Source organism: Colius striatus, chromosome 1 (genome assembly GCF_028858725.1).
Source record: "Colius striatus isolate bColStr4 chromosome 1, bColStr4.1.hap1, whole genome shotgun sequence".
In the NCBI taxonomy this organism is placed as follows: Eukaryota; Metazoa; Chordata; class Aves; order Coliiformes; family Coliidae; genus Colius; species Colius striatus.
Window position 1 is genome coordinate 132,587,922 of NC_084759.1, and position 118,265 is coordinate 132,706,186.

Sequence of the window (118,265 nt, forward strand, 5' to 3'; positions counted from 1 at the left end):
GTATTCTTGGCCACAGATTCCTCTTAAGAAATCTGAGATTGTAATTTGCTGCTGCTGCTTCTGTAGATCTTATTTGGTTTGGTCTTTCCATTTATCCTGAAGGAAGATTCTGAATAAATTACTTCGATCCTCCACTTCTTCAGTGACTGAACTGAATCATTTACAGATGTCTGAATTCTAGTCACAGGAAGACAACATTTATGTAGTTTCCCCCTCTATTTAGAAAGAGTTCTTCTTCAGACTAATAGCTCATCTTTTACCAAACCTCCTAATAAAACCTTCTGAGTGGCGATACTATTGTACCCAATCTGCACTCCATATTGTATCTAGAACTGGGTGCCCTTAAGGTACGTCGTAAGCTAAAAAATTCTTACTTTGGACATATCAGTTGATGACAATGACACCTTGACATCATTGACATCTTGTGGCACAGACAAGGTTGAGGTCCTCATCTATGTGACGGAAACTGTCCACCTAAAGCCTAACGATGGGAGAAACTAGAGAGCTGTGACACAGAAACTCTTTCACAAATGATTAGAGAGGAGTAGTGTACCCAGAGAAGGGCTTGGAGGAAGAAAAATGAGGAGATTTGGAGGAATTGAAAAATGAAGACAGCCACAAGGAGCTTATGATGGAGTGGTAAAGTACGAGACATTTTCTGTTGAGTTTTTTGCATTTAGTGAACAGGTACAGCAGACAGACACACACAGTGGCTACAGTTTCACAGTCTGCAGTGACCTGATTTGACTTTTGTCCTGACTAGCTCACACTGGTGGAAGGACACAGAAATCAACATCCATAACAATCTGAGCAAACACCTACCACAGGAATCATAACACTGAGCTGCTGTTTCTTCAGCTGGGATGTTAGACATAGTGCCAGTTACAGTGTTTGAAGAGAGTAGTATATTAATCATGAAAATGGGCTTCTCAAAGCAGATTTTGATTCCTACACACAGTTTACACGACAATGATGTACCTGCAGACCACAAAACAGCAGAGGAGGTGGTAGGAGAGGAGCAGTCATTCTTATATCCTGAAAGCACTGTTCAGTAGGGTGTCAGGCTTGCCCAGGGATGGCCCAAGTGAAACCACTCTTACTCTTCTGAGTAGTGCAAGAGTATTTGTGCTAAGAGGTAGCCATGACAGACACTTGGCTCCATGTAACCCCAGAAAGATGCAAAAGATATTTGGAAGATGTAGAAGCATATAAATGTTGATTTGGAAGGGATCTGTGGAGGATATAATCTGAAACTTGTTCTAAGCAGATTCACCCATTAGAAATCTGCAACTCAGAGCAGGATACAGTTGCAAAGGAAGAATCCCTGATGTCTTTCCAGGATCTCCATACTGGCCTGAGGGATGTAAGCTCTGTAAGATGAGGTATGACTGTGGGCAGTACATCAAGATGCATGACTAAGGCAACAGAAGACATCCAGATCTGCAGACAGACCCAACCGTTAGGTCTGCACTGCAGTTACTGCTGTAGTTTCAACAAATTTACTAAGTGTTAGTTCTCCTTGCAGCCAAAAGGATCATACATAGGTCCTTCATTGCACTGTAAAAAGCAGTACTCCAGGAGGTTCCCTAAGGAAAGACTCGAGAGGTGGGAGAGAAAGAAATGTAGGACATTTTCCATGAAAAGTGTAAAAACATAACATAAGATTTCAAAACCAACTTGCTCTTTTTCTTTTTATCTTTCACTAACTTTCACATACTTTTAAAACAGAACTGTAAAGTGATTTATATATCAGGTAATTCCACTGAGATAAGATCCCAGGATCTAAAGGTCAGCAAAGACTTACTGACTTAACTTGCTTGCTGCATCCAGGACAATAGCATCCCACTTGTCCCTGACCAACAAAAGCACAATGCTAGGGACTACATATGTTGAACTTTCAGCCACATTATGTGAAGCAATACTTTATGCAGGGATTGCTTTTCTCTGAGTCACAAATTAACATATGCATATGCACACATACCTAAAGACAAGGAGCCTACTCATCAATCTGTTACTCCCAGCACAGATATTTCTTGGCAATATGTATTCTGCAAGTTTGGACGTGCAGTAGGATTCCTGTACTCCAATATGAGCTGGGTTATTTCAGTTGTCTTTCCTTTAGTCAAACATAGTACCATTCATTACAAATCTTGCCATCTCTGTGAGTGAAGGGACTGTGAGGATGTAAAATTGGACACTGACCTTGTCTTTGGACAGTCCTTGTGAACCAATTTCTGCTCAGGTACCTTCATGGCGAAGAGCCAAAGGCTTTGGTATTCCATGAAGAGCAAGCTGTTACTTCATAGATAATAGAAGCTTTTTCTCTAGAGAAGCTACTGATGGTTCCCCAGTCCTCTGGAACTCCAAATCACATTGCAGTTAAGCCAGCCTAACAGGTAGGTGTTGTTGAACAACATAGTCTTGGTCCTGCTCATCTTTTTCTGCCTTTGCTTCTAACCACGCTCTCCTGGCCCTTAGAGTGGAGCTCAGCTTGACCCCACAGAGAGCAAGTGAGAGACTCAACTCAAAACTGACAAGATTTAGGAGAAGTATGTTTCTTCCTTCTATCTGCTTGAATAGGTTTACCACAGGGTTAGAGAACCAGTAGGAAGTAGGCAGAAAAAAATGCACTGTCCATTTCAGCAAGACACGAACACAGCGCAGCTACATCAGAGAGTTGTGCTGCAAATCTTGTGAGCTTTAGCAGAAAGTTGAGCAGGCAATGCATCACTTTCCAACCTTGCTTACCTTCTTATAGTGCAGCCCTGCCTCTGTGGGTGCTCAGTGCCTCTTGCTTAGGATCACACCTATGGTCTCCAGTTTGGCTTCTTACAACAAGACTTGGGTCTTTCCCTCTCTCCAACCTAGTCTCCAGCAGCAAGATAAGTCTTCCTTTCCAATGACATAATTTGTCTGCTTGTGTTTATGGACTTAAAGACAATGTCTTTAACAAAGCTAGAGAGCCCCGCTCTCTGACTGCTCACTTTAACTCCTGTATGGTATGTGACAGCCTTGATTCCCAAATACTAGGTGCTGTCTAGAAAGAGAAACAGTCTGAACTGTGGCACTTCTAGTCTTATGAAAGCTGCTCCTTTTCTTTCTCTTGGAAATCCATTTCCATTTCCTTACATGTCCTACAAAGTTCCAGTTGTGTGCCATTTGAGCTGTACTCTGAAGACACAAAGCCTATAAAAATAACCCAGTCTACCAAACAACTAAACATCTCTGCCTACATTGTCCTAGTATCTCCTGGGTCTCAAACTTCAGTCATTTTCACAGTCTTCTCTGTGAAGATGGTTTCACACACTGCAGTGAAAGAATAGGTCTGGGCACATTCTAGCTGCCTCTGCTTGGTCATGCATCGATAGATGTAAACAACTTCAAATCCTTCTGCCCAAATCTGGGTGGGGAAGACATGAAGAAAAAGAAATTTGGAGGTTTAACTGGCCTATTTAGAAATGCACATAGTCTTCTTCACCATCAGCTACTGTTGACACTTGCAGTAAATCACTCACAGACTCTGGTCTTCTGTCCAGAAAGACAGGGAACTTAATACATAATTCATATCACAGACAAACACCTTTACCATTGTATAGCTAGCCCAGCGGAGACACAAGCACATGTAACAAATCCCAGATGTTTCTTCCTAGGTGCTTTTTCATGTACATTTGGAGGAGGCCTGAGACAGGAAAAGAGTTTCTGCAGATCAATTAGCAGCAGGGTGTTCAGACTGAGAGCAAGCAAAATAAAAAGCAGACTTCAGCAACATCAGGAACTAGGAAACCTTGAGAAGCAGTCAATCTAAACAGTCAAGGAACTTGTCATAGGACCCTAAGACCCTTTCTGAATTTAGACCCTGGCTGATAAGAGCTAAATGCATTAAGACCCGCCTTACTGATCTGGAGAACCTGACCCCAAGCTCTGATATCTCTCTCAGCTTTCTAAATGCATCACCTACCATTTGAAAGCATCAGGCAAGCAGTAGATTTTCATATAGCAGCACTATGCATACAAGCAAGCCTGAAGGTGCATTTAGATGCACAACCCAACATTTATGAGCACGTATCATGCCATCAATATTTTGGCTTTCATCTCTCCCAGTGCTACTCAAAACCTGGAGGTCCTGACCCAAGCACTTCTATTCCCATCAGAGCACACGCCTGAGCATAATGCTTGATCCAAAAAGTCACACTGAAAGCAATGTTTTTGTGATTGCATGGGACTTACGGGTGACTTCTGCTACAGATGGACATGTATTGAGGAATTAGCTATGATTCTGAAGGTGTTAAGGTGTCAAGTTGCTTTTTAGTGACCTCAGACTCCCCTTTGCTCTCCTATCCCTCTCAACAGAAAGGATTGTGTGAGCTTTGAGAGGGGTCAGTCAGGCTAGTTCAATCCACCTTCTTCAGCTGTGTACACTCAGCCTCTGTTAAACAAAAGCCTTTGTTTAATGCCATTCCAGTGAATGGCCAACTACAAGCCTGGTCAGATGGAAACTGATATGAAATGCAGATTCTTTCAAAAGCACAGCATTTAAATTTAGCTACAAATTTCTGAAATGCTAGGCTAACAGGGAGTGCCTGGGACAATGTCTGCATTTCATAGCCTTCTTTAACCTCCGTAACTCTTTTACCTCCAGCACAACTAGTGGCATAGTTTTTTTTCTCAAAAAGCTTGCACCATGTGAAGTTGCTAATGCAGGAACTCGTGAGTTTGCTTAACCTCAATGCAAGTCAAATAAGTTGAACTATGCCTCACACCCTCACTGCACTGAGATTTTAAATTTATTTGTTTTCCCAAGTTAAAAGTAGAGCTTTGTGACTGTTTGACCTTGGTTCACTGTAACATATCTATATATATTTCTCTAACTCATGCAGTAAATTTGAGAAATTTAGCCACTTCCATGTTATGCTGTTTTATTCTTCCCCTCACATGTCACTACCTAAGAAATTTTACTTAAAATTGGTATATGAGCTCCATCTTGGTTTTTAAATTATACAAAAAATTAAAAGTAGTGCAGCACACTATATCAGAAACCTATCATATGCAGTAACAAGCAGTTACTCAGCTATACATTACAATTTCTTTCCTTACATATACCTTTTCTTCACTCTGCTGAGCCCCTCAACCCTTTACATTGGTTTGCCAAAGGAAATTTCCTTCCTGTGGAAAGAACTGATGAAAATATTAATTGAAATGGTGAAGAACAGACAAAAGATGCAGAGCAGGTACAGAAGAAATCTCTAGAAAACCCACATGAGGCTGAGAGATGAATTTGGAAACGTGGGAAAATTTTCATTCTTGATGTTCCAGACAAGTCAGTAGAAACCATGTTAATGTCATTCTTTTACACAAGCAGAAAATGCAACTTTTGGGTCCTATCTCAGCCAGTCAATAAAAAGGCTCATTTCCATGTTCTTTGTAGACTGTGTCCTGCAATGATGCCAGTTTTCTACCTAAACTACTTGGAAGGTGCAGTTTTCCTCACCACTCTTTGAGACTGCAATAAATACAAGAAAACCTGAGCCAAAAAAATTTCTTATTAAAATTCAAGAAGAAAAGAGATATCTGATAGGTACTCTAGATACTGAGTTATAAGGACCATATGAATCAATCAGACAACATGTTAAGAGTCATCTCCCATCTTCAAAAATGCCAAATATTTTCCAGTTAAGTGCCAAATGCAATATGTTTATGCTCAGTTCTTTAGTTTGAACACAGATACTAATAACCTGTGTATGTATATTTTCCTATAAAAACAAGTCCTTGATATGGTCTGTCTGTTTAAAAGCCTAAATGATAGCCTGATCCTTTTAGCAGCAATATCTGGTTGCCAGATAAAACTTCAAGAAATGCCTCCAAATTGGTGACCATCAGCATGGAACCTTCAGCAACCCGTGAAAGCTCTTGATCGGTGACAGAAGCTCTGCTGAACTCAAGACCGATAGATTTGCGCTGCTCAATAACCTGCCTCAGAGCAAACATATGCAGCATTACTTGCTCTGTTTTACTCTTCTTGATTTCTGCAACTTGTATCCAAAAATTCAGTTGCATTTTTTCTTTTCTTTTACTTTTATTGCTCAATGTACTCATCTATCATGACTTTTTTCATTGTTGTATCACAATTTATTTTTTTTATTCCTGTTGAGGGTAGATTTGTTTGAATGTGAATGCTTGGAAAAGATTAAGAGACTTAGCATTGTTCAAGTTACAGTCCTACTGTTTTTACCTCAAACAAACTGTTGTGACACAGACTAGCACGATCTGAGACGTGATTGTGTAAACAATGGGGATAGTGAAACCATACACGCCCTTAGCTTCCACAGTTATGTAGCTCAGGAAGACTAGGTGAAACTTAGGAAGAAGACATAGAGCATTGAAGCGAAATAAAATTATCTAGAGTAGTTTCTTGCTTGTTTCTTGGATGTACATGACTCTTACGCTTATCAGAAGAGGATAGCCTCTACATATGGTGATGGAATTAATTGCCAAAGGTATCCACAAAAATGTCAACTTTTTCTGTCATTTCAGTTGGTCACTCTGTCTGGTGTTAATGTGCATTTCTGAAAAGATACTGCATGATTTGCAGTCTTTCTTGGACACAAATTATGACCAGGAGGTTTGCCAGATAACTCTTTACAAAATAATTCCAAACTTCTTCTGGTGTGATGCAGTTACCTGGACTTTTTCTGTCTCTTCCAGGAATATAGACCCCACCAGTGTCAGCGGAGGGCTCACAAAATAGCTTAAAGAACTATAAACCTGTTGGTATATACTACAAGAAAAAGGAATGAATGAAAGACAGAGAAAAGGGGATCCAGAAGAACTAAATAAAACAGCAAAGTGTTTTGTTAAGGCTCAGGTCTAGCATGCTGGAGGCTGTGAAAGCCTGCATGAGGGATCCTACAGTGCCTAGCTGCTCTTGCATTTTACTTTTGTCAGATAAAGCAAGAAGATTCACCATGATTTTACTTTTTAAATCTTTACTGTATCTTTAACGAAGTAACCTTAGGGCAATCTGAACTCAGAGTAGTTCCTGGGGTACAGCCACCAATGCAGCCAAAGTGCAAATTACACAGACTCTGATTATACAGCACAGCTCCAAGGAGCTGCTTCTCATGGTCTTCGGTGTCACTGTGCCTGGATCCTAGGTTTTGACAAGATTTGGAGTCTGCTGAATCCCTAAGCAGAACTGATAGGACCAATGACTCAGTAAACATGTAATTTTATTCCCAGCTGAGATGCATTCTGTCTTAAAAAACTCAGACATGGATGTGACACTCCAGCCACTCCTTCATCTCCACCCAGTGCTCTGCAGAAGACAGTTTTTCCTATCACTGGTCGTTTCTGAGGCAGTGGTCTTAAAAAACACCTCATTCTTTAAAGGGAGAACTACCCAACAAGGACTTCATCTGACCCTCTGTTCATCTGAGGTCAGCTTTGCCCTGAGTAGACTCAGAAACTTCAGCTATTTAGAAAGGTAACAGAAGATAATAAAGAATGACAGCTCTTCATCAAGAACACATCCTCCAGCTTGTTCTGTACAGTGCTCAGTAGTTCAATATACAGCTGCAGAATATATTATCACCGGAGACAAAGCAAAAATAGCCTTTATGTGTGGGAAATGAATCCAAAAAGCTTTTCAGGCATAAGGTCAGGGATCGAAGGCACAAACAGTATCACGCTGGGGGGCATCCTTAAAGCAGCACAATTAATATAGCGGGTAACACAAGAGTATTGTTGTGCTGCCAAGTAGATAACAATAACAGATAATGGGAGAGAAAGCTGCAGGCTCTGAACAGCATTTGCATGCATCCCACAACTTGTCTGGAACAAGTTCAATTTCTGGTATGTCACAGTGGAGAGAAAAAGCCTTTGCAACAACAACAAAAAAAAAGGACTTAGAAGCTAGATGTTGGTCAATGGAAAAAAGCTCAAAGTGATGTCCTCATTTAGTGTTATCAACCAGGTACTGTTTTTCACATTTAAGCCCTAGCAATATCATACCTACACAGAAAAGAAACTTGAAAGAAATGAAAAGCAATAGTGCCTGCTCTTAAAGATGTAATTCTCATTTCATAGGTTCATCTTTTATGGACTCTTGGTTCTGAAAACCTTAAAATGACTATGCCAATGTCCATGTTTCCCTTTTCAGAGCAGATAGAACAGTCATACAGCATTTCCTCCAAAAATATGCCTGAGAAACTTCATTTCACCCTTGCCCATACCAAAAAGCCACATTCATATAAGGAGTTAAGACATTACTCCTCCACAGTTCTCCTCTCATAGACAGACCAACCTGCTGTTCAGAGAGATTATTCAGATCTGTTATGTAGACTGTGGTCACAGCCTCACAAAAGGACTTAATGGGTACAATTATGTTAGTAAGGCCCTTGTAGGGTTTTCATTCTGATGGCTGAGGTCTCAAAGGGAAGCAAAACTCCTGGATGACCCCCCTCAAATCATCCTAGAGAAGCAAGGCAATCAGTCAGGGAAGATTACTCCACTGTAAACTAGTGGAGTGAAGGAGAGGAAAATAAGAGAGCCTGGAAAACTTACAAATCTTTTGTTACAATGTATTTGTGAGACATTTCTGCAAAAAGAAATTATAAAGCAGGTTTTCATAAAGCAGAGAAAAGCCATTACAATGAAAGCCTCAGATAGCTACTGCTTTCTAAATGTGACTGGTAAAAGTTGTCACTCAAACTTAAATATTTCTACGTATAGAGTGTAGAAGTTACAACTCAGAGAAGAGTGTTGTGTACAGATGTGAAAGAGAAACAAAGGGTTAGGATTTTCATCAGAGACTGAAAGGTCAGAGAATTGGTTTGGTGGTTTTCAGCATGCTACAGATGTCTGTTTTAGTCTCAGGTACCTTTCTGGTGATCAGGAGAGTAAATACATGGCAACATCATGTGCAGCTTGTGCCACCTTTTGGTAGATAAGATGATTTCGCAGTACCAGCCACGAGCTGATCACTAGCATGATAGATTTAGGTAATGATCATGCAGTCAGCCTCACTGTCCAGTCCAGAGGATAAAGCTTAATTAGCTATATTCTTTGAAGTGTATGTCAAATGTTTCTCTTGTGATACCTCTTGCTAAGCATTTTCTTTTCCCTCTCCAATGAAAACTTGGTTTATATTTGCAAGTATGACTAATTGAATTACTAAATACTAGAGATTTTTTGTGGGACTTATTCAGATATTAGTGACTTCTTTACATTTGAACCCAACCCTCTCTGCTATCTATCAAGATCACAAAGAAAGGAGTAGTCCTGTCCATATGAGGACAGTAAAACTGCAAAGCACTCCCAGAAGAACTGCAGACTAACTTCATACCCTACCTGTACCATTGCACTTACACTTTAGCCCAAGCTCTGCCAGGTAAATTGTGTATAACTAGGAAAGATAATTTCATTAGTAAACCAGTATTCACTCCCAGGCTTGTGCAGGTGCAGTGACAGTAGTCAGATTCCAGCTTCACTCACCTTTGACTGGCACATGTGCCACCAGAACTGCACAGTAAAGACAGCCTCAATACTTTAGCTCACATAGAGCTATTGTTGCTCAGATCTCAGCTGCTTCAAGTAGGATAAAGAGCCCATTTTTTGAAATAGATTTTGTATTACTCATTGACATGCATGTGGGTCACTGGCATAACAGAAAACTTGCAACTGGCTGACTTTCACATACCACTTTTATACCACTGCCTCTCCAGCAGTGAAAACACCATAGACCACTGAAATAAATTGCAGCTCCTCTCCCTTTTTTGTTGAAAGAAATTCCATCACTCATCAAAATCCTTGCAAACTGTGACTATTTCCCTAGGGATATGCTCACTTTCTTTAATGAGTTCACCATCATTTTAGTTTGCAGAGCTGCTAGAGAGCTTTGCCAGAGCCCAAATGTTTTTGAACAATGAAAGAAACCTTGCAGACTTGACTGGAGACCTTATTGACCAAGCAGAACTTTACCTGGAGTTACCATGTTTCAGCATTGTTCCCTAACCACCTGGGCCAAACCAAGCATTTCGACCTCTACTATGCCTATACAAATCCTTACAGTCCTATCTGCTTAAAAAAAGTTCTGTAGGAAGCAGTGCTTCAGTGCTTTTTAATTAATTTTTGTAGCTGTAATGACCAAGCTTCTTTGTGTTGATCCTCATTTGAATGCAGCAATTAATCCATTTACAAGAAAGGTATCAGAGTCTACATCACAAACAGACAGGTCTTGCAGACACAACCAAGTTGGCTTCAGACTGCCAGCTGGGGTGCTGCTAGGAAGGCAATCATGGAACTCCTCAAATGGGTTTTGCCAGAGGTCTTGCACTACCTACCGCAGTGCCCAGCTAGCTAGTCCAAAGTTGCTCTGTTAGGCTGGGCAAACTCTTACAATATTACCACTCTCCTCTCCTTCACTTTATATGAATAACTTTATAACAATAAAATCAAACAGGTGGTTGCTTTGGAAGACAAATGCCATAACCACAAATTTCTCCCCCCCTCTTCTGTTTCTCCAACTTTTTTGGCTAAGCATAACATCCTATGGTATGGGATATCCCTTTGGTCAATTCGAGTCACCTATCTCAGCTATGTTTTCTCCCAGTTTCTTGCCCACCTCCAGCCTACTCAGTTTTTTGGGAGCAGAAAGAATTGACAGTATGCAAGAACTGTTCAGCAACCGATGAAATACTGGTAAGTTATGAACATTAGTCCAATCAAAATGCAAAGCACAGCACCATAGTGGCTACTGTGAAGAAAACTGACTTAATAACTTAATCCCAGACAGATCCAGAACTATTACAGATGGAAAACAAATAAGTACAGATAACAAACAACTGCCTTCCATCTTGGCCTTTCTTGTGGAGAGAAGCACACTGAGTGTTTTCTCTTGGGAGCACAAGAGAACAAAGGAAGGAGGCAATCCTTCTTTATCCTAAAATAACATCTTTGGATGAAAGCAGACCTTTTTCTCCCTAAAAAACTCAATTAGTTTCCACACAGATGTAAAACCTAGACACCTGGGGCATTAAAAAATTTACATGGAGCCATCTTGTGGCTACTTTCAAGCTGGAATGAAACAAATTTCAACAACACTGTGAAGTGCTCGATGGCTAAGCAAAAAGTAATTAAGAATTTTTAGATCTCTTTCTGTTTCTGGCTTCTCTATTATTCCGTTTGTTCAATATTCAAAATATTTATGAGACAAGGTAAAAGAGAGGCTGATTTTTTTTTTTTTAATTTTTTTACCAGACTCAAGTATCAAAGTGTAGAAACAGAATACTTCACCCAGACTGTGAATCTGGATGGTAAATTCCAACAATGACACTGAAAACTTTCAATTTTTAATGTGATTCAACAGGCATATCCTAGTTTAGGTAATTTTTACTTTTCTGTGCTATTCCAAGCCTCTGTGTAAAAAGCAAAACTCACCTTGGAAGCAAGACCACTAGAGACATCTTACACAGATATTCAGAGAACTGCAGTGAAGCATTACAGTCCAGAGACAGTGGGTTGGTTTAGGTTGCAGTAGGGTTAGGGGAGGTTCTTGCAAACAGTAGGACAGACTGGGATCTCCACCCCTTGCTGAAATTATAAAGGCACTTATACCTAGGGAAGGAGACAAGGAGGAGTTGACGGAATGACTCCTTTCCTGTGGAGCACTGAGTGACGAATGCTTCCTCAGTTAACCTAGTAGGCAATCAACTGTTTCTTGGGAAGAGAGCTTATCTCTCTTTCTTCTGTCTCCCCATGAGAAAAATGTGGATGAAGTTTCTTTTTGCTCTTCTTCTTCTGCATGTAACAGCTGCAAAGGAACCTGAGCTGTAAGAACTACCACCTTATTACTAATAGTACTCTTGATAAAGCTTTAAAGACAATGCTATTAGCTCCAATAATTTCACTTTAAATATTAAATACATGACACAGTTTTTACATCTGGAGTGCTAAGTTAAACTGGAATGTGGGCAGCAAATGAAGGATTCTCATTTAATATAAAGCAGACTTTCTGCCTATTGCAGAACTTCCATAGAAGCTGACATCTGTGTTCAGAAAACACAATGGCAGTAGTAATAGGAGTGTGCTTTGCTAAAAATAGGTGGGTCGAGGACTCCGATAAAGGATAAAAGGGAAGAGCTCGAGGCACTGGCAGAACTGTGGGGGGAACCCAAGACTAGGCTTGTTGGGAGCCGTAGAGCAGGAGTGAAGGGTACTGGTGGCATTCTATTGGTGGGTACTGAATAATAACAATGCTTTGTATTTGTTTTCATGCTATTGAAGCTGTTTCTCCTTTCCCTGTGATGTGATCACTTTGATGTTTGAATCTCACAGGCAATATGTCCTGATGGTGCCTGCTGTCCTCCAAACTGAGTCTCCAAGTCGAGTTTGCCTGCAGCTCCTTAACCTCAATGAGACAATATCTGTAAGAGTCATCCTAGAATACGGTGCTGTTAACACCACTATTTTTGAGCAAACCATGACAACAAGCAATGGTCTACAGTGCTTCAACTTCATGGTAAATTCATTTTTATTTATGTCCCAATGGAAAAGAAACGTAAAGAGGGACAAGAAAATTAGGGCATAGAGCACAAGAGAGAAACAAGCAACAGGACAAATAAGACTTGTTGAAGGAAAAAAGAAGCAGAGGAAAGACATATAGTAACGAAGAAGGAGACAATTTTAACGGACCTAAGAAATAAGAAAGATGCAAGAAGGGTGATGGAAGCTGATGAAAGTGGTGGAAGTGAGATGGGTGTTTTCTAGTAGGAGCTCAGGCCACAGGTATAGCTGTTTAACATGTTCTGGAGCAATTTTCTTCAAGACTAGTAATCTCCCTTTGTTTTTCTGTTTCCTCACAGATTCCTCCTGTCAATTCTGCCCTATTGGCTTTCATTTCCTTCTCTGCCAAGGGCATCACTAGTCAGCCTAGAAGAGCGGCGGTTGGTGATGATTTGGAACAGAGAGAGTATTGTCTTCGTACAGACAGACAAACCCATCTACAAACCAGGACAAAGTGGTGAATATCTGTGTAGTTTACAACACATCCCTTAGGAAAGCAATTTCTTCACATAGATTTTCTCTGCTGAGTGCTTTTCAGACTGAGCTACAGTCTAGGCTGTTTCTTCCATGTTTCTGTTAAAAACGTGATAAGTATTTGCTATGGAGCTCAGAGTCAACTTCAAAAGAGCAGGAGATTGTCATCCTAAGAATCTGTATTTAATTTGTTCCTTCCTCCCAGATGACAGAAGAGGTGTGCTTTTACTACTCTTGTTTCATTACTGAAGATATATCACAATAATGGAAAGACATAGTTAGATCACTGCATAAGTGCCTGGCATAAACCAATGCTGGTCAACATCAAAGTCTAAAGACAAAAAGTAAAATCCAGTATTTTAAAACCAACTACAAGTTTTTAAAGAACAAATCATGCTACTTACCTTCTGGGTTCTGCTGGTTTTTTACTATTTTCACATTGATGTTTTTTCTATACTCACGCTATTCTCTTATCCATACTTCACATCTGGCCATCAAATAGAACTCTGTATGTAAAGAACCATTTATCTAGATCTGTTCCTTAATTCACTTCTTGACTTTAAAGCTTTTAGAACACAGGTAGAATACTGTAGGAAACACTGTGAGAATACTTCTTTCTAGAGGCCAGCAATACAGCCATTAGACTTGACCAGCTATACTTTAATTAGAGATGAATTCTGTCTAACAGACACACAGCATAAGGAAAGCTTACCAATCAGAATTTGGTGGCACCAAGGTGTTCAGCAAACATGACTTAATTATTTGTTAAATGGCTTGGTGTTGAGGTGAAATAAGTAGTATGCTAAATTAAATGATTAAAAGGTAATGCTCTGTAAGGACATTTTTTACATATGCTGTTATGTTTTTACTTGTGCAATTCATAGTCCTCCTTTCAGTTTTTCCTCTTAGAAGACGAAAAAAAAAAATTACAATGTGAGGAAAAAATGAACTAAGAGGAATTGCACTGCATTAGGAAAAACTGTCACTTCATCTAGTTCCAGTAGTATTTGGAACTTTCATATGTTCAAGGAAATCAACCCTGCTTTAGAGATGGGGAGATGAAGAGAAATAAATTTGCCTACATACAGACTGCCACTGAAAGGGTTATGGCTGTCACTTGAGATTGCCTGACCTTCACGGTAGTTCTTATTCATTAGGTCACTCCCTTTCTCTGAGATTAAGCAAACTTTCAAGAAAAAGTATGAGAATTCTATGCTGAGGAAAACTCTTTCATCTGTGTAGGATTCGTTCACCTTCAGATGCATTTTGTTATCTGCATCCCATGCAAATGGAACTGTTTCAAGGTCCAGTAAACTGGAAGAACTAATAAATGCAAAACATTGTGCTCAGTGAAATAAACTACAGTTACTGCTAACACTCTGTTCTTTTTCTTTCCAGTGATGTTTCATGTTGTTACCCTGGATTTCAATTTTAAACCTGTTCAAGAAACGGTGAGTGAACAGTAATATTCACGTGTATTTAAAATTCTTGGGAGATAACTTCTTCTAAAATGTTGAATAAACAGTTGCTGTAGTTAAAATGAGATATTGCACATGTCAAATGCCAAAGAATTAATATGATTTTCTAAGCATATCCTATGATATACCATTATGTTAGAGCCTTAGGGAAAAGTACAAGTGTGTAGTAGGTTGGATTCCTGATATAACACCTCCTGTTATTGCTGGGGACGAGATTCAAAAAAAACTCCACTTTGCTGCTGCAGACATTATTTTAGCTTGGACCAGAAAGCCTACAGTTCAATCTCCTGCTATTACTGTTCAGCAATTGCTGCTTGCAAAAATTGGTAAGTCTTTGCTCATTTTAGAAATCGGAAAATTAAAAGGAAAGTCTTTACTAGCCTCCTCTTACATCGTGAGAAGACAGCACAGTGCTAGGAAAAGAGTTGGTGCTAATAAGTAGAGTGAGGATATTCCAAATCAGAGTTTACATGCACCTCTGTTACTCTACTTACTCAGCTACTCTGAGATTGCACTAAATCTAGGATGATCAGAAACTAGCTCAGCATTCTAACTTCATCTTTTCCCTTCATTTAATCTTCTTACTGAAGCAAAACTGCTATTAAATTGATTAAAATAAGAGATCAGGATCTGTGATTACTGGTATTATGTTGATTATTGGTTATTTCTCACAGTCCCAAAGAAATAAATCGTGTTTATTCAGCCACCTAATCTCTCTCTAACTTTGTTTTTTCCTCTTTCAGTACCCCTTAATTGCAATTCAGGTAAGAATTGTTTCTCTTTGTATTCTATTATATATCTAAAAATATAATGTAGGGCTCATGTGCTTACATCAGTTTGTATGTCAAATCTTGCTCTTGAATACACTGGCAGAAATTAACAGATACTTCATAAAACCCAAAGATGCTGTTTGAGCCTTATTAAAATCAGAAGCATACCTATAATCACTTTATCAGTCAACTTCAATTAGTTGTCATTAAGAACTGGAGAGGAAAAAAAAAAAGAACAGCAAAAAGCTAAAGAAGTGAAATTAATCATTTTGCACAGATTCCGTCAGGAAAATAATCTGCGTAGTAAATCAACATTAATTGCAAAAATTTTTTGGCCAAAGCCCTCCAAGGTATCTAGACATCACAGGATTCACTTCACAAGTCCTGACTTCTCTTCAAAGTTTTGTAGAAATACTTTAGTGAGCCTTTGAAAGTTAGGCCCCTTCTTGACCATTTTGGCACCATAGTTCTGATATCTCATTCCATATGTGATTAACACTGATGATACATCCCATTTTCTCTTTTATCTCAGGAGGGTCTGTAAGTTTAGAGTGTGCCAGTGTTGATTTTGTTCTTTTCATTCTTTGTCTTAGTGTTGCCAAAATTTGATGTCACAGTCACTGCACCAGAAAGCCTTACAATCCTGGATTCAGAGTTCACAGTGAAAATCTGTGGAGTGTAAGTACCAGGCACAGAGCAGTTAGGAAATACACTGAAGAGCAAGAACTTTCCAAGGAGTGGGGAAAGAGATAGGACTTAGAGAAGAACCAGACTAAACCGGGGCTCAAAGAGGTTGATCAGGGTTGACTCAGCGGTTGGAGCTTCATTTACCTGTGTACTCATTTTGTTGTATTTGTTCTCTTCCATCTGGTGTTCTGTAGGTTGAATAAATGTTTAAGAAGCTCCCTGCTAAAGTAGGATGTGTCCACTCTCAATAATCCACTTCAGAGGGAGACATTCATACAGCAGAACACCATTAACTTCTAGCAAAGGTCTTAAAGTTCCATCTGTCTTTAACTCCCGCTTCAGAAGAACTTTGCTCACTGTAACACCAAGTAATTTAGAATCCTGGGTTGCAATCCTGATCACCTTGCAGATATTTGCAGAATTTTGCTTTGGTATCAGCGAGTCTAGAACTCCAGTCTAAGCTGAAAAGTTGAGACAACAGGCATAATTTGGTCAGCAGCCATGTCTGCCCATACTGCTCACAGAGGTATTTGGTTTCATGTTTAAGGTGTGGCTTTGGCTCATGGGTTTAGGGATGAAATAGAATTCCTTAATATTTCGATTCCTGAGTTGTAACAGCAGGAGAATATCATGGTTTAAGCCCAGCCAGCAACAAAACACCACACAGATGCTTGCTCACTCCCATGGTGACACGGGGAATTAAAAAGCAACAAAGGGCCTCATGGATTGAGACAAGGACTGGGAGGGCTCAGTCATCAATTTTAGTCCTGGACAAAAAAGACTATACTACTGTGTTTGGGAAGAAAAGAAAGCCAATTTAATTCACCACTAACAAAAAATGAACTAAATAGAAAACAAAACAGAGCAGGATGATGAGAAAAAGTACAAATGGCTCTTCAAGATCACCTTTCCCCACCCCTCCCTTCTTCCCAGGCTCTCTGCTCCTCACATGTCATCTCCTCTCCTTCTCAGTGGCACAGGGTGCAGGGAATGGGGGTTGTGGTCAGTTTATCACATAAGGTCTCTGCCGCTCCTTCCTCCTCAGGGGTAGGAACTGATCATGTTCTCATCCTGCTCCAGCATAGAGCCTCTCCCACAAATGAACCTCTGAGTCATGCACCTTTCCCAGGGGCTGCAGTTCTTCACAACCTGGGACACTGTCCCAGAGTGAGTCTCCTCTGCAGCAGCACAACTCCAGGCACATTCTGCTCCAGTGCCACTTCCCCACAGTCACAGCCCCTCTGGGCACAGTCCTCCCCTTTTCCATGGGGTCTTTACAGAGCTGCTGGCAGACCTCAGCTCCACTGTCAACCTCCATGGGCTGCAGGGGCACAACTGCTGTCTTCCCATAGGATGCAGGGGAGTCTGCTCCAGAACACCTCCTCCTCTCTTCCCTCAATGGTCTTGGGGGTTGATGGTCCTTTCTCCCTCATCCAGCTCCTTCCACCTTCTCCTTCCACTGGAGATTTCCCTTCCCGAATAGTGATGTCAGAGGCATTAGATTGGCCCAGGCAGGCTGGAGGTGGGTCCAACTCCAGGGGAAGGTTTTGAGTAACTTCTTACAGGGGCCACAAGTGCAGCATCTCCCCTGTTACCAGTAACAGCTCCACACAAACCCATCACAGAGAGTTAGGAAAAAGACTAAGAAACTATTCCATTCTCTGGGTCCCCAGCTTGATGCTCAGCCTGGATCTACTCCTGCATATGTTACCTTGAGTCAATTTTTCAAGCATCAACTCATGGACCTATTTCCTCTTCTCCTAGGTACACCTATGGCCAGCCTGTTGAAGGGAAAGCTCAACTCAGTGTGTGCAGAGATCCTGATTCATATGGGAGGTGCAAGAAAAACCCAGTTTGTCAATCATTTACCAAAGTTGTATGATACATAACTATTAGTCCTCTGTGTTCTTGTCTTCTTTCCTGTCTTCTTAGTTACGTCCTTTTTCTCATCATGCTTTTCTTTCTGTTGTTTATGCTTCACTTCACTCTATTCATCTATTTACTTAGATCACTCTAAGAATTCAGGACATCTCATTTCTCTCTTGGTTTCCTACAGTCCTAATGGGGACTAACATGTTCCTTCTTTGCCATCCACCTGAAAAGTGGGAAACTATCTACAATGAAAAGTGTAGGTAGTGATATCTCCTTCAGTCCTGTATAAAACATGTAAAAAGCAGTGGGAAAAGACCCAGTAAATAAGGATCCCATGTATTGCCAGCATCCTTTGAAAGCTGTGATCCTTAGTAACAGGATTTTTTTTTCTCTTTCCAGCTGGACATAGAGGGCTGCCTGTCTCAAGTTTTCAGCTCTAACATCTTTGAGCTAAATTGCACTGGTTACATGAGGAATCTTGATGTGAAAGCCATTGTCACAGAGAAAGGAACAGGTAAACCCTTCTAGACAGTCAGAAACAGCAACAGTGGTGAGCTCAAAAAGGAGAGTAGGAGATGTTCAGCCTCTGCCTATTGAGTACAAGCCTGTCTTCCTGAAGTAGATCTATTTTTATAACCATCTTTATATGACCATCTTCAGGCAAACTCTAACTCTGATGAAGCTACATGCAAGTAGCTTCAAGCTAATATATCTTCTCTTGACTTTGGGCATGTCTTAAAGGCCTGCAACTTACAGTTACTCGGTCTATTTCCATAACTTGGGTGATGAGCAGTATACAGTTTGAGAATGTGGATCGCCACTACAAAAGAGGAATTCCTTACTTTGGACAGGTAAACAAGGGTATAGACTGCTTGTATTGAAGATGACTGACAAGCAATGAAATGACAACAGTGATGGGAACATTTAGGGGATTGTTTTGGGTAAGGAGTGTTCTCCCCAAGCTTCTTTCTTTATATACAGTGTTATGTTTGTAATTCTGAATACAGAAGAGTCTTAATTTATTCTGAGTTTCATTCTCTCAGAAATATTTTGAATCAAAATAATCCATTAACTGTATTTTTTCTAGCTTGCATTTTAAGCTTGATATAAATCACTGCCTCTTCCTTCTGAACTGACCATCATATTCCAGCTGGAGATGAATAGACATAGTAAGGGATGAGGAAAGACTTTAAGAAAGAAATCAAGGAAGTAACAGTTTCTGACTCAAAAAGGTTTCTTCATCATTCCATGTTTCATGACAAATCCCATATTTCTCTGTCAATGGTTTAAAGGGTAGGGATAAATCTCTCTCCCTCCTTCAGTTCATCTTTTTACAATGAGGAAAGGATAAGGGGACATCTTACCAGCAGCATTGAAAAGAGAGAAAAGATTGTCTTTCAGGGTTTTTTTCTCCCTCTGGAAGATACGTAACTTTCTCACTTGATCCCCACTCCTACTCCATTCTTCAGATTGCTGTGCACCTTTCCATCGTTTACTGAAGGATGGGGGTCAGCAGGTTCCCTGGGATGATGTGCCTGAAACATATACATTCTCATACACATTAGCAGCTAAACACATGGTAGGAAGCTGGGATGTCACACCTCAGAGACAAAACTGCTGCTGGTGCTTCAGCTTCTTTGCAGTTTAAAAAAAACCCAAAACAACAACCCTTAAGGGTCATATCAGCAGAATTAAATATTTTGAAACCATTGATACTCATACTTTCTCAAAATTCAGTGGATCCCAGTCCCTGTCCTCACATCACATGCCATTCACAATCCCTCTCTGAACTATGAAACACCTGTTGCTGGCCTTACATTATATGCTTTCACTTTTGTTTCATTCAGTCCCACTTAAATCAATATCCACGTGAATACTTTTAATTCTCTATTATTACTTTTGTTTCAGAGGTCAGTCATCTCCATGCTGTTTCTGGATAGTGAAGACAGTCAGTCTCTTAAGTTTGTATATTACTTCAGCCATCTTTTTCTGAACAGAAAACCTCAAAATGAATGGTTAGTTACAGCAACCTAGGATTTACCCAATAGTGTCCGTAATTTTTTTGTTTCTTTAATACATAATGTTTATGTTCAATACATAAACAAAAGAGACAGTGGGGACAGAATCATAAAAGTTTTCAAAAGGCCTTAGACATTGAAAGTATCAACAGCATACTCTCAAGACTCAAAGCAAAAAATGGAGGAAAAGAAGTATACCTTTAAAGTGGAAATGTGTAGTCAACAGGGACTGATGAGGAATGAGATGAGATATAAGAAGTTCTTGCACCACAAAAAGCAAAAGCACTTTATCAATGATGTAGCAGATGCTGATGAAGCTTCAGCTCCAGACCTCATGAGACAGCTGTCAGAAGGCAAAAAGGGACATTTCAGTTCTCAAGTATTGATTTGAAGGGGGGAGAAATAAGAATTCTGCTGTGGGCAGAGCAGATGAGTTTAAAACTTTAGTATCTACATATAGAAAGATAACACAGTGGATATGCCTTGCATTTTGTTCTACAGATGAAGCTGCTGGACAATGACTACTCTCCTATTTCCAACGAGGTTATTCAGCTATTCATCAATAACAAGAACACAACTTCACCGCTGATGAGAACGGTGTTGCAAAGTTTAGCATTGACATGTCCAAAATGTTTGATCCTGAGATCAGTCTGAAAGTGAGTATAAAACAAGGCTGAATAGAGACAGAGATGTCTTCTCCCAAACTGAACCCAAAAAAGATTATATGAGGTTTAAATTCTGTCTTCTCTGGCTTATTTGAAGTTCCAGAGCTCTCCAAAATTATTACAAAAGAAGCAAGGAAAATACCTGAGTTGTTGCAACGCAATGGCATGCTGAAAAGCTATAAGACCATTGTGCTGCTTACTAATCATTCTGATGTCAGGATATGATCATGATTTACCTAGTGACATGTCTTTGTTTAACTTTTCTTCTCCACTCCCTCTCCTAATTAGGCAACTTATAAAACCAATGAGGAGTGCTACTCTGAAAGCTGGATAGAGCCTTCCTACCCTGAGGCATTTCTATCCATCCAGAGCTTCTACTCTTGGACTGACAGTTTTGTGAGGATTGAGCCTTTGTGGAAAGATTTGAGCTGTGGGCAGAAGAGGATGATCACTGTGAACTATGTCTTGGACACGGAAGGATACAAGAGCATTAACATCATGAACTTCTACTATGTGGTGAGTCTGGGGTTGTTGCATGGTAAGGTCCTGACTAGGCAGCTGTCAGTCAATCCACTGCAGTTACTGTATCGAGTGCTCTTCCAGCTTTTGGACTATCAGCCACCACCCAACTATAGTCAACAACACAAGGACAGAAATAACACTGAGGACATTTGGTGAAACTGCCCACACAAGAAAAATTACACTAATTTCTGGCCATGTTGCTCTATTTTGTAGGAAAGAACCACCTTCATAATGTTTCAGGCCAGGGTTCTTGTCCTTTCTCTCCAACAAACTCCTTATGGTATTCTCCGTCTCTCCCTTCCTTTTTCTTCTGCTTCCAGACCAGTAACAAGGACTCCAGTAGGAGCAGCAGCAGTGGCAGCTCTAAGCATGCCCTAAGGCTGATGTTCAAGCTTTTGAAGCCATCTCAGTTTACATGTCCTGTCAATGTACGTTGAACTTGACTGCTGCTTTCTCCCTCCAGCCTCTATAAACCCACAAATGCATTGCTCTTCTCTGCACAGGGCATGGCAAGAGGCAAGATTATCCTTACAGGGGAAACTGAAGTTAACATCCAAGCTGGTAAGTCAAATGGATAATCTATGTTTCCACATTAAAAAAAAAAAAAAAAAAAAAAAAGATAAATGGTTGACCTGGGGATCAAGACAAGACTTCTTGGGTGTATACAGCATCCACTAGGAGAGCTGTTATCTCTCTTCATCCACACAGGTGTGCACGATACTAGCATTATCACTAAGATCACTATAAACTCAGATTTAGTCCAGCAGCTAGTTTATTGGCTATGAGTCAAGAAGTAGTGTCTTACAAAGACTTTCCTAAAGGATAATGTAGAGAATGTAGAGTGCCAGGTTTAGGGGGCTATCTGAACCTGGCCACAAGTTTAAACCCACAGTAAATCTGAGATCAGCTAGATCTAAACCCAGGCAGATCACCTCCTGGCAAATCCAGGATTTTTCAGTTCTCTTCTAAATAGAGATTACTCCATTGATTGGTACAGCTATATACTGTCTGAGGATGGCTACTACTACAGCAGATCTTTGCACTTCTCTCCTCATTGATCTCTTTCTTTCTTTCAACAGACAAAAATGGCACTTTCACCATCCCACTTGTGGTCAATGAGAAAATGGCTCCAGTCCTTCGTTTGCTGGTCTATACCTTACACCCTGCCAAGGAGCTAGTGGCAGACAGTATCCGATTTCCAGTTGAGAAGTGTTTCAAAAACAAGGTGAGAGGCACCAAGATACAATGATTCTTACCTGCTGTCAGATAAATACAAATTCTTTGCGTACACATTCACAGCAGATTTCCAATTTTATTTCCTGTTTACATACACTTCTCAACATTACTCTCTTCTCTTTCTTTTCTTTGCCCTTGCATCTTTCCTCTACCACCACCTCCTGGCCTTGTCATGAAAAGGTAAATCTTTTAACATTAAACATTACTTTTCAGGAAACTCACACTACTCCCTGATTTAATTCAGACTGTCCTCCTATTTAATTTAGACTGTCTGTTCTTTACCATAAACAAATGCACTTTAGCCTTACCTCACTTTGCTACCTAGTCTAATTTTTTACAGTTTTTGTTGGAAAAGGCAATTTGGTTTTACTTGAAATAAATGCATATAGAAAAGAAAGCAAAAATAGCAACCTGGGGTTCAAGTTTTCCTTACGTGTTTTTCCACTGGTATGTTTTAATTTGTCATTTTGCAATCAGATTTCACCATTAAGATTCTTCCAATCTTCAGTTTCTAAAAGCTAAAAATTACGAAACAGAAGAAGATAAAACTAGTGAGATTAAATAAATGTTGCCAGTAAATCCTTCCTATTTTTTTATCTCTTATCTAATGCAAATGTGAAATAGATTTTGCTTTGAATAGATTATAAAGAGAATCTGTTTTAAGTATTTGCTAAGATGGGCTATAGACACTGTAAATGCATGATCTGCTTACTGTAGATGTTTGTTACCTGTGGTCTGTGTCATAATAAAATTTGATTTGATAATAGCAGCAATAGAATCACACTTTATTTTAAATTACTTGAGGAAGGCTTCATTTAAGCTATCACAGGAGTCTGGCTGTGCTTACAGCCTAAATCCCCATTACAATGTATGCCTCAACAGAGGCAGTGGAGATCAGACACCACTTTCCAGGCAGACTGCCTGGGCTTTAACAGATGAGCCTTCTACTATTCTTCTTGCTCTGTATTCACAGACACATCCAGAGCAGCCTCAAGCAGAAGAGATTAGTCATACTAATACCTGTTTAACAAATTACAGGTCCAGCTGCAATTCTCTAAGAAGCAGATGCACTCAGCTTCCAATGTCAGTTTAGTCATTGAAGCTGCTGCCAACTACTTTTGTGCTGTGAAGGCAGTGGATCAGAGCGTGCTGCTCCTGAAGTCTGAGGTGGAGCTGTCTGCGGAAAAGGTACACTGCCCAAACAATCCCACTGTCTCCTTCCACTGCTTCCTTCATGTCCCTTACAAGGTCTCTCCACTTGTTCGATGCTCTTAGACTTCTACTACTTTTTACATATGCTGGTCATAAACCACCCATAATAAGCCATACACAACTTTTGTTGCTTGGCAGTTGGAGGTCCTATTTCATGTAGGATTTGATTTAACCTGTGACTGGTCTTTGATAGTATGACCTCCTAGTGTATCAGATACTACTCTCAGTTTTGTGTCATCAACAAACTTCCCAAGGGTACACGCTGCCCTATCATCCAGATCATTATTGATGATGTTGAACAGGACTGGACTCAGTACTGGCCCATGGGTGTCACTGTGTTGATGCATGTAATCACAGGGGTTTTTTTCCATTTACAAAGGTTTTGTGTTTTCTTCACCCTCACAGATATACAGCCTGCATTCCCTGCAAGACTTTCAAGGCTACATATTCAATAAGCTCAATCTAGAAGATGACCTCCAAGAACTCTGTGTCTCCTCTGGCAACATCTTTCACAAAAGCTTGTATTACACACCTGTAATGTCTGGATTAGGCCCAGATGTGTATCAGTTACTCAGGGTAAATGTCCAGTACATTACTTAAAACTCTTAAAGTGAGCTTCCACTTATGTAGCTTTAGATATTTCTGCAAATGACACTGTTAGTAAAAATCTTCCTCATGGACATCGATTCCTAAGAAACTCTGGTGCCTACCGTGATTTTCCAGCATGCATAAAGCTCCCATAAGTGTCTGCATAGATATGTCCAGGCATCTCTGTAGTTGAAAGGCAGTACTGGAAAACAGGGAAGAATGGAATAAACCTCAGTATGACTATGGCTAACACCAAAACATGTCTTTTACAGGATATGGGCATGAAATTTTTTACCAACTCAAAGGTTCAGCAACCAGTGGTGTGTATGAGTGAGACTGTAAGACCTGTACCATATCCCTTGAATGCAGGATTCATTCAACGTACCCAATCTGGTAATGTAGAGGACAGGAAAGAGATTTCAATTTTCTCCTTAAATGAAGTGGTATTCATGTGGCATGGTCAGTACTAATGAATTACATTGGTATTGATATTAAATATTGATCTGACACAGAATGAGATGCCTTTGGTTAATGGCCAATGTCCAAAAACAGCTTTCAGGTCTATGCTTCTGAGTCATGTCCAGTTTCATACTGGGAAGCATTCGCAATCGGTAGAGTCACACAAAACTAACACTATTGACATTGATTCCCTTCTGATCAGGGTTTGTGTAACAGTGTTGACAGCAAACAGATTTAACACCCAAGTGACCTGAGTTCTAACCCTGAGCCTCATGCTGGAGACCAAAGCACTTCAAGTAAAGATTTCTTTCTCTGTGGTATCAGGTTATACCTGACTCAGAAGTACATTAGTGTCATTAATTAATATTTGTGTGGCATTACCAATAATGTCAGTTAGAAAGAAGTGAGTAAACACTAATCATCCTTCATACTGGCCTATAAATATTAAAACCTGTCTTTTCTGAGAGTCTTCATTATATGAACCAAGTTTGACTAAATTTCTTTTATCTCTTTGCTAGAGAAGAACAGGGGAGGAGCTTCGTTGTTGAGACTATTCAGCAATTCTTCCCTGAAACTTGGATTTGGGATATAGTCCTAATCAAATGAGGACTGCTTTTTCCCTCTCTTTGCCTGCTTTTGAGTGTTACTAAATATCTCTCCTGATGTCCTTCAAGGTGTCAATTACAGAATCACAGAATCACAGGATCTTAAGGGCTGGAAGGGGCCTCCAAAGATCATCTAGTCCAATCCCCCTGCCAGACCAGGGCCACCTAGAGTAGGTCACATAGGAACTCATCCAGGTGGGTTATGAATGTTTCCAGAGAAGACTCAACAACCCACCTGGGCAGCCTGTTCCAGTACCCCATCACCTTCGCAGTGAAGAATTTTTTGTTTAATGTTTCTTTAGAATCTCTTAGGTTCTAGTTTGTACCTGCTGCACCTTGTCCTATCATTGGACTTTCATCGAGAACATTCTGACACCTACCTTTTACATATTTGCAAAAATTAATGAGGTCACCCCTCAGTCTCCTCCAAGCTGAAGAGCCCAGTTCCCTCAGCCTTCATCACAAGGGAGATCTTTGTGGCCCTGCCACTTCTTCTTATCTTTTGGACTAGAAAACCTAGCCTTTTAAATCATCACTCGACCACCTGCCCTCCTCTTTTCCATGATAAGATTACTCTGTCCACAAAGACATCTATTCTCACAATGTGTTTACTATGAGTCATATTAATGTCCCAAGAAGAGTGACATCTCTATTTAAAATCTGGGTCTACAAAACAACAATTATGCATTTTCTTTACAAACCTCAGGGAAAATGATGGGTGTAAGAACTTTCATTTGGCCTTTTCTCAGAAGATTTGGGTGATTAGTTCAGGGGGGATTTGGATGTGGGATTTCTGCAGACAGATCAGGGTAGTGTAAAACCTGTTGCCTTTATTGAGAAGAAAGGTGTGTGAAACTTACCCTTTCTAAAATTGTCCTTTATCCATTCCCATCAGCTCTACTGGAAAAGCCAGCATCTCATATACTGTCCCTGACACCATCAATGAATGGAAGGCCAGTGCCTTCTGTGTGGAAGAGTTGGCTGGATTCGATATATCTGTGCCTGCCACCCTGACATCCTTTCAGACTTTCTTTGTGGATTTGACTTTGCCATATTCTATCATCCAGGGAGAAGATTTCCTGCTTAGAGCCAATGTCTTTAACTACCTTGACCACTGCATTAAGGTGTGTAGTCCTGGCCATATTCTTAGACCTTATCCCATCTCCAAAGATGCAGCTGCAGCAAAATGATTGGTGTAGCTGACTGGATATGCTCCTGTTCTTGTTTGACGTGCTACTCATTATATCTTGACTGGATTTGTTATCCTAAGCCACTACGAAGCAGAGAGAGATCTGTTTGAAGCATGGATAGGATGGGTGTATAAGGCAACTACCTTGAGATCCACAGAGGATGGGCACAAGTGCTTTGCAGGGTATCATTCACCATCCACAGTCATGCAAGCCATTGATGGTTTTAGTGAGATCTTTTCTTTATGTGAAAGTGTGAAAAAGTGAAGGGTTTGTGCTTCCCAAACAGAAGAAAGTGAGAAGAGCAAGAAGGGAAGAGCAGACAACTCCTTTTTCACTGGGGTGAAACTTCCCAAAAATACCAAAACAGGGAACATAGAATTTCAGCACCTGCCCTACACAGTATCTGTCCAGCTAGAGGCTCTATTGCTCCCAGACACTGGGGAACTGTACTCTCAATACACAGTACTTTGCAGGCAAAATGACTCCAGATCACAGGTGCATTGCATCTCTGTATAGAGGGAGATTACATACAATTTGAAGGATATCTGAAGAAAGAAAACCAGGAATCTTATGTTTGGCTTCTTGTTTCTTATGCTTCACCTAGGAATCATGGAAGAGGCAGACGTAAAGTCTCCTGTTTGATTAGAGTGATGAGTATCAGGTCTCCAGTCTCACAAGGAGATCAATTCTGAAGGAGGAAAAATCAAGACACAATTTAGGAATCTTTTTTTTTTTTTTCCAAGCTCTGTTAATGGTTTGATCTAAAAAAATAAACATCCTAGTAACAAAGATCTCCACTACTGAGGCTTTCCTTTCTTAACTCTATTTTCCAGTGGCTTCCTTTGCAAATTACAAGCCATTAGCATCAGGTCAGTTGAATGTAGTTCAATGTCCTGATCTGTGCATAGGATACATGACATCTCAGTGGAGAACATCTGACTGTTAAAGGCACATCCAATGGATGATTCCTCTAACACCTTCATCTCAAGCATTAAATCTGCGTCTACACTGTAACACTGAACATAAACAGATACTACACCACTCCCCACCAACACTAAAGCACTATTTGCCTATGGTACAAATATTCATCCCAGCATGTTCCTATTTCTTTTCCCGGATTAATCTTTTGCTGTCAGATTCCCTTGATTACCAGACTAAATTGATCTCTCCAGAGGATGACTCATGTGTATGTGCCAAGCAAAGAAAGACCTATGTATGGGATATTTTCCCCAAAGAAGCTGGTGCCTTTGAATCCACCTGAGTTTCTGTCCTGAGACTGATACTAATCAATTCATACCTCACCTGAAAAATCTAATCCTCTTCCAACCTGGAGATCTTGTCTATCACTTGTCTTTCCAGTTGTTTAGGATAAAGAGCTCTCCCAGAACTACAATGAGTTTATCCTTCCCATTACTATCTGCAGATATTCATTATCAGATGAAATTTCTGACTTTAGCCATCATGCTTTATGATAGAGGGCCATTTTTTCCCCCTTTTTCTGCTACTATTTAAGGTAATGTAGTATTCAGCATTACTACAGAGATCAAGAATGATGAAGCTTGTGGAGACAAAGCCCCTAGAAACATGAATATTGACTACAGGGACACCCAGATCAGAACACTGTTGGTTGAGGTACTGCTGATAGCTCTTAGTGTTTGCCCTATACTCCCTTCCATGAGGGAAGAAGTACCAAAAGCAAGTAAAAGTTTTTCAGATTCCCTGGAGAACTCCTGGTTTCATTTGGCTGGGACATCAAGTATGAACCTGTAAACTGTTGCTTCAATGCATCTGTCTTATGACACAGGAGGATGGAGTGGGGGTAGGGGGGAAGTGGCTCTTCTGTCACTCTATTTCTTCTGCATGCTTTGTTCTCATCCACTGTGTGCGTCTCTTCTTACCATTGCCATGCAGCTTGAAGGCATCAGAAGAGAAAAGACCCAAAACTCCCTAATTTGTACAAAAGGTAAGGATTTTAAATACTGTTGTCCCGAGAGGAACTGAAAGGAAGGGTGGAGTTTGCACTCTTTTCTGCAGTGCTCATTGATGCTGACCTGTCCATGTGGCAGCTACTGTGAACGTTACAGTTCCATTCCCAGCTACAAAATGTGGTGCATATTACTTAGGCAATGTCTGTGGTACAGCCAACAGTTCTCAGACACTAAAGAGAGGCTATGAAAAGGAGACAAGTTTTTTATGCAAAATCTGTTCTGTGTTTCATGCACTGGTGTTGACTACTCGCCTCCGTTGCAAGGATAATTGAATCTTGCAGCTTTCCACTTGTAGTAGAAATGGAAGAGGGACTGTAACATTCCCACCTGCACCATCTTGGTGCTGGCAGCAAACAGGTTACAAGGTTTCCTGGAAGCTCTGCCTAAAAGAGTCATAAAAGCATCCCTGACCTTCACCAACCAGCTCTCCTCACTGTCTCACTGACAAAATCCCCAGGATTCACAGACACTACAGCCTGTGAGCTCTAGCCTTACCCTGTTCAGCTGATTTCTGTTGGGCAATGACAGTCTGTTGGGCACTATTTTGTCTGGTTTTTATAATTTTGTTTTTTCTGTGCTCTCTTTTCTCTTGATGTACTTGGTGACAACTCTGAGATTCTGTCTATTGCTGTCCTCTTGTGTACAATTTTGCACTCTGCAATTTCTATCAGGAGCATTGCACTGCTATAAACAATGTTCCTACGCAAATGACTTCAATACTCTTGATATTTTTCTCCACAGATTATGTGGTTATTCAAGATGTTCTAGACCTACCTACAAATGTGGTGGAAGGATCAACTAGAGCTTCCTTTTCTGTTGTTGGTAAATATATAATCAAGAAAACATAAAAAGAAAGAAAATGTAAAAATATTAAATGAAAGCTTTATTGGGATTCAAAACATCAGTTTCCACTCCTTGTGTGGGAAGGCTTTGAGCAACAAGATTGATTCTCATCTTGCCCAGCAAGGTTCTTTGCAGCATCAGAGAAATGAAGTTCAAATATTGGCTACATTATTCTTCTCTGTTTCAATTAATTGCATTTGCATGTTTTGCTCTGAAGTAGCACAATTCTAAATGATGACCTCAGCCAGGCTAATGCCAGGACAGCTCTTTTCAACTCGCCCACCAGCAAATCAGAGATGCTAATGGAATATTTTTAGTGCTTTGCTGAAAAAAGATCTGGACTTGGTTACATGACTCACTAGTCATAAAACCTTTGCTTCATAATGTTGGTGATTTCAGCCATTCCAGAAATCCCTTGCTGGGTCTGTACTATTTTTGCTATAAAGTAATGATTTAGAGGTACTTTATGATAGATCTGCATAACCAACAACTCTTTTCAGCATTAGTTATTAATTCTGCAATTTCTGGGCTGTTCTCCTTCCCTCCTTCGGAAACAGAAGTTTCCTGGAAGTTCTCTTCATTTCTACTAAAAAGTATCAACCTGAAGTAGCACTAAAATAGGTAGTGTTTCGAGTGTGGGCAATTTAGACTAAGGAGAGGCAAGAAAGGGATTTCTCTGTTGACTGCAAAGCAGAACAGAGCAAATCACTCAGCACTGAGAGCTTCATGCCTTTTGGAAAGATTTGCAACCACAGCTAGGCTTTCAACGACTTTGCCTACAGAATGGAAATAATTGTTTACTTCAGTGACCATAAGTTGTGATTATTCCCCCTGGCATCTCCTCTTCCCCGGGTGACATCATGGGCACTGCCATGCAGAATGTGCACCAGCTCCTCCAGATGCTATTTGGCTGTGGGGAGCAGAACATGGTCCTATTTACACCCAACATCTATGTTCTGTACTACCTGAACATTACAGGGCAGCTGAGTGAGGAGGTCAAATCCAAGGCCATCGGATACTTAGTGAGCGGTGAGAGCTTTGTTTTTCCCTTATAATGTATGCTGAAATTCCCATTGAGGCCCAGTGACTAGAAGTTGCAGCATGGCCATAGCAGTACGGCACTGCTGCAGTGACTCAAAGATCTACCCTGATCAAGAGGTGTTATCTTTATCTTCTTTCTTCCCTTAACCTATTTTGCTAAGACACGGCTGTCATGTTTCCTTTGAGGTTCCATCTTTCAGTCCCTTTACACCCAGGCACAGCATGTATTCTAATCCTGTTAGCTTACTTGGAGCACAGAGCTGATACAGCTCTGCCTATTCTGTCACTCTGATTCTGCAGGACAAGATATTCCACGCTTCTATTTAAGCTTCCTCATGGCTCCCCTGCTATTTAGTAGATTTACATAGCCTTTCCACTCTTTCCCACTGTAGTTTCAGAGAAATCTGATAGCAAAAAATAACAGCATTTAATTTTTAAATTAGGTAACACTTCCTTTCCATGTTTTTTTGCAGGCTATCAGAAGCAGCTGTCATACAAATGTCCCGATGGGTCCTACAGCATCTTTGGCATCATAGATAAAGAAGGGAACACCTGGTGAGTAACTGGGAGCAGAAATGGCTCAGAGATGAACTTCTGTTGAATTCACAAGATGCAGGTAACAGGCATCTTTACTAGCTAAATCAGACATACAGGGGATGGCTCTCCACCCCCTGACATGTGAGGTGTGCAGAGAGAAGATGATTCCTAAAGACCCAGCTGGCTTTTCTATTTGTGCTCCTACTGCTTCCCTTGAAACCCAATGCACTGCAGTGCTCTGTAGCCAGGATCACCGCCAACGTGTGTTGGACACCCTTCTCGTGTCCCATCTAGCTACTATTGCTATAACTATCCTCTCTCGGAGCAGCACAAAAAGAGAAAGGATGCCACCAGCATATTGGCTGTAACTCTTGATGCTTAGGCATAGCATGAACGGGAAGCTGACTTTTTCTGTTCCTACTTCCAATGTGTAACTCACGGCTTCATCTTTCTCTTGCAGGCTCACTGCCTTTGTGTATAAATCATTTGCACAAGCTAGTCATTTCATCTATATTGATGACTACGTCCAGGCTCAAACCCTGATGTGGCTGGCAAGCAAACAGAAGCCAGATGGCTGTTTCCGAAACGTTGGGACACTATTCAACAATGCCTTGAAGGTTGTAGATAATTACTTCTTGGTCAAATTGACACTCTTTTTATTAAGAACATGCTCTCCCATTAACTTCAAAAAGTATACTTTACTCCAAGTGCTTATCCTCTGCAAAAGGCCAGCTCTCCATACCTTATGATGACTACTTTCATCTCAGTCAGATTGCCCACTTTTACAACTCTCACTTGAGATAGGAATATAGGACTGTAAGCTTGACAGAGTGATTTTTTGGGAGGTGATAGCAAAGGGCTTCTCTTGATTTAAGAGCTATTTAAAAGCTATGTATATGCTTTCCTTCCTTTTGGACTACCTCCAGAACTGGCTACACTCTCACAGCTGGAATATTCTCACTTCTCACTCATGACATTCACTGATTATTCCTCTCTCTGTGTACTTCTCAGGGAGGAGTAGATGATGAGCTGTCACTTTCTGCCTACATCACCATTGCAATGCTAGAAGCTGGGCACTCCACATGGGTAAGGGGACCCTCAGCTGCAGATATTCAGCTGGAATTCTTCCACAGTTGCTGACTTGGCTCTGGTGTCTACTACAAACTGTCTAGGTAGTAGAGAGCTTCCAGAGCTTTGTTTCTGCATTGGTTGTTGTGATACACCTCTTAAACCACTAGTGTTTAAGCAGACTTCAAACTGGAAACAGTTTGACTTGGTATAAACCTAGCACAATTCCACAGAATTGAATTAAAATTACATCAGTCACTGATGATGGAAGGTACTAGGTTAGATTTGTTCAAGACAACAGAATCTTGACTATAAAAGTGCAGACTGAATTAGTATAATGAAGATAAACAGAAGGAATTAGCTGTAAAATAAACAGAACAGTCTTGTACTTGGTTTAACTGATGTTTCCTCTGAAATTCCTCCTTAAAGCATTCTGTATCCCCTCTCCCGAAGTCACCATACAAGCTGAAGTCCTATTCTCATTGCTGTGATGGGGACATGATGAAGAAGAGGTTTAAAGAAAATAAATGTTTTGTCAGGTGAATACTACTTTCCTGAACTCGCATGGTTTTTGTTTGTTTGTTTTTAAGTACCCTGTAGTTCGAAATGCCTTTTTTTGTCTGGAGTTTGCTTATGAGAAGAGTATCAGTGATGTTTACACTCAAGCACTCATGGCCTATGCTTTCTGCTTAGCTGGTAAGGTGGAAAAATGTGAATCATTCCTCAGAGAGTTACAGAAATTGGCAAAGGAAGATGGTGAGTTTTATCCATTTGGAAAATTTGGTAAGCAGGAAGAGGGAACAGATCTTACTGTTGGTACCTGGTCCAACTTTGACAATATTGAGAGTATCACCACATGAACCAGCCTCCACAAATAATCTATGGAGTTACTTTACAGCACATCTCTTGCTCTGTGGAGAGTACTTGTGAGGAAGAGACCTGTTCTATGTCTGTCTCTGCCTCTGCCTCTGTGGCATAAAAATAGTTTATGTATGGAGTGACTCTGCATCATGCTTTTTAGAGCAGAGGGTAAAGAAAGGGGCAGGTTTCAGTCTAGGCCTGGTAAGTGCTTGGTTTTACATCCTGGATCTTCCCCTGCAAGGCCCTCCAGTCCACCAGACTAGCCCAAGTTTACCCAAAAGAGATGACAAGCCTACATCATGATACCCTGTCCCAGACACCAGCATCAAGCCTCCCTCTGTTCCTGCATCTGCTGTTATCCCTCACTTCATGATGCTTGGAGTTATGGTGGATTCCGAAAACATAAAAACTTTGGACTACAGCATGCCAGAGTCAGTGGATGGGTGGGAAGAGCATGATCCAGGCACTACTGGAGCTCTGGTAGAGGGGAGAAAGGGACAGAGATGCATGGCTGGAGACAAGGGAGCAAAGCACATCAGGAGAGCTCAGGAAAGAAAAAGAGATACGGCTCCTCCTAGGAGAAACAACCATGCCAGCAGCCCTTGCCCAGCCCTGCCAGGCTCCTGTGGCCATAGCCAAGGAAACTGGGGCTGTGTGGGGCTGTGTGGGACTGGTACATATTTTTAAATGATCCATTTCACCAGGCAGTTTGCTGAAGTTGTGCGGGGGCTTGCATCTTTCTCAATGCAAGTTAATCATGACAACACAGACTATCCCTCTTCCCAAATATTTTTAATATATTTTTTACAAAAGATACTAAGTAATTTGAATCAGTGGGATTTATGCTTCTGAGTTACTCAGCCCTAACTCTTCAACAAACCAGATGTTTGGCTCATCATGGACAGCAGGGTACCCAAGTACTCACAGGATCAGTCAGCCATGTGTGAGTTTGAGGATACGCAGGATCCTGATGTTATAAAAGCCATTTCATTAAGTTTCACAGATAAGAAATTTGTGTGGCATGAAATTGCTTTGGGCACATTGCAGATTTCCATGCTAAGTAACAAAATTAAAACTTCACAGACAGTGGGAAGGAAATTAAAAAGGCCATGAATTTTACTTTCCTGACACACCCTGAAATCAATTTACATGAACATTAAACTGCACTAAAACAACATAAATAATAGTTACAGCAACAAAGTTGAAAATGAGAGCAGGCTGAGTGGATGTGGATACAGTATGTGCATCTTTAGGGGATTTGAGGCCAATTAAGCCAAGGCTTCAGCATCCTACGTGGAACTCAAAAATTTCCCTCAGGTCTGGCCAAATGTTATTTTGTTCAGCCAAACCTCATTTTATGGGAAGAAACAAAGTCTTGAGACAAAAAAAAAAAAAGCTGCATTTTTATCATTCTTTTAGATTCTTCTCTTCCTCTTAAGGCCAAACCTGAACTATTAAAACATCAAGAGCATATTTTGCACTGCAGACAACTCGTTTATATGCTGAAAATATAATGTTTACTACCTAATTTTATCTCATGACTCAAACAGCCAATTGTTTGTTGCAGTGAGATCTAATAAACATCCCATGCTCATACTTTTCCTTCAGATTTTGACATATAGATCATGTTTTCCCTGGCTCTCACTCCCACAAGCAACAGCAATATTCCTCAAAACACATTCCAACCATTCACACATTTCTGGAACCTGGATGTCTTCTTTTAGGCATATATTTTGTATCTCACACCTGAAGTTGAAGCAAGTATATTAATTCTTGACTAAGCAAGACAAATACACCCATTAGATAATGTAATTTCTTCCTCTGTATGTATGATAATCATGAAGCATCATATCATTCAAACCCAGAGACTCAGGAAGTATTCTAGGTCTCAAAGGTCAGCCCTACTTTAATTTTGCCAAGATGTACAGGCTTGTTTCCCCAAGTGTAAGAAAATCAGGTTCGCTGGCCCAGAGCTACTATACTGCTGCCACCTCCATGGCACAGACGCTAGTTTACTGTCCTCAGCACTGCACATCTCATTCTAAAAAAGCTACCAGAGAATAGAGAGAGGTAAGAGCATCCACCAAAACTGTTGTGCAGGTCCTGGGACAGAGTCAGCACTATTATAAACAATGGAAAAATCAGAACTTCACTATGGCTGTCTCTCACTGCCCTCATGCCTACTCTGCAGTTTTTGGATCAATTATGGGTTTGTGCATTGCTCTGTTAGAAGTACATTAATAGCTATTCTGAAGTGTAGGTGCTTATGAATAAGAGAGATAAAGAATATAACCACATGAGAACATCCTCAACTAAAATGCTCTTTCAAACTTAGTTCCTTTTGTGTTAAGTGCCTCCTTTGTAGAGTTTATTTGTGCCATGAAAATTGCTTTGCCGCTCATGTGGAGTTCACATTGAATGATCTACGAAAGTCTGATGTCATGGCCTAGTTAAGAAGGTGACTTAAAATGACCACACTTTCTGGAAACTGAACATAAGGTTTTTTGCTGTAGATAGTGAGTCTCATCAACAACGTGGGCAGCAGGATGCAAAATCTAGGGAAATAGATGTCCCCAGAAAGATGAGCTCCAGTGTAGTAGCATTCTCTTGCTTTGTCTTCTCAATTGCTTACCCAATGCTCCCATTAGGCAAAGTACTTCTTGGTCCAGGGAATTTGGTTGTTCTGTCTTTTTGGCTCAAATCCTCTGTGATCTCTCCAGTGTCATAGGTAACAGTGCCAAGCTGTTACTGACTGCAGCAGTATGACTTATTTTCCAGGTCTTGGTTACCTACTTGTTCATTGAATTTGTTGTTCAGGTTTTCTCCTCACCACCCTCCCTCTGTCAAATAGGAAGTATGAGTGCAGACCAACCAATTTACTAATCCAAGAAGAACAGAAATGTGTCAGAGGAAATGTGTTGAAATGCTCTGAGGAAACAACTCAGTCTTGCTCTCTAACCATTTCTTTATTGATTTTATTTGTCACCTACCTGGTGGACAATTAGGGTAGTAGAGCCCTTTCTCCATTTGAATGACCCCCAACATCTGATTCATCAGACAGATGACATAAAAGTATAGGGATTCCTCTGGCACCGCTGGCTGTGAAATGCATATTGTCAGCGAAGGGCTCCTGAGGAACATCACTCATGTACATTTTATTCTTTTATCCAGAGTAACAATCAAAAGCTTTCCACATATTTTCAAAAGGAGAAGCAACTTTATGACAGTTAGTCCTGTAGCTCAAGAGCAAGAAAAAGCTTTTTGATGATCGATCTCTTAAAGGGTCACCTTTTGAGGGTCAAGAAAATACTGAAAGCAAGACATTACATGTGTCAGCAATATATTCAATATAGAACCTTCAAGGAAAGCCTCCTTCAAGGAAAATTCTCATTCTTCCCCTTTCTGATTCTCTTGCAAACTCAGCACACTAACCTCCTGAGGACTTTTGATCCTGCCTGGAGTTCTCCTCTCCTCCTTTCTGCCACACCATTGCTCCTGCTGAGCAAACCAGGACCTTCCTTCCTTAAGAACGTGACTTTTGAGGGGTTCCTGGACTGCATGTTGTAACACTGTGTACATAATCTGGCAGCTGGGAGATTTAAAAAAACGTTATAGGAGGGTGAAGGGAGGGTAAATATGAACAAGGCAGGCAGAGGTAGAGGGAATAAAAATTGCCATACTGCATATTGACAGGGCTCTGCATGCGTACCACTGAAGTGCTAACCTCGCACATTTTTTCTGACTCCCACTCTTTGGCTCAGTACCCACAGGGAGGTGAAGGCTAGGTTATTACTGGAGGCAATTGCATAACCATGCCACATGTTTTCTACTTCACTTTACTGGAAGTGACTAGCTCTGGGCCCCAGTGGTTCCCCTTGCTGCCTCTCCTGTTGAAGCAAGGTATATCCACACTTAGTGATGCAAGGTCTATACCATGGTAAAGCTCATCTGGAAAGTCCTATGAACTGAATGTGGGATACACAGATGAGTCTCCTTTCAGCCTTTGTACACCCAGGTGAGGCCCTGTGCTGTACCAGTCCAACCACCTGTGTCCCGTGCAGAGCATGCCAAAATAGAGAGGAAGTGCAGTAGTGTAATGTGTGTGGCTAGGGCAGCCCCTATAGCTGGACATCATGTTCAAAAGGGTCCTGACAAATGGCATGTTGTCCAGATGTGTTATAACATATCCCTTTCCCTTACTTGAAAGGCCAAACATGACCAGCTCTGCCCTAACAAGGTGCAATAGAATATAGCAGAGGTGCAGTGGAAAGGGTTAAACATTACAATATCGCTTTTCCTTGCCTCTTGTTTCATCAGGTGTCCTGGTTTGAGCCAGGTTAGAGTTAATTCCGGTGACGAACCAGGAAAGGGCACAGCCTGAACAGCTGACCCAGGCTGGCCAGCAGGTATTCGATACCATCCTAACCGTCATGCCGAGGGTACAGGTGGGGGCTGGCCGGAATAAGCTCTTCCCCGGAATAAGCTCTTCCGGGGGTGCGGGCTCTCGGTCGCCGGTCTGGAGCGGTCGCTCATGTCGGGTCCCGGGTGGTGAGCAACTGTATCACTAACCAGTTTTCTTTGTAATATCCCCTTGTCTTTGTTATAGTTGTTACTCTTCAATTTTCCCCAGTAAACTGTTCTTATTTCAACTTACGCGGGCTCTTTGCCTTTTTTTTTTTCTCCCTCTCCGATCCCTCCGCATTCCGTCGGGAGGGGGAGGGGGAGGAGTCCCGGTTTTCTTCCCCTTTGCTCCGGCTGGGCAAAACCACGACATCAAGTCTTCTTGTCTTGCTTTTCTGTGGTATCAAATAATAAAGGCAAGCACATATCATCTGAAATCCAGCTTCTCTCTGTAGTGGGGAAAGACCTGCACCTTGACCACCACGTGACATCTGGCTTAGCTGTGGCACAGAGAGAGGCCTGGACTTGCTCACTGTTACCCAGCAAGTCAGTAACTAGACTAGGTATAAAGCCCTTCCCTTCTGCTTCAGCTCTGCTTAGGCTTTGGGCCTATGGCTCCCCAGATGCAAAGAGGGCTCCTCTCCCATGGCTGGAGGAGCGAGCTCCCTTGGACAGCCACTGCAGTGAGCTGGGATGAGCATGGCATGGCCCACCTGCTAGGTGATATTGGCATAGCACTCTGCTACTACCTTCTAGCAAAGCCACTCAGAGAGAGGAAGTGATTTGGAGGTTCACTTTTCTATAGCTAAATGGACAACAAATCCAAATGGGAAAAGTCTTTGAACTGCCTACACCATATGTCATAGCTTAGACCCAGCCAGGCACATGGACCACACAGCACCAGAGAAAAGGTACCAAGGGTCTCATGGAAATCCTCAAGGACAGGAAGGGCTCACTCACCACTTACCAATCCAGGCAAAGCCAAGATTAAGTCACCACCAACCAAAAGCAGAACAAACGAAAACAAAATAGTCTGGGGTGATGTATAATCATCGCTTTAAGGTTACCTTCCTCCACTCCTCCCCTCTTCCCAGACTCACACACACAACCCCAACATCTCCACCTCCCCCCTCAGCAGCACAGGGAATGAGGGATGCAGTCAGTCCCTCAGCAATGGCTTCTGCCACTTCTCCCACAGAATCACATAATCTTAAGGGTTGGAAGGTACCTCCAAAGATCATCTAGTCTAATCCCCCTGCCAGAGCAAGACCACCTAGAGTAGGTCACACAGGAACTCATCCAGATAGATTTTTAATGTCTCCAGAGAAGGAGACTCAGCAACCCATCTGGGCAGCCTGTTCCAGTGCTCCATCACCCTCACAGTGAAGAAATTCTTCCTTGTATTTCTTTGGAACCTCTTGTGTTCCAGTTTATACCCATTGCCCCTTGACCTATCATTGGCCATCATTGAGAACAGCCTGGTTCCATCCTCCTGACACTCACCCTTTACACATTTGTAAACATTAATGAAGTCACCCCTCAGTCTCCTCTAAGCTAAAGAGCCCCAGCTCCCTCAGCCTTTCATCCTAAGGGAGATGCTCCACTCCATCATCTTGGTGGCCCTGTGCTGAACTCTCTCCAGAAGCAATCTGTCCTTGAACTGAGGGGCTCAGAAGTGGACACAATATTCCAGATGTGATTTCATGAGGGCAGAGTAGAGGGAGAGGAGAACCTCTCTCGACCTGCTAACCACAGCCCTTTTAATACACCCCAGGATACCATTGGCCTTCTTGGCCACAAGGGCACATTGCTGGTTCGTAGTCATCCTGCTGTCCACCAAGACCCCCAGATCCCTTTCCTGTACAGTGCTCTCTATGAGTTCTATCTCCAGCCTCTACTGGTACATGTGGTTATTTTTTCTCAGATGCAAGACTCTACACTTGCCTTTGTTGAATTTCATTAGATTTTTCCCCATCCACCCCTCGCACTCTCCCCACTCCAGCATGGGGTCCCTCCCATGGGATATAGCCCTTAGCAAGCCTCTCAGCTATGGAACTGTCCCAAGGCTGCAGCTCTTCACTGGCTCCTCCCATGTGGGTCTCACACACCAACTGCTCCACGGCTGCCTCCCCAAACACACACTAAGCCCATCCACTGTGCAGCCCTCCCAGAGCTGCAGGCAGATTGCAGTCCTGCAGTCATGCTCTTGCTTATGGGCTTGTGCCACGAAGCTTAAATTGTCTGTGGGGATGGCTGCCCCATGGCACCTCTGGGCAGCTGTTCTGTTGTTGCATCATCCTCAAGGGAAGTATTTTTTTTCTTGTCTACTCAGCATTTTTGTGTGCTTTGGCCCATTGCCTCTGCATCTGGCACTGTGCACCTCTGAGAAGAGTCTGGTTCCAACTTCATTCCACCTGCCTTGAACATCAACCTCAGACCTTCAGGAGAGAGGGAACCCAGGCAATAACATCACAACTAAAGCTAAACACAAAGTCTATACACATTTTGTATGCCTTTTGATATGATGAAGTTTCATCTGAAATGAGGAGTCATATGACTCAAAGAGAGTAAATTGTCCCAAGTGTTGTTTTCATGCTTTGGCTTTTTTTTTCCCCTTCATGGCAATAGTCTGAGTAACACAAGTGTATAAACAAAATCAGCTTTTAATTCTTTGCCAGATCAGGTATTATCTTCATTTTAATTTGTTTTATATATATATATATATATATATATATATATATAAAAAATATAGAATAAATATATAAATAATAACAAATACAATTTGTTTTATATATATATATATAAAAAATGTGAACATGAAAACAGCTAATTTCTTTTTTATACATCTTTAAATTATTAGATATTATTCACTAGTTACCTTGAATGGATTTAATAGCAAGATTTCAACAACTGATCCTCCTCTGTGTACACTGTGCACTCTTAAGTATCAGACAGACACATCACAGATTTTTCATGCCAGAGGGTTAGCAGCCTTGGTTGCAGCCTTTTTTGTGATAGTATAGGTTTCTGTTAAGGCATGACAAAGTTTATACATAGAGGTGGTATTTGATGTAATAGAGCTAGAAAAGATGAATAAATCCTTCTTTATATAAGGCTTATCCCACAAATGGGCAAGCCTTACATCACACAAGATAGTCATATGTCTATTTAGAAAGCTTCTATTTTGTTTGCTTTTTAATCTACAAAGTGCATTAAGATGAGAATAATTCATTGATACCTTTACCATGCCTGAATTACTCAGTTGTTCATATGACTACACAGAAATATGAGCTCTATTTGGCAGCTCAGCTGTCCATGCCTGGGAGAGGCAGGTAATCTGCCACCAGACCCTTCTCTCAGGTTAAGAAATTCAAACAGGCCACTAAAGTGGATAATTCTTATTTGCTCTGATATTTCCAGTTTAATTTGAGGTTTAGCTGATTAAGCCTTATTATGGTGTTTCATTTCACTGCTTTCCTATCTTCCTTTATCTGCACGTTGCAGCTTGTATAATGTACATATTGTCTGAAGTTTTAAGACCTTCTCTTCCCTATGGACTGTGAACTATTTTCTTTTGTACCAAATAATAAACCCTTTTTTAATCTCTCCGGGTATTGCTGTTACTCCTATTAATTTACACAAGTCCTTTTTACTGTAATTACTTTTTATCATCTGAAGAAAATTCCTTCGGCTTTCCTTGCTTCAGATACATAGGTTTGGAAATCTCATAGCATTGTTTGGATTCCCTTTAAAATAAAAACACTGAATTATTTTTTCTTTTCCTCCTGACAGATTTTTTGTTAGCCATTAACTGAATAGCTAACATGATTTTGTTAACCAAAGCTGTTAATATATGTCTCAGGTTTTACAGTCACTGTTTTCTCACCCATCCCCATGCAAAGCTTGACGTAGGTACTAGAAGAGAGAATTCTTTTACTAGAGCTGACAGATTCCACCAGCAGTTCTTATGTTAAAGCGAATTACCACCTTAAGCATGATTTCAGTGTTGCCAAGAACTGTTTCCTCCAGTTTTTTGTTTTAACACGTGTCTCTTCTTGAAATCCAAAAGCTGAAGTTCAGTTTGTTACTTTGCTTTGGCTTTGAGTGCTGAGCATTATGCTACAGTACTTGAGGAGGCAGAACAGGAACACAGTGAAGAAGCAGGTGTCTTTCTTGGGATTACTTACTTTTGGCAACAGTGGTTCCAAAATTGCTTGAGATTGTTGGAGCAGACAAAGATTCCTGCACATAATAATGTTGTGGTAGTACTAAAGGTTTTTTTCACCCACTCAACAGGCACCTTTTCTTCCTCAATTGCAGAGACAAGTGAGTCACTCTGTTACTGGACAATTGGTAGTTATCTACATATCTGGACAACAAAATCTGAAGAGGAAAATATACCAGGACTGGGTTAAGCTGATTAAAAACTGCACAGCTCAATAATTTATTTTCATGGTTAAAAGTTTCCTGTAGTGGTCATAAACTTGGAGATGTAAGACACTTCACATTTTCCTGTCATCTTTGTTAGGAAATGCAGTGAACCCCTTGTGACTTATAGGGAACTTTGCAGAACAAGGTACCTAAGGAAATATTGTGGAGAACAAAATGTTCCAGAAAATTTTAAAAATATAGTCATACTGATACATTCAGGCAATGTACAAGTGCTCTCATGGCATCCATTTCTTACTGACCTGATGTCTTGCTCCATCTCAATACAATAATACCTGGAAAATAAATCCAATGTTTCAGCACATGTAATTTACCAGTATATCACTGTAACCTCACTGAGAATTATCTAGAAATAAACTAATTTTCAAAAATATTCTTTGAAACAAAATAACATTTTAGAATAATGTTTTAGTCTTAATTTAACATTGGAAATAAATAAGTTTCAAAACCTTCTATGGAACACCTACATGATGGAACACCTTTAAAAATGAGAGTAAACATATGTAATCATTCATTTTCATGCAGGATTAATCATAGAATCATAGAATGGTAGGAGTTGGAAGGGACCTTTAGAGATCATCTAGTCCAAACCTCCTTCAGAAACAGGACCACCTAGATCAGGTCACACAGGAACATGTCCAGGAGGGTTTTGAAGACCTCCAGAGAAGACTCCACACCCTCCCTGGGTAGCCTGTGTCAGTGCTCTGTCATCCTCACATTAAAATAGTTTTTCCTTGTGTTTAAATGGAACTTTTTGTGTTTCAGTTTCATTCCATTACCCCTTGTCCTGTCACTAGATACAATAGGAAAAAGGGATGTCCTAACCTCCTGACATCCACCATTTATATATAAATATTAATGAGGTCCCTCCTCAGTGTCCTCATCTCCAGACTAAACAGCCCCAGTTCCTGCAGCCTTTCCTCATAAGGAAGATGTTCCAATCTCCTGATCACCTTGGTGGCCTTGTGCTGGACTCTATCCAGAAGTTCCCTGTCCCTCTTGAGCTGGGGAGCCCAGAATTGGACACAGGACTCCAGACGAGGTCTCACCAGGGCAGAATAGAGGGGGAGGAGAACCTCCCTCCACCTGCTGGCCACACTCTTCTTGATGTATCCGACAATGTCATTGGTTTTCTTGGTAATGAGGGCACATTGTTGGCTCATGGTTAGTTTATTATCAATCATGACTCCCAGGTTTCTCTCTGTGGAGCTGCTCACCAGCAGGTCAATCGCCAGCCTGTACTGGTGCATGGGGTTGTTCCTTCCCAGATGCAGGACTCTGCACTTGTCCTTCTTGAACCTCATGAGGTTCCTCTCTGCCCAACTCTCAAGCCAGTCGAGATCCTTCTGAATGGTAGTACGGCTTTCTGGGGAATCAGACAGCCCTCCCAGTTTGGTATCATCAGCATACTTGCAGAAGGTATACTATGTCCCTTCATTCAAGTTGTTGATTAACCAAAATTAATTGCTATCATTTAGAACTGAAATCCACTCTGCTTGGAGGGTTATAAGAAGTTTAGGCTTTTGGGCTATATCAACAAGTTAGTTTGATGTGGACTAATTTCATTTCTTTGTGAACACCTGTTAGGTACAATGATTCCCTTACATTTTTCATGAGCTTAACATGGGGATTAGTCACTGAAGTTACTAGGTACGTACAGGTTGTCTCTTCATCTGCTAGCTGCACAGTGACCTCTGACATGAAGTATGAAATATTATCGTAAGAGGCAACGTCTTTCCTATGGTCAATATCGTGACTTCCAGTGCACTAAAGTCAACATTATATATGGCAAAGATGTTGCATACCTTCTTCAGCAGTGATACCTTTTATTAGACCAGCTAGTGTTGCTGGAAGAAGTAGCCAGTCTTTCAGACACAATCTCTCCTTCAGGTCTGAAAAAGCACCTAAAAGCTTTGAAGCTACATATGAGTTCAGGTCACTTGTTCAGAGATTTGTGAGAGAGGAACCAGTGATTAGGGAAAGTAAGGAGATGATAGTTAATAAACTCTCCATGAATTGCCGGTCTTGATGGCCCTGTAGATCTATGAATTTTAGTTTTACATGCTCATCCTTAAAGCTTATTTTGAATGTGTCCATTTGGATTTCTTTTTGGTTTCAGTTTACATCAGTCTGAATGACAACAAGCAACTTGGGATGACTCATGTTTTCCAGTAAATGTCTGGGACACTATTGCTTTGAAAACTGCTATTTTGCCTGAGTTATTTATTGGGGAAGTAGAAGACAGGAGTGAGAGGAGAGACAATAGAGGGCATTCCTGGAGAAAGATTTGTATGGTTTCTATTACTTGGTAGTTATACAACCACTTTTTTACCAGTATTTCCATTACTAGTTGATAATGTCCTAAATATTTGGGTTTGTGTAAATATGTGTTCATTCCTTCAGCACATGATGTGTATATAACACTTGCCCCCAGCAGACACTGGCTGCCTCCCAACTGTTTTCCTAATTTTTGTGGTTTATAAAAGGTGTTAAAATTTATTCCACAAGAAGCTGTGCCTGATTTTTTTAACACTATTTTTATACTTCCTTTCATCCCCGGACATTTCTCCTGGTCCTATGCATTGCTTTTTCCTGTCGTTTTCTGGCTACTATGTCAGAGTCAAGACACACTGTAGCGTTCAGTCTTACATTTACTCTTTTACAAAGCTTAATTAATCTTCAGGCAAAGAGCAAATAGGGCTGCCTGTGCCATTGTGATCTCATAAGCTTTCACAGAACAGAGAACCTCTACCATTAATGTGGCTTCACACAGACATTCAAGGTATTTTATGCTGAAACATTTTCTCTGCTGGATTCTTTGTACACAACAGAGATATTCACAGGAGTCATGAATCTCTATGAAGAGTGTTACGAGTCCTTTCTCTGCACAGACATTGGAGGGCATGCTGACAGTCCTACAGTGGCAGTTTTGCAGTTTTCCATTGACTGGTGTAACACCCCACCTAATTAGGCTTCTCACGGAGTGCTCGTAGGTTCAACAACCTGCTGGAGTTTAGCAAACTTTTTTTCCCAGTAGATTCAACTTCTGGACAAGCTTTTACAACCAGAGGTTTGTAGAAGACTGAGTCAAGTGAGCAGCACTATTTCTGCGTGACTTTTGTTACAAATATGACGCACAGCACCACAGATCTGAATCTGGCAAAGAAGGAGGAACCTCCTGGAACAGCTGCGCTCCAGGCGACACTGAATGACAGAAGATAATCACTGTCATGGGGAGCAAAGAATGTTTCCCAATAGCATTGGGTAATATTTATGTATATGTACAGTGGAAACAGAACTTGTTTCCATATCTAGACCAATACCCCACCTCATCTTGGGTTATATTCCTGAATGATTAATAGCCTAATCCATAGCAGTTCTGTTAGCAACTGTGTCAGCAAACTACTACTGTATTCTGTAAACATATTGTGGGCAAGACTTCTGTCTGTGGGTTTCCTTTCTTTCTTAAAATGCCTATAAATCTGTTGTGATTGGATGCTGCCCATAGGGAATATTACTCTGTGTTGAGCATAGTTCATTTCCCCACTGCTGTGGATTTCTGATGAATTAAAGAATGCAGAATATGAATAATTCAAAGATTTCTGATATAAGCACTACCCAATAAATACCCTTCCCCCACTCAGAAAGTCTCTGGCCAAATGCTGTCCCTCTGTTCCAGCTCCTCCTTACTGCCTCTCCCTGTTTCCGGATGAGTCCTGGCCCCCAGCCCTTATCTCCTCCAGCCCCTGGGCTGTTTACACAGAGCAGTTATAAAGAGGCTAACCCAGCAGAGAGTGGAGGGGAATTACAAGGTGCAGAAGAAAAAGAGCAGTGGACCAGGCTGGATATCTGCTTGACTCACCACGACCTGCACCATGGGGAAGGACAGGCTGCCCAGCAAACCAAACATCTTCCTCCTCCTCCTCTTCATCCTTCCTGGAAACACCTCTTCCACCACAAAACCGTAAGCTACACATGCAGAGGGGGAAGGGAGGTTTTAGTGCTTCTTTTCTCCTTCCATTTCTTCCTGTCTCTCAAAGAGCTGTAGCAATTCCTTCCACTCCAACCCTTCATCCCACTACTAGCCAAGCCCCGAGTTTCCTGCACATCTCTGCCAGTGCTTCCCACTCCCACCCTGCAATCCCTTGGTTTGCCAGCCCTGCCCCTGCCCCCCAACTCCCTCTGCTATGGCAGTGCCCACATTCCTCCCCTGCATCTGCCTCCTAGTCCAGCCATGGATCCTTAAAACATCTTTGTCTAAGTATATTCCCACCTAGAAACCTTCACATACTTGGGGTTTTGTGGACATGATGCCAGAATACATGTACTTGCCTTTCCTGTTCCAATCCCTGGTCTCTTGTTGCTTTCAATCCATTTTTCTCTCCTTTCTCTTGTTTCTTTCAAGCCACTTTGTTTCCCTTGGCAGCGTCAAATGTACTTGTTCCCAAAGGGGATCTGTGACCTAGATTCTCTTCCTTGGGCAGAGAGCCTCGCGTTTGCACCCTCCCCTGAGGCATCCACCATGGGGCTTTACAGACAAGCAGCATGGCTGGAGCACCCACTCTGCTGAGGGCTGTGAGGAGAGGGGCAGCCCAGGATGGCATGGGCTGGCTGGAGCCTGGTATGCCCACCTAAGCCTTGCCTACCAGAGAGGGTTGTTCCTGAGCCTTGAGTCTGGATAGGAGCAGCTTCCCTCTTTGGCCCCTGGCTGAGTCACATCCTGTTGCCTCTTGCCATGCAGACAGAAGCACATTTCTCACCAATGTAGGGCTGGTAATGCTCACCTCATGCACACAAGCATTACAGCAGTGCTAGCAGCTGTGGCAGAAGAGGCAGCAGTAGTGTTTGGTCAGAGATGAAGTAGTGACCAGCTCAGGCTGAAGAATCTTTGACTCACACTGTTTCTCCTTCCTCTGCCCTGTTTGGATGCTTCTGGGGCAGATCAGGCAGCCAAGTCTGTTTTGGAGTCAGGCAGAGCTCTCTGATGTCCCTACAGCAAATGGATGTAATTAAGTAACCTTAATTTGTCCCTGCCCATGGTCAGGGGAAAAAGGAATGATTCCATAGTGCTCAGACCTCTCCTTCTTGCTCTTTGTCCCTGATCTGAGCATCATTTTAGGAAAGGAGAAGAAGGAAGGACCGAGAAAGATGGAGGAGAGAGAGTTTTAGTTGGGGCACACAGAACAAAGATAGGAGCCCAGTAGGGAGGCAGTGAAGCCCAAGCAGTAAAATGCTAGGTAGTATAAGGATTTGGTTTTAAGTGATGCTGGGTAAAACAGAAGAGAAGCTGCCCTTCAAATGAAGATAAAATTAACTTTCCAGTCAAGACTTGCTCTGTGGAAGTAGGGAGATAGGCTCTTTGAGCAGTAGCAGCAGTTCTAGATGTGGCCAACTGCACAGGACACAATTAAATTCAGACTATATATCAGACAAAACTTAGCAAGTTAGTGCAGCATGTGAACAAGTGACTCATTGAGATGGTGGAAACTGCATCTATGGAGTCTTTTGCAACAGTCCTATTCCAGGAGAGAAGTTTGTCTTGAGACATCCAAAGGTCCCTTGCAACCAAAAATGTAATGATTCTGTAAGATGCTGAAAGTAAGATTTTCTTGCTCTGGGTGTGTACTGTAAGGATCCAACAGGTGGTATTGTTCTCCTACTCTGGTATGTGGCTGTGCATGCAGGCTGTTTTACAATCCAGTGTACATGCTTGGGAATACACTGAAATGTATTAGAAAGGTTACGGTGGCACTTGGATTGGCAGGTGTGCATTTGGACTGATAGAGCTGATGAAACTCATTGCCATCTTTGGTTGGATGTTTGTTCTAGGAAGTAGCTGAGAGTCATAGAGAGACATTAGTCCATCTTAACCTACCCTTTTACCTCCTCTGTATAGACAAACTCATCATCTTTGCTTCAGCCACTTTCTCTAGGGTCTCCTATCCTTCCTTTTTGATGCCTGCTTCTGACAGAGTCACTCAGTTGTCAGAACAGTTTGTTGCATGCAGGGAGACAGTTCAGATACTTCTTGTCCTGGAATGTCTATACATGGGCTTTGTGACCCAGGTTACTTAAAGCTCTCATAGTATTTTAATTCATATCACCAACACATCCCAGAGCAGCTAAAGAGAGGTCTATAAACACTGCATTTCTTATCCTTTTTTCAAAAGCAGGGAAACTAGTGTAGGGGAAAGTTCTGTGCTTTGGCCAAAATTTAGCAGAACAGTGGACAGGAAGAGGAATGAGGCCAAATTCCCGACAAACTAGGTCATGCTGTCCCTTTGGTAGACTGGATGTTACAGTCGGATTGCCAGTGCCATTGACAGGGTAAATGAGATTAGTGAAAGCAGGCATGGGGTGAAGCTGTGGTGAGGAGGCTGTGAAGGAAGGAGAGCACTGGAGAAAGCTGATAGTCACAAGCTGCAAGTCACTCCCTGAGTGACTGGAGTTCCCTCCTTTTCCTGCTTCTGTAGCAGCACAGACTGACCAGAGTTGCCATCTGGCTTCTCAGGATGTTTTATCCCTTTGCCTGGTGGTGAGGGAAATGGAGGTATTGCTTGGGTCCGTTGCCTCGACAATAGCTTTAGGACTTCACAAAATCTCAGAGGCCAGGCTTTGGATGGGACCAACTATCTCTTTCCCCAGGGCTGACACTGTCTGGGATGGAGCACCTTAGTCTTCCCTAGTGGAAGGCTCATAGAAGAGTGGTATGAGCAGTCCTGGCCACAGGTTTTGTTCCATGATTAATAAACCCTGCCAACTGGAATCTCCTGCTGATGCATCTGGATAGCTTGAATGTGCACAGGGAAAAAGGAATATCGATCCCATAAAGGTGGTCCAATGTAAAACCAGAAGACTACATTGGCTCTGTATTCTGTCTGCATTGGTAGTCAGATGGTGAAAGACAGAGCAGAAGAGTAAGGCAAGTACTATGGAAATGAGTTTTCCATCTGCTGTAGCCTTTTGGACCTTCTATCAAAGTCTTATAGTAGAGGGGATTATACCTATGCTACTATTTTTTCTAGCCATTTCTGAGCAATGAATTTACCCAGAACATCTTTAATAATCTTCATCTCAGGAGTAGCTGATCTTCTTGCCCTTATGATTCCCTTCTGAACACTTCCTTATAGTCCATCACTTATCAGAGTTCTCCAAGAATGATTCACGATGCTTATGTCTGACTGGTAATAGCCCATTTAGTGATACAGCATATACGTGGCAATATATATACTGTCAGTCTCTTTTTGTTTTTTCCTCTACTGACTTTAAGAACAGTTCATTTGCCATTTTTGCTACACAATCTCACCATATGACAAAAGTTTTCCACAAATACATAAGTCAGTTTTAGGTATTTCTTACTCTGGACAATTTCCAGAAAATTGTACTTCCTGGATCATTTAGAAGTGTACTGAACAAAAGGGGTCCAAACACAGATTCCAGAGATTTTCACTGGTTCCTACCAATTAATATCTAACCAATTAATCCAGATCACAATTAATAGTTTTGTGTATTAGTAAAAAATTAGTAAAACGGTCCTTGTTATTGTACAGCGGCTTAGTTTAATGGTCTTTTGTGAAGGGCCTTTTTCAAAAGCTCTTTGAAGATGCAAGTACACTTGCACTTGTGTTGCAATAAAACACAACTCTCTGAAATCCTTTGTGTACCCATCTTAACAAGGACCAAAACTGCAAGCACTCACATTTTGCTCAGCATGAGAAGGATTTGGAAACCTGGATAGGCAAAGACAGGAGCAGTCAAACAAATGGGTGCATTTTTCAACTTTAAAACTGCTGAATTTTCAACTATTTTAGCTAATGTCTTTGAGTCTCAATAAGAGATTGTGGGATATAGAAAAATCAATTAACAACATGGAACCCTTCACACTATCCTTCCTGCAGTGAAGATGAACAAATAATCTTTTGTATAGGATTCTGTATTAGTATAGACATTGTTCCTTCCACTTTACAAATGTTCCCATTCTTAGGCTAATGAGTTAGACAGTTTGCTATGTGTAAACCCAAAATAAAATCAGTGCTCCTGTGTTTATGCCCTGCAATTCACAGAGATTAATGGATTAGGCAAGCTGATTTGTTAATTTCCTTTCACTTAATATGATCTCCTTAAAACTGTTTCACATTTCTGATTCTTCTGACTCTTGCTTCCTCATCTTCCTAGGCAGTATATGGTGCTACTGCCCTTTCTGATACACACTGGTTCTACTGAGAAGGTCTGTGTTCAGCTGACCCACCTGAACGAGTCTGTGACGCTGAGTGCCATACTCGAGTATCAAGGGGAAAACAGGAGCTTGATTGATGACGTGGTGTCAGAGAAGGATCTGTTCACCTGCATTCCTTTCTCTGTGAGTATCTCATCCTTGTGCGATGGTCCCTTGTGTTTACTGATATGACATAGTAGATCTAAACTGTCCAGAAGTTAGAAATAAGACACATTGCAATCAGAGACTGCAAAGCTAAATCAAACTAAAAATGGATTTGTTGTGGAAAATTGACTGTGATAGCCTTATGAGGAATAATTTTCCACTGTTATGAAATTCTGTGTCCCACATGATATTTCCATCCATGCAGAGCTTAGAGAACTCTTTTGGGATTTGTCATCCTAAAACTTTGACAGAATATACCCCTTATTTGTTTGGTCTGTGTAAGCATCAGAGGAAAAATAGCAAAATGGAATGAGAACTGTAGAAGCTGGGGCATAGTTTAACATCAGTGAGATCTGTGAGGTCATTTGTCTTCTTCTGGAGCTTATTCATGATTGTTTCCTGCAGAATGGTGGATGTTGAGTAATGTAAACAACTAGTTCCACCTTCTAAATAATGTATCTAGGTTGATTTCCATTTTGCTAAATCATAAGATAAAGCAAGACGAGATTTAGTATTTCTCTAAGGAAAATGTATATATGAAGGAAGGGAAAATGCTTCCAATATTAGAAAGAGAGGAAAAAGAAGCTTGAAAAAATTCAAGGAAATGAAGAAGATCAATCATTGCAACAATTCCTGAAAAAAAGTATCTTGGAACAGAAGAGAAAAGCTCTCCAAGTTCATGTCAGAAAATAATTTTTTTTTCTCTTGCTTCCAGCATTCAGTCTTCAGTGTCTTTAGGGAACTTTTGAACCTAGGGAACTTTCTCCTCCAAAGGCTTTCTGCAATAGGGTGACTTGGTAAAGCAGCTATCCTCTTTATTTTCCTTAGCTTCCAAAATCCAATAGCACATCAGTGGCATTTCTCACAGTGACAGTGAAGGGAGCAACGGTGGAGTTTAGAAGCCGCAAATCAGTGCTAGTCAAGAATTCTGAGAGTTTGGTCTTCATCCAGACAGACAAACCCATCTACAAGCCTGGACAGACAGGTATGGGGAATTGGGTTGGTGTTGACTCTGAGAGTGGAAATCTTACGGGCTTCATTCCCCAGAGACTTCATCCTTTTATTAAAATTTTCATGGGGGGAGTTTAAGCACTCAGTAAATCTTATTTCTGTTAGCTGAAATCTAGGGCGTTTGGTACCTTCATCAGTGTTATTCTCTATCCTTCAGGCACAGCATCTCAGCCAGATATAAGCATGGGCTCAGATTCATTCTACTCAACTAAAGGCATGAATCTGGGATGACTTCAAAGCATAGCCTCCCTTGGCTGCATCTGAATCAGCAAAGCAGGACAGGCATTCTCAAGGGACGATTCCGTTCAGCTGATTATCCTTCTAAATTTAACTACCTCTCACCATCTGCAAGAAAGAGTCTGAAGTAATTGCTTCCACAATTTAGAGATCTCAGTTCAGAGCCTGTTGATCAGTAGAATGGGTCTGAGTTATAAATTACTGAAACATTGACATCTCCTGGTAATGGCTACAAATTTAATGGTGGAATTTCCTTCTTTTCCATTACACCCTTTAGTTCTGTTTCGGATCGTCTCTCTGGACAAAGATTTCTACCCGCTGAATGAGAAGGTACACCCATAATTCCTTGTTGTTAACTAGGAGGCTTATTTCACAATTAACATCACTCTTGTCATCATCCAGCACTGCTAAAGACAGCCTTTAAAGTATATGATCTTTTCTTACTCACACCATCTTTGACATATGCCATATTCTGTCCTGGGACACACTCCACCTGTCTCTATTGACTGAGAAACATGTCTCCTTTTTCAAAAGGATATATGTGTTTAAAATCAGATTTACAAAGAAATGTATGTGGTTAAGCATGTAGGCACAGATCTCATTACTGAAATAACAGGTGGGACAAGCTTCTGAGTTGGACAAGTGACAGATGTGCAGTTGGTTCTGTCAGTGGCTGCAGCCACATGCTTTGAGGCAGAGAAAGCAGCATGGCAAGGACTTGTTTTAAGGAACTGATCAGGCATGTAATACCATCTTTTAGTTTATTTGGCAGTCAGTTCCTCATGCAAATAAATTGTTTGAGAACTCATATTTCATCACATTTTCATACTGTGTTAAGGCAAAAAGTTGGGGCTCTAAAATATTACAGAAGATATTCCCATTAAGCATCAAGAATTAATGAAATAGAAAGTATAGAAAAGGAAGAATCCAAAGGACTTCTTAGAAGGTTGTTCTTCTGCCCTTCAGTCCAAAACTGGAAATTACTTCCATCCATATGTGACTATTGATTCTAACGCTGATTTTCCTTTGCTCTTTCCCCACAGTTTCCATTTGCCTATGTCCAGGTGAGTGGATAACTATACGTCAATTATTTCAACAGAATGTGCAAGCACAGAGGTAGTAGTCTCCAGCAGTGGTGTTTTCAGACTGACAGAAAAAATCATGCATGTATGACTTTTTTCCTTTGTGTAAAGGAAGGCTGGCCATCAAAATAAGTTCTGATGACAGTTCTTTGATTGAGGAATGTACTGTAGGACAAAACATACAGTTCCCTAGAAGTCATATCAGAATGACTTACTCCTCTTCCCAAGAAGAAATAAGAATTTCTGTCTGCCCAATGTAGTTGAAACCCCAGAACTGTGTCCAGCAAACTAGCAAAACTAACAAAACAAAGTTATGTAAGTAGATGTCCTCTGTGTTTCCAAAAGTCCTTTTTGTCTGTTTTTTGAATTTTTAACAGAAACATCCTACCTGTTAACTTTCAACTGTCACTGAAGTTCAGCTGTTCAATTCAAGTACTAACTTTTTCAGCTGAGAAACCAGAATTTACAATTATTATCTAGGACATCTTCTAGTGGAAAACTGATGGGAAGGACACAGCAATGGACCCTGAAGCCACAATATCTGTACAAATAGTGATGAAATTAGTGGGCACAAATGTTGGTTTTATGATTATGAGTCCTATGTAGTCAGTCCTGTCATTGGTCCTTTCTGCTTGGAGTTGCTGTCTCCATAGAGCTGGAGGTGTTGTCAAAACAAGGAAGGAAGAAGGTGGTCAAGAAACTGGCTGTACTCCTCTTTTCTACCCTCATGTCAGAGTACTGTCACTCTCTCCCACTCAGCAAACTTCCAGAACAGAGCTGCAGAGCTGGTGTGCCACTGACGATCTGTGAATATTTAGAGAAAGGAGTAAGAGTGGGTGGTATGGGATAGCAGGTGGAGGAGAGCGTCTCAGAGCTACCTTCTTCTGACGCTGTCCCATTGGTTTGTAGAACAGCTTCCTTCCCTTTCAACAAAATGATACTTGACTAAGTACAGAAATTTCGTGACAGGAGCAAGAAGACACAAATCCTACCCACTGCTTCCAGAAATCACATATGCTTTTGCTTAACTAGCTGAATAATTTCATAAGCTTTTTTGTTTGTGTCAATAGCATGAAAGGCTTCCATTCTAAATGACTAAGAAGGCCATCCTGCTCCAGTCTATGAGACATGATGTTTGTCCATGTTGTTTAAGTCAGCTCATGTTAGCCTTTTCCTCCATCCCCACCTTCCTCAATGTTCCTTCTCAGTCCAGCACTGCCCTTTGTTTGGTCCTCACAGATATCTGTGGTGCAGTCTTGTACATCGGAAAACTCATCTTGCAGCAAATTCACCATTTTTCTCTAGGATATTTTTTCAGCAAGATCGGATCTGCCAGTGCAGTTTACTACATGCCTGCACAAAATCTAGAGTGGCTCAAAAGAAGGGGTGGCAGGAGTGAAGGAAGGTAACAGTTTAAAGTCAGCAGTGCTAAGGAAATAAATGCTCACTTGTCCACACCCAAACAAACTGACTTTGAGGCCTTCCATATAAATTCATCACAGAAAGGCTACAACTTTACAAGCCCAGCTGTAAATATTTTCTTGAACTCCTCTTCCAAGGAAGCCTGGTGGTGTCCCTCACAAAAAGTGGTGAGCATTTCAGCAAGGCTTAAATGTGACAGTGAAGAGGATTTTGTCAAAGCCGTTGGATGCATTTTATTGACTGTGCCTTCTCCCTGGGGTGTTTCCTGGGAAGAAAGCCCACTCTTCCGCCTCCCTGAGCAGTGACCTCCAACTGGACTCATTTACATCCCCTTTTCCCTAAGCCCTGAGATAAAATCTCAGTGAAGAAAATGCACACAGTCACATACCTTGAGTCACATACGTATCTAGAGTAAATAGGCTTTTGGTGACAGCCAAGCTGTAGCGCAGTCAGAAGATGAAAGATTGTAAACATTAACCATCCTGCTGAGGAGCCTGGAAAGGGTGCATCAAACTACACAGCACGACTGTGCTTGTTCAGTGACTTCTACAAGAAATTTGGGATTGAGCTGATGAATTTGGTGCACAGCTATTGACAGTTCATAATGAAAAATACTCAGCTGTAGTAGCAATGAGGTTTCAGCTCCAGCATTTGGAACAGGGAGAGACAAGAAGAGAGAGCTCTCACTGGATGCACATATGTGGGACATACTTTCTTCTGTTTCTGTTGCCACTGCCCCACCTCACCACAAGCTTTGGATCAGGTGTCTCATTTCTCAACAGATTGTGTGCTGGTACTCAGTCTCTACTCAAAGCATGGAAAAAATCTTCTAGCAGGCTGTATAGCAGGTGAAGGAGACTGAAACTTCCCTTCTTTCTCCCTGTGCTCCACTTACTCCTACTGTTCATCTGTTTGTCTTGTTACTTTGCCAGTTTCTTTCATAGCTTCCTGATTTGTAAGTATGCAAATAGAGCTGAGAGGGACCTCCAGGACCCCCCTCTTGAATACTAGTTATGCAGAATTGACAGGTAAATTCTCACAGATTATCAAGTAATTGCAGCTAGACATTTCCCAGATGGGATGTAAACACACTGGGCACTCCACTGTTCTGTCACTGGGAGCCTCCTGTACTGTTTTGAAACCTTGAATATCCTCAATTGCAGGATCCCCAGAGGAACCGTGTGTACCAGTGGCAAGGAGTGGAACTAGAGACTGGCCTTACGCAGCTCTCCTTTCCCCTCACCGCGGATCCCATGCAAGGCTCCTACAAAATAGTTGTGCAGAAGAGCTTCTCATCCCATGTGGAGCACTCCTTCAGTGTGGAGGAATATGGTAAGGAAAGGAGGTATGGGCTGCAAGTGGGACTGCTGGAAATGCCTTTTACTGTGACGTCTCAAACTGGGATTTCCTGGGAATGCATGGAGAAGGGAGAAACCGAATACCTAGGCAATGGAGTTCAGAAGGGCTGACCTAGAAGATGCTGAGTATCAGAGGTGGTTGCTCACTTTACAGTATCTCTGGAATCTGTCTGAAATTGTGTTTGCTCATAGTGCTCTTGGGACTACAGGGTCTGACAGGCTTCCTGTGCATGGCTTGTGGCACCAATTGCAGCTGACTTTGGTTCAGTGGCTTTTCTGTCCTGCAGCTTGTTGCAAGTAGCACTACATATGGAGTAAGAGATTACTATTTTGGTGACCTTCTGTTCCCTCTCTTGTCATCTGCATTAGTTCAGTTTCTCCACTTGTAATATCCTTTCTTTTTCCTCCTCCTTGTTTTTGAAAAAGCTTACAAAGCACGTTTAGTGGAAAACTTCAGTTTGATGAATCCTCCATGAATGTTACAATCTGATAGTAGAAACTGAACAAGGAGAAATGTGCTGCCCCAGGGAGCATTCTAACCCTCATTTCTGCAATAAAACTTCTCAGGTGTTTGTAGACATGTACAGTGACTAGGCTGTGTGTGTTTGAGGAGGCTGCTTGGCCTGTGCTCTGCACTCCCAGGGTCTCCCCAGCTGTACATGGAGCTCAAATGACCCAGCGCATTGATCGGAACCTGCTGTTTATGGAATTCTCATGGTGCAAACCAAAGAAGATTGTCACTGAAGTCCATGGGAGCTGGCTTATTTGGCTCAGTCAGGCACGACTGGTATGAACATAGTGAATAATTTGGACACAAACCAGGTTCTAGGCTTTGGCCTGCCATGGTGACAGATGGGATGTGCCGCCTCCTACTAAGATCATTCCGAATACTCCCAAAATCCAAGGTGCATGTTCCTCTATTAGCCTTATGCTAAACTCATTTTTCTTTTATTTGTTGTTTAGTCTTACTCCCATGAATCTTCCCTGTTGCTGATTCTCTTACAGTGTTTTGAGGAAATGTGCCCTGCGGTTGAAACATTGAGCTTTGCCACCCTTCCTAGAGGCAAACTTATGTTTAAACTGTATAATCCAGGGTTGCTTTCCATTTCCTGGGTCTGGGTGTGCACCTCCCCTGCTTGTATTTCCTTGCGCTATGAAAAAACCTCAGGTATTATCACTTGGAAGCAGGCCTTTAAATGCTTCAGTTCCAGGCCAAGCTTCAGTAGTTAGAGGCTTAGGGTTGCAGGATGCAATGTGGGAAGAGGGATGTAACTTAATACTCAGGAGCAAAATATGCCTTTTACTTACCATCCTTCATATTGGTCTTTTTTGCTGCCTTATCCACTTGAAAGTATAGACCTGAGAGTCTGTGGCTAGATTAAGTAGAGCTGTCTGGACATGCAGGATAGTTTAATGTGCTACAAATTAGTGAGCCTAACAGCAACTTGGGATCTCCAAACAGTAAGAAATAGCCAAAAGAATCAACAAATCAAGACATTTTTTTGTGCTAAATTAACAAGGAGGTGAATGGGCTGCTCCAAGTCAATGCAAATTATGCATTGTGAACCACAGAACACTGCACACAGAACTGGTATGTCCTTCTGAATGGGCATATTTAAGGTTATCTTCACAGCTATCTAATGCCAATAGGATTGCACAAGCATGTGCTGCAAACGAGGGAAGAGTTACAGTCCTCCTTAGTTCTCTCGAAACCCAAACAGTGATGAAGGTGAGAAAACCTAGAGAAGGGGTAGCAGAGCTGTACCAAAAACCACAGAGACATGATGATTCATCTTAAAATAATCCTGGCTCTATATTTGGGTTGCTGTATAGTACATATCTCCCCTTCACTCTTCTCACATCAGACTTTTTCTCTCCCATCTAGTGCTGCCGAAGTATGAGGTCCTGGTGAAGCTGCCCAAGATGATCACTATTAAGGACAAGGAGCTTCCAGTGTCCGTCTGTGGTCTGTGAGTCACAGAGCTGGAGTAAATCTCTCTCACTTATCCTTTCTGCTGAAGACCAAAAAAGAAGAGCTAGGGAAGGCATTTAATACTTTTCCCAGACACCTGGGACAGGCTTGTTCCTCTCTACCAACCCTGAGCCTGTTACCTGGCCTGAACAAAGTAAAACATCTTTTCTATGTGCCTTAAAAGACAATGCCAAATCGGCCTGCAGCTCTCCGAGTTTAATGCACATTTTCTTTTTCTGCGTTTAGATTTCTTCAGTTAGAGCTTTTTTGACAATTCTGAACAGATGTTGCAAACCCATTGTTCTCATTTTTAACTCACAAATTGCTCATCCTGAGCCCCTGGATGCTTTCCTACTTCTTCACTGATACAAGGATACTCCTGGCTGAGACAGTATTCTACAGGCAATCTTTTTCTGCATTCCTGTGGAGACTTCCCACCTAGAACAGTCTAATGCGATAAAAAAAATCTCATGATGGAAATGTAATCACTAGAATTATTAAAATACTAGATTAATCAGTCTTTAAGTAGAAGTATTAGGAAGTGGTCTTTCAGGAGATGTGTCTGAGCATGCCTCTGTGGTATATCTCATCATCTAATATAGCATTTAATGCTTTTTTTTCACTACAGGTACACCTATGGGAAACCTGTTCCTGGTTTGGTGAATGTCCAAGTGTGCCGGAAATTTTCCCATTCTGCTTCCAATTGTTATGGAAAAGAAGCAGAAGCTGTGTGTGAAGAATTCACTAGACAGGTGAGTCTCAAGATTAAAATGTACAGGTCTTTCTTATCGGCAGTGGGCAGTGTCTAAGGGAGGCCAGATCTGTGGCTGCTGGGAGAGAATAGGACATCAAAGAGCACTCTGTCCAGGTAAAACGAGATGTTCTCAGAGAAAGGCATTCTTAAGAGGTGAGTCATAAAACTGGAAGCGGAGCAGATGAAAAAAACCCCACAGCTGAGATCTTGACCTGAGATCTTGAAACTGGTGACAAATCTCCATTTAACAGTTGTGAGCCCCTGATGTTGATCCTCAGACTGAGGAAAGAATCTGTGAAATAAATTTGTAACTGTGGGAGGGATGGGCAGAAAGCAAGGAGCAAAGAAGATAAGGGAAAAGGCAGCGGTGGTATTGTATATTGCTCAAAAACAGAGGAAAAGACAAAGGCAAGAGGGAAAAGAGTGAAGACAATAGAAGGAACGGGAAGAAATATGGAACTAAGGTAGGAGGGGGTTAACAAGGAAACCAGTGCATGCCTTAGAGAACTGAATGTCAAATACCTCACAGAACACAGAAAATGTTTGGATGAAAGACTAGGAAACAGGCTATAAACAAGCTCTGGTCTTGGAGACAACCCTAGAACATAAGACTGGGATTTCATTAACAGAATTTAAGCATGTTGGGCTTGACATATCTATTCTTATCCCACAAGGAGTGAAATTTCTTCACCAAATTCCAATTTTATCTCCAATCCCCTGCTTAGGCAGATGCTCGCGGGTGTGTTTCTGGTGTAGTAAAGACCAAGATATTTCAGCTCCAGCGCAGGGGATATGAGATGAGCATTGAGGTACAAGGCAAGATCACAGAAGATGGCACAGGTATGTATCATGCAGATGGCAAAGTGATGGCAGGTTGTAACAGGAGAGCCTGGCAAAGATGAGGAAGGGGGAGTAACATGTCTAGAAATGCTGCTATTCATTAATAATCTCTCTTTACTGTGCTCTCTCTCAGGAATAGAGATGACTGGAACAGGTTCCTGTGGAATCACACCGATCATGAGCAAAATCAGCTTTGACCTGCTGGACTCTCAATACAGACCAGGGATCCCACTCTTTGGAAGGGTAGGGAACTTCTGAGACCCGGGATAGTTAATGGTATAGTAAACTCACAAGTGCGTAATCCTGTCAGATAGAATAGCAGTGTGTGCAGGTGAAATGGTACACCTTCCTCTGCCTTTGCACAAGCAGATGAGTTACTGATAGTTGGGGCACTCTAACAGACACATGGCCCTGAACCTTCTATTAGTCAGTCCAGTACAAAATAGAAGACCTGCTATTCTGACACATGAGAATAACTATCAGGGAGCAGCAAACATAGTGTTATCCAGGTGCAAGGGCTGACCAGGTCGGCATAGTGACCTCATCAACAAGGACACAGTCCCACAGTACCTCAACCAGACTGAGCAGAGCAGGGGTGGTGACAGTAACAAGTTCCATCAACAGTTAAATGGCCACTAGACAATGTGATGTGAAGAGTCAGGCTTGAGCTCAACCAAGGAAGTCCAGTTAACCAGATGAGAACATCAGGAGAAAGAGCAGGGTGTAGGTCTACTTCCAATGTAACTTTAATCAAGGACTGGGGCAAAGCACGAGCCTGAACTTAGAATTCCTGAACCAAGAGGCAGATAATACATGGTAGAGGCCCCAAATGAGGAACTCATGCCTGACAGATAATTTTCTTGAGCCAATCAGATTGTTTTGATGAGAATTTTTTATTGCTGCCTCACACAACTTAGGACTCACCTCACACATTTCTACATTTCATGTCATCTGTTGGTCTCCATAAAGAAACATCCTGCCTGGCAAGGAGGAAAAGAGGGACTTGGAAATTGTTTTCTTTTTCTAGTTTAAAACCCAAGTTCATTTTTGCTTTGTTAGGTGAAACTGGTAGATGGCACTGATGCTCCAATTGCCAATGAAACCATCATGATTTCTGTGGATGGAGACAGATACAAAGGGAATTATACTACAGATGAGCAGGGACAATCCTGGTTTTCCATAGACACTACAACCTTCACACAAGCCTCCCTGGAAATTCAAGTGAGTGTCAGAGACAGGGCAGAGCTGGGGAAATATCTCTCTGTGAGTTATCAGTCTTTCTACCGTCTGGAAGATACAGCAAGTTTCTTGGCAGATCACCTCTCTTCTCTGTGTCTCCTGCTCTAAGAATAGAATGTACCCACAGTTTTTCTGTGGACTTTCATGTGACTTGTTACCTGGTTTTGGTCACCTATGAACTTTTTATTCTTCTTTATCAGGCTGATCATAAACCTGAACTGAACTGTTATGACAGTGACTGGATTACACCTTTATACGAACATGCCCTGCGTAGAATAAGTCGGTTTTACTCCCCTAGTAAGAGCTTCCTCAAAATTGAGCCAAAGCCTGAGACACTGAGTTGTGGCTCCCCTACAGAGATCCAAGTGCACTATATCTTCACACCAGAGGCCATAGGAGAGAAGAAGAAAATGGTCATTTACTATTTGGTGAGAATTATTTGTGGTTGATTTGATCTATATCCACAGAGAGAACTGGGGCACATATAGCTGTGTTTCAAGATGAGCAACTACAACACTGATGTATGGGCAGTCCTTAACCAGTAATGAGAGAGAGTTTGAAATTGAAAATGTGGCCTATGGCAGTGGGATTTAAACACTAGTGGTTCTCATGTTGTCTTCTGAGTGCAGACATGGGTATACTTTGCAGGTTTTATCAAGAACAGAGAAGAGACCAAATTTTGATGGAGAGGGCATTTTCCTGGGCACAGTCATCCAAGACTCTTAATTTCATAATAATCCATTCCTAGTTTACCTTATTCCAAACTTTGGTTCATATATGGTCACAGCTCAGAAACCAGCACCCTACAAGAAGGTGAAAGCTGTGTCCTACTCAGATTTGTCCTTTGGTAGATATCTGCTGCCTAACTTCAGGTACCTTATTTGCAGCCTGTGCTCTCTCTTCCAACTCTGTGTGAGTTATGAACCTAATCCTGATTAAATTTTTCTCCAGATTATTTCACAATGCAACTGAGAGTGGAATAAAGAGAATTTTTGATTGTTCCAAACTGTTATAAATTTGCATATGATCCCCAAACATATGTGTACTCAGAAGCAAAATGCATTTGAATCTGACCTATATAAGCAATATATACAAAAAAAGAAAGCCATATCAAAACCAAAAACATTTGTCCTTCTAGGAGTGAATATTTCTGTCTCCAAAGACCCAGTAATTTCCAGCTTTTCATTTGACTATTGTCTTCTTAGTTTTAGTCACCATTTGCAATGCTGTTCATACTCATATTCAACAGTTAACCCAGTGAATGTTAATTCTCCTTCCCTTCAATTCTGGTAGCAACAATTACAGGAAGATTTCTCTGTCACACAGGTGATGGCCAAGGGAGGCATTGTATTAGCGGACACACATGACCTGACTGTGAATCCTGGAGAAGGTGAGCAGAACTCTGCAATTTTAGCATCTCTAATGATAATCTGTGGCTAGGGGGGACATAGAGAAATGCATTTTCAAAATTAAATCTTTTTAAATGAAAAAGCTTGGGTTAGTTTTGTTTTCTCTGAGTCCTATCAGATACTAATTTTGATGACAGAATTTTAGAAAACTCAATGAAAAATATACATAATGTTTGGGTCATTTTTTTCCTTGAAACCACCACTTGCTCCTGACAGCTCTACCCTATTCAGGTTGTAGAAGATTGCCAGTGTTGTGAGACTCACATGTATAGTGAGCAGGGAGAAAAGCATGTCTTTTTTTCTTTCTCTGTCTCATTTTCTGTCATTGGTATTGTTTTTCCCTTATAAGCACCCAAACCCACACATACCCAAATCCTAACCAGTAAGTCTAATTTTATTTGTATAAATGTCCAAGGGTTACATATTTCAGTAACTGAGATTGGCTGTGCACATTAGTTAGTGGTGTGCAGTGTTAGGTTTGTGGTTGAACTCGATGATCTTAAAGGTCTTTTCCAGACAATGATTCCATGTAAAGTTTTTTGACAATGAAACCAGGGAAAGGCTTTGGAAGTTTATGAGGAGTTGCACTTCAGTGGGTTTAAACAGTATATGGGAGTAAAATATCTTGGATGCTGCATGTTCATAGAAGGTTCTACATCCTCACTAGTCGCAGTGACTAAGTTAACACCCTGGCTCATATCAAGAGGTGTTCTATCAGCTTGTCCAGATTATACAATGAAGGTCAGACTCAGATGGAGAAAGCCTTTCAACACAGAAGGACATTTTCCACCGTTGTTGGAGTTAAAGTCTGATGCTTCAGCTAAATGCTTCCTTAGCAATAACTTCACAAAAGTTATTTCACCCACTCTGCATCCTTGATTGCCACTACCTGTAGCAACAGTCCCTTATTTCTACAGTTTTTCCCTCATCCATTTTTTGTAGACTGCAGAAATCTTGGAGTTTAGTGAAAAAAGGGGTTGGGAACATCAAGAAATTACGCCAGATGTTAACTGGAGACAATGTAAAAGGCACGTTGAGGCCCACCAAGCTCATTTTGTTTCACTATTACATGATTAGTCTTTGAATGCAGGCGTGTTCAGCAACATTAATTTCAGTCATGTATTGGTATTCCTGTCCCTGCTAGCTAAAAATGTTCATCATGAGAAAATTTGACTTTGTATCTGAGAAAGGCAAATATATATACTGGAACTTCTGTATGTTGCTTGGCCTTTTTTTCTCTCTGTTAGCTTATGGGACATTTCAGTTGACCTTGCCTGTGGAGGCATCAATTGCTCCCCTGGCACGGATGCTTGTGTATACCACTTCACCCAGTGGGGAAGTCATCGCCAGTTCAGCAGACTTCCAGGTTGAAAATTGCCTCCCCAATAAAGTGAGTATAAGTCAGTGTTTATGCAACCTATGTTTGATTATGGCCAGTTATGACTTTTGGAACAGAGACAGAATTCCCAGTGGGTTCGTGAAATGGCCTGACCAGATGTTAACTGACGTTTAGTGACTGGAACTACAGAATAAGTTACAAAGCCGTAACTATAAAAAGTGGAGCAAGACAGAATAAGAAAGAGAAACACTTAGTAATTGCATTAGTCAAAGTTGAATATATATTACACAGAGTCACAGAATGGTAAGAATTGGAAGTGATCTCTAAAGATGTTAGATGCTTCAGTATAAGAGCATGTAACATGGAAAAGTGGCTTCTTTAATTTTCTTTTGGGATTGCAGGTCAGATTGACTTTTGCACCCAAGGAAAATCTTCCTGCCTCCAACACACGCCTACAACTCCATACCTCACCAAGGTCCCTGTGTGCCCTCCGTGCTGTGGACAAGAGTGTTCTCCTTATGAAGCCTGAAGAAGAGCTCTCTCCCAGTTCTGTAAGCTTTGTCTATTTCTGGTAATGACCAAGTAAGTACAAGAGTAAACCAAGTACTTATTAACATCACTATGGACATGAGGCCATGTATTTTTATAGCTGCATGCACTACATTTGTTTTTCAGAAGCTGGCTTTTATCAGTGAACTGTTAGGTAGTGTCTGTGTCCCTGTAAGTGCTGACTTGATGCATTTTTCCCTGGTTATTTACATTTCCCCAGGTGTATGATCTTCTCCCATTGAAGGAAATCCGGGGTTATAGCTTCAAGGACTACTACCTGGAAGAAGATAACGTAAACCCTTGTGTGTCACTTGACAACATGTTATTAAATGGATTTGTCTACATACCTATTTCTCCCGACGGTGAAGGTGATGCCTATGATATTCTCAAAGTAAGCACCAGCCTTTCACTTTAATTTGTTGTTTTTCTTTGGAGTTTAGTCTCTTCACTTGTCCTGAAGGGATTTTTAATTTGCTATAAACTTGCTAACTTTTGTACACAAGACTATAACCAGACCCAGGCTCTGCATCTGTGTAGCCCATCATTGGTATACAAGTGCTTCTCTGGACCATTAAAACTCTGAGAGGTGTCCTCATTGCTAGTAGAGATACCTGCAAACGGACCTTAGTAGGAAATGATCCTGAGAAGTGACCTCTGGTTCCAATAATGCTAGAAACTCTTCCACAGTCATACATGCTTGCTGTCTGGTGTAGATAGGTCTTTAATAAAGTGCCAGTTACTTCAATAACTCACAAGCCCACCTATACACATCTAAAGAGTCCAACATAGGAATTTTTGGGTACCCTCAATCCAGTGCTTTTCACATATGTCCTTTTCACCCAGGCAGATATCCCCCAGATAGATCTGTGGCCTTAGTTTTCCATCTGATAATGTCAAGATTTAGCCTTAGGATGAGTGTAACATGATAAAACTTCAATATCTGGGTTAAACCAGTCTGTGGCATTTGTATACAAACCATTATTTTTCTGATTGATACCAGATTTAAGTATATCTATTCTTGACATACTAAAAATAGTCCATTTTCAAAAGTGTGTTTATATATTTTTTATTCTTCTTTCTTTTTGTTTACTAGGAATTGGGCTTAAAAGTCTTTACTAGCAGCAAGATCCACAAGCCTGAAATCTGCCAGCATTACTCAGGACACATGATGGAAAGGAGTTACAGTGGTTCTAGTACCTGTTTCATTTTAACTCCTACACGACTACCTAAAATTTATCAGTCTGCTTCTTTCTTTCTTTCCCTTTACTTCCTGGAATATTAATTACACCAGGCAGATGAAATTCTGTTCATATATACTGACCTAATTCAGAATCACTCCCTTCTGGACTCAGTTCTGAAATATGAAACTGATCCATCTCTGCCTGATTATCCCCAATGAGACAGATGTTTCTGGCTAAAAATGTGTGCTCAGTGACTGCCATGCCAGCCCCTACTGCAGGGATTCTGTATGCACTAAAAAAGTCTACTAGCAAAAAGTAATATACTTTTTTTTACTATCAAATCTTAGTCCAGCTATGGAAGTGTAAAAAAAGAAGATTCTACTTTTAGGTAGTCATATTCTAGCAGTAACTAGATGAACAGTTAGGGTAAAAAGTTGTCAAGACAAAAGAGAAAATGGTACGATTCTGTGGGTAGATATTTCAGTAACGCACACCGAGGTTTTTTTTTCTGTTTCCCACTCTCATGACTATAAGAGGCTGGATCACTTATTTGCAGCTTCAGTAGTTGCGAAGATAGAATAATATTCAATTTTTTCTTTTTTTTTCTGAATAGTTCTGAGATTGGAAAGACCGTTGTAAAACATTCTCACCAAATCACATCCAGTCATTGACTTTGCTGGTGTGGTATCCCAGTACCTGTTAAAAATTATAGCTTTTTGTCTGGTGGTAGCTTCTAGCCTTCTATTCATAGCAGATCAGATCCTTGTCTTTAGAGCACGGCCTCAGACATTAGGCTACTTTGAAAAAATGTAAAGTCTTCTAAGGCTGATGGAAAGACTTTCATAAGAAACTACGCATCACCATGAGAAGGCATCTCCTTGTTCTGGAACTGTTTATTTGCTAATAGCCAAAGATGTAAAGGCCTATATTCATCACGAAAGAATTTTAGGTGCAGGAGAGGAGGGCTAAGTGTGGTCTCTGTTTCTAGTCATACGTAAACACAATTAATTCTTCAACCAAGTTTCATAAACTCTGTGCAACTGTAATATCTGCTGGCAGTAAGTTCCTCATTTGCTTCTGCATTGCAGTAGAAATGTACCCTCAGTAACACCATCATACATGGCTCTTTTGGCACTGTTGGGTTTGATGACAGTGGGAAAAGAATGCTCAACTCCACCTAATATCTGTAAGAAGAGCAGTACCATTAGGAAAAAAATTAAATATTTAAGATGACAACAGAGAAATACATTTGTTTCCAGTGGCCTAGGTTTCAAAGCTGATCTTTCAATTCTAACATTTTAGCTAAGAGAAATCAGTGCCTGGAAGGAAGGTATCCTCCTGATTCTGAATTGAGATTGATGCATCTTTTCTTTCCTTGAACAAATTTGCTAGTCAGTGCATTGAATCTGCTTGAAGATTTTGACTATGAACTATCGGAACATATGGTTGCTGGCAATCATGTGGAGACTGTCCGGAAGTATTTCCCTGACACGTGGATCTGGGACATAGTTTCAGTGAAGTAAGTGTTTATGTGCACAAAAAGTGTGGTCACTGGGACAAAACCTAAGAAGATATTGAAGCCTCAATGGAAGTATCTGTGCTTCTAGTAGACAGAGGGATTTTTCAAGGTTAGTAAGCATGGGGATGCTTTGGAAGGACATGGAAAAGTCAGTGCCTGTATCCCAACTAGTCAGGAGTTTGCTGTCAGCAGGTGTTGTTCAGTAAGTTGAGAAAAACATCAGTGATCACCAGAATATAATTCAAATCTTGTTCTTTGTTCCTTTAACAGCGCTGAGGGAAATGCTGATCTCGATGTTACCATCCCTGACACCATCACTGAGTGGAAAGCCAATGCATTCTGCACTTCAGCAGACATGGGCTTTGGCCTGTCCCCAACAGTTTCCCTCAGAGCCTTCCAGCCCTTCTTTGTAGAGCTCACTATGCCTTACTCTGTGGTGCGTGGCGAGTCCTTCACACTGAAAGCCACCGTTTTTAACTACCTGACTGCCTGCATCAGGGTAAGAGACATTCAGAACTTTTCTCAATCTGACAGTTTAGGAAGGGCTACAGTGTGTCTCTTGTAACATGGCTTCCCAAGCCAAGTGACTGATCTCTGGCTCTACATGTATCCATATATAGGAATCCTTAGCATATTTAATGAAAAGGGGAACACCTTCTTCTGACAAAGATTTGGAAACTGTGTTTGATTTGGAACCTAAAGCTCTGCTACTGAGGCCCCTGGCCTTGTCATCATAGATTTATGTCATTGGCCTATAGAAACCTGGATTACCCACAGACTGCAGTGTCTTTGCATACCCTTTTGGAACTTCAGGTTCAACAGGGTGCATACCTGTGTACAGCCTGCAGTCTGATCCCATTTAAACATCTCACAAGGTATCATGCCAGATTTGCTGAAATATGTGGATTTGCCGCTATTTATTGCATCTACCCCTAAGACACTGAGCAGAACTATGTAGCTTCACTGTTCTTATCAGCATTCTTTCACAAACAAAAAAGATAAGTGATAATTTAGGAGGCAATTTGAGCAAAATTTTAGTCATCTTTGCTCTGTTTTTTATAAACATGGATTTTTATTCTAAAAGGGATGAGGCTGAAACAAGGAGGGGTGCTGATCCAACAATTCCGGGGCACTCTATTCCCATTTTTCCTGATTTGTTTGCTATTTCCAGGTTCCTTATTTCACTCTCTTTCATTCCCTTACTTGCTTTCCCATTGTTAGTGTTTTACCTCTTTACCTAACTATTTGGAAGAGTGGAGGAGCTTTAGCTCATGGCTAAGTTTGTAGTTATTGCTTTGCCTTTCTGGCCCATTAATTTTTCCAGAATAGATTTCCTTTCCAAATCAATATATTGCTCTCTACACTTACCTCCTCAATATCTTACACATCTCAGTCTTTTCCCACTTTTTCACCCAATTCTTACTCTACATTATCCATAATAAAGTTCTCAGTCTCACAGTATGACCAACTCCACTACTCATTTCCACATACTGCGCTGATTCCGGTAACCCCACCTTCTCAGCAACCCCAGCCTTCATGACACCTCCCTGTACAACCGGCAGGTCAGTGTGTCTCTGACTGGATCTACTCATTTCCTGGCTACACCAACAGAGAAGCAGGAAGAATCCTACTGCATCTGCACGAATGAAAGGAAAACTGTGGCTTGGGCAGTGACACCAAAATCTCTAGGTAAGAAGCCAGATGACAAGAAAATACTGAGATCAGATATCTGTGGATGACAACAGATCTCTGGTGTAAGGAAATAGGTGACTATGCCAGAAGTGAGAAGTCCAATCCTGATATAGAGACACTATGCTGGGGTGCATTTTCCAGGTCTTGAACAAACTATTAAAGTGATGTGGGCCATTGTTTTCTTAACATCTGAAATCACAAATCCCCTTAATTCATGGAAAGCACTTAGACATTGCTGCTGTCAAGCAGAGAAAGCTAGCTTAATGTGGCTGGGTCTGAAGTATTTTAATCAGCACTTGCTTTCTCTGAAGCCTCCCAGAACAAGACTGATTTACAAAACCTGCTCCTCCAATATGCTTCTTCCTGATGGACTGACATCTGCTCAGGTGGCCGTCGCAAAAGAGATGACCTGGAAGGCTGCAGCTGGATAAACACTTTCTTGAGTTTAGTTCTCCTCTGGGAAAAGCTTCTTTGTGCCCAGCACAAACACAAACACACTTTTCCTTCATTCTGCCTGTCAGGGCTGTCTGACCCCTGTTTCCTCCAGGGCCGGTAGAGTTTTCGGTGACCACCGAGGCCCTGCAGAACCGGCAGACCTGTGGGAACACCGTCGTGGAGACTCCTGAGAAAGGGAGGAAGGACACGGTCATCAGACAGCTGCTGGTGGAGGTATGTGGGCTGCTGAGTTTGGTGGCACAGAGAATAAGAATTTCATGCTCCACAGCAACATTTGCTGTATGATAAAGATTTTCTGTTTTAGCTATGATAGCTGCAATAACGGCTTGTGTGACTTCTTATTCTACATGCTTTTATAAAAGAAGCATTGATAAATCTCACACAGACCAGTAGAGCCCATAATTCATCATGTTGCCACCTCAATAAAAGCAGGGTATTACATTACGTAGTGGGACAGAAATAATAAGGTACACAATAATGACACATTTGTCCCAGACACATCATCTGCAAGATAAATGAGATTTCCTTGGTTTCACCTCTAATAAATCACAGGGATAGTTTGTAAATGGAAGACTTGTGAGAAACCTTATGGGTCTCCTTCTGTTCGTGGCCAGTACTCTGGAATATGGAACAGTCACAACAGTCTACAGATATTTCCAAACAAACCTACTATCGTTATTTGAAATTGGGTTGATTAGACTTTTGAGAATGTCCAAAATAGTATGAACTAATTTTTATTTTTGCATTTTTTGTACATCTTCTTCCTTAAGCAGTGTTTTGCAATGATAAAACCATAGCTTTTCCCATGATAAATAGCCAGACATAATATTAATCTACAGTAAAAATCTCCCTATAATATAACAGCTAACAAAGAGTACTAGCTTGTATGGCAAGATCTATTCAGTATCACATGTCATAATACTGTCAATCCTATGCATAACAGGAAGGAATAATATTTAACAAAATTAGGTCGGGAGTAATATATAATATTGCAGCTCCTCCTTACATTGCAGACATTCCAATTTTCAGTAAAGCAGAGCTAGGATTCATGTAATATATATCTTTATAAAATGTTTTGCTAACTTGAATGTAATGACGGAACAACAATCCTGTCTGTTAGGTTACTTTCCTCACCCTCACCCCTTATTTACAAATAAATTTGAACACAGTGCTTTTTGTGTGTCAGGAGGTGAACTAACTTTTCAACATTTCAGGGAAACTTTCTTATTTGATATATGCCTTCAGGAAAAAGAGTGTTTACTTTGTTCTTTAGAGATCTGAAAGATCAGAACTGTAAACCCTTTTATTCCAGATGGTAAGGAAGTGAAAATAACTGAATGAGCATTAAAATTACTTTTGTCAGACTGTCTGAGAGATTACTGGTCTTATCCTGTTACTGTAATGTAATTAATGTAATTAATCTACAGCAAGCCCTGACTGGATGGAATTAGAGATTAGCCTCCAAGGCGGAACAATTAATTATCTGGGCTGGATGCAGCATAACTTGCTTGGCATGGAGCTGCTTTGTCCCAAACACACGGATGTCTATATACTCTGCGGCAGGCAGCGTGTCCCAGAGAGGGACTGTGACAGAGCCCCTTGGGAAGGGCTTTCTGAGAGCTGGTTGGGAAGCAGGATGTTTTTTCACTGGGGAATTTCTCATTTGGAAAGGAAAAATCTTTCAAATATTTACAGTTTGTACATTTTCGTTTCCTGTTGAAATGTTCAAAGTCAAAGGAAACAATGAATTCCTCATTTAGTTGCATTTCAGAATGACATACTGAAACAAACAAGAAGCTGCCTTTTCAAACAGAAGCATTTAATTTTGTCATAGTTTATCCCAAAAGCCTTTTCTTCTTTTTTTCCCTACTCTTTTAATCTTTCTGTGTCCTTTCATACTGAGGAATGAGAGACAACATCTTTTAGCTGCATGAGAAATGAGGGTGAATAACGTTTGCACGCTGGAAAAAAAAATACAGCTGGCGAAAGTTGGGAACCAGTAATGAAGCAATGGGAACCCTTCCGTTTAGACGTTATAAAAAACTGATGTGGAGATGTCACTGAAATAAACTGTGACAAAATACGTTTTATACTAAATATCTGGTACCTGAGTTTTATGTGGAATGTTTTCAACCAGCTCAACAGAAAGCAGGGCTTCTTTCCTGACTTCAAAAATTAGTCCAGAATCTTTTGAAACAGAAGGATACAAACACCGGTTGGTTGTGGCATTGATTTAAATTCTGGGTGTTGTGTCACTTGCGGGTGTATTGGAGTGCTGTGGTGGCCACTTGTCAAAGTTCTTCTATATGTGTCATATCGATGGCACTCAGCCATCATTCCAGTCTGAAGAGTTCTGCTATGCTGGGCCATGGTGAGTAGCACCTTGGAAGACAGCGCCCTGTGGCTTTATCAGCACTATCATCTTGCATGTTATCTTGTATCATAACCTGTGAAGCCGCAGGGTCTCTCAGTGATAAGAAAGAACACGTATTACATTTCATGCTTGTAATTAGCCAGTATGTTATAGCCATCAGTTATACTCAGTTTAGCACATCGAAGACAAAACTTTGTAAGCAATTTCTAAAGACTTTTCAGGAGAGTTCGCAAGTATTTGATTTTCTAAGAGTCCCTTTTAGTTTCCCTCTTGATATGTCTTCCTTTGTTGTTGTTTCTCATTTTTTTGCTTTTTTACTTCCCTTTTCCCCCAAGTCAGAAGGAACTGAGGTGGAAACTACCTACAACTCTGTGCTCTGTGCATCTGGTAAGAGCCTTTTGTTTTATAAGACTTTCTTTGATAAGGCAGAAACTAAAGACAAAGGCAGAAGACAAGGTTTGTGAAGGCTCTGCTCTGAGAATAAAGGCGTGGGGATGGGATAAAATCAAAGAAACTAGATGTCCATTTGGTAGCGAAACTAATTCTTCCTAAATTACAGAGGCAGAAGCATGTGTCTCAGAAACTGAGGCTGACTAGTTCCCTATATATAGAGAGTATCTGGGATTTAATAGGCTTATCTCTAACGTCTTTCATTCAATGGGTATAAAATCATAAACTGGACTCTGCAGTAAGCCAGGTCTGCCCACCAAAGCAGAAGAAGCCAAAAAAAACAGGTTAGGAAGTGTATTTATCAGTCAAGGTCAGCTGATAGTGCCATGTAGAAACCTGTGACAGTCTGTGTGTGAGGCTATTACAGGATCAACACAAAATTTGCAGGGTAGGAAGTTTCCACAATGAAATCACAGAAGAATGAAATTGTTGAAAGCAGGAAATGCCTGTGCACGGGATGATATCTTACCCATGCATGTAGATATCTAGAACTGTAACCAAATTGATCTGGTTTTTATCCCAGAAAAGGTAATATCAGAGCCAGTCTCCCTGGTTCTCCCAGAGACTGTGGTGGACGGCTCAACCAGAGCATATTTTTCTGTACTTGGTAAGTGAAGCATTATTAAAGTGTCACATGCTATTTTGAAACACTGCCAATTTTCTTCAGGCTGTGCTCAGTCTACTGGCAAGCCCTGAACTGTGTTAATTTACGCTGGAAATTATCCCATTCCCCAGGTGACATTATGGGCACTGCCATGCAGAACCTGCACCAGCTCCTCCAGATGCCATTCGGCTGTGGGGAGCAGAACATGGTCCTGTTTGCACCCAACATCTACATCCTGGACTACCTGAACAAGACAGGGCAGCTGAGTGAGGAAGTCAAATCCAAGGCCATTGGATACTTAGTGAGCGGTGAGCTGGGACACTGCTTTTGCTTCCCCTGGCAACTGGATAAGGTTACTAATTGCCACTGGCATGTATGATCTGGAGGAGGCTGTCCTGATATGTTCTCTGGAAGGGAACATGATCCTGTGGTAGGTCACGTGTACATAATACATTACTTGGATGCATTCCTGTGTGACCTGATCGAGGTGAACCTGTTTTAGCAGGAGGGCTGGACTAGATGATCTTTAGAGGTCCTTTCCAACCCCTACCATTCTGTGATTCTGTGATCTATGAGAGAGAAACTTGGACTCAGCTGTTGGTGTAGGGTAAGAGAGAACAGTACCCAAACAGGAACACAGGAAATGTCCAGGACTGGCAATAACTCAAGAGTTCTCTCCACAAGAAAAGGGATACATGAAATACAGAAATCAGACTGTAACCATTCACCATGGCAGCTGCTTATGGTGTGTGTCAGACTCTCCTTAGGATTAAGATTTAGAAAGCATCACTGGCTTTTTACATGGACAGGAGTTTAATACAGTATCTAGGGCATGTTGGCAGATAGAATACTGGTACATATGGGTAAGATGGGTGTGTGCTGACTAACAAGGCAGTTTACTTAGTACTTTTGCAGAAAAAAAAATGCACTTCATGTAGATCACCTTTGTATTCAGTTCTCCTCTGGGAACCATCTTCCAATTTCTCTCAAGTCTGGGTTACTTTTACCTCTTTTACCATCAAGTCTGGGGCAGAGAGCAGCAATGCCCACATACCACCAGTTTCCAGCTGGTTTAGGAGAGAGAAAGGCATAAGGATGGAGATGCTTGGAGCTGTGGGTTTGTCTGAACTTTCACTGTGACACTTTGGCATAGCTCACACTTATGCCATTAGCAGGGGGATGCCGTACCCTGTCTGCTACTTTTCCTTTGCATGGCTCCTTGTAAAGTACTGTGCCAAATGAATTATTCTTACACTCTCCATTTCAGGGTATCAAAGGCAATTGAAGTACAAACACTGGGATGGTTCTTACAGCACCTTTGAGCCTCATTATGGGCAAGTTGGGAATACTTGGTAAGAATTCAGTAACACTGGTTTGTTTGGGGTTTTCTTTCTGCTTTCCATGCCCTCTCTTTCCTCAGCATTATCTTGTGTTTAGTCATTGTGGAGATTGCAATTATGGTCATGACATCACATGATAATCGTGTGATATAATGGAGCAGGGAAGGATGCTAAGTGAGATGACTTTTCAGTTTGCAGTATTGTACTGATAGCTACTTATCTATCCTGGCACCCTTTTTCAGTGCAAGTGAGGGTGATCTGCAGGATGACTCAGCTAGAATCCTCAGACTGCCATTGCCCACCTACCTGCAGCCCTCAGGGCTATGAGTGGTAGGCTCCATTTAGCATTGGTACCCCTCTCACCAATTCACTAAGCTAGCCCAGTTTCTAACCAGACCTCCTGTAGCGTCTTCTTCTTTCCTTCAGAACAGTGATGTCCACACATGCTCTATGACTTTTGATGTATACAGGGCCTTCTCAGAACATCTCAGTTCCCTCTGTCATTTTCAGGCTCACAGCCTTTGTCCTCAAGTCCTTTGCCCAGGCCCAGCCTCACATTTTCATAGATGAGAAGCACATACAGGATGCTTTGGTCTGGCTCACTCAAAAGCAGAAGGAAAATGGCTGCTTCCGCAGTTCTGGTACACTCCTGAACAACGCTATGAAGGTAACGTGTCTTCTTGGTTGGCTGCACATTGGCTTTGTCAGACTGGAACTCATCCCTAAGTTTCTCTGTGACCAACAGAGCTATTTCAGCACTTTGGGGTGGGGGACAAGGAGGGAATTATGTATGAGAGTTATCACAGAGCAGGAAGAAGCCAACAGTATCTTCTGAAGGAGTTACCATGAGAAAGAAGCTAGGAAGAATTTGTCCCTGCAGTATATAGATATACAACACAGGGAGAAATTGGTGGTGCTGTGTGGGATCAGTATCTCCTGTTGTGTTTCCCTACAGGGTGGAGTGAATGACGAGGTTTCACTGACAGCCTACATCACTATCGCACTGTTGGAGATTCCTCTGCCTGTAACTGTACGTGACTGTACCCCAAACCAAGCCACAGATGACACTAACCCATCCTACTAGTGCCCCCCTAGATTATCCAGTCCTTTTATCTTTTGAAAGAAGAAATAATATCTGAGTAATCCTTCCATTCCAGCCTAGGCTCTAATAATACTTTTCTTCCATTTTCTTCCCCTGTCCGTTCCTATCTCCCATATACACATTTCAGTTAATCTTTTTCTCAGCTCTTTTGTGAAGAATCATGGATTAACAGTGAGATAAATAATATTTAAATCTCTGAAATGAATCAAATAGGTTTTCTACATCCTCTAAAATCTCTTTTTATTTGTTGGAATAGTACATTTCTGTTGAACCATTTGTACGGGCCTATTGTGTTGACAAAACACAGGTCTGTAAACAAAGATGTCACACTCAGGGATTTGTTCTCATTTTCACTGCCTCTTTCAGATTATTTTATGGGAAATCCCCATCCTTAATGCTTGAGGAATAAGGGATACCTATAAGTAATGAAGTATACCAATAGCAAATTCCCTATAGTCCATGAAAAGCCTGAGGCGTATTTAAAAGTGATATGGATTTGGTCATTCTCATCCTGGAGTCTGTGACCCCCTCACTGTGAGACAAGTCAGTGGTGCAGGTAAAGTTAAGGTGTGAATTGTAGCAGAAGGACTGCTGAGCCAGGATAGTTGCCAGGCTGCTGTAATCTCTCTGCTCCAAATGTAGCCAGGGCTATTTTGTATTGGATTTTTTTTTCCTGTATAATCAGAACCAGCAGAAGGATTTTTTTTTTTGTCAGTAGTGTGACATGGATGACATTAACTTCTCCAGAAGACTATTCTTTCTTTGGTATGTGTGATGTTTAGAAGGCAAGTCCTCAAGCAGGACTGTATTGGATAGCAAGGGCATTTTTCCTCTCCCTGCCTGAGCCTAGAAGTGTCATTGAATGTGAAGAGCTTTGCCAGAACCTGACTGGGACGTGGGTGCATTTCAAGTTAAGCTTCTCAATCTCCTGAGCATAGCACAGCCCTATTGGCAGGAATACAGAGTATTTCTTTAAGTAAAATAAGCCATATTAGACCCCTCATAAAAAAAGTTATTATGTCCTGAGCATCTACCGCCACATCTTGTCATTAGACAGAACACTTGCCTTACAAACAGTAGCAAGCATAGGAAACCTTACGTCAGGCATAGACCCAGCCAGTTTTGGTTTTATTCTTTATTTTCTCAAAAGTAGCTGAAGGGCTTCTCCAAAAGAGATCACAAAAGACGTCACCTTAAAGTACAAAGACATTGAAAAAGAAATCTTTTCTTTCTAGACTATTGATTAAGCTGTAAGCGTGCTGTTAGGCATGCACCCCTGCAGTGTTATTGCTTCAGTTTTATAGTGGTTCTTCCATGACAAATGAAGAAGTCATGTGTCTTGATGAAAGGTCGTGGGGTCACAGTGTCTGTTACTGAACACTGTGTAAAGTAGCTACATTTTGCTATGCTGTAGTGACAGTACTCTTAAACCATAGTTGAGATTATAGCTTCAAAAAGACATGTATTATTGACATTAACATGTCACACAAAATATTCCAGAAAAGAGAAAAAAAACCCCCTTCTTGTGCCAATACAGACTTTATCTCTAAACAAGATGCAGTAAAGTGAATTTTATTCTGAAGACCCTGGAAACTGAGATCTAAACAATGACAAGGAAAGGATAAAGCAGAGAGTGAAAGCACACAATAGCCTCAGGGCAATAGCTAGAGCAAGAAAACAAGTCTCCAGAAGGTCTACAGAAAGAATATATATCAGAGAAGTCTTCTTGCCCTGAGAAAAAATCAGGCCAGTAATTCTTAAGGCATAAGGTTTGGAGCCCTACATCATAGTTTTTAAATCAAAATAAGAAAAAAACATTACAAAAAGATATGTTAAAGAAAAGCAGATACAAGATAAGAAATAGTCTGTGGGGATAGAGCTCCAGGAGACACTGGACACGGACAGGAAGCTATACATCATGGTGCAGGTACGCTCTTTGTCAGACAACAGAGTGGGGATGTCAAGGGTCCATAGGTACTGTCTGATTCCTATTGTTCTAAGACGGGCCTCCTTGTCAACTATGGCTGCACCACCTTAGTCTCTCTCTGCTCCCCAGCATTCTGTTGTGCGTAACGCTCTGTTCTGCCTGGAGACGGCCGCGGGTAAGACAGACAACCATGTGTACACCAAGGCACTGCTGGCATATGCCTTTGCCCTGGCACAGAAGGAAGAGAAGCGGAAGGCATTGCTTGACTCACTTGAAAAGGAAGCTGTGAAAAAGGGTGAGTGCTCCGGGTGGGACTTCTCCTTCTCACAACCCACAGCCCTTGCATCCTCTCTTCAGGTGCTGACAGAGAAAACCAACATCTGGGTCATTTCAGAGGCCACAGCATGAGCTCTGAGCCTTCCGGGAAATCACATAATGACTTGGAAGCCTCTGGTGAGGTCGGGCTGGGCAGTGAGTTTGACCAAACACTGGGCAGCAGGTGTGAGAGCAGTATTCGCAACACCTTTGGCCTTCTCCGCCTGCAGCTGACTCTCAAGCCCTGGCCACATTCTTTGGGCTTGTCACTGTCCACTGCCAGCATCTCTACTCAACAAGGGAAGGAGTGCCAGCCTGGTGCTCAGAGCCGTAAATGTCTGTGTGAGTCTGGGGTCTAGGACGGAGCAGCATCTGAGTCTGAGGACTGAGCCTTAGCAGCCTCAGGATGGTTGTGAACCTGCAGCAAGCACGAACCTAACCCTCCTCACTTCATTCCGCATGACACATGGAGGCTCTGCGCTCCCAACTGGGCTGGCAGCAGGTCAAGACCCCCCTGCTAATAATTGCTTGTTGCTTTGTCTCCACACTCCCTGCCCCCTGCGAAGATGGGACTGTTCACTGGCAGCGGCCAGGGAAAGAGCCGGAGGTGGATCTGCCATACTACCACTACCGTGCTCCCTCTGCTGAAGTGGAGATGACAGCCTACGTGCTCCTCGCTCACCTCACCACGCAACCAGCCCCTTCCCAGAAGGAGCTGTCCTTTGCATCTCTGATCGCAAGGTGGATCATCAGTCAGCAGAACCCGAACGGAGGCTTCTCCTCCACCCAGGTGAGCTGCTTCCCTCCTGGGAGCTCACACAGAGGTGTGTGAGGATGGGAAGTGTCCAGGGGGGAGCACAGTCAGGTCAGCCAGGGCCGGTACTGTCCCCCTGCGTTGTAGCCCCGCAGTATTCCCCACAGCCTACACGTTCCCAAGAGGCTGGGGGCTGCCTTAGAGGGAGCTCAGGGCACCCGCAACTGCTGCACAGAGGACCCACCTGAAAACATGCACAAGCTGCTCTTTCCCTCTGTCCTCTGTACTTGAAGCTCCAGAAAGCAACAAAGGCAGGGGAGGGTGCCCGCTGACAGCAAAGGGCAGGCTGCGGGAGGACAGGCTGTGGCAAGGCTCACCGCATCCCTGGGTGCATCTCCTTCAGGACACAGTGGTGGCTCTGCAAGCCCTGTCCCTGTACGGAGCCGCCACCTACGCCAAGAGCGGAGCAGCTTCCCAAGTGACACTGCGATCGGGAGGAGACTTCCAGCAAGACTTCCAGGTGGATCCCAGCAACCGGCTGCTGCTCCAGCGCGTGGCCCTGCCCCGGGTGCCAGGGGAGTACAGCACGGAGGTGTCTGGTGAAGGATGCGTCTACCTGCAGGTGAGGGTGATGAAGGGAGCCCCTTGCCAGGGAGAGAGCCAAAGGGACAGGAGAGAGGGGAGGAGGCTGCAGGAGAGGGAAGAGGAGAGAAGGTATGAGGAGGAGAAAGTGTTGCAGAGAAGGATCTGCAGTGTGGAGGAGCTGTGAAATGGGAGCAGTGTGGAAGCTGGATGGGGAGAGGATGTTCTCTCACGTGGTGAGCATGTATCTGCACATGCTCACAGGGAACTGCTGGCTCTCTCCTAGACAAGCCTGAGGTACAACGTGCAGCCCACACAGGAGGACGCGCCCTTCCTGCTTCATGTGTACACAATTCCAGAGACATGTGAGGACTCCAAGGCTCACAAGGTCTTTGACGTAGGCATAAATGTCAGGTGAGTCTGCGTTTGGGTCTGAGCCTCCCACAGAGAAGCTGTGGGAGCTGGAGGTCTGCTGAGCTACTCTGGGAGCCCTGGAGCAGCAGTGCCTCCCCGGGAAGGTGGGCAGGGAGCATCTGGGCTGGGAGGAGAGGCTGTGGAGGGAAGGATACGTCCTGCTGTGGTGGAGCTATGGACAGCCCCATGCTGGGCTAGCAAGAGGCTGCATGGATGCCTAGAAGACCTGGGCCTAGCTGGGGAAGAAGGTGCTGAACTGTCAGGACATGCCTAGGGTGCCAAGTGTTAGAGAAAAGGTGGCAGTGGCCCCAGCTTTGACTGGACATGTGCTGAATCTTTGTTGCTTGGTTCCTTAGTTACACTGGGGAGCGCAACAGCTCCAACATGGTGATTGTTGATGTGAAGATGCTGTCAGGATTCATCCCTGTAAAGTCCTCCGTGAGGAAGGTAAGATCCTGTTTGTAAAACAAGCAACATCCAGCTTCTTATTTTTAAGACAACTTCCAAGTGCACTTAGCAAACCAGAGGGCTTCAGGATCTGAATCACCTTGATTTTGCTGTTGTCATCTGCACATTTACTTTGTGCTGTATTTTCCTGCCTGGCTGAAGACCAGCACAAGAGGAGACAGTGTGATGAATCTAGCAAAAACAGATTAAGTATTTTTTCTTTTGGACTGGTGATGGGCACCTTTATTATCACTGTGTCCCAATATCTCCCATTGACATCTCCCATTGGCATAGCTCTCTTAATGTTTCTCTTTTCCCTCCACTAATCTGTCAACACCTTGTAGCATTGTTACTTGCTCTTGAGTCACTGTTAGAGATGCTGAGTATGATCTGGTAAATAAAGGTAGTGATATGATATTGCAGAACTAGCAAGCCAGAAGGAATGTATTTTCATCATTCCATGCTGATGAAGGGAAGACCTGGGGACCATGATACAATGATGCACACCAAAGAGGCAGTTCTGTGCTGTTGAATTAGTTCCCCAAGTACCCCAGATTTCAATACACTGCATTAGGCTGTACAAAGGGCACAGGAAGACTATCCTCAGTGCAGTAACATCTTGGTCTTCTTTCTTCAGTTGGAAAGTCACGCTGTTATTGAGCGCACAGAGTTGAGCACCAACCATGTCCTAGTCTATCTGGAAAGGGTGAGTATTTCTCTGCGCCAAGGATGGGTCAGAAAGACAGGCATTGGGACATTTGGCCACATAGAGCAAAAGATCTGGGACTCAAAACTACTTCAGCTCTGACTGAAATAGAACTACATCTCATACTGACTTTTGCTGACTTTTCAGACTCAGTGGTGCTTTCCTCCCAGCCTTCATCAGGCTTTCCCTCGACCCCTTGCACAGTTTGAGCCCTGACCTCCCCAGCTGCCAGAACACCTATCCCACAGCATGGGGACTGACCAGCAGGTTTCCCTTGTCCCTTGCCAGCCCCACAGCCCCCACAGCCCCAGGGCCTGGCACAGGCACAGGGAGGGTGCGGGAGCCCAGAGTCCCTGCAGGGCACAGGGGAGCCCCTGAGCCTCCACCACTTCCCTTCACCAGCTGAGCAGCGAGACCCTCAGCTTCTCCTTCTCGGTGGAGCGGGACGTCCCCGTGCAGGGACTGAAGCCAGCCCAGGTGAAGGTCTATGACTACTACGAGACAGGTGAGTGCAGACAATGGGCAAGAAGGCAGTGGGACATGTGGGGGGTACAGGAACTGCTGCCTGCTTGGCCCTTGGGCACATGGGGAGGGGAGACGCTCATGAGGCTGCTGTGAGGGACAGCTCTGTCCTGCGGCTGCTGCCCCAGACAGGGCCGGGGCTGTGCTCCCTCTCTCCCTCCCTCCTTCCTCTGGGGGAAACTGGCACGGGCAGCAGCCTGCTGTGGGGCCTGGCAGAAGCCTCTCTCTGCCCCCTATCCTGCTGCCAAGAGTGCTGAGGGGCTCTGACAGCCCATGCTCTCCCTTCTCTTCTGTTTTCCAGACGAGTTTGCCACTCAGGAGTACAGCGCTCCCTGCACCACAGGTAGGGGGATCGAGTTCCCTTCCATTCTTTGCACTTCTCTACATCTTCTTCACTGAAATTTTTGGTCTCCCAGCCAGCGCTTGCCTCTAGGATGAGCTTTATGATGAGGCCTTTTTGCCTAAATAAAATTTTCCAGCAACTAACTGAAATTAGAGCCCCATTGTCTAGCCTGTGCAACCCTATCTGCCCTCTTGTCTGAAAATATTTGTTGCCTGATTACAAATTATTTTTCTTATTGTGAAAGATGCAGCCTAGAGATGACTCTCTTGGGATGGCAGGGGTAGAGGGTAGTTAGTTGAACTTTGAGTTCAGGTTTCTTATGGCATCCTTGTTGTCTCAGATTTGAGATGTTCTCTGGTCCTTCTCAAGACCTCTAGCTAGTGTAGCTGTGTGATCACACTGAGGGAACCTGGTGCTCTCAAACCACTCATCCCCAATAGTGCTCTGTCTGGAACAACAGAGCAAACCAAGACCATCAAAAGATAAGCTGTAAAGCAGAATGGTCTGGCCTACCCTGAATCCCCTTCCCAAAGCATGCAGATCTTTTCACTAAAGCTGTAATCTGGCGCTGCTCTTAGCCCCTTTTTTCTTACTCTGAGTGTAAATCCGTTCCTGCAGAAGAGAATTCCTTTCATCCCTTGCTATTGAAGAGGTAAGTGTTGGCTCTTAGAGGACTATGGGCTTGTCTCTCTTGCATGGTGACAGAAAACTGCCCTGGTCATAGACCACCACCTATAGACACAGCCAGATCGCTTGTCTGGGGGAGGAGATCGTAGTTTTCCAATGTGCCACCTTTGCCTGCTTAGCAACTCTGCTTGGCAAAGAGTATAGTGGTGCTAGCACATCACAGCATGCCTTTCAGGAAAGTCATTCTCCTTGGATCTGAAAAGATGGCAAGTTTGCCTTTGGTAACTACTAACTGGAGCCATAGCTGCTTCCTATCCTACTGCCCAAGCAGGAGAGGGATATCTCAGGAGGCAGATATTTCTTGTGACCTTTGGCAGCCAGCCCTCAGTCTTATTTTGGAGACATAGACAATAGGACAAAGAAGCTATGATCTTTGGGGTTTCTCTGGCGTGCAAGGCCACATGTATTTGGCTTAGGAGCACGGGTAATGTAGGAGCTTCCATGAAAGGCCCTGTCCAGGGATATTTCTTCTGTCCTATATGGAGTCTTCCAATATGAAGACTGGTGGGTCTGACTTTCCATCAGTTGCCTAGTTTCAAGTATTTGCTATATGGCAGTTTCTGGAAAGCACCGAGATTCTGGGAAGTGGTTTTTCACAGGGCCCTATTGTGGCATCCAAAAGCAAAGAAAAAGTGTTTTGGACTTTGGGCAAAGAAAAAACTTTTGTCTCTTGCAGGTGATAAATGATTAAATTTGTCTCCTTTTGTGTTCTCACCTGGTGTCTTGGGAGAAGAGCCCGAACTCCCATGCTTTTGCACCATGCTGCTTGCTAACCTGGGCTGTGTCTGTAGGTACAACTTTGTTCTGATGATTCCAGGACTATAGCCTCTCTTTATGGAAAAAAAGTGCATGAGTCCTAAGGTAGACACAGAGTGAACAGTGAAGCATTTCCAAAAGGTATAATTGGTGTGGTTATCCAGTCTGAGGCTATTGAGAAAGTTACTATTCCCCATGTCCCTTAAAAGGCAGAGATCTTATCTTCTTTGGGAAGGGTGATGGGAAGTTGTTAGTTAAAGATCCATCCACTGGTCTCAGTGTCGAAAGATGGTCTGCACTACCTAAAAGGCAGGTCTCAGTTACAAAGCAAAAAGCTTCCTTCCCTGCCCTGGTTAGCAGTAGATTCTTTCCACTCTGTAGAGAAATAAATACACTTAAGAGCATGTCCCATTGCTCCAGCGAACATCCCTGCTGCCAGTTTGCACTGTGCTCCTGTGTTCATCCCAGTTATGATAAAGCCCATTCTGGTTATTTCTCCCAGTGAGTGAGAAAGTCTCATCTCTCTTTCAGCTTCACATAGCCTTGAAGGTGACGTGAGTGTGCAGTGCTATGGATGATCCTCAGCCCTGGTCAAATAGCAACTCACTCTCCTGTACTGAGCTTTATACATGACCTGGCTTCTCAAAACCACATCTTGATTACCCTGTCTCTTGGCCTGAGAGAGGGAGCTGGTATATCTCTCTCTAATCTCTATACCCTCCATCTTCTTCCACCCTTGCAGAAGGAGTAGACCAAGGCAATGTCTGAAGAATACTCCCAGCTGCTAGAACTTGCCTGCCTCACTACCGCCACCACCACGTATGGAGTGACAGATGAATAGTGCCCACAAGGAACGGGGAATGAACTTTACAAAAAAATGAACTCTACTCACCAGTGATTTTGGAACAGTTTATTCTCACTTCTGTTTTTTCCTCCTCAGCCTCCAGACACAGCTTGTGTCCCCCTGGCTTCCTAGGTTGAAGAGCATCCATCCCATCCAGATATGCCTGTATGCAGGGCAATAAGGCTGACAAAGGAAAAAAGAGAGATTGAATTATTTCAGTTGGCATCAGCCTTTCTAACGTAGCCCTCTCAGTGTTACGTATTCTTAATTTGTTATCTGAGATCTTATCTAATCAACAGAGAGGATGGGTACTTCTGGAAAACAATTTCTCTGCCCTGGCTTAGAAACCATAACCTTGATTGAACTGATCTCTGTAGGTGCCAGTCCATGTCTCCCACCACCGGGCAACTTGGACAATCAGCTAATGCTATGCAAAATTCAACCTTTGTGAAGTACCCCATAGACACCCTTTCCAGAACTGTGTCTTGTTTGTAGAAGAATGGGAGGAGATATGGAGACTGCTCTCTTGTAAGAGAGCGTGCACAGTAGGCAGGTGGGATGTGTGCATGCATTATGTCTTCAGCTGATAACTTACAATGGCCTGTTCTCCAGCTGAAGCCTGGGCCTTTTTGTGGAAACTCCTATATCTTGCTTGCTACTTCTGGGAGATTCACAAGGAGATCCTAATGGCATTTGCCAGTACCTAAGTCTAGCCACCTTAGTCATTTTTAAATGGCACATTTATTTAAATCATAGACTTGCTGTGGTGAAACTGTCTGTAGTCCTCTTAGATATCTCCATTAATGCTTCCCTTTTCTTAGTTTTATCCCATTAATTTCTGGGTTTAACCTTTGAGTGGCAGAAATATCTTACCTGATTGTTTATTCTCATGGAATGCTTATTGTTAGGTATCATGGCTTATGGTGTATTCAAGGTATGCACAGCTAGCTGTCCCATTCAATTTTTTTTAGTGTGCCTATAAAAACAATGTTATTGGGAACGAATAAAGCTCTTCATCTATTTTGCTAGATATTAATATTATGTCAATTTGTCTCCTGTTTGGTGGTTACTCATTCCAGATGTTTTTGACACTGCACATTCCAGGAAGTCTGTGGAATGAGCTGGCTTCAGTGAAAGCTGAGCAAAACTTCTAATCAAGCATGAATACTAATGGGATTTTGGTTTGGTTAACAAATAGTAAAACCATCTACCTTCTTATCATGAAGCAATTACTCTTTCTGAGTTCTCAAAGCAGCATAGTTTTTGGTTAATGAATTAAACTGGTTTGATTTCAAGCCATTGTGATTTGCGTTTTGAAACACACCCCACGTGCTCCATGTGGACAGAAAGTCAGTGTTCAGACATTTCTGTACTTCCTTAAGGTAGCCTTCATAATATCATACATGATATGCCATAGAGGATCAGCAGGTATTATAGAATCACAGAATCATTAGGTTGGATCATCAAGTTCAGCCACTGAAATGTGACCTCATTGGTTCATAGCCTGGTCAAGCAGAGAGATGTTAAAATGCATTACAGATAAGGGCTAGCTGTGGAGCTCAAAATGACAAACTATGTGTCTGCCCAGGGGAAACAGTAAAGGGGTGTCCAAGTTAAAACCAGGCAGCAGCAAAATGTGAATTCTTTCCATGGCAGAAAGTCATCATCCATATTTTGGGAGTAGAAAATAGTCCAGTGATTTTAAAGATTTTTGAAATAAATTATCGAGGGGATCACTGTTTCACTTGAGGCAGAAAAGATCCAACACCACAACCATGTATCACCAGAAAGTAAATAAGAATACAGAGCTGTTGCCATCCATCTACTAACTGCTGTAAAAAAGAGTCTGTATTTGCAAACCCGTGCCTTTATGTGCAAGTTTGCAGACCTGGCACTTTTCATCCTGCTTGCCCCTAACAGTCTCAGCTGGGATGTGTATCTCTGGTATAGTCAGTCTCTCATGACTCCACAGCAGGGAACACAGGTATCAAAGGTGCTAGATCACACTGTTTACCTCATACAGTGAAGAACTGAAACACTCATGTGAACAAGAACAATTCAAAGAGCTTCAGCATCACTGAAACAAGTTCTTTGCGGCATCAATGACTTACAGTTTTGACTGCCTGGGGCTGTGCACATGAAAGAAGCAGTATAAAGGTGTCTTTGCCTACAGGTGTCTTTGCCTAAGCATATGTTGACAAGGTCAAAAGCACCTCTGCATACAGAAACATGTGAATAAAATCCACTGGGTGCCTTATGACTTAGTGAACAAAGGTGACTGCCTTGGTTTCCTTGGGAGACATCTAGACTACAGAGAACATGATCATTTGGAAAACTGTCATGCAAAAAAAATTAATTCAAACTACCAGATAGGAATCCAAAGCTTCCCCTCTGAATTCCGCTGAAGCACTGTAATCCTAGTTGTGACGGAGAAAAAAAGGTTTTACAATTATGCAAAAAAACCCAAAAGAGATCTACAGACCTCCACTGAGTGGAAGAGGATAAAGTTCTTCAGAAAAACAAGTTTTGATTGAAATTCTGACTAATGACACCCTTAAGTTCACAGCCCTTCTCTGATTTCATTTCAACTCCTTAGAAAAATGGAGACGGTGGCTTAACTGTTAGAATGGGAAAATCCATGGATTTTCCCTGCATTTCTACTGGCGTGCTGTGAAAGATCAGATTGGTGATGTTCACATTGTCCTTCCACTTCATGGCAGTGATATCACAGTGGGATCAAAGGCAGTATGTGAGCAGAGGTTCACGTCCAAGGATCATCTTGCAGAAAATAACCTTCTTTCTAGGCCAGGAGCCAAGTTTGCAGTGCATAATGAATCAGGTAGCATTTTCTCTCCTCCTGGAAAACTGGCAAGTATGGACATGAATCTCCCCACTGTCAGAAACTGTATGCATTCTGGTATTCCAGAACCTGACAAACACCACCTTGCCATGGATGGGTCAGAACTTATATCTCAGGCCATGACAGCCTGAGCTATGGAAGGGAGGAGAGACAAGACACAGTAACAAAAAAAATAAGGCCAGAGTCATCTGATGGGAATCAAGAATTAATTTATTTACAGTGTTACTTCCATCTAGTGTTGAGGTGTCTTTCTTTAACATTTCAATAGCACCCCTCAATCAGAAGGTCTTCTAGGGGCAGAGACATATAAAATGATCCAGCAAGGCTCAGACGTGTTCTTCAGGCATTTCCCTGTTCAGCCCTAGCTGGAGGTGGGAGAAGGACAGAGTGAGTTAAGTATCCTGGTGAAGCAGTGTCCAGATCCTTGGCCATCCTCTCTTTGTCCTGGTAGCTATGTGAGTTCAAGCTGTTAAGATCTGGGAAACAGATTCACCTAAAAGTGCCCAGTTGCAGACAGATCCTAGAATGGGAAGGGCTGGACACGTTTAAGATATCCATGTTACAGAGAGGGAAGGTAGATTTATATGACACATATGAGCTATGCACATTCTCTCTTAGCACCAGATTTTCCCAAAGGCAAAAAATAACCCCGGGCAGCGTCTGAAAGGTACTTACCAAAGGATCTGTGAATAATGTAAAAATTTAACCAAGATGTTCGGGAGACAAATCATCAGTATGCTTCTGTGTCTCCCTATGGGACGTTCAGTCCCAAAGGAAATTTCAGTCCTGTATGTACATGACACACATGCAGTAAAAGACAAGAGCTTCTGTGCTAATGAAGGCACTGGGATTGCTAGTCTCAGTGAACCAAAATGTTCTTACAGCGAACATTGGGTGGCAGCATTGCTTTTCGGCTCTGTACTGAGGGAGCCGAAAAGCAATGCAAGTCACCATGCAAGAGAGACAAGCCCATAGTCCTCTAAGAGCCAACACTTACCTCTTCAATAGCAAGGGATGAAAGGAATTCTCTTCTGCAGGAACGGATTTACACTCAGAGTAAGAAAAAAGGGGCTAAGAGCAGCGCCAGATTACAGCTTTAGTGAAAAGATCTGCATGCTTTGGGAAGGGGATTCAGGGTAGGCCAGACCATTCTGCTTTACAGCTTATCTTTTGATGGTCTTGGTTTGCTCTGTTGTTCCAGACAGAGCACTATTGGGGATGAGTGGTTTGAGAGCACCAGGTTCCCTCAGTGTGATCACACAGCTACACTAGCTAGAGGTCTTGAGAAGGACCAGAGAACATCTCAAATCTGAGACAACAAGGATGCCATAAGAAACCTGAACTCAAAGAGGAAGTCCAAGGGGCAGTAACAGTGATAGGGACACAGTCTTCATTCAAGCCAGGAGAAAATGACTATGGAAACCACTCTGACAATTCAGAGATGGTGGATCTTGAATATTTTGAATATTTGAATATTTTTCCTCCTGTGCTCTCAATTTTATGTACCAAATCTGTGCCTGTGAGCTGGGCCAATCTCACCCAAACCACCCATGGAGCAGAAGGAGGCAAGCGCTGGCTGGGAGACCAAAAATTTCAGTGAAGAAGATGTAGAGAAGTGCAAAGAATGGAAGGGAACTCGATCCCCCTACCTGTGGTGCAGGGAGCGCTGTACTCCTGAGTGGCAAACTCGTCTGGAAAACAGAAGAGAAGAGAGAGCATGGGCTGTCAGAGCCCCTCAGCACTCTTGGCAGCAGGATAGGGGGCAGAGAGAGGCTTCTGCCAGGCCCCACAGCAGGCTGCTGCCCGTGCCAGTTTCCCCCAGAGGAAGGAGGGAGGGAGAGAGGGAGCACAGCCCCGGCCCTGTCTGGGGCAGCAGCCGCAGGACAGAGCTGTCCCTCACAGCAGCCTCATGAGCGTCTCCCCTCCCCATGTGCCCAAGGGCCAAGCAGGCAGCAGTTCCTGTACCCCCCACATGTCCCACTGCCTTCTTGCCCATTGTCTGCACTCACCTGTCTCGTAGTAGTCATAGACCTTCACCTGGGCTGGCTTCAGTCCCTGCACGGGGACGTCCCGCTCCACCGAGAAGGAGAAGCTGAGGGTCTCGCTGCTCAGCTGGTGAAGGGAAGTGGTGGAGGCTCAGGGGCTCCCCTGTGCCCTGCAGGGACTCTGGGCTCCCGCACCCTCCCTGTGCCTGTGCCAGGCCCTGGGGCTGTGGGGGCTGTGGGGCTGGCAAGGGACAAGGGAAACCTGCTGGTCAGTCCCCATGCTGTGGGATAGGTGTTCTGGCAGCTGGGGAGGTCAGGGCTCAAACTGTGCAAGGGGTCGAGGGAAAGCCTGATGAAGGCTGGGAGGAAAGCACCACTGAGTCTGAAAAGTCAGCAAAAGTCAGTATGAGATGTAGTTCTATTTCAGTCAGAGCTGAAGTAGTTTTGAGTCCCAGATCTTTTGCTCTATGTGGCCAAATGTCCCAATGCCTGTCTTTCTGACCCATCCTTGGCGCAGAGAAATACTCACCCTTTCCAGATAGACTAGGACATGGTTGGTGCTCAACTCTGTGCGCTCAATAACAGCGTGACTTTCCAACTGAAGAAAGAAGACCAAGATGTTACTGCACTGAGGATAGTCTTCCTGTGCCCTTTGTACAGCCTAATGCAGTGTATTGAAATCTGGGGTACTTGGGGAACTAATTCAACAGCACAGAACTGCCTCTTTGGTGTGCATCATTGTATCATGGTCCCCAGGTCTTCCCTTCATCAGCATGGAATGATGAAAATACATTCCTTCTGGCTTGCTAGTTCTGCAATATCATATCACTACCTTTATTTACCAGATCATACTCAGCATCTCTAACAGTGACTCAAGAGCAAGTAACAATGCTACAAGGTGTTGACAGATTAGTGGAGGGAAAAGAGAAACATTAAGAGAGCTATGCCAATGGGAGATGTCAATGGGAGATATTGGGACACAGTGATAATAAAGGTGCCCATCACCAGTCCAAAAGAAAAAATACTTAATCTGTTTTTGCTAGATTCATCACACTGTCTCCTCTTGTGCTGGTCTTCAGCCAGGCAGGAAAATACAGCACAAAGTAAATGTGCAGATGACAACAGCAAAATCAAGGTGATTCAGATCCTGAAGCCCTCTGGTTTGCTAAGTGCACTTGGAAGTTGTCTTAAAAATAAGAAGCTGGATGTTGCTTGTTTTACAAACAGGATCTTACCTTCCTCACGGAGGACTTTACAGGGATGAATCCTGACAGCATCTTCACATCAACAATCACCATGTTGGAGCTGTTGCGCTCCCCAGTGTAACTAAGGAACCAAGCAACAAAGATTCAGCACATGTCCAGTCAAAGCTGGGGCCACTGCCACCTTTTCTCTAACACTTGGCACCCTAGGCATGTCCTGACAGTTCAGCACCTTCTTCCCCAGCTAGGCCCAGGTCTTCTAGGCATCCATGCAGCCTCTTGCTAGCCCAGCATGGGGCTGTCCATAGCTCCACCACAGCAGGACGTATCCTTCCCTCCACAGCCTCTCCTCCCAGCCCAGATGCTCCCTGCCCACCTTCCCGGGGAGGCACTGCTGCTCCAGGGCTCCCAGAGTAGCTCAGCAGACCTCCAGCTCCCACAGCTTCTCTGTGGGAGGCTCAGACCCAAACGCAGACTCACCTGACATTTATGCCTACGTCAAAGACCTTGTGAGCCTTGGAGTCCTCACATGTCTCTGGAATTGTGTACACATGAAGCAGGAAGGGCGCGTCCTCCTGTGTGGGCTGCACGTTGTACCTCAGGCTTGTCTAGGAGAGAGCCAGCAGTTCCCTGTGAGCATGTGCAGATACATGCTCACCACGTGAGAGAACATCCTCTCCCCATCCAGCTTCCACACTGCTCCCATTTCACAGCTCCTCCACACTGCAGATCCTTCTCTGCAACACTTTCTCCTCCTCATACCTTCTCTCCTCTTCCCTCTCCTGCAGCCTCCTCCCCTCTCTCCTGTCCCTTTGGCTCTCTCCCTGGCAAGGGGCTCCCTTCATCACCCTCACCTGCAGGTAGACGCATCCTTCACCAGACACCTCCGTGCTGTACTCCCCTGGCACCCGGGGCAGGGCCACGCGCTGGAGCAGCAGCCGGTTGCTGGGATCCACCTGGAAGTCTTGCTGGAAGTCTCCTCCCGATCGCAGTGTCACTTGGGAAGCTGCTCCGCTCTTGGCGTAGGTGGCGGCTCCGTACAGGGACAGGGCTTGCAGAGCCACCACTGTGTCCTGAAGGAGATGCACCCAGGGATGCGGTGAGCCTTGCCACAGCCTGTCCTCCCGCAGCCTGCCCTTTGCTGTCAGCGGGCACCCTCCCCTGCCTTTGTTGCTTTCTGGAGCTTCAAGTACAGAGGACAGAGGGAAAGAGCAGCTTGTGCATGTTTTCAGGTGGGTCCTCTGTGCAGCAGTTGCGGGTGCCCTGAGCTCCCTCTAAGGCAGCCCCCAGCCTCTTGGGAACGTGTAGGCTGTGGGGAATACTGCGGGGCTACAACGCAGGGGGACAGTACCGGCCCTGGCTGACCTGACTGTGCTCCCCCCTGGACACTTCCCATCCTCACACACCTCTGTGTGAGCTCCCAGGAGGGAAGCAGCTCACCTGGGTGGAGGAGAAGCCTCCGTTCGGGTTCTGCTGACTGATGATCCACCTTGCGATCAGAGATGCAAAGGACAGCTCCTTCTGGGAAGGGGCTGGTTGCGTGGTGAGGTGAGCGAGGAGCACGTAGGCTGTCATCTCCACTTCAGCAGAGGGAGCACGGTAGTGGTAGTATGGCAGATCCACCTCCGGCTCTTTCCCTGGCCGCTGCCAGTGAACAGTCCCATCTTCGCAGGGGGCAGGGAGTGTGGAGACAAAGCAACAAGCAATTATTAGCAGGGGGGTCTTGACCTGCTGCCAGCCCAGTTGGGAGCGCAGAGCCTCCATGTGTCATGCGGAATGAAGTGAGGAGGGTTAGGTTCGTGCTTGCTGCAGGTTCACAACCATCCTGAGGCTGCTAAGGCTCAGTCCTCAGACTCAGATGCTGCTCCGTCCTAGACCCCAGACTCACACAGACATTTACGGCTCTGAGCACCAGGCTGGCACTCCTTCCCTTGTTGAGTAGAGATGCTGGCAGTGGACAGTGACAAGCCCAAAGAATGTGGCCAGGGCTTGAGAGTCAGCTGCAGGCGGAGAAGGCCAAAGGTGTTGCGAATACTGCTCTCACACCTGCTGCCCAGTGTTTGGTCAAACTCACTGCCCAGCCCGACCTCACCAGAGGCTTCCAAGTCATTATGTGATTTCCCGGAAGGCTCAGAGCTCATGCTGTGGCCTCTGAAATGACCCAGATGTTGGTTTTCTCTGTCAGCACCTCCAGATTTTCCCTGATTTATTGTCCCTTGGGCTGTGCAAAGTCGGCTTTGTTGTGTGTTGAGCACGTGCACTGGAAGGAGGAGCAGCCACAAACAGTGCCAAGCCTTTGCTAAGCAGTGCCTGGCATGGTAAGAGCAGCGGCTCATGGAGAGACACCAGCAGAGCTGCCCTTCGCTGCAGCATCAATGGGGACGATGCCTGGTTCTTCCCAATGAACTCCCTTCGAGCAGGGAAGGAGGGTTGGGTACCGAGAGGGGATTCTCAAAAACGCAGCCCCTTTGCACAGTCTTTCCTGTCCCTCCACCTGTCTGCACCCGCAGAAGCCATCTCCTGCATCCATTGCCCCACCACTAAAAGCCATTTTATGAAGAGAGGATGCAAGGGCTGTGGGTTGTGAGAAGGAGAAGTCCCACCCGGAGCACTCACCCTTTTTCACAGCTTCCTTTTCAAGTGAGTCAAGCAATGCCTTCCGCTTCTCTTCCTTCTGTGCCAGGGCGAAGGCATATGCCAGCAGTGCCTTGGTGTACACATGGTTGTCTGTCTTACCCGCGGCCATCTCCAGGCAGAACAGAGCATTACGCACAACAGAGTGCTGAGAGACATAACCAGTTGTTAGAAGGCTGCAGAGAAATGAGATATCAGTCTTAATATCAGCACATCATTTCACTGAGGAAGGGTCTGCCAGTATGAGATCTAGGAACAAGCACGGTACACTGTGTTCCAGAAACACTAAAATTGATGGCACCTAATTTTTGTATCACAGATCTAAACAAACAAGTCCTTTGTCCAATCTGGAGTTATTTTGGGAAGTGCTGTGTCATTGTAGACTGACAGAATGCAACTGGATCAAGTTAGGGTGTAGCCACATACAGTTACAGGCAGAGGAATCTCCAGAAATGCGATAGTGATGTAGGCCGTCAGTGAGACCTCGTTGTCCACTCCACCCTGCAGAGAAACACAAAGGTATATGCTTTCCCCACCTACATTCTTTTCTCCCAATCCAGCGGGGATACTTGATTCTTCATTTTAGACCCTTAGTTTGCCTCCTCCTTACAGCTGATGTGGAGGTATCAATGTCACTTATAAAGTGCAGGTTAGCCTTCATTCTCCTTCCTACTCTGGTGATCACAGGGAATGGTGTCTGGCTCACTAGTGCTTGCCGTTGACATGAGGATTTTCCATCTGCCTGGTTGCTCAAGAAGCTCAACTGGACCCCACCAGACACATTACCTTCATGGCATTGTTCAGGAGTGTCCCAGAACTCTGGAAACAGCCGTTCTCCTTCTGTTTGTAGGACAGCCAGACCAAAGCATCCTGGATGTGGTTCTCATCTACGAAGATGTGAGTCCGGGCCTGGGCAAAGGCCTTGAGGACAAAGGCTGTGAGCCTGAAAGCAAGAAAGATGAGTGAAAGGGCCTGAGCAGGCATGTTGTTTATCTCAGGTGACAGGGCCATGTGCAGGTCATCTGTCTGGAGAATGGTAAGAGAGTCTGGGGAACTGTGGCCCAATTAGTCAGACCATATGTATACTATATCTTCACCTCGGAACATCTATCAAAAAACTGTTTCCCGCCTTTATTTCTTGTCTCTCTCTTGGCTTAGAAAATCCTGTGATCCATTCATGTTGAGGCTACAATTTGAAGGACAGTCATTGTTGATCTGTATCTAAAAAAACCTCACTGGAAAAAGTAGGGAATTGCATGCCAGTTAGCTCAATATCTGCATAACAGTAATACTCAAAATGACAGGGAAGAATAACTAAAACCGTTAGCTCATGGCCTGCTGACAGGACTTATGCTAGAAATCCATGCCTCATGGGTTTCCCAGACCTCTCCAGAGTTTTAAAGTAAAGAACATGTTAAAAGAGTTTTTGCTAGAGTTGTTACAAGCAGTTATGGAAAACAAGCAGGCATGTGGTGAGAAGCCAACATGCTGTCGAGAGCCAAGTACTGTTTGAGAATCTAAAAGCAAACTGAAGGTGATGAAATCATCCACTCTTACCCTTACCTAATGTTGAAAATGCATGGCAATGATATGCTGGAGAAACTCAGAACTTTACAATAAATCACAGTGGCAGCACACATGCTCCTCCAGGCTGTCTTTGCTTAGCAACACAAACACTCTTGAAAGAAACCCACCCAGCACTGCTCTTAAATTATCATCCTTTCCACTTGTATGAAAACACCACTCAGCAGCCTTCTCAGCAGATGCTAGTCTAGAAGAGCTGCCACTGCAATTCTTCAGCCTTCCTCAGTCAGGATTTGAAATTCCTCCTCCAATTTATCTGCTGCTGGGAGAACATGCTTCAGCTACACAACTGGCTGATGCAGCCTTTATCATGAAGTAGGAGTCACCACAGCACCTCTGGAAAGTCTACTCATCTACATTTCCTATCAAATGTCATGCAGCATTATAAATCTTTAGGTGAGAAAAAGAATCATATGGGGAAGTACAAATGACATTGAAATCTCACCAAGTGTTCCCTGGTTGGCCATAACGTGGTCCAAAGGTACTGTAAGAGCCATCTGGGTGCTTGTAGTTCAGCTGTCTCTGATAACCTGCAAAGAACAAGCTTCAGATGCCACAGAAAGTCTGTTGAGGGATGGGGGAACAGGAAAACAGCTGTATCTGCAAAGGCACAGGAGAGAGAAATAGATCAGTCCTATCCTAACCAATAAGACGTACCGGTACGTTCCTACCTCCATGCACTGCTTGTACTGCATTAGGAGGAGCAACATCTGCCCTTCTTCAGAAGGAGAGCGGGACACAGTAATGATGATGGACAAACCCCTGTAGCAGGTCACCTAACAAATCTGCACTGCATTGCATCCCAAGTAGGGAGCAGAGAAAAGTGGGTGCAATGATCAGGTACACTAATGATTAAGCAATGGAAAATAATAAAGGAAAAGCAGCAAAGGGCTTTCTCAGGCATACAGCAGAGACCATCTGTGCATGAGAGAAGCTCTCTTTCCACATCTGGATAGCACTTGACAGAGTCACTGAAGGTAGGATCTGGAAAAAAGCCAAAGCAGAAGCAAAAGCAGTGTCCCAGCTCACCGCTCACTAAGTATCCAGTGGCTTTGGATTTGACTTCCTCACTCAGCTGCCCTGTCTTGTTCAGGTAGTCGAGGACGTATATGTTGGGTACAAACAGGACCATGTTCTGCTCCCCACAGCCGAATGGCATCTGGAGGAGCTGGTGCAGGTTCTGCATGGCAGTACCCATGATGTCGCCTGGGGAGCAGAAGATACCAGAAGGATATCAGCAATACTCAGAACTGGCTATCAGAATCAGAGGGAGCTACTGAACAAGAGAAGCAAGACATGACAAAAAAGAATAAAAGATAATCTGGACTGATAAAGGTCCTGGAATAAAACACAGAACAGCAAAGAAAAAGAAAGAAGGGAAAGGAGAGAAAGGTTAGTGCACTGGCAGAGAACTGGCAGTGCACACTCACCCAGCACTGAGAAATATGCTCTGCCTGAGTCTTGTACCACATTTGAGGGTAGTAACAGGGAAAACTTCTCTTTCCTAGGTGCTCCTGAGAGAGAAACAAGGCCCAAACAACTTCAGTGCAGTCTCAAGAAATGGTTAATGGAAAGGAAGAAGTGAATGAAACACCAGTAACACTTTGCATAGAAATGCCCTGACTTCAGTCACTTCTGTTTTCCCTGGCAATAAGGCAAACTCTGCAATCACTTCCAGCCACTGTGGATTGTGTTTCTACAGCATTTTCCTGAGCACTCTAGAAAACAGGAGAGAGGAGATGCGATCCCAAAGTCAGCAGACAAAAGAATAGGGGTGCAGTAATGCAAATTCTGTCCTAGCTCATACTCTGATGCTTCTTCTGTGTAATGTCTCGGGCTCCCAACTAATGGGGCACATTTTGATTACCTAAAATGTCAGCCTGTCAGCCCAGAATATTATAAAGGCACCATTGTCCTCCTCCTCCAGGCACATCCCACCCATCTAACCACACAGATACAAATAGAGAGAGTGAGGGATGTGGACTTTACCTTTTACACAGAGCACAGAGTTCTGGGAGGTTTCCTTCTCAATTCCTTCAGGCTTGGATGGGATGGAGGAAAATAAGAGAAGTGAGAAATTAGTGAGACAGGAAACACACATGAGCAGAAGAATCCTTAACAAAGACAGAAGGATACGTGTAAAGAAAAGTAAATGAACTGGAGAAGAAGAGGTAGTCACAAACACTCTCTGAAATACAGAGCTCTCAAATAATAAGCATGTAAAAGAAATATGATCCTAAGTGACTGGTGTTGTCAGTGGAGGAGGGACAGGAAAAGGAGAGAAGGCTGTAGGTCTACCACATGGATGACCTGCAACTATTGTAGGCAGCAAGAGACACTTGAAATCTTTGTAACAAAAGGACTGCAGCATTACAGCAAGTGCTTTTGTTAGCAAAAGCTCACAGTAGCTCGAGGGCTGTCCTGAAGAGAAGTATTCAGTGCTATTTATCATAATGCTGCAGATGCTTGAAGGAAAAACTGTGTCTGTTAATAATAGAAAGTAAAGATGTTGTAAATGATAATATGTGGTGCCACTACTGATACCATACAACATAGTATGCAAACATTAAGGGGTTTTATGATACAGAGAGAAAAGCTAAGAACTTAGAATCTACCTGCCAGATAACCACATGCGGCACATAAAGTAGCATTTTCCTATGCCACATAATATTTCTTTCTCTACCATACTGTATCAGCAACTCTTCTTGTCACAGGAGATAGTTAAGCTGTAAAATTTTAACACATTTTCATGGACTTTTATAATATCTGGAGTTTTCAGAGAACTTGTCCACAGGCATTGAATTCCTACAGGTGCTTGTGAATTCATCCTGGTGCCAGACTATGGTAGCAAACCAGAATTGCATAACACACAGCTTGAGAGTTTGCCTGGCCACTCAACTAACAGAAAGGCAGCATGTGCTACCTGGCAAACTTACTGAAGGAGTCTCAAAAGGAGGACACATAATGACTGTGTATTGAAATATAAGGTGACAGGTAGGAGAAAAAAGGAAGGATGGCCTGGAGTAGGAGTGCTGCTACAGTAGAAGAAAGGGAAAGTTTAGAGTACTGGGAGACATGTTATTAAGACACAGTCTTCATGCAGCCCTGACCACACAAAAAGTACAAAGACAGTGTAAGACCATCATATGACTACAATGAATAGTGATATTATAGAATCATACACCAACTCGTGTTAGAAAGGACCTCAAAAGATCATCTGGTCCCGCCTTTCATGGGAAAGGGAGCCTAGATTATCTATCATCCACAGAATCCCAGAATCTTAAGAGTTGGAAAGGATCCTGAAAGATCATCTAGTCCAACCCCCCTGCCAGAGCAGAACCACCTAGAGTAGGTCACACAGGAACTTGTCCAGGTGGATTTTGAATGTCTCCAGAGAAGGAGACTCAACAACCCACCTGGACAGCCTGTTCCAGTGCTCTGTCACTCTCACAGTGAAGAAATTGTTCCTTGTATTTCTTTGGAATCTCTTGTGTTCCAGTTTATACCCATTGCCCCTTGTCCTATCATTGGACATCACTGAGAACAGCCTGGTTCCATCCTCCTGACACCCACCCTTTACACATTTGTAAACATTAACAAGATCACCCCTCAGTCTCCTCTTCTCCAAGCTAAGAGTCCCAGCTCTCTCAGAGGAGGGAGGTGCTCCACTTCCTTCATCATCTTTGTGCCCTTGCATTGAACTCTCTCCAACTAGCTCCCTGTCCTTCTTGAACTGAGGTGCTCAGAACTGGACACGATATTCCAGAAGCAGTCTCACGAGGGCAGAGTAGACAGAAAGAAGAACCACTCTCGACCTACTAACCACAGTCCAAATACATCCCAGGATGCCACTGGCCCTCTTGACCATGAGGGCACATTGCTGGCTCATGGTCATCCTGCTGTCCATCAAGACCCCAGGTCCCTTTCCTCTACACTATTCTCTAAGAGTTCATTCCCCAACCGGTACTGGTACATGGGGCTATTCTTTGCCAGATGCAAGACTCTACACTTGCCCTTATTGAACTTCATTAGATTTCTCCCTGTCCAGCTGTCCGGCCCGTCTAGGTCTCATTGGATGGCAGCACAGCCTTCTGGTTAGTGGCTGTTTCTTCTTGTCCTATCACTCATTACTTGGGAGAAGAGACCAACTACAGCTTCCTTTCAGGTAGTTGTAGAGAGTGACCATGCGTCCCCTTAGCCTTCTCTTCTCCAGGCTAAACAACTCCAGCTCTCCCCAGTTTTCTCCAGGCTAAAACAACCCCAGTTCGCCCAGGCTCTCCTCATAAGACTTGTTCTTGAGACCCTTTACCAGCTTCATTGCCTGTCTCTGGACACGCTCCAGCACCTCCATATCTTTATTGTAGTGAGAGGCCCAAAACTGAACACAGAAAGCTCAGTGCTCCCTTCTCACAGCCCACATACCTCCACCAGCAGCTGTCTGATGACAGTGTCCTTCCTCCCTTTCTCAGGGGTCTCCACGATGGCATTCCCACAGGGCTGCTGGTTCTGCAGGGCCTCGGTGGTCACCGAAAACTCTACCTGCCCTGGAGAAAACAGGGGTCAGACAGCCTTGCCAGGCAGAGTCAGACAATGGGAGCCACCGTCACTTCTAAGAGTTTCCATTTTCCCACAAGAACATAGCTATCTATATCAGAAGCCACCTTCGAGCAGATGAGCTGCACTGCCACTGAAAGGTGACTCTTCCAGATCTTAGGACATCAGAGTTGGGGGACTCACTAGCACAGTGCTATCCCAGCTGCACACCACAGCTGCTACCACAGCACATAACAACAGTGAAAACAAAGTATGAGGAGTGCATGGGGCAATTGGCTAATCTCTAGGAGCAAGAGAGTCATCAGAGCAACCGTACTGGACAGCCATGTTTCTGTCTTCAGAAGATGTTGTCCAAGGGCTGTAAGGCTTGCTAGTCTTGCATGTGCCAGACACAAGCTTGGACAGTGAGTCTGCTAGTCTTTGGCTCACAAATAACCCTACGTGAGTCAGACGCTTAGATGTAGTGCTTCCTAGGAAACTGTGTGGCTCTAGCACACAATACTGAATGGTAAGAACAGCACAGAGAAACCCTCCCTGCAGTTTTCAGCACACTGAGACCTTTACCTAGAGATCGTGGAGTCACCAGCCAAGCCACAGTTTTCCGCCCATTCTCACAGAGACAATGAGATTCTTCCTCGTTTTCCACCAGAGCGGCCAGAAAATGAGTAGACTGAGCCAGGGTCACACTGACCTGCAAGTTGTATTGAGAGGCACATTGGGGGAAGGGTGATCATGAGAGAAAGGGAGCCAAGAGGCCATAGCAATAGCTATTTCTTCAGTAGCAAAGAAGCTGGGAGCTGAAGTTGTGGGTTCCATATTTGGCATATATAGGAGGAATAACATAAGAATTTCACAAGTAAAGGGTCTAGGGCTGCTCAGAGATAGACAAGAAAGCTAGGTGAAAGCAAGAGGTGTATGAGAAGGTACACAAGTACAGAGAAAGACTTAAACCTTCCTTACCCTGATGCAGGTGGTGAGGTAGTTAAAAACGGTGGCTTTCAGTGTGAAGGACTCGCCACGCACCACAGAGTAAGGCATAGTGAGCTCTACAAAGAAGGGCTGGAAAGCTCTGAGGGACACTGTTGGGGACAGGCCAAAGCCCATGTCTGCTGAAGTGCAGAATGCATTGGCTTTCCACTCGGTGATGGTGTCAGGGATGGTAACATCGAGATCAGCATTTCCCTCGGAGCTGGCGAGGGACCAAGAATAGACAGCAAGGGCAGAGAGATTATTTTTGTGGCATTTTGGTGAGTGTTTGTATGCTTTTTGGCCTACTGAACAGTACTGCCTGTGTGACGGATGGGGCACAGTACATTTGTTACAGCAGGGCCACCCCACATCCTCTTCCAGATCCATGACCACTCCTTGGACCAACGTAACCAGAGGTGAAGGTAATTCTATCTCAGACTTTGCCAAGTGCAAACAGTGAAGGACTTTGGCATTGAAAAGGCTTGGCAAAGACTTGAGGACTCATATTTTCAACTTATAAAACCAATTTCATTAAAAAGGAATGAACTAGCCCAAGGTGCTCACCTTACAGATACTAAACTCCAAATCCAAGTTTCTGGGAAATACTTTCGGACTGTCTCTGTCAGCTCTTCAGGAGTGTTTGATGAGCCAAAAAGCATATATGAAAGATGGCCTGAATGTGGCAAGATGGAAGAGAAATCAACTACTGATAATTCCAAACAAGCAAGACCTACATCAGCATCAGGCTTCCGTTTGGCAAAGCAGCAGTTTACGTGGCAGATGTTTATTGTGGCCATAGTGAGCACTGGTACCACTAGTAGTGAAGTTTCAAGGTCAAGACTTATTAGCAAGAAGAGTGATCCTTCCATTATTTTCTCTTCTTCTCCAGTGAACCTCAAAGTTTGTTGGGCAGCACTTCACAAGGTCAAAACAAGGGCGCTAGAGCAAAGATCTACTTATGACCTTCTGTGCAAGGAGTCTTTTCCCTTTCAGGTACAGTCTTAACGTCATGTCCTTCTCCATCCTATCAGGCCACCAAACAATGGGACAACCCTCTGTTGCCGTGGTTTTTGTAGGGTCATTGTGACTCGGAAAACAATCTCTCTGCCAAAGCTATGGCCTCATCAAGAAATAGGCTGAAGATGCTCAAACTAAAAAAATGCAGCTAGAACTTGGGAGGAGTAAAAATAGGCTTTTTGACTAAACCAAAATTTTCATGTGCAGAAATTATTCCCAAGAAAATATTCTCACTTTGGAATTAAATTTGGTAAAAAATATGCCTGTGTTTGATTTTGAACAACTGGAAAACAAAGATGAGACAGGTAGGACATGGTTTGTTTGGCTTTTACAAATGGAAAGAGAAACACACCCAAACAGATAAAGAAGAAAATTCTTAACTAAATTCTAGTTTGGCTACTAGAATTTACCAGAATCTACTTCAGATAAACTAATATCTGTGTTTGAACAACAATTGTATAGCTAGCAAGTAGCCATTTTGTCTGTGTGAAAAACACCTCCATAGTCTTAAGAAGATCTCAGAGCATAAGTGAAAAATGCTATCCAAGGTGTGTCATGTAGCTCCTAGCCAGAGACACATGTGGCATGTATGTATTTGTCTATCATGGTATTTCAGTGTTCTACTGCTGCCTATTTCAGTTTAAAAATAATTAAAAAGCATCTATCACGTATCTTATTAATTTATGTTAGAAGTTGAAACTGTCTTAAAACTGGACATTTGGACATGTACAAAAGCACAGGTTCTTGTGCCAAGGAAAAGCTCTCTGAATCAGTTACCCAGTTAGAATAACTTAGATTTCCTAGGATATTTCCTTTAACATGAGACTCTGGAGGATGATGTGACCAATTCTGTCACACAAACAGCTACACTGTAAAATTTGAGATAGCCCTTAGAAATAAGGTGAGTCTATGTCAGACTGGACTTCTGTTACATACATCTTAGCATTATAAATCCATAAAGTCTACTAGCTTGTCACTGAAAATTTTGTCATCCACTTTATCTGCTCTTGACCGTACATAAAACCAAATAAATCAGTGAGGACAGATTGAAAATGGTACTACTGACCCAGAAGTCTACTGTAAAAGCCTAGTGGATAGTGAATTCAGCAGCAGAGTAGTATCCTCTGGTTTGGCAGAATCTTTGGAAACTACCTGGTTCTGCTGACTTCCTATGGGGAGTTATCAAAGCTTGTCTGCAGACCTTCACCACCCAACAAAAGAGATAAACCCCACACATAGAGAAACTGAAACCTGGGAACCCACCAATTCAGTAAAATTTCCATGGGTTCAATTCATAATCCCAGTTCTTGTTTAAGTATTCACCCCAAAATACAGACAGGATCTCAGTTCAAAACAAAGGTATAAAAAAACACAGTTCTTTTACCGCTACTCCTCATTGAATGCATAGATGCTCCAGGCAAGGCTGAAGGTGATGCAAAGGCGACTTCAGGCATGTAATTCTCAGTGCTGCAATACCAAGGTTTCCTCACCTTGGTATTTGTGAAAACCTTTAAACCCATATCCTATTGGAGAGAAACCCAACAAAATTTTTTGTTGCCAATTCCTGTTGAGGTTTGCACAACAGACCTGACATTGGTATTCTACTGCCTCCAAAGGAGAAGCTGTTGACTGCCTGTGGATTGGACATTGAAGTGATCACCCCCAGCCTTGGGTCTGGGTGCCTGGGTGGTTCAGAGAGGCCAAAGGATAGAGCTTCTCTGTTTCTAGGGCACTGGTCCCAGTACAATTCCAGCTCAGCTGGCAGGATGAGCCAGGGAATAGATAGAGTTTTCTATCTGGAGAGAAATGTCTGTGGCTACAATGCAGCTCAAGGACATATTCATTTATTTGAGGTAACTTTAATGGCACAGGATTATTTACCTCTCATGAGAACCTCATCTCAAGTCAACCTCAAAGCTTTTCCTATAAGAGGAAAACTTTGAGACCAATCCCTTTCCCAACAATTACAGAGAAAAACTGTCAAGACAGGTGAAGCATATGACTCTCACCTGCCTCTGGGTAAAAATTAATGTCAGATCATTCAGATTCACAAACCTTTCCCTTGTTATGTTTCATCATGCCACAGAAGACTGAAGTATTCTCAGTCTTTCTCCCACTCTACTTCCTAACCATGAAAGAGAGCATATACCTTTAAGATTCTGTAAGTGTCATCTTCATTCATCTCTACTACTGGAGAGTAGGTGATCCCATTCAGAACTATCTTCTTCAAGGGGATGCAGTTCTCCAGGGACTCTTCCATGTCTGGACCATGTAAATAGTCATGCGATTCCTTCACTGTCAGTAAGCTATATACCTAGGCAAAGGGAGGCAGGCTATTTGACATTTTCAGTGGCCACTGTCACAAAGTACAACTGAGCTGGATGCCAGCACCATAACAGTTATATCACCTGCACATAAATCCACCTCCCTGCGGTGGAAGCAATGGGAATTTGGGGTCAAAAAAGAGATCCAAATTTGGAGATGTTGCCTCTTTTGTTATGCACAGCATGTTACTCTAGTTATTATGGCTCAAATATATTAAAAATTACACTAGTCAGCCCAACTGCAGGACTTTGTCCCTACTCAGGGACTGTTGTTCACTGCTTAGCATAAAGAGAATAAACTCTCTGACACTTCAAAGTGTTACTCAAAGAAAATTAATCCATGTCTGGAGAGAATAACTGAAAAATGATAATCAAACACACATCAGTGTTCATCTCTGGTCAAAAGAAGCAGTTGCCTTAAAAGAGCTTCCTAATTGCCATCCCTACAGTCACACAAAACCCCTAAGAAGCAGCTGCTGCCCAGTTCTCATCCTTTTGCCCACTGGAGGATAATGAGAAACAGCAAGGGGCAGCTTACCTGTGTCAGCACTGACAAGAAGGACTGTTCACTGTTTCCACTCTGGGCTGGGCTGCACTTGCTCTGACCAGGCCCTGATTTGCTCCACACTCTAAGTACTTACCGAGCTGGGTGACAGGTCAGCTTCTGGCTTCATGAGGAGAATGCTCTTGTCCACAGCACGGACAGCACAGAGGGAGTTTGGGGAGGCTCTGACCAGCAAGCTAGCATCAGAGGAAGGAAGGCCTTCAGAAGGAGAGAAGCTTAAATCCACCTGTAGCCACAGGAAAAACTATGTCACAGATGCTCTGCCCTTGCAGGACAATTTTCCTCCAGATGAATGCATCAGTTCCAACCTTGCAAAGCCCAAATATACTTGCACACTCCCTCCCCCACCCACTCACTCCCTGTGTGCTACTGTAGAGCAGCCTCCTACAGCACCAGAGGAACCACTAGTTCTTGGCAGCTTGAAGCATCACAGTTGCTCATACAACTATTAAGGCAGCTTTGAGTTTTATGTACACTGTGAATGCAATGAGGTAATCCCATATAGTGGCTAGATCTGTTCAGTCATCTGGGCATGGTTTTGAATCTGGTCCTGTCTCTGTACCGCACCCAGATATTGTATGTGGAGATATTGTATGTGGCTTCCAAAAGACCTTGCTTAGCAAATTCTTTGGTAACATGAGAAGCAGTGATGAGGAGCAATATTGCAATATCTACTGGCTGGTGATGATTCTGGCCCGTGGTTGGGGCCTGCCAGACTTGTGTGCCTTTCCCAAAACCTAACTCACAGCTCTAAAGGCCCCTTATCAATCCCTGCTCTGGAAGCTGTTGCTAAAAAAAAGTAGTCATCATCACCATCTCACATGACTTTGTAATATGATGGCTGACCTGCACAAATCTTCCTTCTCCTAGTCCGTATAAACCCCTCCCTAACATTCAGTGGCCAAAGCACCCTCACAGTAAACATATACCCTGACAAAGCAACATCAGCTACCAGTCTTCTTCATGTCCCAGACAGATCATAGTATGCCTTCTGCTGGCATCTCTCCCCACCTCTCCCAGGGTGCGACTCAATCTTGAGCCTGCAAAACCAAGATTCTTCAGGAAATGGCAGAACAAGGGCTGTAGCAAGCTTGTAACTAGGAAAACTCTCTAGCATAGAGATAGCCCAAGGTCTGTCCTTATCTGCTCTGACAATAGCTTTGAATTTAGGATGCTTTCAGAGAGGAAAGCAGTATCTAAGCATGTAAATTGCTTGGCATTTGGCTTGTCCTCAGACCTTAATTCAGTGTAGAGTATGACCTTTAATAAATTAACAAAATTCAGGTGACCAAGCTCCTATAGTGATATCAGTCTCAAGAACCCATTTAGCTTGGGCTTTAGCAGGAAAAAAGGACTGTCTTTAGCAATGCCCCATCTACTACTCTGGAGTCCCAAAGGGAGTTTTTAAGGTTATTCTCTTCTTAGGACTGCTCATACATCAATCTGCTCTTCTGCATGAGGAGTATGTGAGTCTATATGAGAACAGTGGTCCATAGGCTCACAGAGAAAAAAAAAGGCTTTGTTTTTCTGCCCTTTTAGCCTCATTATTGCTATTGAAACACCACTGTGCATTGCTCAGCAGCTTCAGGCCAGCTTTATCTCTGTTTACATACAACTGAAATTAAAATGACAAGATAAGATGTATGGGAGTTGAAAGATCTGACAAGTATTGACTTCCCTCACTGGACTGGGGCTGTGAGTGTCTTATTTCTGCTCTGTGATGCAGCCACCTCATTGCTGGAATGAGTTTGAGTGGAGTGAAACACGTGTGCTGCAGTATGACAGTAAGATGCTCTTGAGATTAGCAACTGTGATGAGTTGCTAAGAGGGGTTTTAGCATTGTAGTCCCTGGTAGCACCTTTTTTCCAGCAGCTCATCTCCTTCAAGCTAGCACAAACCAGTAAGCAGGAAGATACCTAAAACAGTTGATAGGTGGCTTGTCCAGTATTGGTAAATCTAAAGAAATGAGCTTGACCACATTGCAGTCTGATGGCTGCTCCCTCAAGAGGCAGACACTTACCTTATTGTTGAAACATTTCTCTACATTGAACTTGGTTGAATCAGCAATCACCTCCCCACTGGGAGCAGTGGTGTAGACAAGCATCTGAGCCACTGGAGCAATATCAGCTTGTACAGGCAATTGTATCAAGAAGACTCTATTGGCTTGCGAATAAAACAAAAGCAAAAAGTTAAGGTACAGGAAACCTGCTCTGGGAGCATCCAAAATTCTAACTTTGATGTCATGTTGAACTTCATCTTAGCCATGATGAAACTCCAGGCCTCCAAGTGGGATGAAACAGTGCTCACAAAGATGTGTAAGTCTGACAGAAAATCTTGTTTCAAGTCCCATTTTCCTAAAAACAGAAAATGAGTCTGCATCTCTAGGAGCACTGGAGCCCCAGAAATGCAATGTCAGAAGAAAGACAGCTGGCACGGGGAGAATGTGTGTAAGGCCTAAATAAAGGCAAAGAAAAGAAAGCTCAATCTCTTCCTATACCTTAGGAGACATGGAGATGTCGATGCCTATGTTTATATGGGAGCAGCTTCTATGTCTGCTACAACTGCCTAGAGTCCCAGCACAGGGACAATTTGTCAGGGAAGAGGAACTCACCACTTTCCTGGCCCAAATCCAGAACGTGGATACCTGCTTGCTTAATGATTCCCTTGGCCATCACCTGAAAAAAAGGAGAAATCTTGCTATTATTAAGGTTATGCATGAGCCAAATCATCAAGAGGAGGAATCTGAGAGGCGAGCAACTTAGCTGTATGTCTGCTGCTTTCACCCTGTTCAGCATCCCTGTTCTCACCTAGGGGGAACTAGGACACCCTCACTCTTCAGTTCCTAACCTAGACTCTCCTTTTTGTGGGAAAAGAACATATGTAGGATGATCATAGAATCATAATCATAGAACAGTAGGGTTGGAAGGGACCTTTAGAGAACATCGAATCCAACCCCCCTGCCAAAGCAGGTCCACCTAGAACACAGGAACACATCCAGAAGGGTTTTGAAGACCTCCAGAGAAGGAGACTCCACATCCTCCCTGGGCAGCCTGTGCTAGTGCTACCTCACCCTCACAGTGAAATAGTTTTTCCTTATGTTTAAATGTAACATTTTGTTTTCCAGCTTCATCCCATTACCCCTTGTCCTGTCACTAGATACAACAGAAAAAAATGATGTCCCAACCTCCTGACATCCACCATTTATATACCTGTAAGTATTAATGAGATCGCCCCTCAGTCTCCTCTTCTCTAGACCAAATATCCCTGGTTCCTGCAGCCTTTCCTCATAAGGAAGATGTGAAAGTGTTTAAAGCTTCCTGTCACAAACTAGTATTTTCACCTCCAACCACCCACAATTACCAGTGACAATCTCACTGTGTGGCAGGTGCAAGCTTACCAGGTAGTAAAAGGTTATTTTCTTCAGTTCTCCTATGGCCTCAGGAGTAAGGATATAGTGGACTCGGACCTCTGTGGAGGAGCCACAGCTTAGTGTCTCAGACTTGGGCTCAATTTTGAGGAAGCTCTTACTAGGAGAGTAAAAGCGCTTTAGTTGGAGGTAGCCTTCTTCGTAATGTGGAACAACCCAGGAACGGTCATAGCAGTAGGGGTGTACTTTATGAATTGCCTGGAAAAGGAAAAAATATACTCATAGATCCTCAAACATGCGTGGATGAGCTGAGGCCAAAATTCATGGCCTAATATTAGAGGTTTGGTATGTTTTGCATTTAAGTAACAAGGTAGTCTACAGAAAAAAAAAACAAAAAAAAAACCCTATGAGTTTAGGAGATGCAGGACAGGGTGACAGTACCCTTAGTAAATAATTGGGAATCATCTCACTCCCAGAGAAGCTGGAGTTTGTCTCAGACAAGCTGAATCGTATCAGTTGTGCTCTTTACCCTTATACCTTGTCCACTTCAATATCCTGTTTGCTCAAAGAGAAAAGAAGTTGATTTTTGCTTTTCTTCTCATTAATGGCATTGGAGAAGGGATGGTGCTGTTCAGAGATTACCAGTGCAAAGATGAAGCTAAGGATGCTATAGAAAAAGAAGAAAAGTCTCTACCTAAGAATTTAAAACCTAAATTGAACAGAAGTTTAGGAGCTGAGAGAGTCCAGGTCTCCTTGAAAATGAGAGTGAGCAGAAGATATTTCACATTCAGACTAGTGATACTTCAGTGCATCATGTGCCTCATGGGTCCTTATTTCCTTATCTTTCTGTACTTGGAAATTCTTGCCTTTGCTTTACCCTGCAAAATTCTGAAAACTTTAAGGCTCTAAGTGTGGAAACTTCTGAACAATTTTTAATGGTCCTAGTCTGTTCCAAGATAATTGTAGGGAAAAGGGAAAGTACAGTTCTGGACAATCTGCCTTTTGCCAGAGTGAGACATTACAAAATGGGTATATTACACACATTCTGCATTTTCCACTAACAAAGTGATGCATATTAGGACTTATTTCTCCCAAATAAACAAACTCCACACCAGGGAGAGAATTTCTGTGAACTGTTCATATTTTTTTTTCCTCTTTATGTCAGGAAAAAGGAAAATAAATAAATAAACAAACAAATAAATAGAAAAATAAATAGATTTGTTTAGTGGCTCAGAGTGATGAGTGATACAGACTGCCTTAACAGGCCACAAAGGATACTGAGGTGAGATACTTGGGAAATCATTTAATTTTAAAGATAACAAAGCACGAGCAGCAGCACTAGGAGCACTCCTCCATGGGAGTGAGACCCACTGTGGAAACAGATTTGCCTAGGCAGGGCTGGTGATCCCTTGGAGCAGAATAGACTACTATGATTCTTGATCTTTCTAAGCCCATATTGATATTGCCAAGCAGAAATCAAATATTTACAAGCTAAGTGCAGTTGTTACATGGCAACCTGTTTTGTTGTACTATTTCCACCACACTGGTGTCAAGATTGGCACAAAAAACATTATGCATAAACAGTAGACACTTCGGAGGTACTCCCCTTCCAGCCCTGTGGTTCACTTCATCACCTCCTCTGCCCACAGGACTCACCCTAATTCCAACAGAACTGAAGTCCAACATGGAAGTGTTCAGGGCAAACCATGCCCTGCCCTCTTCATTTGTTGTATAGTTGTTTTCCTGGCCTCCTTGTAAAGAAACTCTCACGGTTTCGTTGGTAATTGGAGCTCCAGATCCATCCACTAGTTTCACCTGGAAGAGCAAAACCAGTACAGTACAGGAGGAAAGGAATGCTTGTCATGCACACAGACAAAAAAAACAGTACAGTACAGAAGGAGAGGAATGCCTATCACATGTACAGACCAATAGACAGCCAAGCTAAGGATACTGGGTCGGGTCAAACAAGGAAGCCTTCGCTGCACTTTACGTGTGCATTCCCTATCTCCTTCAAAGACAGCTGAAAACTTTCTGAATTTTATTTCCTTGGCCTTTTCTTATCTCCACGTCTGAGTCAGAAGAGTGGACATGGAGATTAACACGCATTCATACCCCTTAGGCCTCCTATTCAACAGGAGACTGGAAAAGCACCATTTTATTTGACTGGAGAAGTAGAAGTGCAAGGACAGAGGGGTAAGCAGAATGAGGGCTGTGCTCTCAGCTGCTGTTCCCCAGTTGGAGAGAGAGGCTCATGGCAATTAGCAACACATGGCAATTACCAACACAAGTCCAGCATCTCTGCAGAGGTGGGGTATCTATCTGCCCAGGAGGTTCAGTAGCATGACTGTGTAACGCTCATGGCATTCCATTCTCATGGTTTCCCTACCTGCCCAAAAAAGGGGATTCCAGGTTTGAAGTAGGAGTCTGAATGTTCAAAGGTGATTTTGCTAATGGTGGTTGTGATCTCAGAGAAACTTGTTCCAGTCATCTCCACCCCTACAGGAAGAAGCATGAAGAATTAATTTGCCCCTGCCTGATCAGAACTACTCCTACTTCAGGTCAACCCTCCTTTGCTTGACAAGCGATTTTGTTGATGCTCCTGGCCTCCAGGTAAGAAAAGTAGTATTCTAGAAAAGCAAGAGTCTGTTTTTCTCCTTCATTTCTACTTGGCAGGCCTCTCTGCTGGTCTCTCCTGGGCTTATTATATGGCTATGATCCAAGTGATTCATACCTGTCTCATCCTCTTTAATCTTAGCCTCCGCATGGAGCTTATTCTCATATCCACTTCTCTTGAGCTGGAATAATTTGGTCTTTACCGTTTCAGAAATGCAGCCATAGTTGTCTGTCTGTTGGAGGGAAACAAACAAGACCATTATAGTCTTATTTATATAATATTTATGCAAATTAATGAATCCATCACCATGCATTGCTCTGAACTGGAAGAGAAGCTCACAACCTCACAGATGATTCCCTTGGTTCTTTTTATCAAAATTGGAAAAACACATAAATAACTTGGTGAGGAGCGTTTTGAAGCACTTGCAGCAACATCAGAGCTAAAAGCCTGAAACCTAGAAAATGTGTGTGTGTGTGTGTGTGTGTGAAGTTAGAAATTTGAAACACTTGATACAGAAGCATAGGGGATTATTCAAGTGTATGTCATGCAGGAAATGTTTGCCGGGAATCAGGCACATTAGAATATAGCTGCTAAATTAAACTGCACAGGCCATAGGCATGATACATAAACCAAAGCCTATGTATATGTAGAGAGATGGCAGCTGCAAAAGTATTTCCAAAGCTTGCCACCTCTCTTCAGCATCTTCAGGCACAAGGCAGATCTCCACAGAAAAGGGAAGAGATGTCTGGAACAGAGCTTAGGACTGCAGATTATCTCTAAAGGTCCCTTCCAAACCCTACCATTCTGTGATTCTGTGATAACAACAGCAGTGGCAGAGGCAATTGTGGGGATCATACTGCAGCAGACCCCAAGGATCATAAGAATATCCCCTACTTCTTTCTTTGTCCTGACATATTTCCACTATTGCTAATACTCCAGCTTCTGTCAATTCAGGTAGCACTGCTGCACCTGTCCATGCTCCCAACACCATTCAGTTTTGCTCTTGTAGACTTGTCAGTCCAAAGAGTGATAGATTTTTTTTTCTGTCTGTCTTAAATACTGCTGCTAAATCCATATTCCTTTTCTTCTTGCTCAAACTGTGTCACTCCTCCCCTGTTTTCTACTCCTTCCCTCCTTCTGACACCAACTTCTGATCCCACACACTATCTCTAGTGTAAGCCATCCCCAACTCTGCTGTCATCACTCATGCCTTTTCCACCTTATTTTTCTCTTTATACGCTCTACACTCCATCTGACCTTTTCTTTAAAAAAAAAATCCTTTAATCTCTTTTTTTCTTCATCAGATTCTTGCCTTTACGCACATCTTTGTTACAGCACAGACCTTGCCCCTATTTTTACCTTTCACATTTCATCTTGCACCCAGTCTTCTCTCTTTCTTCAGGCTTCCTTAAAATACACGGAGTCTCTCCCCTCTTCACCTAGGTAGGTCTCTCCCCTACCGCTTGAAGGTATCCAGAGCAAGCCTGTGCCTAAAAAGCATGCTCAATATACCACACTTTCTTCTATCACTCTACTCTCAAGAGTAATCATGGCTCACCTGTCCAGAGAATTCATCACACACTGCTTTAGCCTCCTCACCATAGCAGGCAGTGGCTGGGTGTTCAAACTTCCGGCAGACACGGACGCTCACGAGGCCAGGAACAGGTTTCCCGAATGTGTATCTACCAGCAGGGAGGCGGGAAAGAAAAACAGTTCTGTTAGGAATGTAAGAGGGGTGGAGAAAAATTACCATCTCATCCCTAGTGGATGGCTAGTGGAGCCAGTACCCTTCCCTAGAAGACATGGCAGAGTTATCAGAGGCAATAAAAAGCAGAAAAAAATCTGGTCATGTTTTAGGATCAATCTTGGCGACAGGGACAGAGGCAGTGAATCGCATGATCTTTATTTCATCACTATGAAGAACCCACACGTCTGCAGAAATCATTTACCCTAATGCTGATTCAGTTGAGAGTACCCCTCACCTTGCAGAACACATTGGAGGTATCACCCAACTGCCCAGTTCTAATGGGACTGGTTTGTCTATGTACATGTGCTGGGTCTTTTGGCTCATTCTTCAGCCCAAGCCATGGATCTCCCTGCAGAATGTGTGGAACATTGCTATGCAGAATTGAATGAGGTGTCTCAAAGGAAAGAGGGCAGCTGCATCATTTATGGTTTCCTCTCAGCAATGACAAGCAGAAACCACAGTTGAAACATAATTCCCAAGTAAACTAAGCTGAAGATCTTTTCCGTAGAACCATAGCTGGTCTGAAATCCTCTATGACTCAGAAAATACACACAAAAAAAGAAACCTCCTATAAAAACAGAAAACCAATGTGTTTCTACATGTTACATACAAATATATGTGTGTATATTTACATACAGTGATGTAAATTAATAATGTAATCTTACATAAATTGATGTAAATTACTGCTTACCCAAGCAATAATTGTTGCATTTTATCTAATGGTAGATGTAGTCTGTTTGATCCTGGGGCCCCAAAATGATTGAGAAATATAAAGAAGTATTATATCTCAGTTTCCCAAGTGGACTTTCATCAGCAGCTGAAGAAAACCCTGAAACCAAAGACTTGAAAGAATGACACTTACAGACCGCAAACTGTCACCTTCAGCTTCTCATCAAGAATGGTAATCATCTTGGGCATTTTCACTGTCACTTCGAATTTTGGCAGCACTGCAGCAGAACCAAAGGAAAACGGTCTATGTGTTAGGGAGTAACATAAGAACGAGTCATGAAGGCTGTTCAAAGGCTATTCTTAGAAGTGATTCTTACAATCTAAATGGTCAGATTTTAGAAGCTTCTGTCACCTACTCATCCCACTGAAGTCAGTGAAAACTACAAGTCCTCAGCCAACCACTGTGCCAGAGAAGAAAAGAGGATCATTACACCAGCTACTAAAATACAGCAGCTTCTTAGACAGCGCGTGGGTTATCAGTCCCATGGCAATAGGATATAGTAAAATAGTCAATAGAAGTCTCCCACTGGGACCTCAGCCTGGTATCTGCATTTCCAAAGCATTTAGATCTTAATAATTTGTGAAATAAGAAGACCGTGTAGCTTCCCTAGTGACTCAGGACAGGGTCATCCAAATCCAGCTGCAGTTGGATGGAGACTGTCTTGGGAGAACTAGGAGGCACAGGGCACAGGAATAGCCTTGCAATTGCAAGAGGCCAAAGGACTTACAGACTCATCTTCCAGAATCCATCTCTGCTACATGAGCCAGGTCATGCCAGATTATGTAACAAGGGGTGCAGCTGGCTTGCTAGGGTTGGAAGTCACGTTGCTAGTGACCATGTGGAGGTGTGTATTGGGACACCATCTTCCAGCCAAGCTACATGGCACTGGCATAAGACTGAGTGCATCAGAGAGAGGTTATGGCACTAAGGCATCATGCAAGCTACAGGCTTACCTTGGAAAGGCAAGGAGGAAAGGCAAGATCTGAAGTTACAGATAGTCCTAGCCTACAGCAAAAGGTCAGGATTTTGGGCCTTAAGCAGGGGAGACCCAGACTTGCCAGTTGTGTAGCCAACTGGAGATGGGGCCATGGCCTTGAATCACCTCTGAAAAGAGGTGAGGCTTGTGGTATCCAGCACAGCCTGATCCAAGCACATTGCTCCTCCTGACAGGAGCCTTGCTGACATGGGCAGTCAGAAGAGCTGTACAGTGCATGCCCTGGGACTTAGGGAGGAGTGGAGACAGGTTGCTCAAGTCCTTCAGTCTCCACTCGTCAGAAAGGGATGATGCTTAGGAGAGAGAGGACACAGAGATATTTTCTCCAGCCGTGCTGGATGTCCCACCAGATCTATCACCCTGTTTGATTAACTTTTCACATCACACAGAGCTGATTATTAGAAACTTAAAACTGTTACCATATTCTTCCACAGAGAAAGGATGCTTGATTGTCTTTCCAGAGGCCTTCTGTGCCACCACTGAGTAGGTCCCTTGCACAGGTTCAGAGGTGAGGTTGAAGAACAGTTGGATTAGCCCTCCCTTTAAATCTGCCTTTGTCCACTGGTACAGACGATTTTTCTTTGGGTCCTACAGAATATACAGTCATAAGGAGATTATGAGAACAGGGGGAGTTTGCAGCAAGAACTAAAAGGCACCAGCAAAAGCAGTGAGGAGAAGCCCAGCCCCAGTGTTTCAGGAGGATGCAGGGCAGGAGTGTGGGGCACTAGTAGGGTTGTGTGGGGAGCCCAGAGCTGGATAATAGAAGGAGCTGGAACTTGAGCACAGAGAACATGGTTGCCACCATATGAGTTAAAGCTCTGTGTATTTGATTTGACGTAATGGACCTGCTTAATACATAAAATAGAGAATAATAATCTTGAGGCAACTGGTAGTTATTCTGCCCAGGCTGAGGTGCAATAGATGTGAACATGAATGTTTGTACGTACCTCGACATACACCAGTGGAAACTAGGAAAAAGAGAAAGAAAACAGTGTATTTAGAATGCACATTTAAAAAGAGTGCAAGCAACACAGTCAAATGACCAGGGCTACAACCACATTTCAGGGAACAACCTGATCACCAAGGGGATAAGGAAAAAGAATCCTGGCATTTGAGGTACATCAAGAGGAAGGGCAACCCTTTGTGTTGGGCAGAAAAGTCATCTGAAACTACTAACTCTGGATGATGTGCGATACTAATACAAGCAGGTCTATGCTGTGATAGTGTCAGATTTATACACTGCTGAGGTGTTTACACCAGCAACCGTGCATTGGCAGTTTGTCAAACCTTTCCAAGAACGCAGAAGCCAGCCTAATCTGAGGTAACACACAAGTTGCACAACTATCTCAGTATACTGAAAGCTCACCCCAAAAAGAGACTTCTTTCCTCCCTTTCCCCACATAGATGACATAAAGCCAAATAACTAGTTAAAAGGAAGTATCATACTCACCACCTCATTCAGGGGATGGAAGTCTTTATCCAGAGAAACAATTCTGAACAGAACTGATGAAGAAAGGAAGACAGTGAGGTTCCACAGTCCAATCACCAACCAGAAAACAGAAGTGGCAAAAACAAATGGTACAACACAGAAGAGAACTGTTCTCTTCTAAAGAATTTCCATTCACTAGAAAGCTAAGTTGTGCTAGAAGGTTACCCATGTAAGAAATCACATGAACAAGAGGATGTTAAGAGCAAATCCATGGCCATGTGAACATCTTACTGATCACGGGCATCAGAATCTCATTAATCAGGACCAAAGATAAATTTAAATTGCAAGGATATATATTTATATTGGAATTCACACAGGTCTTCTTATTTTGTTCTAACTGGACTGACTTCTTAGGAAGGATGAATGCAAGCAAATTATTTCAGCACTTGGCTGCAAGTTTGTTTTGGCTCTGGATGGATGGAGAATACAATGCCTCTTTTAGGACATTTGTTTCTGTCCAAGCCAAATTTAGGACATCAATGGCCTAGAAAAAATAAATGGCTTATATAGTTCTCTCTGTCTTCATTGTGCAAAATCAGCTGCTTCTTTCAAAGCCATTTCTGATTTTAATGCAGACCCTAACTGCATTCACCAAAACAGAGGCCCCAGTGACAGGGAGTGTGTGCAGGCATCCCAGATACATATATGTACCATGTTCCCCGAATTGTTCCCAAATGAAGCATTAAAAACATAAGCCTCAGCCACAAGGTTTTGTTTCTAATCCCTGCTGAAAGCAGCTGATGTCTGGCTAGCAGAGTTCAACAGTTTTAGTATAAATTTCTGCTTCAAGTGCAAACCTCCACCTCTTCCCCATACCTGTCTGTCCAGGCTTGTAGATGGGTTTGTCTGTCTGGATGAAGACCAAGCTCTCAGAATTCTTGACCAGCACTGCCTTGCGGCTCCTGAACTCCAGTGTCGCTCCCTTCACCGTCACAGTGATAAACATGGCTGGTGACTGGCTACTTGATTTTGGAAGCTGGAGAGTAAAAAGCCAACTATGTTACAGACCACTTTTAAAGGTTTCCTGAGATGAATTGGCCTTCATGAAATTAAAGAACTAATACAAACCTCATGGACGCAACACTGAGGTGAAGAGAACTATAATCAAGAGTAAGAGACTGATCTTTACTTGTCCCATACTCCTACGCACTCCTACTGTTGTGCAGTGATTGTGCAAATATTGTATAGCAAATGAATCCCCAGCTCTGCCACTCAATCTTAAGAAATTCTTACTGCCCTGACCAAAACCTTTCTGTTCGTTTCCTTTTGACATTCACAGTGGCAATTCACTAAGCCTCTTTTTCTTTCAGATAATGTCCCTAGTCCTTGCAGAACATTTCCTTTTCCAAACCAGACGGGACAGATAACATATGTCTCCAAGTGACAAAATTCAGTGTTCAGCCTATATCTGCCAAACTCAGACACGGATGCCTATCTGTTCAGTGTCCTGAAGGCCAGTTCTTCAGCCTTCAGGCCAAAGCTGACCAACTTTCTTAGTTGCCTATATAGTCTTTGGGTCTATCAATTACACTAAACTATGAATTTCTTGCTTCTCTCTCTTCTTCAGATATAGTCAATCACAACTCTATGTTCTTAACATTAATACAGTGTACAATATCCACAGGGAAAAAAAAAACCCATCTGAGTTGCAGAAGTTCTACTCCAATTTGAAGGCACTCAAGTGACAATCTGTGGCTGTTGAAGAATGCTGTGGAGAGCCATTTGAAGAAGCTGTTCACCAACCAACCGTCAAGAGCATCAATAGTGAAACCACTTCTTTTCTCCTGGCCTCTCCTAGGGAGGGGTTGGCTTTTCAGGATTCAGTATTTCCCATTCAGGAGATCTCAGCAGTGAAAGGGTGTTGAGGACACACATGAACATACCTTTGGCCAAGAGGGAAGTGAATACCTGCACAGTGTTACTCTCATCATTATTGCTCAGTGTCCTTACAGTTGATGCCTGCACAAGGGATCATCCCACAAGGATGAGATACTCACAGAGAAAGGGATGCAGGTGAACACGTCCTTCTCTGACACCACGTCATCAATCAAGCTCCTGTTTTCCCCTTGATACTCGAGTATGGCACTCAGCGTCACAGACTCATTCAGGTGGGTCAGCTGAACACAGACCTTCTCAGTAGAACCAGTGTGAATCACAAAGGGCAGTAGCACCATATACTGCCTGAGGACAGGAGAGGAGGACAGGTCAGACAAGCAGGAATTGGTAACAGTACCTATACAGAAGAACAAAGAAACCTATCTGATGACCATAGCCTTCACAGTACAGAGAACGAGGTGTGTTTTCTAGGACCATATCAAGATGTTCAGCATGTCTGTAACAGCAAGGGAAAGCAGTTTCAAGAAGTAAAAATGCCACAGGAAATCCTCAAAGTCTAGAAGGGATATGTTTTTCCAGGTTCTGTCACAACAGCAGCACTTCCTCTCAGGCCCCTGAATAACACCAGTGGGGAAAAAAATCATTGTCACCTTTGCTAGGCACTGTTGGTAGGATTCGAGAGCCCCACAAGTGCTGGTACCCAGGGAGTAAACAGCACTGACTACTCACTTTGTACTGTGTGTGGCACTACTCTCATTCCTGGCACAAACCCCAAACTGCCGCAGCGCTGTGCCAGATCTTCAGCTAAAACGCTGGAGCAAACCTCAGGTTTTTGGGGGAACAAGTGCCTTCTGTGTCAGCCCAGGCAGAGGTCCCTGTGCAGTCCTACACAGCGTCCCTCCAAGCCAAGTAACAAGTAACATGATGGGGCTGCCCAGAACTGCCTCTAGGAACCTAACCAGACCCGCCTAATGGCAACATTAATCAACTCCTTTTTGGGTGAATGAGGACTGGACCCTGATGGGCATCCCCAGAGCAGCAAGCAGCTGGAAAAGAGCCCTCAACACTTCAGCAGTAAGAAAAGGCTTTGCCTTAAGTGTGGTGGGAGGCTCTGATACCTTGATGTCCGTTAATTGTTCTTCAGGAAGTAAGCTCTGTCCCCTCAGATCCCAACCCTGCTTACCCTACCTTTGATAACAGGGCTGCAGCATGGCCTTGCTTTGCTGGGGAGGAAAAGCTATTGCCAAAAAGCTAAAGAAGAAAGTGTCTGATGTCACGACCTCTCATGTGCTGCTTTGACATACATTTACACACGTGCACACAGTGCACACTGTCCTCACACACAAGCAGGGCAAAGGGGGCTGATTCAGAAGGGGGTGAGGCATTATATACCCTCACAGACCTCAACAGTCACAGTGACACACAATCCTAGGTGAGAAGGAAATTTTTGTTCCTTTGGCTGACCTGAAAAATGTGAAATTAAAAAAAGAAAAAAAAGCCATTTCTGGTCATGCTAGATCTATTGTTTCTTTCTTTTGTTTTTTCCTCATGATCAATCAAAAAAACCACTCCCATCTCCTGGGAATTTGATTCCGGGAGTAGGGTATTCAACCCAGAATGAAACCTTTCATTGTCTTTTCAGAAAAGCCTATCTCTTAAGGAAAACTGGATGTGTAAACAGTTATAAAAAGTTGCTTTTAAGTAAAGAATCAATTGTGTGCATAAATTTTTGTTGAAATGCTATCATTTCTCTGAATCAGCAAAAGGCATTCTCGTAGCTCTTTTCCCTTTTTATTTCTTTTATTTCTTTTTTTTTTTTTTGTCTCCCTGAACTTTTAGTGATATCTCAGTTTCACAGGCTGGTTTGGGTCCCCCTGTAACACTAGAGCTGCTGTTCATAGTAAACATTTTACCCAGCCCCGGTGTCTTCATTCTTGGGTAAAAGCAAGCAGGCAGAATATAAGAGACAAAGCAACAGACACAGGAATACAACCTGGCTTTCTTGCCTGCCCAGAGACCACCCTGCCCCCAACTCAGCATAGCTTACGGCTCTGTGGCAGGTGAGGTGTCTCCAGGAAGGAAGAAGAGGAGAAGGAGACAGATGTTTGGTTTGATGAGAAACCCGTTCTTCCCCATGGTGCAGAGCAGGTCGTGGTGAGCAAAGCAGACACCCAGCCTGGTCCACTGCTGCTTGTACTGCCCCTCTGCTTACCAAGTCAACCGCTTTATACTCTGCTCTGCAAATAGCTCAGGGGCTGGAGGAGATAAGGGCTAGGGGCCAGGGCCTACCCAGAAACGGGGGGGGGGGGGGGGGGGGGGGGGGGGGGGGGGGGGAGGCAGTGAGGAGGAGCTAGAATCAGCAGCTCTGAGTCTGGGCAGAAGGCCAGGTGCTGAGGAGAGAGGGTGCCCAGCAAGCTGGACCTGCCCCTGATTTTGGGCAGCGCAGCAGGCAGCAGAGGAAAAGTGGTGGTTAAAGTAAAGAAAGGCTAACAGCAGAGAATAGTGGGAAAGGTAGGGTTGCTGAAGGAGCAGCAGTACTTTGAAACTGGGAGCAGGAGAGTGAGACGGGTTTTGGGAAACAAGAGTGGGTATGCTGAACTCCCACTTATGGGCAGGATCTGAAAATAGACAATGCAAACTCCAAAAATCTTCCCCTTTGACCCATCCTGCTCTCTGGTGATCTCCATTCCTGGCTGCACTAGGGCTAATGCCAGGAAAAGGGGCCAGAGAGTGCCTGGGCAATCAAGTCATCTCAGATAATCTGACCTTCACCCCTAACAGAAACAGGGACAGTGACATGATGGGAAGCTGCCAAAAGTTCAACTCATGAACAACGTGTAACACATTAACCGGTTCCTCAGAGCAGCAGCTGCTCTCACATAGTAGATCAGTCATGAGGTCTTGCTTTGTCTCTACTGGTTCTTGTTCCAGGTCAAGTTATTGGCACATCTAGATCCAATTATTGCTGTTTGATGGCATCCTTCCTGGCTTCATTATGTGAAAATCCATGTCATACACTCTGATGGGTGATGCTGTATCATAGAGGGAAATTTCCTTTTGATCATTGTCTTTACTGTAGTTATCTTGATCTGCAGCAGGGGGATCGATAGCTCTGGTAATTATTACCCTTGCAAGTGGCAGTAGAATGTCTGTCGGTCTTATAGCCCTAATGCAAACTCCAGAGATCTATGTTAGAGGATGTAAAGTACAATTTTCAGATTAAAAAGGGTGCAGGATAAAATGATCATCTGTCTATCCTTCCTCTCCCTTACTATCAGCATTAGAAGTTTGGTAAGCTTGGGAACTTTGGAGTTCCGAGAGCAAAGTGCATTGAGGTAACAAACCTTCATAATAGTCCTCATTCTGCCTTGCAGTGACCTGCATGGGAGAGGATAGTAGTACATGTCCAGCTCTGCCTTCTCCACCTAATTACTTAAGGTCGTTCTGCCTGCCCAAAAGAAGTGTAACCCAGGAAGATCTGCCTCACATGCAGAGAAGAGGATTTGTACACAGGGTGGCCGAAGCCTTTTTGAAGACAACACTTTACATTGGTCCAAACAGATCAGGAGCCAGGCTGATTGAAAGCAAACATTACATGAAAGACGTGGAGAATGGCACACAGCAGAGGAAGCTACGGCTACCCTTTTTGGCAAATAGCCAAACAG

General features: G+C 43.0%; 3 protein-coding genes across 4 annotated transcripts; 2 read left to right on the plus strand and 1 right to left on the minus strand.

Moving 5' to 3' along the window:
* Positions 1 to 11,707: 11,707 nt before the first annotated feature.
* On the plus strand, positions 11,708 to 32,671 carry LOC104557859 (ovostatin-like). Its single transcript, XM_062010704.1, is given in 19 exon segments — positions 11,708 to 11,825; positions 12,331 to 12,514; positions 12,858 to 12,917; positions 12,919 to 13,015; positions 14,431 to 14,483; positions 15,254 to 15,274; positions 18,239 to 18,353; positions 18,581 to 18,690; positions 20,359 to 20,454; positions 20,811 to 21,038; positions 21,365 to 21,472; positions 21,548 to 21,605; positions 22,124 to 22,269; positions 23,319 to 23,468; positions 30,044 to 30,194; positions 30,680 to 30,761; positions 31,204 to 31,360; positions 31,755 to 31,829; positions 32,402 to 32,671. Coding segments are annotated over 19 exon segments (2,235 nt in total). The 5' UTR covers positions 11,708 to 11,751.
* A 12,583-nt stretch (positions 32,672 to 45,254) lies between these two features.
* Positions 45,255 to 83,424, plus strand: LOC104558537 (alpha-2-macroglobulin-like). 2 transcript variants are annotated; one of them, XM_062007706.1, is made up of 36 exons: positions 45,255 to 45,486; positions 49,698 to 49,881; positions 50,731 to 50,887; positions 51,428 to 51,480; positions 52,194 to 52,214; positions 54,818 to 54,986; positions 56,898 to 56,982; positions 57,613 to 57,736; positions 58,464 to 58,578; positions 58,712 to 58,821; positions 59,638 to 59,799; positions 60,018 to 60,245; positions 61,144 to 61,207; positions 62,474 to 62,616; positions 62,967 to 63,116; positions 63,335 to 63,505; positions 64,208 to 64,307; positions 65,688 to 65,814; positions 66,085 to 66,313; positions 67,377 to 67,503; positions 68,054 to 68,175; positions 70,672 to 70,723; positions 71,310 to 71,393; positions 71,522 to 71,698; positions 72,658 to 72,742; positions 73,241 to 73,397; positions 73,686 to 73,760; positions 75,889 to 76,054; positions 76,641 to 76,864; positions 77,232 to 77,450; positions 77,697 to 77,824; positions 78,181 to 78,271; positions 78,909 to 78,977; positions 79,380 to 79,482; positions 79,801 to 79,842; positions 82,028 to 83,424. In XM_062007706.1, the coding sequence occupies exons 1-36, from the start codon at positions 45,398 to 45,400 to the stop codon at positions 82,051 to 82,053; spliced, it is 4,428 nt and encodes a 1,475-aa protein (XP_061863690.1). In that variant the 5' UTR covers positions 45,255 to 45,397; the 3' UTR covers positions 82,054 to 83,424. The 2 variants fall into 2 exon arrangements, with proteins under 2 accessions (XP_061863690.1, XP_061863685.1); XM_062007701.1 differs by having other exon boundaries at positions 45,315 to 45,486; positions 64,208 to 64,301.
* A 1,802-nt stretch (positions 83,425 to 85,226) lies between these two features.
* On the minus strand, positions 85,227 to 116,736 carry A2M (alpha-2-macroglobulin). Its single transcript, XM_062007718.1, has 36 exons — positions 116,648 to 116,736; positions 114,762 to 114,945; positions 113,581 to 113,740; positions 112,726 to 112,778; positions 112,223 to 112,243; positions 111,695 to 111,863; positions 110,414 to 110,498; positions 109,363 to 109,486; positions 107,922 to 108,036; positions 107,577 to 107,686; positions 106,847 to 107,005; positions 105,221 to 105,448; positions 104,435 to 104,498; positions 103,844 to 103,986; positions 101,900 to 102,049; positions 101,084 to 101,248; positions 100,319 to 100,457; positions 98,482 to 98,590; positions 97,909 to 98,137; positions 97,513 to 97,639; positions 96,817 to 96,938; positions 94,384 to 94,435; positions 93,825 to 93,908; positions 93,424 to 93,600; positions 92,840 to 92,924; positions 91,597 to 91,753; positions 91,237 to 91,311; positions 90,793 to 90,958; positions 89,617 to 89,840; positions 89,031 to 89,249; positions 88,657 to 88,784; positions 88,210 to 88,300; positions 87,504 to 87,572; positions 86,999 to 87,101; positions 86,639 to 86,680; positions 85,227 to 85,354 (listed from the first exon to the last, which is right to left on the minus strand). Exons 1-36 carry the CDS (start codon positions 116,734 to 116,736, stop codon positions 85,329 to 85,331), a joined length of 4,443 nt encoding a protein of 1,480 aa, XP_061863702.1. The 3' UTR covers positions 85,227 to 85,328.
* Positions 116,737 to 118,265: the final 1,529 nt, after the last annotated feature.

Coding starts and splice junctions, on each gene's coding strand:
- A2M (XM_062007718.1), bottom strand. CDS start 116,736: ATGGGGAAGAACGGGTTTCTCATCAAACCAAACATCTGTCTCCTTCTC. Junction 103,987..104,434: donor GGATTTGGGCCAGGAAAGTG/GTGAGTTCCTCT, acceptor TTTATTCGCAAG/CCAATAGAGTCTTCTTGATA. Junction 93,909..94,383: donor CTCTGTGCTCTGTGTAAAAG/GTAAAGTCCACA, acceptor TTTCTCTCTCAG/GAGCACCTAGGAAAGAGAAG.
- LOC104558537 (XM_062007706.1), top strand. CDS start 45,398: ATGGGGAAGGACAGGCTGCCCAGCAAACCAAACATCTTCCTCCTCCTC. Junction 54,987..56,897: donor CTTCAGTGTGGAGGAATATG/GTAAGGAAAGGA, acceptor TCTCCCATCTAG/TGCTGCCGAAGTATGAGGTC. Junction 71,699..72,657: donor CATTGGATACTTAGTGAGCG/GTGAGCTGGGAC, acceptor TCTCCATTTCAG/GGTATCAAAGGCAATTGAAG.